The sequence below is a fragment of the Dermacentor andersoni genome, chromosome 1, assembly GCF_023375885.2.
Source record: "Dermacentor andersoni chromosome 1, qqDerAnde1_hic_scaffold, whole genome shotgun sequence".
NCBI classification, from domain to species: Eukaryota; Metazoa; Arthropoda; class Arachnida; order Ixodida; family Ixodidae; genus Dermacentor; species Dermacentor andersoni.
This window is the reverse complement of record NC_092814.1, coordinates 139458529-139602707: the sequence shown is the minus strand read 5'-3', so window position 1 is coordinate 139602707 and position 144179 is coordinate 139458529. Positions and strand designations below refer to the sequence as shown.

General features: G+C 46.4%; 2 protein-coding genes and 1 long non-coding RNA gene across 3 annotated transcripts; 1 reads left to right on the top strand and 2 right to left on the bottom strand.

Annotated features, from left to right (window-relative positions):
* The first annotated feature begins 18644 nt into the window (after positions 1–18644).
* LOC140215257 (uncharacterized) lies at positions 18645–21169 on the top strand. The gene is made up of 2 exons (XR_011892206.1): positions 18645–19702; positions 20983–21169. It is a non-coding gene; the product is annotated as an uncharacterized lncRNA (long non-coding RNA).
* A 45602-nt stretch (positions 21170–66771) lies between these two features.
* On the bottom strand, positions 66772–92024 carry LOC126544362 (uncharacterized). The gene is made up of 5 exons (XM_050191657.3): positions 91890–92024; positions 69378–69439; positions 68329–68418; positions 67807–67842; positions 66772–66982 (listed from the first exon to the last, which is right to left on the bottom strand). Exons 1-5 carry the CDS (start codon positions 91960–91962, stop codon positions 66911–66913), a joined length of 333 nt encoding a protein of 110 aa, XP_050047614.1. The 5' UTR covers positions 91963–92024; the 3' UTR covers positions 66772–66910.
* Positions 92025–93550: 1526 nt separating this feature from the next.
* On the bottom strand, positions 93551–143350 carry LOC126543365 (membrane metallo-endopeptidase-like 1). The gene is made up of 6 exons (XM_050190488.1): positions 143203–143350; positions 135176–135286; positions 127404–127679; positions 115746–116176; positions 110115–110264; positions 93551–93904 (listed from the first exon to the last, which is right to left on the bottom strand). Exons 1-6 carry the CDS (start codon positions 143348–143350, stop codon positions 93551–93553), a joined length of 1470 nt encoding a protein of 489 aa, XP_050046445.1.
* Positions 143351–144179: the final 829 nt, after the last annotated feature.

Here is a 144179-nt window from a genome sequence, read left to right as displayed (position 1 = left end):
GCAGCTAGGATTGTGTTTCGGGTATCGTCGCCACGTGCTGTAGGAGATAATGCTCGGCCGGCCTCACTAAGCAGTTACGGATTGCCGTACCTTGCGGTGCGAGACGCCTGCCGGACGTGCCTTGCAAGCCTGCATGGCTGAGAAAGCTGTCGCTGGGCAGTCGAAAAAGTTTAATCGACCAACCTTTGCATCATCCCATGTTTGTTAGGGCCGTCTAACATAACCATCTTTGAAAACACAAAATCAGATTTGATTTTTATAGTTTACCGGCATTTAATCGGTGTTGCTATTTTAGCGGTATTGTCGCTAAATTTAGTGACATTTCTAGTTTTCTATTTAGCAATCGAAAATTTTTTTGAGTGACTTGAGTGAACGATTGGCGATATTTTCAAGACTTATAAGTGAGAAAGGTTGCTTGAAAAATTGCCATCTAAAGCGCACTTTAATATTCAAGAGCTGCATTAAGTGGTCGAAACTCGCTGTACGATGCATACTCGGTGACCATGGCGAACGAACGGTTGCCTTCACATTTTAGCCTTTACATTGTGATTGTGTTTCACTGCACTTCATAGCCTTGACATTGTACTCACAAAATCGAAGTTTCTTTATCATTTAATGTATTATAATTATTACAATGTATAATATTACTTTATTATTTACTATTTGAATGCGTTTAAGCGCTGTGGTTCACTGGTGTCACTAACTCCATTCGATTGGTAGACGTGCGCAAGCCTGTCAAAGAGCTAATTTAGCAAAAACAAATGGAATAAATTTTCTGTTCAGATTTAGAAAACAGCAGGGAAATAAAACATACCGACTGCGTAAAAAATGCATAAATATCGAAACGGCTGAGCTAAATACAGGTCTATACTTCACGGCAGCTTTCAAGTAGATCAAAGGCGAGAATGTGGTATTTGACCTGTACAAAGTTTGGGTAATTGTCATCGCCGTGTTAAGAACATGCGGCCAAGCGCGTTCCACGGAATCTAGTTCTCCTACCACAAACGTCGAGAAGCACAAGAATGCAGGGTTCACATGGAGAATAAGTGCATTTTCATGCCAGAAAAACTACGTTGCTTGTGTTCTTTTAAATCGTGATGTATTTGTAAACCTAAAATCAAGGTTAACTTAAAGTGAAGTGAAGGCACTCTAGGCACTTTCTCAATGCGGCATCGGCGTCAGCGTTAGGTTCCGTATTAAGTGCAAGGGCGACGAAATCGCCGCGCGCGCAGTATGCTGTATGTGCGAGTGAAAGCGTGCGAAGGTGAGCTGGCGATCACGTCCCAATCTCGCAGCGCCGCGCGGGACATAATCCGCGCTGCGCTGTATTTTCGCGACATCGTTGGGATTGATGCGAGCGGCAGCACGAAGGTCAATTCGCTCGCTGCTGCTGCCGCGTTTGCTCACACCAGCGTTTTGACAGCGAGTTTCCGCGGCCATCGAATGAAATGTGTTCATGTGCGCGTCACACCATGCTTGTTAATTTGGTAAGTATGCCTTTGTTTACAAATTTCTGCGCCCGATAAAAATACTATCCTTGCCTCGTATAGCTCTCTCTCTCTCTCCTTATATATATATATATATATATATATATATATATATATAGAGAGAGAGAGAGAGAGAGAGAGAGAGAGAGAGATGGCTTGCCTCCCCCCATTCATAATATAGTTGGTACGCCACTGTCTGCAAGCCTGTTTAGTTGATACGGTTTTATGTATAGAGGTTCTATGGGTGATACTACTCCTATCTGCTTCTGCAAATTGTTCTCTTGGAGTCTGCTACGGACCACCAGGACCCAAAATACCCAATAACTCTTTCTGGGGATTTTCGTTATCCAAGGATTGACCGGCGGTAATTCGAACTGCAGGGCTGCACAAAAAGCACGTATGTTAAAAGTTTCTTCATGTCTTCATTGAATTTGAGTCAAATGGTCTCCCTACCTACACGTGGTGAGTCGGTTTTAGATTTAGTGCTGACAACAGCACCAAGCAATACGCTCATACATGTTCTAGATAACATCAGCCATCATAACGACGTACACCGTGAACTGTGATTGAAAAGTTACAAAGCCAAGAGCGCGAAGAAAACAATTTTGGTTACACTCGGGCCAATCATAAAATGATAAGCTCCGAAGCGTTATTCTTTTCCACGGAATTTTTAACACTGTTTCACCTTCGCGACGTAAACAATATTTGGCAAATTGTTCGCGATAAGTTCACGGAAATGAAAGAAAAGTACGTTCCAAGAATAACTAACACATCATCAACGCAAGGCACGTGGTTTATGACCTGCATTAAGCGCTGTGTAAACAAAGGAGCGTCTTCATTCAAAATCCAAAAGATCGGGTGCAGATAGTGACTCGAAGCATTATTGCAACCAATCCAAACTGTGCAAATTAAAAATTGAGGCCGCCATAGCGAAGTTTTTAAATAATTATATATCTAACCTACTATAGAACAACAACATAAAAATCTGGAAAGGCATTATTCCGAACTACACATCATCATTGTCCATATCGTTATTTAAAAGCTAGACGATTCTTCCCCGTCTTTATTTTCTTGATAATATACCTCTTCAAGCCGTAACCACGGTAAAATACGTGGGAGTCTGCATAACGTCAAATTTAACCTTGAATCGTCATAGTCATACCATAACGAGCAAGACATCTAAATCACTGCGTTTTATCAGGCGCAATCTGCATCAAGTTAATATTAAGCATCCACCTAACTCTTGGCCTATAAAACACTAGTCAGATCAAAACTAGAATACAACCGCCGTGGTTCCTTAGTGGCTATGGTGTTAGGCTATTAAGCACGAGGTCGCGGGATGGAAGCCCGGCCACGTTGGCCGCTTTTCGATGGAAGCGAAAAGACTTAGATTTAGGTGCACGTTAAATAACGACAGGTGGTCCAAATTTCCGGAGTCCCCCACTACGGCGTGCCTCATAATTAGATCTTGATTTTGGCACGTGAAACCCGATAATTGATTTAATAGAATATGCAGTACTAATTAGAAACCCCATCAGTCGTATCTCGTAGATAAACGTGAATTTCACGATAGAGCTGCCCGATTTATTCTCAAGAGCTACTCACGAACGTCTAGCGTAACAGAAATAAAGAAATCCCTAAACTTACCATTTCTCTCAAAACGTCACTTATTTAGTCTTCTGTTTTTTTTGTTTTTTTCTTAAGCTGCATTGCAGCGAGTCTTTCTTCGCTGCCTTGCATATAAAACCAGCCGATCGCGCTTTCCCTCGCCTGGACCATAAATTGAAAGTCCAGCTGATATTCTCGCGTGCCAACCTATGTCTTTTTCGGCACTCTTGCTTGTTATTAGACATTGCAATGAGTTCTCAGAAAACATTGCATCCCTCATCTAACACAACTCATTCATTGGGAAGGTGTAATTATTTCTAGGTGTTTGGTGTTTTTCAAGTTCCACTTTTCCTTTCTTCTTTTCTTGTTTCTCTTTTTTAACGTTTTTGTGATAAACATGTATAAAGCTTGTATATTGATGATATAACACCTATTGTACAATTTCAGATTTATAATGGCTTATATTATTCTGACTTCTTACTTGACTATATGTTCATATATACTATATTATTATACTATAGGTCATCCGACCTCAAGGGTACTAGGTATTTTTTGACCATCTACAATTCTGCTGAAAAAAAATAATACTGTTTTACCTCAATCTGGGTAATAAATTTTCAAGCGTTTTCCTTTTTATTTCAGAAAAAAAAGTCTGATGCCGTGAGGGCACTTCGAAGGTTGCGCACACAACTGAAACGATGTCAGGCAGAAAATTTTACACAAACTTGTTGCTTTGACCTGTTACTGCGCTTTTCTTCTATAATCTGCAGACGCTACTCTTTCATGACAAATTTCGTTTGTTACTTTTCGTTTTAATTTACATTATTTTTTGTCTTGAGAAAAAGCCGAGAATCGCCGCTTATTTAATATTTCTGATAAAAAGAACTAGCTGTTGCATGAGGAATATATTAACAACATTGGCTTTATATGTGTGTTTACTAGATGATAAAGATACTCTGACAAGAAATGAACCCTAAATTTTCTGCTAAAGTCATGACAAAAATAGAGAAAATGACGTTCTAGCTCAATTTGTGGCTTCATTTTCACAATGTAGGGATTCAAGTAAAAATATGGCTTAATCAGCATTGTATAACATGCTTTACAGGTTATTTATTTATAAAGATTTAAAATAGTAAATTTTGTTTTAAGCAAGAAAAAAATATTTGAACTGCACAATCACAAGGTTGCGCGTAGCATCTACTTGTTTCGCCTTCACTGCACAGCACGTTGGTCGGCGTTTCAGCCGGGCCCCTTTCACGTGTTTCTTCTTTTTCTTTTTGAAGGCAAGTTATTTTTTGGCAACTTCAGATTGATTTGGGGCTCGTGGGGTGTCGGTTCCTGGCCACTTTCTTCTCTTAATTTAGTCGCTTTGATGCCTGGTTCATGTGGGACAAGGAAACAGGCGTCTAAATTAACCTTGAAATGAAAAAGACGCGCAAAGTTAGCGTAGAGCTACGTACAGAGCAGTAATAATGTCTAACGTTACAAAAACGGCGAAACAAATTAAACCCACATGTGCCAAGTCGCGGTCGAGGCTTGCCTCGTCGCGCTAGAGCGCAACTACTCAAGCTGAGGGTTGGCTGCGTGAACGTGCGCGAACGTTTATACAGACAAGGACGTGTGGCAAGTCCATTGTGTACGTCTTGTGGCTGCTGCGAGACACTTCAGCACCTGATGCTGGAGTGTACCGCTTTCAGTGCGCAGCGCATGTCGCTAGTGAGAGATTATCATCTCCTTGGCCTGCGGTGTACGACACTTGACGAATGTTTGTACCGCAGTGGTTGTGCGTCTAAACGTGCTGAGGCTCATCGCACTCTACTTACTTTTCTAGAGTTAACTCACTTAGGTTCATGTTTGTAGCGTCGAAACTATTCTATTCAACGTTCTGTAGTAGCGTGACCTTCAGAAACCGGCCCTACTGTGTGTGTTCTAGGGTGCAATAACGTAAAACTATTCCAAACTTTTCTATTCCAATTCTGCAATCAGCCCTACGCGATTGGTTAAGAACTTTTTTGGACCACGCCCACTTCGCCTGGCTGTCACGGGACGTCACGAAAACCGCGATAGCTCTCCATCTGATATGACGTGTGCACAGTGAGTATGCATGATTTGACCTAACAAAAGCCAAATAGTTATTTCTGATTCGACGGCTTTTCGACATTAGCCCTCGGCTATTGGTCAAAGGCTTTCGCGCTGCACCAACTTCACCTGCCTGTCACGCGATGTCACAAAACCACAAAAGCTCACCGCGTCAAAGTGACATGTGTGGGTTAAAGATGCATTAATATGCCGAACAAAACTGAGTTTTCTTCTGAATAGCCACAGGTTATCCTGTTCCGAAAGGAATAAATGATGGCTGCCGCCGATCGCCCAGGCACTGGCTACTCGCACCTACCGGAAAGCATGGGTTTATTTGCGTATAATTAAGCTTTTTGTGTGGCCTCGTAATGTTTTCGAGCACTTTCGGCACGTTTACGACCTCGTTCTGCCAACTCTTCCTTGCTGAGGATTCATTTTTGTGTGATTATTAAGCTTCCGTTGCGTGCCGCCGCGATTTTCGACCAACCACCGCGAGGTAAATAAGGGAAAGCGGACCAATCACAGACGCGGCACAACCTTCTTCGTCCAGTTATCTATTTTCAGTTGAGTAGCTCGGCCCCATGAAATCCCTCTCCACTTGAGCGTGCTCCCCGCCTCTTGTCAACCAATTAGATAAGACAAGCCGCTCAGCGTAGGCAATGTTATTCGTTTTTGAAGCAAGCAAAATTGATGTCCTATGAATGAAGAGAGCGTTTCCTTGCTCTGTTAGACAACCCTGCGGGTGACCGCCCGATGCTTGCGTCGGCGGTTATGCAAATTTGACGTCAGGAGATTGGAATAAAAACAGTTTGGAATAGTTTTACGTTATAGGGCCCCTGTACTGTGTTCTACTTTATTCTTTAGATTTGTCCTGTTGCTCTTTCTTTCCTCTTTCATCCCTTCCTTCCTACCTTCCGTTTCTGCATTGCTGTCACCTCCCTTCTGAAGGGTAGGCAGGCGTCGTGCCCCTTCCGGTGGCAGTTGCCGGCCTGCTCCTCGCTTTCCCTTTCCTGGTAAAAGTATATATGTTTTCGAATAACAATAATTCCCACGTACAGTAAGCGCCTAAAACTGGAACCGGTAGTCTGGCTCTACAAAAAATATGGGCCAATCCCGGATAGATTCCAGTTTAAGATTTTGGGCTCATCCCAAAGATAGTGCAGTCTAGATAACAAACCACATGGCGCACTAATTCGCCCAGGAAGACACTGTCTTTCTTCTAAGTCCACCACTAGATGTTGAGTCGTGTTTTTTTTTTTACCTGGCGCTTCGCTTTATAATTCACAAAATAAAAGACCATAAATTAAAAAATTCAGAGCCATTCCACTCTGCGAAAGTTGATGACCAGCGGAGCTGTATGTATAATGATAAATATGTTGATAATAGATATGCTTATTGAAAATAAAAGACACATATCAAAATAAATTTAGTTTTTTTTCACGATTTCTTGTTGTTTTATTAAATTCGTTTTCATGGTAGTCACTATGCTGAACCGCAGGGCCAGTTCTACCTCTTTTTTTAACACTTTCCTTTGGAACCCAAAGAATAGTTATCCCTTTGATGTTCCCCTTTGCCCACGAGAACAGGTGGTGTGGCGTCATGATTCGGTCATTAAATGGACCCTGAAGACTGGATCAGGCTGCTAGGCGTTTCACGGTACCTGCAAGACCGTCGCAGGCACTCTTGCCATGAGCTGTAGCATAAAATTTTATTCTGCACCAATTCGGAAGTCATCTACTTGATTGCAGAGCTGAGTAGACCATAAATGTGATCGCTTGGCGTAAAGAAAGGAAGGATTCCGTTGTTCCTTTCTTTTATTTTTTTTATTTCGGAAGTACCCCTATAGGCACTCAAAGAGGGCATTACATAGGGCAGGGGCTAATACAATACATGAGCACTAGAACATTTAGTGAAACATTAAATCGTAACACTACTCTAAACAATATAAATTAATCAATTAAAACAATGTTGACAAATAAAAGCATACTGCAAGCATAACACAAAATAAGTTTTTTTAAAATGATACATGTGCACTGCATTCAAGTTACAATGCACTGAATATTAGTACAGAGCATATATATTATCAAGGGTCACAGAACGGAATAACCAGAAAAATAGGCAGAGACAGTAAGTTATCACTAAAGAGGACCAAAATAAATTACAGTGAATACGAATGGAGAAAAGGAAAAGAAGGAAAAAAAATAAATGTCAATTCACATCCTCAGTGTGCAGTAGCTCCTGGAACTTGCCTATGTTAGTTTCCCTAGCCATGAACGAGAAGGAAGGGGTTTAACCGAGAGGCCCGATTTTTATTAATCATATCATAAGAAGCCAACAAACAAAGACACCAAGGACAACATCTGGGAAATTGCTTGTACTTACTAAGTGAAATAAAGAAAATAAAACTTAATGAAATTGAAAGTGGCGAAGGACGCGGGATCGTTCCCCACCTGCGGCAAGTTGTCCTTTCATCCACTTTCAATTTCATTAATTGATATTTTCTTTATTTCACTTAGTAAGTACAAGTAATTTCCCCCGTGTTGTCCTTGGTGTCCTTGTTTGTTGGCTTCACTAGCCATGTGGGATGGCAAACTATTTCATTCAGTTATAGTGTTTAGGGCGAATGAACTTGCAAAACGATGGGAGTGGCATGTTGAGCGCTTAACTTTGCACGGGTCATTGCGGTGTGGAAAAATTGCTGCAGGAGACTGAAAGAAATGATCGTGAAGAATTCAATGATGATAAAGCTTGTGGCAGAGTGAAAGACGCGCGATATTGCAACCATGTGATCAGGAGCGCTATAACGTAAAGCTATTCCAAACTGTTCTATTCGAATTCTGCAATCAGCCCTCCGCGATCGATGAAAAACTTTTTTGAACCACCCCCACTTGGCCTGTCTGTCACGCGACGTCACGAAAACCGCAATAGCTCCCCATCTAATATGACGCGTACACACAGATTATGCACGATTGGACCGAACAAAAGAAAAATAGTTATTTCTGATTCGATGCCTGTTCGCCATTAGCCTTCGGCTATTGGTCAAGAGTTTTCGGGCTGCACCCGCTTCACCTCCCTGTCACGCGACGTTACAAAAGCGCGAAAACTCACCGCGTCAAAGTGGCGTATACGCACTAAAGATGCATTAATATGCCGAACAAAACTGAATTTATTTCTGAATAGCCGCAGGCTGCTCCGCTCCGCAAGGAATAAAATATGGCTGCCACCGCATCCAGTTCCAGACTGATCCCTCAGGACCTAAATAAAGTTATTCATACCATACCATACCGATCGCTCAGGCACTGGCTACTGGCGCCTGCCGGAGAGCACGCGATTATTTGCTCACAAGAAAAATTATTTCGTGGCTGTGTAACGCTTTCAAGCACTGTTGACAAGTTTAAGACCTCGCTCTGCCAACTCTTCTTTGCTGAGGATCCGTTTTAGCGGCATTCTTAACCTTTCGTTGCATGCCGCCGCAATATTTTCTACCAGCCATCTTAAGCTAAGTAAGAGAAAGCGGACCAATCGCAGACGCCGGCACCACGTTCTTCATGCTGTTATCAATTTTCAGTGCACTGGGTCAGCCTCATCGAAACCTTCTCCACTTGAGCGTGCTCCTCGCCTCTTATAAGCCAATTAGATAAGACAGGTCGCTCAGTGTAGGCAATGTTATTCGTTTTGCAAGCAAACAAAAGCGACCTCCTATAAACGAGGAGAGCGTTTGATTGGTCGGTTCAGACAACAGTGCGGGTGACCGCCTAGTGCTTGCTTCGGCGGTTAAAGCAAATTTGACTTCAGGATATTGAAATAAAGACACATTGGAATAGTTTTACGTTATAGGGCCCAAGTTTTCTAACTGAGCTCGACTTCTCAGCCACGTGATGCTACAATGACGTGAGTAATCAGAAAATATAAAGCGCACAGCACGGTTCTGCAAGGATTCCATGTTCTGAGTTAGGTATGCCTGATCAGTGTTCCAAATGGCGGAAGCATTTTCTATTTTCGAACGAATAAGTGTAAGGTATGCGAGCTTACGTATCGGGGGAGGTGCCTGCTTCAAAGTACGTTTGACTAGGATGAGCGAACGGCTAGCTGAAGCAGTAGTAACATCGATGAGTTAAATCACATTGAAAGTGGACTCCAAGGTATTTGTGTGTAGTACAACGTTAGACATTAATGCTATTGAAAACATACGCGATTGGCAGCCAGGCATTACCATGAGCAAATGACATTAACTTCGTTTAAGATTCATTGAGCGTCATCAACAATGTCTTGCTCCAATTTCTAATAGTGTTAAGACCGGATTGCAGGATTTGGCAACCTCAGGATAGCACTCTAGGCTCATTGTTCTTTTTCTAATTTACAATACTGACTTGATTAAGTGCGTGTCCTCACGCATTACACTTTTCGCGGACGATTGCGTAGTATACCGAATGATCACTTGTTAATTTTTAAAAATTAACTTATGGCGTTTAACGTGCCAAAATCACGATCTGATTATGTGGCACGCTATAGGGTGAGACTCCGGAAATTTACACCACCTGAGGTTCTCTAACGTGCACCTAAATCTAAGTACACGGGTGTTTTCGCATTTCGCCCCCATCGAAATGCGGCCGCCATGGACCGATCACTTGTAATACTGGCTACATCCACAGAGGATGAATTAGAGCTGTTATAGATGTATATTGTGTTCTAAGTGAAAGGAGCTCTTTCATCCATGCCACGACGTTATGGTGTATATTAAGTTGCATCAGGTTCTGCAATAGTCTGTAGAGAGCAAAGCGAGCGAAAGCTTTCGAGTAAACAAAGAAATGACGTATACTTGAAATTCAGAATCTAGTGCGCTGTATAACTTGTGCACAACCGAGCGAGTCGAGTGTCGCACGATAACCCTTGCGGAAGCCATGCTGTTGTTTAAAAATGACGCTGTGCTCTTCAGGGTGATTTATGACCTGAGTGCTTAATGTATGACCTGAGTGTGTACGCTTCGTAGCGTACGATATACTATAGCGTATAGCGTACGCTATAGTTACGTACGCTAAACTAAAGCTGTCTAATATTTGCGCCATCACCTGTCAGACCGTGCTGGTTAAGGAAATGCGGACATAATTGATTGGCAATGAGCGATCGCCAGATTTGAAGATCGGAACAATTTCAGCAACCCACCAGTCTTGAGGAATGATATTGGATGATAATGAGAACGTGAAAAAGGCACATAGAAGTGGTGAATGGCCAGCCGATATAGTTCTTATTATGTTGTTGTTGAACCCAAACTGAACAGATGCCGAAGATAATTTAATATTGTTTAATAATGAGTAAATTCCTGTTTCTGTAATAATTATTTCGGACATCGCTATATCACTGCGAATGTTGATGACAGGGCATGATGTTATGTCTTCGTGCGTAAAGACTGACGCGAATGTAACGTTTAATAAGTTTGAATTTTCTAGATCGGAGAGCACGTCATCGTTCGCGTCAGTAATTACGATGTCAGGATGGCTGCTTGGGTTTAGCACACGCCAAGAACGTCGTGAGTTTGTAACGATGTGAGAAGAAAAGTCACTTGAAAAAATTGCGTCTCGTACTTTTTAGCAAAGATTGGTAGTCATTCTCGCATATTTTGTAGCGTTGCCATGAACTAAAAAGACGATTGTTGTCAGCATTCTTATAGAGTTGCTTTTTCTTATTGTTCAGGCGTCGAAGCCGCTCGTTGAACCAGGGTGTGGAACTATAACACCTTATTTTGATGGCAGGAATTTACATGTTAATTAGATTAATGGCGTACTTTTCAGAAACATCCAATTATCTATAACTGATGTATGTAAATGATTTTCGAAGAACTGAGTAGACTATGCACAGAGTTCCAAGTTTATTATGTCAAAGTTAGCTCTTTTGTAACACCTTATATACTTGTCTGTGATTTGGCGTCTACTACGTAATATTGGCGCCTACTATGTACTGTGCTCGAGCTCCGTCAGAAAAGTATAGAATTTGTCGTAAATGTGGCAACTGGTGCTTGAGAACTGTCACACCCTCTGCCGGGAACGCGGACACTGAAACAGCGTCGTGCTCTGTACAGCCGAAAATAACAAAGAAACTCTTGACTACAATTTTTCTTTATGGGCAGCAATACTACGAATGGGTGCATTATTGCTTGCTCACTCCCCCAGTTGTAGCCCTGGGGGGAATCTTGTACAATGAAGCGAGACTCTGAAATGTCTAGAAGCACAAGCGCTCCGGTTTTCGTAACCTTTCACCAGGGCCGGATAAACATCGCTGAGGGCCCGGTTCAAAAAAAGAAGGGGGCCCCTCCCCCCTCCCGCCTTACCCTCTCTTTATTCTTGAGACTTGACACTTTCTAGAATGCACTACAAAGAACACATGCCCTATTTACTCGATGGATCTCCGGAGTGTTTATGAACATCGCCTGGGCGTCTACTTTCTCGCAGAGTACGTGGAGATTGTCATCGGAATTGAACCAGGAGACGAAGATACATAGACGGCATTAAGATTTGTCGGGCTAGTTGGTGCATAGTCAAAGAAGCGTAAATGTTTTTAATGACACTTTGGAATAAACAATCATACAATATTTTCATTTATGCACAGATCGTTCACTTCTAAGCAGGTAATACATTTACATTTTTGCAGACAATATCCACTTTTATAAAGGAAGGAACCACAATCCTACTGCACACGCCTTTTTTGGTATTAAATTGCAAAATAAGTTTACAGTTTTACCAAATGTTTCTACTTCTGCAACGTGTAGGAAATAGGTTATGCGTTTCGCAGAAATTCCACATTGAAATGGCGCGGGTATACGTATGAACATGTTCTTTTTTTTCATTCATCTTTCAAGAAAATTAAAGAAAGGTATGTACGTTTCTACAATCGTTTTCGTGCCCTTTGCTGGAACAGTTTGTAGATGAGATCTTCAACATTGCCCCTCCTAAGAATCTCTGTCTCCACGCTCAGCAGCGACAAACAGCTGAGGCAGCTGTTAGTCATCGGTCCTCGAAACCTGTTCTTGATAAATTTCAGCTTGCTGAATCATCCTTCGCCAATGCAATTTGGGACCATCAAGCGCGAAAAATTGTAACAGCAACATGAACATCTGGGAATGAACCTTCAAGCTTTTCACGAATTAGAAGTTTCAGTATGTCTGCCACAAAAGAACAGCCTTCGTTGCTCGCAAATGTAGTAAACTGTTAAAGCTCATCGGGAAATGTGCCAGCCAAATCAGAAGGATACTTTTTCACGAGCTCCATTGCATACAGGCGCCTCTGCGCTGGGGAAAAGCAGTTCCGATCTGTAATAACAGCAAACAGCGAGCAGACTTCGGTGTAGGCGCTCAAGCGAGCTGTGACAGCGTGCAGGAGATTGTCAATTATGACGAAGAAGGTTTCACAGCGGAACTTAGCTGAAGGATATTGTGGTTCAGGCGTGCTCGTGTCTTCAGTGCTGTCGTAATGTGTCGATTGTTGTCGCTCTCTCTGGGTGCTTGTTTTGTACAAAGTATTGCCCGACGCTTCCTTCGCAAGCTTTCCAATTTCATCGAACCCCTCTCTTAAGCCGGGTACGTTATAGCAAAACAATTTCATCAGGCTTACGGCAGCATTCAATGAGAGTGGTAGGCTCTTAAGTACTGCTGGTGGCGTTGAAGAGTTGCAAAACTATTTCCCAAAACTCGCCCATCAGCGCAGTTTCCAACGTTGTCATTGCCTTCAGTAAAGAATTTGCCTCGTACTTCGTTTCTGCTCGTTCATCATGATCTTCGGATAGTTCCATTAGGCGACTTTGATTTCATTAGAACGTGCCACGAGAGCCCTCGTTGCATAAGCTCGTGCTGACCACCGCGTGTCTGAGAGTTGCTTTGGGATTACCGCTGTCGCGTTTTCTTTCAAGTGAGCCTGGAGTACAGCCCAGCGATGAGTAGACGCAGCAAAGAAAACGTATATACGCTGTACAAGCCCGAAAAAAACTAACGGCTTGCCCACAAGAATCTACAGCATGCGCCCAGACCAGGTTGGGTGAGTGAGCAGCACAAGGGAAAAATTTGCTTGCGAATTAATTTTTTCAAGTGAGCCTGCATGCCGGAGTATTTGCCAGTCATATTGCTTGCGTGGTCGTATGACTGGCCACGACGATCTTCAAAGTTAACTCGAAGATTTTTTTAAGAAGTCGAGCGTTGACTTCGCGAGATCTTCCTCTTTGTGACTGGTTATGGGTAAAAACCAGAGAAAATGTTCTTTAGGCTCTTCGTTAGCGACGTAGCGAATGACCACGGTAGCTTAATCCCTGCGAGTCGAATCAGGTGTACTATCAACCGAAAGAGAGAAGTACTTGGCACTTGCCATCTCACAAGTGATTTTTTTTCGGACTTCAGTTCCAGGAGCTTCTACAACCTCTTCCACAATGATTGAGGAGAGGTAGGATGTCTTGCCACGTCCAGCGTTCCCAAAGTTCTTTATACGTGGAGCAAGTAAAGGATCAATCTTGTCAATCAGTTCAAGATGCCCAAGGAAGTTGCCATTTTGGGGATACCCGATTAAATCGTTAGATCCCCCTAGACAAAGCCCTCATTCTGCCAGGTACACTATAGCAGCAACTACGCGCTGAAGGACATTTCTCCAGTAAGTGCCTGTTCCGTGTAGTGCTCTTCTAGGGATCGAATAGCTGAGGTTCTAAGAAAATGTCGCTTGCACAGGTCATGCAATCATTGTCTATGACACTCACGTTACTCGTGTATCTTTAACTTCGCATATGCCTCGTTCCATGAACTGAACCCATCTGGCTCCGAAAGTTGGCCGTTTCTTGCCGACATTAGAGTACAAGGAAAGCAATATACGCATCTTTTGGAGGGACTGTACAGCAGCCATTCGCGCAAGACAACTTCGCTGTTGGTGCGGTGAGCATAGAACAATCGTTGTTTGAAGTGGTGGTGGTTGCCCTTCGGGTCCGCGTCAGTTAGCGGAAAGTGCCTCTTCGAGCGAGAGTAATCACCTTGCATGTTTCTAGCATTCTCACACACATCCTGGGTTTTTGCCACCCAAAAATTTACAGAGGCTGCGTGCAGAGGAAACAGTCAGCGCGATCCATAGACATACAAGGACCCTCACCAAGGAATGCCTGGTCTGTCGCGGTCGGGCTGCTCGTCCCTGAAGAAACAGGCTTCATTGTAGTGTGCGATGAAGTTGGTTCTTCGAACGTGCTCGTTGAGGCTGTTGACTTTAAAGCCATTGACGAGAGTGCCTCGCTTACTCCTGCTTCAGCACAAACAGTCTCGCTGGGCGCACGGTCTGCTTGGTCACCATCATTGGCCTCACTGGTCGACGCATTACTGGCCGGGTTCTTGTCGCTAGCAAAATAGCTAGAAAGCTTAGGCATTTATCTTTTCTAAAGTGTCGCTAAGGTGCTTTTTATTCACTGTTGATAAATGGCGCCGAGAGCAACTTTTTCCGCGGCATGGTACAGTCACAAAGCCTGCAAGCCAAGTTTACGAAGTCATGAGTAAGCTATGCGAACTATGTTTTTACAGAATTACTCTTTATTAAGAGCAGCAATGAGGAATAATCTCAAAAGAAATTTTTGAGTTCGATAGCGGTAATTTACCAAGGCAATGAAAAATTGCCAAAGAAAGCTGACGTTGGCGATAAACTCGCCAACGCGAGTTTATCGCATTGTCTGGGTTTCTTCTGCTTCCTGTCTACCAACTCGACATGATCCGGACCTGTCTACAATATGAAGGCAGTTCACAAAATGAGGCGATACAACAGGAATTCAGCTTACGATAAGATCTCTAGGTCATTATTGCTCACGTATCTTCAAAACCCTATAACGTAAAACTATTCCAATATGTTTTTATTCCAATCTCCCGACGTCAAATTTGCCTAACTGCCGACACAAGCATCGGGCAGTGACCCGCAGGGTTTTCTGAACAGACCAATCAAACGCTCTCCTCATTTATAGGATGTCACTTTTGTTTGCTATAAAAACGAATAACATTGCATACGCTGAGCGTCTTGTCTTATCTAATTGGCTGACAAGGGGCGAGGAGCACGCTCAAGTGGAGAGGGTTTCGATGGGGCAGAGCCACTGCACTGAAGATCGATTACCGGATGAAAAGGGTGGTGCCGGCGTCTGCGATTGGTCTGCTTTCCTTTACTTGGCTCGACGTGGCTGGTCGAAAATCACGGCGGCATGCAACGGAAGGTTAAGAATGCCGCTAAAAGGGACCCTCAGCAAAGAAGAGTTTGCAGAGCGAGGGCATAAACATGCCGAAAGTGCTCGATAACGTTACACGGCCACGCAAAAACTTTTATTGTACGCAAATAAACCCATGCTCTCCGGCAGGTGCGAGAAGCCATTGCCCAATCGATCGGCGGCAGCCATCTTTTATTCCTTTTGGAACGGGGCAGCCTGCAGCTATTCAGAAAAAAATCCAGTTTTGTTCGGCATATTAAAGCATCTTTAATGCGTACGTCACTTTGACGCGGTGAGCTTTCGCAGTTTCGTGACGTCGCGTGACAGGTAGGTGAAGTGGGTGTAGCCAGAAAACCTTTGACCAATAGTCGAGGGGTAATGGTGAAAAGGCGTCGAATGAGAAATAACTATTTTTCTTTTGTTCGGTCCAGTCATGCATAATCAGTGTGTACGCGTCATATCAGATGGGGAGCTATCGCGGTTTTCGTGACCTGGGGTGCTATGCAGGATGCGCCGAGTTTCTCGTTCACCCGAGTTTTACCCGAGTTTGCTCGACGACAGTCAGTGAACGGAGATAGCGTGAAACGCGCAAAGGCTGCAGGCAAAAAAATATGTAGACAAAAAGCCGCGTATGACAACATGAGCGCACCCTGCGCGGCACGCTGCTTCCACGTTTCAAGCGCAGACGGCTGCACAACGAAACTCGCCAGCGCCGCGTATTGTTATCAACGGATTATCGCAACTTAGCGATACCGTGACTCTCCCGCTGTCTGTCTGCAGACTTGCCGTGAGCCGCTTGCCACGCCTTTCCCGGGCGCGTCAAGGGCGTGCCTCCTCTTTCGGCAACTATCTTTATATCCTCGATCGAATGCGAACAGGGTACATGCGGCGCATTCTTGCACCTACGCTTTCGCTCAAACGAATACGTTAAAATACAACAAATAAAATAACGAACATTTTTATTTCTTTAAGTGTCTGTTTTTCGTTTTGAATGCTAGAAATTTCTGATGACAAACGGAGATCGAGCAAATTATTAAATTTTGCACTTCTTGCCGCGAGTGGCGACAGTGAGGCGAAAGCTTAGAAGCGGATACATTGAAGCGGGTCGCACGCACGAGGCAGTTCATACGGTGAGAAGTCGCCTAGGGGCGCTACAGTGCTATTCTCAATAATGTCAGTGATCACCACTCTTTCTCTATTAGGGGAATAGAAACGCAGCGCCGTTGTACGGCTGTTCATCGCAGGCGCCTTAAGGCCCCCGCTTTACCAACTAAAAGCGATACACTAGTCATAAATACGGGAGCAACGGCTGTCGATGCAAAATGGTGGTCCGTAGTGACCGTAGTGACGCAGTTTAGTGAAAATGTACCAGTTTATCTTTGTGCGCGAAGGCTCGGCGATGCATTGCGAAGAAGTGCGTGCTTCCCATCGACACAATTCATCGCTTGTCATCGCTTGCCCAGTGAAAGTGCCTCTGAGCGCATGTACGCAGTATTTGAGTGTTTTGTGCGCACCAAGGTGCTTGCGGATTACTTATGCTGGAGCCAACAGCGATCGCAGAAGGATATCGTAACGACACCGCAGCAATCGCATTTTGGCAGGTGAGGGCTCTTGTGTGCGGCTATGAAATGAGACTTCGAACTGAGGAAGGTGGTGGAACTGTTTGGTGCGCAGTGCTTGTGATGAAGAAATGCCATTGCACTGGGTCTAGAAGAGCGAGCGATTCTCGGACGCTGATCGTGTTTACGACGTTGTGGCTCCGATATATCACCGATGACAGAGCAGCCATCTCAAACGACTGCTGCGATACGCACTCCTCAGCATCGTCGTCACCCTCGGCGCATCGACGCTTTGCAAGCAGCTACAGTGACGTGCCGATAATTATTTACTGTGCGCTACGTCGCCACAATGCAGGCAATGAAACCGTGCTGTGGGGCCATCTCAGCCCGAGAAGCCAGCGACAGTCAACGCTTTGTTTTTATAGTAGTGCGCAGTACATCACCGATGACAGTGTGTTGTGCGTGTTTTATGTCGGTGGTGAATATTGTTGATGCCTCTCAGCTCGGCACCGCGTCGCTGTTGCCGAAAGATAAGTTGGGCGTGGCCCAACCGTGGTGGGTGCGCGCACAAGAGTTACATGCCTCGCGCGGGGCGTCACCTCTGGCTTTGATTGACAGGCGAACTCGTGCTAAACTCGTACATCGCGAAACCCCCTCCGAGTTCAACTCGGGAACATGGTGGCGGCAGCAGCAGCCTGTGTTATTGCAGCCAGCGGCAGCAAGCGTCAGTATGACCGTCTGGACCCGTTCGCGTACATGACCGCCGTGGAGTTTCAGCGTCATTTTGGCCTGTCGAAGACATCAGTGCGCTGGCTGTGTGACGAGCTAGGCGAAGACTCTCGTCTGTGGAGACAGCGTGGCGGGCTTCATTCGCTCACCGTTGAAGAGCAAGTCCTCTGCGCCCTCCGTTTCTACGGGACTGGGAGTTTTCAGGGAAGCGTCGGCGCCGAGCGTTACATTGGACGTCATCAAACTATTGTGAGCCTCTGTGTCAGAGATGACTGATGCGCTTATTGATGCGGCAGTGCGGAAGCGGTGGCTGCCTTTCCCGAAGACTGCGGCTGAGCGGGCATTTATAAAAAAACGCTTCTTCGCGGAAACATTACGAACGTAGTCGGGTGTGTCGACGCAACGTACGTAGGAATTAAGGTGCCTTCAATGTCAGCGTTACTGTGATTAGCATTGAAGCAATGTCTAGACGCATCATATTGCCAAATTTGTCACTTCTCTGTAGCCGACTTAAATTTTGTGTTTCCGACGTCACACATGCGGCAGCCTATGATACTGACTTTTTCGCTGGTTGCTGACTTTTTACCGATTGTTCTACTTGTCTCAGGGTGCCTTCCAAATGGCTCACTTTTTTTGGGAAAGAGGTTAATGAAGTATAAATAGATAAATGGATATCACAAATTGTGTGAAGTACCCTGTGAATGCTAATCTCATAAAGAACTTGGGTTTTTTTATGAGATTACTTAGCACTTAGTACAAGTTACTTAGTATGCATAATGCTGAATTTTGGTCATGCGTCATCTATCGGCCACACTATGAAACAGCAAGGCATTGCACAATTTGTTGCAGTGCGAGATGCGGATGTCGCGCCAAGCCGGTTGTGCCTATGCATTTATGGCAAAATGAAAATGCATTGAGAATCTTAGTTTGCTGGCTTGCATGAAGAAAATCCTTCAGAGTGTTTGCTGTGTTCACTGTTGGTGCATGTGCCAGTGGTTCAGTGTATTTCTTTTTGGGGGGGGGGGGGGCAGCGTTATTCTGTATGGACAAATCGTATATTTTCGTCTCATAATAGGGCTCTAATTCTTCAGCAGTAGAACAATGCAGATCCAATGCTCTGCAGAACTCGGTGTGCGTGAAGATGTTGTGAACCACCAAGGCAAAATTACATATCGGGAGAAATGTGCAGACGCCAATGAAAAGTGGGTCTTTAACCCGCCATGATATAAATAAAGATTTCAGAGTGAATAGACCTTTTGTACAGCTTTAGAGCAATGATTACACAAACTGTGACATGCTCAAACGTGTAAAAGCTTGCCGCAATGTGAAAGTAGGATGAGCAATATGCAGCATATTTTGGCATTGAACATGTCTTGTAAATGCTATTTTTATTGTGAGCCTCAAGCCTCGCTGTCACGCCTTTCCCTCCGGCACTCCCTTTACTGAAACGCAGCACTGTCTTTCTGTTGGTGTCATGATGATGATGGTAACGGCAGCAGTAAGGCTGGTTAATGCTTGCCCCTTTGATTCCTGCAAGTTGAGTGGTACAGAATATGGCACGTGCATACACCTGTGCAGCAAAATTTTATGCTTGTGTTGATTTGTTGGAAAGCTAATTCGTGTTGGGACATTTCAAAGATGTGCGCCATTGTGGCTTAATAACTAGATCATTGGTGAGGTCGAAGACTCGTTGTATCGGTATAGAAGCTTGAAGCTGAATTGCACCACAATTCCACGGGACACAAAGAAGAGAAATACACACAGCCGAACGCTCTGCTGTGTGTGTTACTCTTCTTTGTGTACCAACGAATTGTTGCGCGGTCCAACTTCAAATAGAGCATTGGGCCTCTTTGGTGCAGGACCAAGGAAGAGAAATACACACAGCAGAACGCTCTGCTGTGTGTATTACTCTTCTTTGTGTGCCGTCGAATTGTGCGATCCAACTTCAAATAGAGCATTGGGCCTCTTTGGTGCAGGACCGAGGAAGTGTGAGCTATTCGACACCATGCCAGTGCCTTGCCACACAATTATGGAAGTCTGAAGGTTTGCAAACAAAGCTTTGCTTTCAAATCCACCTGCTCATGTAATACAAGCACTGATTAAAAGAACCATCATACAAAAATAATGGTGAAATGAATGGCCTTTGAAAATTTGTATGTTGACACTAATGACATAATAGGTGCCACAGCAAACTCGACAGTTGTACTGGACAGAGCACTTTGTTTCCTATGTGAAGCACAAGCTTTCATTACATGCTGTGCAGATAACCAAGCTCAGTTTGTTTTCACGTGGTACACAACATTCACTGTAATCTGTTTTTGATTCTAAAGTGCCCAACACCACCTCTTTTTCAAGGATGTCATGGGAATATTTGGTGAGAACTGTTTACAGCCCCTCATAGGAAGTGTGGCCAGCCAGCTTTGCTTGGGTGCCTTTATAGATTTCTGTTCCTGATCATTGTGTGCTATCAAGTTGCTAAAGTCTATGCAACCAGTGCAAGGCATTACGTGATTCTATAGTCGGATACAACTTTAGGAGGCCGCAGAATCTGCACTTCAACGGCAGGTGAACACAAGCCTGCACCAATGGGCACACACTCTACACTGACGTCATGCCGCTGGACGCACTAATACCCGCTCATTGGAGAGGGACTATTTCTTTAGACGTGGAGGCAATCGGCTGCTGCGCTTTGGTCATCTGAGCGGGGCCTCTCCTGTCTTGTGAAGTTGTATCCGACTAGAGGATGCCGCTTTTCATACAACACAAAAGGACAAAGTGTACAATTATTTGGCCTATGAAATGGATACATCACAAGTGAGCTATGCATGCACTTAAGCTGTGTGAAAATTAGTACATGCAAATATATGACATTGTTAAAGAATATGTGGTATCGAATGTGCATGTAATGGCACGTTTAAATCGGGGAGTGTTGCATTCATGTGCACAGTCTATAGGTGATAGCATTATTAAGGTCATGCCGTTTCCTGTCTTCTCATTGTGAAATACACACACCGTTCATCTTGTGGCTAATCAATACCCACTGTATTCTTGCACATAGAAAGAACAAACAGCACAATGACGTATATGCTGCATTAGTGTCTTTTTCATTTACACGGTCCAGGTTGTCTTATGTGTTTGCCCATATTGAAGAGACATCAAGTGCATGTTACAAGTGTCCCAATATGCACAGCACTATGTTTACTGCAATAATTTTATTTATGCTCTTGAATAATAAACAAAATAATAAACTGAAAGCTCCTTTATAAGGTGTGTTCTGGGGGCTCGACTGGGAAGCAGTGAGTGCACTGATCCTACTGTTGCAGAGCAGCCCTCTGGACCTTGCCACACTCTCAAGAGCATGTGCCTGGCGCTCGCCTACTGCCACCAGGCGGTTGAGTGCCTCCAGCAGCAGAATGTTTTGCTGCAAAAAAAGTGGATTGTTGGAATGAATCAACCGCATATAAACCATTATTTACAAATAAAAATGCTCATTGCACTATTGGTACTAACTGCCCTTGACTGTGGAAGCCTTTAGTGTATGCATAATAAAACAATTTGTCGGGACAACATTGCTTTATTTTTTATAACGGGTTGTATTTTTCAGAGCCAATTGTAATGTTTATTAGTGTGCCAACAGCTGACGTGTCCTCGAACCTTCACGAGTCTCTACTGTCAGCACCACAAACCTACTTTTGTTCACTTCAAAATCAATGGCGCTCCCTACAATCCCGTCTTATGCGAGCTGATTGCATCCTATGCCTACAAACATCATATTTTTGTCCCATTACGCAATTTTCTACCATCCTCGGCTGCAGTTCTCTCTCCTTGACATCCATTCTGTCACGCTAATGTAATCACCTGTTATAAATTGGCAACAAGTGATTGAAGATGTGCATGGCCTGCCCACCGATTCCATTTTTTTTCTTAATCTCAACTAGCATATCAGTTGCTACGGTTTACTACGCCACTGTCTTCCTGCCTTAATGCTATCTCCAACAATTTTTGTTACTTCGCTTTCTGCACAGTCCTCGACTTCTCAAGTTTTCTTGTTTACCTCCAGGTTTATGTCCCATATTGCATAACCGGTAGAATGCAACGATTCTAAACATTTTTCAAGGATATCGGTAACGTGGCGATCACGATTCGGTAATGCCTCCCATGTGCTGTTCAAACCATGAAATTTTTGTATAAGTTTCCTGCTTTATATCAGTACCTGCGATTGATATTTCACCTGGATAAAGCTACTCTTCCATAGATTCTGCGGGCTGAATGTCACTGATGAACTTCTGTTATATCACTAAGTTAGTGAAGGTTACCTTTATCTTTTCCATATTTTCGCGGGCCCACGTACATGTAAAAGCACGAACACTCATTGGCTCTCAATGCCTTTTTTAAACTGGAGGATATTCAGTTCGTTACTACGAAAGTGACTTAATCCGTGCACTATTATTATGCTAAATATGAAACAGTAGAAATATACTTATCTGCAGTTTGTCGATGCCTCCGTCACTGTGTTGGTTGCGAGATCCATCGTCGGCATCACCTCCTTGTCGCATCGTAGCTATATCGGCTGTCTTCCTTTTGCACACACTATGCAATATTCGTGACACTCGCAGTCACGCAGAGTGGAGGAACTCAGCGCACTCACAGAAGCAGCACCGGATAAGTTGTTTGTTCAGGATTGTGCCGTGAACAGTAAGTACGCGTTGCGATCTGTACAATCGCCTAAGCTATTCGCAGTCTTTCGGGGTGCACGGAAAGATTGCTCACGGAGGAACAGAACTATCCAAGAAATAGTGGTCATCGTCGAGCCTGATCACTACGTCGCGCACTGCAAGCTCGTTGTACGAGTTTGTTTACACTGGGCCTCTTCGATGTTTAGCCGCCATGCTCGCCCGATGAATGTATGTGATGACGCCACCACAGCGTTCCCTCGTGGTATAATGTGAAGCGTACTAAATTACAAATTAGTCGAATACATATTCAGTGTACACCTTGTAAGCTTTAAAATGCTTTTAAACCACGTTAAACTAACTAATAATATTGTATTAAATGCATTTGTTTTATAACTCACTTGTGCGTGTAATGCACTTGGTGGAACGACAAACAAGTGAAAGAAGGCGCGACCATGCACCGACGGTATGATCACGTGAGCCCCAGTTTGTCGACTGCCCAGAAGGCAACGCCCAAGGAATGATAGCCACCCAGAGTGAATCTAGATAAACCAATAAAACTGGAGGCTTCTCGAAAGATAAACTGTGTCTCCGTACCATTTGTGCTTTCATCTTGGGGTGTCGCCAGAGCTCGTGAAGATCCCGAGTTTCGCCAAACTCGGCGCATCCTGCATAGCACCCCTGGCTTGACAGACAGGCGAAGTGGGGGTGGTTCAAAAAAGCTTTTGACCAATAGCGGAAGGTTGATTGCAGAATTGGAATAGAAAAGTTTGGAATAGCTTTACGTTATAGCACCCGGGATGCACCTGCAGCGACGCTCGCTCAGTCGAATGAAAGGAGACCAACAGTCTACAAAGACGACAAAAATAGAACAGAAGATGTCGAAGCTTGGCGAAACCTGCCGCTGTGAATAAGGTAATTAGAAAACTGCACCTAAATATTCTATCTGATGCTTATGCATAGAACTATTTCATAATGACGGAAGCAACGGAAAAGCAAACTCGCGCCCTCAGTCATTGCATTCGTATTAAAAGTCTTCAAATGCTAATCCGCTGAATATTATTTTAATGCTCCCAAGGGCCTCGCAGGGAAGTGGGTTGTGCTTCAATCTTCACAAAATAGCGAAAACAGCAGCTCTACAAATCTCACAGGAAAAGTGTCCACTATACTTTTAAGCTATATTAATGTTCCCGTGTCAATGACTCGACATCAAATATAATAAATGCTCTTCGAGTTGCTTCCAATACTCATATCAGATGTAATTTTTGAACCTCTTACCTTTAAGGTCAGCAGATGATCCGATTGTCCTCTAGTAACTAGAAGTTACTAGAGGGGTTCAGAACATGAAGGTTTCGCTGGTCGCGCGCACACACGAGACTTAGTCAACCTGCGGACAAAACTCTAGCGAAAGCTTCGCGCCGGCTGCACTCTGTCTACGTCCACTGTGGCGCGGCTAGAAGCTGAGCCTTCTCTAAGGTTTGGCGTGTTGCTATTTTATTCTCCTGCGTAGCTACGGATAGTGCGCGAGTTGCACCCATTGCGCTGCCGTTTCTTTTACCGCCGTATTCAAGAACGAGCCTTAAACTCAAGTTAAACTTGACGAAACGTTCTCTTATGAATGTACAGAAAAAGTACAAATTCGTGATGAGTTTCAGAAGCTGCACTTAAGGCGCACTTATAAAAGTGTCACGTTTCTTGTTAAGTGACGCGCACGGGGACCAGGCTAGAAAAGTTTTCATTTTTGTTTTGTGAACTGAAGCACAAATAAATGATCGTGATGTTAACGGTAACGTAAATGTCTAAAGGTTTGCAAAGTAGCGTTGCCCAATAAGCTAAATCAATATTGCAAACGGTTGTCGGCTTATCGCTTTTTGTCTGTCTGGCCACAAGTAGCACCCGTTAAGCCGTTCTGTGGATATTTTGACGTCTACACCTGTTAGTTGGTTATGCACCTTGTGTGTGGCTTGGTTAGCGCTTCTTTTCTACTGGTTTTGTGCGCCCAGCGTGCGTTAACCGTGTTGCAGTTCATATGTTTTGAGCGCTTTGTCCGCTGTGGACATGAAGAAGGTGAACTTCGCCAAAGAAGAGCGTGGTCAGCTCATCGACCTCAACAGCATGTGGAATCTTTACGAGCTCGCGGAACCACCGCGCAGCGATTATATGTGATACACGGCTTATTATGCGGGATAGTGGCATGGTTGTGAAACGTTAATAAGATTGCCGGTGATGACTTGAAACGTTTCTGCGCCGTAAGATCGCAGCGTCACAAGCAGTTGAAGCAGCGGCGGTACGGGCAGGCTCGCTGAATTGCTGAACGGCAGGATCGCTGAACGCGTCAGAGGTGTTAGGTGCTATAGGTGCTCTCGGACAGACTGCGCGCATCCGGCCGGCTCGGAGAAGTATCATGTTCTCGTCGGCAGTCCAGTCCTCGGGGGCCCCCTAAGCCCGGAAGACCCGGTTCACTTGAACGCTTTGAACGCTGAGTAATCCGCCCCCGGCTTTGATTATGCATCACGAAGGTAGGATGCTTCTTTTTGCTGATAGAATGATGAAGTTTAACTTTCGTTAACATCTCCAAAACTTTCTCGCGAAAATAGTCCGGTATTAGAAGAAGAGTTTCGAGTTTGCATCGTACGCAACCTACACATTGCGGTACATGTATGTGGCCCACTTCTGCATTGTTAAGTACTGGCTGTTACGGAGCGCCGTTTCCGCGCTATCTGCACCACGGAAGGTCTGACACCTCCCTTACATCCGATCTTCACTTTTTGTGTTATATGCAGTTCATGCCAAGATTTCTTCCAAGGCCTTGTTTAATCCAGAATTGTGAATCACCAACTGAAAATTTTGGTGATCTATGAAGACGCAAATGGAGTGTGTGCCCCTTTCCCCTGTTACCACGCAGTTTGGGGGTCGCAAACTTGCAAACATCAAAAATCCACACTTTATGTTATGATTCCTTTTCCACTCTGCGTATAGCTTCTTTAAATTGAAAGAAACAGTCGCCTTTGTAGGCCTGCTATTACATCTTTCTTCAACGGGAGACAATATGAAACACTATCATCTTCGTAAAAGTCATTTATCCAAGTGTGGGAGGAGCTTCTTGTTTGGTGGGGTGCTGAGGATTCCATGTTCTGTTCTCAGTTTGACTGCTGCCCGTACTTGTCTGTGCGAGGCCCCAAATAGTCCAGAAATGAAAGTGGACGAAAAGACAACTTGCCGCCGGTGGGAGCCGAACCCACAACTCCCGCATTGCGCGTGAGTGGCACTACCAATTGTGATACCACGACGGCTATCAAACCGTCCACTAGCTTGGGTATTTGTGTTTACTAGATCTAGCCCTCGGAGTGTTCGCCAGCGACACTTAGAGCCATGGCGGGTTCAGCTACCACCGGCGGCAAGTTATCTTTTCGTCCACTTTCATTTTCATTTTCTTTCTTATTTTATACATTTAAATTTCAACCACAGCTAATTTCCCTGATGCTTTCTGTAATTTCGTTGTCTCTTGGCTTTATATGGCATGATTAAGAAATATCTAGTTCCTCTGTTTCCCTTCTTCTCTCGTTTATGTATATATATCTTTGTTTAAGACATTTAGCGATGTTTATTATGTAATCACGTTTGACTTGTGATCCATCCCACCCCTATGTAATGCCCGTGCCGGTATTTAGAGTAAATGACTAAATATAACACAATGCCCGAGAAACGTAGGATGACAGCGTCGCGCTTCCACTAAGTGTCCGGCAATCTCTGCTCGCCAGATCAACACACATGCAGTTTGTTTACCGACACCCGGGACGAAGCAATACCGTCTGACACGATTTACACGGGCATGGTTGCCTGGCCAGAGACAATTCAGACAGGGTGCCGCCTTCTTCTGAGGACTTATCAGAGCCTCACCACGCCCTGCAGTTTTCTCTCCTGGGCCTTGGGAAGAAAAAAAAATGTTGCCTTAGGCTTTTTTTCATCGGCGAACGTTAACTGCTCGGCAGCCTTTTAGAGCTTAGTGTGTATTCCTCGTCCTTTACAACGAGGCGGGGACAAACAAAATTTGCCCTTGTGTGCCTGCGTCCGCCCTATTAAATTCTATTAGGCTATATCAACTAAGGTGCGAGTTTTCTTCGGCGCAACAGATCAAATTACACTGCCTGCCCTTTTCTCTTTCTTGACTTCATCGTTCCTCTTGCAGATCTGATTCTTTGTGGTCAATGTTTACGTCAACTCGAGGTCGGAAAGAATGCCGTATGCATCAGCCGCGAAGGCTGAATCCTGAGCTCGCCGGGTAATCTCGACATGTCAGAGCTATAATTAAATCTCCACTTGTTCATTTAAGATCTGTGCCTAATAATTTCGTCAAAAGTTAAAGTTAAACTGTAAAAGAAAAGGGTGGAAGAGAACAAGAAAGACTAAATGGGGGGGGGGGGGGTTGTATCTTGTCGTTCGGGCATGAATAATTCATGCCGAGTGCGATGTTGATTGATCCTTTCTTCGGAATTGAGTGCATACTCCCATGCCTGGATACCAATAAGGGCGCGAGCGTTTCGGATGTGCTATTCTCAACAGTACCCTTGAATTTATTATCTTATTTCCTGTTTTCCTTCTTTTTCGTACAATTTCGCACCTAATGAGGAGTTACCCCCCCCCCCCTAAGGCAATACTGCATTCAAACCAACATTTGCATTCTGCAGGGCGCTTCCAACACCCCGTAAACACAAGAAAAAATTCGTAGGTCCCACGCCCTGTATGAATCCGTCCGTGTTGCAGGAATCGAATATAGGCTGAACCCCACCGAAAGCCATATTATTCGGTCTGCAAGGGTCAAGTATATTATTATTACTATTATTATTATTATTATTATTATTATTATTATTATTATTATTATTATTATTATTATTATTATTATTATTATTATTATAGGCAGTCGGTGGCGACGCTGTCACCGAATACTCATCGCCACGTTTGTCTTGGCAGGTGCTGCTTTGGTCGCTGTGAACTAACCTGGAACAAGCTTCTGCGGCTGCGCCATTCTTCGTCCCAGGCATGACCCGAGCATTCAGCTGGAAAGTTTGGGCGACGTTTCTGATAGCCCGCTAAGCTGCTGTCCAAAGTGGCCGCTGCCAGCTTCCACATCGCACCGAACCGTGGCGCCTGGATCTCTCATCGGACCATAAAAGACGCTCCGGAGCAACAGTGCTCCGCAGTCGGTGGCGAAGCTGTCACCGAATACTCATCGCCATGTTTGTCTTGGCAGGTGGGCCATTAATTTTAAGAGCATATTTGTTTGCCAGTGCTGCCGACTGCTGACAAGTTATGTTGAACCTTGTGTTGATGCTATAAGTATGTTGTGCTTTATTGTGTTGAACATTGTGCTGATGTGATAGGTATTTAGCGAACAGTATATTCAGCCTTGTCATTTTTTTTGTGTGTGTGTATGTGACCATGCCTGACCGAACCAAATGTCAATCGTGCTCGGAGAAGCTGCCAGGTGATGGCAGATTCCTAACATGTTTGGATTGCAAACTAGGCTATCACCTTGGCAAAAACTGTTCGGGTGTGGCTGAAAATACGTTTGCGTCAATGGGCGTGGCAAAAAAGAGAGGCCTGGAAATGTAAGCAATGCAGAACACCTGCAAGCGATAACAGCTTAATGACAGCCGCTAATCCTCAAGTAACTGCAGTGGCTGATGATCCTGGCTCTTTCGCAAAGGAATTAAATGCTTTCAGAGAAGAACTAAGGTGTATTAAGGACATGATGGTTGTTGTTTTGCCTCTCCGAGAAAAGCTCGACGAGCTCCTAGCTCTCAAACCAAAAATAGATGAAGTGCTATCACTGAAAGAGACTGTAGTTGAGCTGCAAAACTCTGTACAGTTTCTGTCTTCGGCCTATGTCACTGTTGCGATACAGACAAAAAAGTCTGATTCGGCCTTGAAAAGCCTAGAAACTCAAGTTGTGGCGCTGACGGAAACAGTGAATACCCAATCCACTGAGATTGTTCAGTTGCGGGCTGATATTAATGGCTGTGAGCAGTATAACAGACTATCGAACCTTGAGCTACACGGGCTTCCATTTTCATCGGGAGAAAACTTGCGAACTGCTATCGCGGATCTCGCAGAGAAGCTAGAAATAATAGATTTTGAACCCCGCGACATAGTTGCGATCCACCGTTTACCTGCCAGAAAAGATAAAACGCCTATCGTGCTCATTAGATTCTCGTCCCCATTTTTGCGGGACACTTGGCTGGCTGCTCGTGGCAAACCTCGTGCCATTGGCGAAGACAAAAAATGTACCTGCTATGTATCTCAATGAAAACCTCACCCAAGCTACTAAGGAACTTTTTTGGAAAACTCGGTCTAAAGGCAAACAAAACAGCTAAAAGTTTGTCTGGGTAAGGAATGCAAAGATCTTTGCACGAAAGGAAGACGGAGGCCCTGTCAACAGGATTGCCTCGGTCACAGACATCGATAAGATGCTTTAAACTCATGGCGATAAACTATATTTCTCTCCCGGACTTCGGTTCTTTGGGATCTATTTTCGAAGACTGTGGCAAGCCTTCTTTTTCAGTCGTTCACATAAACATAAGAAGCATAAGAATATACTGGGATCAGTTTCTTGTCGATGTTGCTGACGTCATGGCCTTAGTGGATGCATTTGTACTCTCGGAGATAAATGTTCAAGATGATATGTTGTCGCAGTTTCGTCTACCGAATTACCAAGAATACTTTTTTACGAGAACGGCCAGGAGAGGTGGTGGAATAGCAGTATTTATCAAGTCTAAATGGGTAACTACAACTACAACGTTTACTTTTACGGGGGCGGAAAGCCTCGCCTTCCGCTTGGAAAATTCTAATGTGGCTTTGTTGTTAGCTGCGATTTATCGTCCCCCCTCCGAACATGTGCAAGCATTTTTGAATGAACTAAAGCAAAATCTCGGTTGTCTACCTCCTAATTCGAACGTTTGTCTCGTTGGAGACATTAACATAGACATTTTAAACTTAAAGAAAGCCATGGTCACCAATTACTTGAACATCTTAGCTGACTATGGCATTGAATCTGTTATTAACGAGGCTACACGAGAGGAGCTTCTTTTGTCTCGTGTTGTGACTTCCTGTATTGACCACGTGATGGTCCGTTCAATAGATTTTTCAAATATCAGTTCCGTCCGAGTGACGAAAAAGCTGGCAGACCACTATTTTATAGGATGCCAGCTTTCATTCCCAAGTTCCCAGCAATCCCAAAGTAAGGAATCCCAATATATTGAAATATTTGATTGCTTTAATTTCGACCGACAAGTTTCCCAATATGACTGGAACGCAATGCTAACAAATAGCTGTCCGAACAGTGTATATAATAATTTTATGCGGTGATTTCCGATTTAAAGAAGGCATGTAGAAAAACAGTCTTGGTTCGAAAACGAAGACCACACCTATACTGGCTGAGCAATCGGATAATAAAAGCTACTGAAGGAAAGGAAAACTTGTGGAAGCGGTGTCGACAGCACCCTGATGACGAAACACTAAGATGTCTCTATCGAGAAGCCCGGAACAAAGTTACAGCATTGATGCGCTGTTCTAAGAGGAACTACTATCGTAATAATTTTTTTTCTCGCGTTCATCATCATCATCATCAGCCTTGTTACGCCCACTGCAGGGCAAAGGCCTCTCCCATACTTCTCCAACTGCCCCGGTCATGTACTAATTGTGGCCATGTTGTCCCTGCAAACGTCTTAATGTCATCTGCCCACCTAACTTTCTGCCGCCCCCTGCTACGCTTCCCTTCTCTTGGAATCCAGTCCGTAGCTCTTAGTGACCATCGGTTATCTTCCCTCCTCATTACATGTCCGGCCCATGCCCATTTCTTTTTCTTGATTTCAACTAAGATGTCGTTTACCCGCGTTTGTTGCCTCACCCAATCTGCTCTTTTCTTATCCCTTAACGTTACACCCATCATTCTTCTTTCCATAGCTCGTTGCGTCGTTCTCAATTTCAGCAGAACCCTTTTCGTAAGCCTCCAGGTTTCTGCCCCATATGTGAGTACTGGTAACACACAGCTGTTGTACACTTTCCTTTTGAGGGTTAGTGGCAACCTACTGTTCATGATTTGAGAATGCCTGCCAAACGCACCCCAACCCATTCTTATTCTTCTGGTTATTTCAGTCTCATGATCCGGATCCATGGTCACTACCTGCCCTAAGTAGATGTATTCCCTTACCACTTCCAGTGTTTCGCTACCTATCGTAAACTGCTGTTCTCTTCCGAGACTGTTAAACAGTACTTTAGTTTTCTGCAGATTAATTTTCAGACCCACCCTTCTGCTTTGCCTCTCCAGGTCAGTGAGCATGCATTGCAATTGGTCTCCTGAGTTACTAAGCAAGGCAATATCATCAGCGAATCGCAAGTTGCTAAGGTATTCTCCATCAACTTTTATCCCCAATTCTTCCCACTCCAGGCCTCTGAATACCTCCTGTAAACATGCTGTGAATAGCATTGGAGATATCGTATCTCCCTGTCTGACGCCTTTCTTTATAGGGATTTTGTTGCTTTCTTTGTGGAGGACTACGGTGGCTGTGGAGCCGCTATAGATATCTTCCAGTATTTTTACATATGGCTCATCTACACCCTGATTCCGTAATGCCTCCATGACTGCTGAGGTTTCGACTGAATCAAACGCTTTCTCGTAATCAATGAAAGCTATATATAAGGGTTGGTTATATTCTGCACATTTCTCTATCACTTGATTGATAGTGTGAATATGGTCTATTGTTGAGTAGCCTTTACGGAATCCTGCCTGGTCCTTTGGTTGACAGAAGTCTAAGGTGTTCCTGATTCTATTTGCGATTACCTTAGTAAATACTTTGTAGGCAACGGACAGTAAGCTGATCGGTCTATAATTTTTCAAGTCTTTGGCGTCCCCTTTCTTATGGATTAGGATTATGTTAGCGTTCTTCCAAGATTCCGGTACGCTCGAGGTTATGAGGCATTGCGTATACAGGGTGGCCAGTTTCTCTAGAACAATCTGACCACCATCCTTCAACAAATCTGCTGTTACCTGATCCTCCCCAGCTGCCTTCCCCCTTTGCATAGCTCCTAAGGCTTTCTTTACTTCTTCTGGCGTTACCTGTGGGATTTCGAATTCCTCTAGGCTATTCTCTCTTCCACTATCGTCGTGGGTGCCACTGGTACTGTATAAATCTCTATAGAACTCCTCAGCCACTTGAACTATCTCGTCCATATTAGTAACGATATTGCCGGCTTTGTCTCTTAACGCACACATCTGATTCTTGCCTATTCCTAGTTTCTTCTTCACTGTTTTTAGGCTTCCTCCTTTCCTGAGAGCCTGTTCAATTCTATCCATATTATAGTTCCTGATGTCCGCTGTCTTACGCTTGTTGATTAACTTAGAAAGTTCTGCCAGTTCTATTCTAGCTGTAGGATTAGAGGCTTTCATACATTGGCGTTTCTTGATCAGATCTTTCGTCTCCTGCGATAGCTTACTGGTTTCCTGTCTAACGGCGTTACCACCGACTTCTATTGCGCACTCCTTGATGATGCCCATGAGATTGTCGTTCATTGCTTCAACACTAAGGTCCTCTTCCTGAGTTAAAGCCGAATACCTGTTCTGTAGTTTGATCCGGAATTCCTCTAGTTTCCCTCTTACCGCTAACTCATTGATTGGCTTCTTGTGTACCAGTTTCTTTCGTTCCCTCCTCAAGTCTAGGCTAATTCGAGTTCTTACCATCCTGTGGTCACTGCAGCGTACCTTGCCGAGCACGTCTACATCTTGAATGATGCCAGGGTTCGCGCAGAGTATGAAGTCGATTTCATTTCTAGTCTCACCATTCGGGCTCCTCCACGTCCACTTTCGGCTAACCCGCTTGCGGAAAAAGGTATTCATTATACGCATATTATTCTGTTCTGCAAACTCTACTAATAATTCTCCTCTGCTATTCCTAGAGCCTATGCCATATTCCCCCACTGACTTGTCTCCAGCCTGCTTCTTGCCTACCCTGGCATTGAAGTCGCCCATCAGTATAGTGTATTTTGTTTTGACTTTACCCATCGCCGATTCTACGTCTTCATAAAAGCTTTCGACTTCCTGGTCATCATGACTAGATGTAGGAGCGTAGACCTGTACAACCTTCATTTTGTACCTCTTATTAAGTTTCACAACAAGACATGCCACCCTCTCGTTAATGCTATAGAATTCCTGTATGTTACCAGCTATTTCCTTATTAATCAGGAATCCGACTCCTAGTTCTCGTCTCTCCGCTAAGCCCCGGTAACACAGTACATGCCCGCTTTTTAGCACTGTATATGCTTCTTTTGTCCTCCTAACCTCACTGAGCCCTATTATATCCCATTTACTACCCTCTAATTCCTCCAATAACACTGCTAGACTCGCCTCACTAGATAGCGTTCTAACGTTAAACGTTGCCAGGTTCAGATTCCAATGGCGGCCTGTCCGGAGCCAGGTATTCTTAGCACCCTCTGCAGCGTCACAGATCTGACCGCCGCCGTGGTCAGTTGCTTCGCGGCTGCTGGGGACTGAGGGCCGGGGTTCGATTGTTGTATTCATATAGGAGGTTGTGGCCAAGTACTGCACCAGGGTGGCCAATCCTGCTCTGGTGAGAGAGTGCGTTACTGGTTCTGGTCACCGGGATCAGGCCGCACTCCAGGCCTGTTTGTGCAATTTTCTCAACACACGGTTTTTTTTTTGTATTTTCCGGTGGAGAATAGCGCGGCACCGGGATTTGAATCACGGTCCTCTTGCACTGGAGACGGATACTCTACCGTCCCCGTAGGAGTTAAATTAAAAATTAATTTATGGGGTTTTACGTGACAAAACCACTTTCTGATTATGCACGCCGTAGTGGAGGACTCCGGAAATTTCGACCACCTGGGGTTCTTTAACGTGCACTTAATTCTAAGTACACGGGTGTTTTCGCATTTCGCCCCCATCGAAATGCGGCCGCCGTGGTCGGGGTCCGATCCCGCGACCTCGTGCTCAGCAGTCTAACACCATAACCACTGAGCAACCACGGCGGGTCCCGCAGGAGTTGTACGCCTCATTTAACCTACAGTGGTGCCCTACTTGGTCAGTCAAGGTGGACCAATCTGAGCTCGGTTATACCGCATGGATGGCACTCGGCTAGAGAACCTGGTATTTATGACCTGCACATGTGAGTGTGAGGCCATACATATTTGAAGATATATATCTTTCTTTTTTTTTTTTTTTTTTTTTTTAGGAGGGTTCCCGTACAGTGATAAAATAAAGGAAAAGACATTAAAAGAAAGAAAAAAAAAGAAAGAAAAAGGGGCGGAAAAAAAAAAAAGGAACATAACAGGTGATTTGAACTCGTGACCCTTCGATGTTGCCCGGAAAGATAGCTCAGTCGGTTGGTTCGTCAGGCCCCAGGCTACTTTCAAGCGCCACAGCTCCTCCTCCGAGCCTCACACTTACGTGGAAAGAGACTCATGTTGTCCGCGATATTCGGTTTTTGGAAGTAGTTGGAAGGCATACTTTCTAGGAAAAATGGCCGCTCAAAGAGAAGAGCGAACTCGAGCGGCTTTAGAGGCTAGGAAAACTGCCTTAAAATATTTAGACTTGAGGGAAAGCTTCGTTAACAAACTATAACACGGCAATCAGCACTCGAATACGACGAGAGAAATTACTGAGACGTGGAAAATTCCCTTGAAAAAAAATCTGGTTTGCTAGACAAATGCTTGTATGTATTGAACCTCTTAAAAGATGAGGGGTGAAATATGCGCTCACCGAGAGGGCATCTTCAGCACTAGACATCCACAAGGCACCTTACAGAGATGTGGAGAGCTTCGCGGCCGGAACGAAGCATCCCTTCTCCGCCGGCCAAGAGGGGGAAACGCGCTTTCCGATCGCTCAAGGTTGCGCGGACAAAGCATAGCTCTAGCGTCTAGGAAAAGCTTAACCAGGTGCGATGGCGGCACGCATAGCGTGGGAAGCTAGCCGCCAGAATAACTATACCAAGGACTGCTGCTGATGAGGGCGAAGTACCTTCGTGTAATTATAATAACCCTAATAGGACTACTTTCGAAAAAAAAAAGGAAACGGCCCAGAAGGCTATACTACGAGAGCTATGACTGATAGTTTTCTCTCTCTATATATATATATATATATATATATATATATATATATATATATATATATATATATATATATATATATATATATATATATATATATATATATATATATATATTCATCTCATCTATGGGATCGCATTCGCGCGCTGTTTCTTTGTCTCTGCGTGTAGTACAGTTAAGAGAGCCAGTTTAAGGGCGGAGAAGAAGAAAGAAGAGAAAAGCAAAAACTGCAGCGCCGTGGTTTTAAAGCGCACCCGTGGTAGAGAAACGGAATGCGATATAAGCGTGCGTAGCCATGATACGCACACGACAAACTGCCTTAAAATATTTAGACTTGAGAGAAAGCTTCGTTAGCAAACGATAGCACGGCAATCAGCACTCGAATACAATTATAACCCTAATACTAATTGTAAATATTCATCTCATCTATGGGATCTAATGCGTGCGCTGTTTCTTTGTCTCTGCGTGTAGTAGTTGAGAGAGCCAGTTTAAGGGCGGAGAAGAAGAAAGAAAAGAAAAGCAAAAACTGCAGCGCCGTGGTTTTAAAGCGCAGCCGTGGTAGAGAAACGGAATGAGATATAAGCGTGCGTAGCCATGATACGCACACGACAAACTGCCTTAAAATATTTAGACTTGAGGGAAAGCTTCGTTAGCAAACGATAGCACGGCAATCAGCACTCGAATATAATTATAACCCTAATACTAATTGTAAATATTCATCTCATCTATGGGATCTAATGCGCGCGCTGTTGCTTTGTCTCTGCGTGTAGTAGTTGAGAGAGCCAGTTTAAGGGCAGAGTAGTTGGAAGGCATACTTTCTAGGAAAAATGGCCGCTCAAGGAGAAGAGCGAACTCGAGCGGCTTTAGAGGCTAGGAAAACTGCCTTAAAATATTTAGACTTGAGGGAAAGCTTCGTTAACAAACTATAACACGGCAATCAGCACTCGAATACGACGAGAGAAATTACTGAGACGTGGAAAATTCCCTTGAAAAAAAATCTGGTTTGCTAGACAAATGCTTGTTTGTATTGAACCTCTTAAAAGATGAGGGGTGAAATATGCGCTCACCGAGAGGGCATCTTCAGCACGAGACATCCACAAGGCACCTTACAGAGATGTGGAGAGCTTCGCGGCCGGAACGAAGCATCCCTTCTCCGCCGGCCAAGAGGGGGAAACGCGCTTTCCGATCGCTCAAGGTTGCGTTATAAACCCGCTAAAATGTGGTCCGTGGTAAATGAGCTTAGAGGCTCTTATGCAGGTACGCATTTGGACCCGTTAACAAAAAAATTCGGATCTATCAATCAAAATCTGGCGGACAGCTTCAATGATTTCTTTTCTTCGGTTTGCGCTGATGATGATGGACCCTATGATCCCATTGGTCTCAATGGTGGTCTTCGTTCAATACTAGATTCGGCATTTCTTCCACCAATAAATAAAGAAGATTTGTATCGATTGTTGCATCGATCTAGAAAAAGCCGTGCTGTCGGACTTGATGGCATAAGAGCAGAAGACATATGTCGCAACGTCAGAGTTCTGGCCGATCCGCTTCTTTTTATCTTTAATAGAATCCTTGATACTTGCATAATACCAGATGCACTAAAGAGAGCCCGTGTGATACCGATATTTAAAGGCGGAGATGCTTAGAAGCCAGAGAACTATCGCCCCATCTCTGTTCTTCCTTTCTTAGCGCAACTGTTGGAAAGACACGTGCTTGGAACGATTGAGGGGTTCGTTTTAAAGCATACCATCTTATCAACTTCCCAGTATGGCTTCGTGTCTGGTAGAAGCACGCATGAGCTTTTTGAAGAACTATCGGATCTTCTATATCAAATATATGAACTTAACCAGGTAGCCTGCGGGCTTTTTTTATATATATCAAAGGCTTTCGATTCGGTAAGCCACAGTATTCTACGTGATAAACTACATAATTACGGTTTTCGGGGGCATTTCCATGCATTTATACAAAACTACCTGTTAAATCGGTCCCAGATCGTATGTATTGGCGACCAAAAGAGTTCTTTGCGGTTTCTTAGCGCAGGGGTTCCACACGGTTCCGTTTTGTCTCCGCTTCTTTTTAATTTGTGCGTTTGTGACTTGGCACAGGTAACAACTTCATGTACGATTTTCCAGTATGCAGATGATACGTTGCTTGTATCTAAACACATGCAGTACGAAGCAGCTGTCGCTTTACTTCAAAGCGACACAAAAAATGTGATGAACTGGTTTAAAAAAAAACACGTATAAAAGTAAGTGCTAGGAAAACTCGATTAGTATGTTTTAGAAATCCGTTAAAGGCTCTTGTAACAAGTCAACATGTTTTCCTTCACGGTTCTGATTGCTTAGACTGTGTTTGTGCCCCAGTACAATATGCGGATAGTGTCAAGTACCTTGGAGTATACTTTGAGACTGACTTATCATGGAATATTCAAATGGCTCAAATTTGTGCGCGATTACGTAATGTTGCATGTGTCCTTTACCGTATAAGGAGTTATGCACCTACCAAGATTAAAAAAGTGATAGTGCATGCTTTATGCTACTCGCATATAAGGTACGGCATTCCCTGTTTTTTTAATTGCAGCGGATTTTGGAAACATAAAATTGACAACCTATTAAAAAGCATACTAAAGAGTGTCGCGTACAACCAAACCACAGATAACTTATTTCGAGATTTAGAAATGCTCGATTTCGAGTCTCTGTTTCGTTCAACAATTGTGATGCGTTATTTCTGGAGCAATACTTTCCGAGAACCTGTCCATAAAAGTGTTGCTTTGCGTAGTCATCCCAGATATGTAGTTCCTCGGACAAGAACTCGTTATGGAAAAGGACAAAGAAGGTACTATATCCCCCACCTGTTTAATAACCTTCCCAGTACTGTACTGGATCAGACAACTTTGTCGGGATTAAAAAAGGCCCTCAAGGCAATGATAGAATAGATTTCACTTGTATAAAGTCTCTGTTGTAGTGTGATCTTTACCGAAATGAATGTCAGACTGTTTCCGCTGTTCTCACGATTTTTTTTTCTTTTTTCGTTCTCGATAGGTTGTAAGTTTGTATACATATTGTGCTTTGTTTACTCAATTTTAATGGTTGTTGAGTGCTACGTGTTTTCATTTGAACATTAAGTGTTGTTTACTGGGCATGTTTACTTGAAAAACCTGTGATACGTTTCTTTTTCAATTTTTTTTTTATTTGGACATTTAGTTTGTCTGTAATAAGGTACATAATGCATTGCCCTGACTGCCAGGTTTCTGCCATACAAGCCCACAGAAGGCTTCGGCAGACCTAGCAAAATTATATGTACAATTTGAATATTTGTAATAAAGGTTATTATTATTATTATTATTATTATTATTATTATTATTATTATTATTAATATTATTATTATTATTATTATTATTATTTCTGAGGCAAATCTAGTTCATTATATCCATTAGCAGGACAATTTTACTTTCTTGAAACGAGGTCTTAAATACATTGATTTCTATGGGGATTGCAAGGAGAATTTTTTTTTTCACTTACTTCTTTATATCCATTATATCGCTATATCCGCTTTTGTTATAACGATGTCCGACTCGCTGATTTAATGAGTTATTGCATTAGTTTTTTCTTTTAAAGCGATATGTTTCTTTGTCTACATCGCCCACTTTGGATGGTTGCACGGGGCGCCTCTTCAGTACAATAAGCTGGAGAGGGAGCTGCAAAAGCGACGAGGAACCTACTTTTCTTCCACCAGTCTTCCAATCGCCTCTAACTAATTTCTATTGCGGACATATTTACTTTTCCACTGCTCTCGCTGAACCCAGGGGCTTCAAGGAGGCCAGTAGTGCCTAAATCGACCGCTGGGCACATATCTTCACATTCCAGTAAGACATGCTCCATAATTTCCCTAGCTTTACCGCAGCAAGCACATGTTTCTTCTTTCTTATATCTTGCTTTATAGGTGCGTATTCTAATGCATCCCGATTTCGCTTTGAAAAGTAATGAGCTTCCCTTTGAGTTATCATGAATTGTTTCTTTCCTGTTTTCGTTTTTTCCTCTTAAGTAGTTACTCATGGCAGGTTTCTTTTCCATTGACGCCAGCCATGAGATTATTTCAGCCTCTATGTCTTTCCGCTTGACCTTCTTTGTTGCTGTGTTGCTCACCCTACAGGCCGCATACTTGCTGGTAAGCTTCCTAGTTCTTTGCCTCCACTGTGAATCAATGTTTTTCCTGTACAGATACCTTAACGCTCTCCCAGCCCATTTACTTTCTTCCATATTCCTCAGTCATTCTTCATAATCAATTTTACTGTGAGATTCCCTCACTTCAAAACTAGTCCAGCGCATATCACCCTGCACAGCTTCATTTGTAGTCTTCCCGTGAGCGCCCAATGCGAGGCGTCCCACGGACCTTTGGTTCCCATCGAGTCGTGATTGTACCTCTGATTCAAAGCAAACAGCCGAATTTCCAAAAGTAAGTCCTGGAATCCTTACACCTTTCCACATACCCCGGAGCACCTCGTACCTATTGTATCCCCATGGCGCTCTGTGCTTCATTATGGCTGCATTTCTCTTGCGCTTCACTGTTATTGTTTTTTCCGGTGTTTCCATATATCTATTGCCTTCGTTTATCAATATACCAAGATATTTATATTCTTTTACCTGAGGTATTTCTTGGCCCTCCATTGCCAATGTCTGTTCCCTGTTTTCACTGAATAACATAACGCCTGATTTTCTAACACTAAAGTTCAAACCTAAATTCTTGCCTTCCTGTCCACAGATATTAGCCAGACGTTGCAAATCACTTTGCTTGTTAGCTAGCAACACAATGTTGTCCGCATCAAATAAACCTGGAAGCTGCTACTCAACTACTGTACCCGCATGTTTGTATGAGAGATTAAACCCGATATTACTTCCTTCTAGTGCCCTCTCCATCCTCACCATGTACATCATAAACAGCAGTGGGGATGAAGGGCACCCCTGGCTCAGTCCCTTGTTGATATCAACTTTCTCCTCGCTCCTCACCCCTTCCCATTCAACGCAAACGGTATTTTCTAGGTAAATCTCTCTCAAAAGCTCTAGATAATCGTCACCTAGACATTCCCCTTCCAGCGCTCAACGCTGTCATAGGCTCCTCTAATGTCTAAAAAGGCCACATATAATGGTTTGCTTTCTACTCTTGATATTTCAATACACTGAGTAAGAACAACTAAGTTATCATCCAAACGCCTATTTATTCTGAAGCCATTCTGAAGTTCTCCCAATATGCCATTATTCTCTGCCCATGCTTGCAGCTTTAATTTGATTGCCTGCATTGCTAGCCTGTATATTACCCATGTAGTGGTCAACGGTCTATACGAGTGATTTCTATCTTTCTCCCCTTACCTTTATAAAAAATAAATTCATTCTACTTTGTCGCCAACTGTCTGGTATTCGTCTATCTTTTAATTTTTTTTCGACTGTTTTCACCAGAGCTTCCTTACTTTTTGGCCCTAGTTCATTAATCGGCCTAACGGGAACCTCGTCTAGGGATGTGGCTGTGTGCTTAGAAATTTCTCTTCGGCTTTGTTCCAGTTGAAATTTGTCAGCAACAGCTCCTTTTTCACCTGGTTCTCTTTCCTGCTCTTTTTTTCTTCAAGTACAACCTCGTCATTGCCTTGGAATGATTCGGTTGTTACTTTTCGGACGTAATTTATTGCCGCTTCACCTTCCAGTTTGTTTCCATCTTCGTCTAGGATATGTTGTTGTACTGTTGTTGGCTTCCTGGCTAATAATTTTATGTGGTTCCAAAATATTCTAGGTGCGGCCTTGTTTTTCTCACATATTTCTGACAGGCAAGGTTCACTTTCACCTTTTATCTTTGCTTGCGCCAGCATTTGAACCGAAGACTTTTTCTCCTGGTTTATTTCCCATTTACTGGCCACTTCCTCCTGCAGCAGCTGCACTTTTTTTGCCTGCCTGTGCTCTCGGGATGCGTTCTGTCGTTCAGCAATCACTTCTCATATCTCCCTGTTCAACCAGCTTCTCGGTTTCTTTTTTTCCTTTCCAACGAGAACGTTGCTTCTCTTTGGTATTTCTTTGACACCTGCGCTCCTGCTTTTTCCGCGTGGTGGCCTCAAGGTAAGTGCCGCTCTTACCAGCTAACCCCTAACGCATTCCACTTACTTTTCTGGCATTCCCTCTCCTCTCACGTCGGGGGACTGCGTTCCTTTGTCACGACCATTGTCGTTCACATTGGCGGCCATGTTCAGCTTTTCCTCGGCTGCTTCAAGTCTTTTTTCCGCTACCTTTCGTGCATCACGCTCCCTATTTAGCTGATTTTTGAGCTCTTCAACCTGTTTGACAAGCTCTTCCTGGAAAGCCTCCATTTTCTTCAGCTTGGTATCGACATCACAGTGTGTGCCGATTGACTCGATTCCCTCTCTCTCATCCGTCTCCTCATCTGCCTTTAGGGACCCCTCCCCCTTTTTCAAAGCATTGTGGCGCCATCGTGCGGTGGCCACGACAAACAATTTGGCAGGCGCCGCTGCACGCCGCCGACAGCTGCCCCACGCGAAACTCGCGGCCAAGCAAGTAGCGTGTGAGACAAGACCGAAACAACGTGTACGCGCCGTCATATTTTGTCATCGTCAGCTGGCCATAGAGCCCGCTGGTGAATGCTTTGTATCCGGAGGTTTCTTCAGCGTGACGTACGGCTGGAAGAAGAGCTTCGGTAACACTTTACAAGCTCCTCCTTGGCCTTAAACCGCTGCACCTGTGGCGTAAAGTGAATAAGTAATAAAACAGTATGAGTACGCACAAGAATACATGAATCGAATAGGGCATGACGTGTAGTTCTTAGGGTGAATGTCACGTTTCACCACTGCATGTCTTGCTTTATGGTGTGCCATAGTGCTAGGCGTACAGGCACACAGGCAGTGTGGAGGCCAACAGAATGTCAAGTTGCATACGTTATTTACCCACATAAAGTGTGTGTACATCTACAAAAATGTTAAACAATGGTTAAAATGACTAACATCGGTGATACCTCTTGCTTGTGGGGCGCCTGCCTCCCTCTTAGAACGCGCCACGGTACGAACATAGGCGTGGACCGCGTCCTTTTTTTGAACTGGTGCCTGTACACAAAGAGCGTCGGTATTGTCACGTGGTAGTTACGGCAGCGAACACGGTACCAATACTATGAATGACGAAACTAACTTTTATTGACCGAACCTTGTGGGGTCTTGAGGTCTCATAGGAGTACCGACCCCCGCGGGTGCGAGCTTAGCGAGCCACAGGGCCGCACCAGCCGTCAGCCTCTAGCACCGCTGCGCGCAAGCTCAGGCCAAGGGACTACCGAGCGACGCATGCAAAAACACAGTATTGCCCTCAGTTGACGGAAACCGTTTATTGTATCCGGCGGCAGCCGACACTGCACCAACGCCCGGTCCCGGGGCGGCGGGGAACCAAAGGGGTCCCACACCAAGGGCGGAAAATACAGTCAGGGGCGCCTGTAGCACGTCTCTGCGAAAGCACAGGCTCAAGCTGGGACACGCCGCTAGGAAAAGTCCCGGCGGCTATCCTACTTTCTCTCGCGATAACCGATGGGCCAACTCGCGAGAGCTCGGGCAATCTCCTTCGGCTTGGGCCTCCGATAAGTGTGGCTCGGCGTGGTACGACCTCGCGCGAGCACTAGGCACCCTTTTCTCGGCTTAGCGTCCGGACAGGATCAACACGTGGTACGCGCTCCCCGCACGGGCGAAGGCAACGTGCGTGAGCTCAGTCCTAGTCACAAAGGTGTCGGCGGACGAGAGGAAGCATGAACGTACCCGGCGCAGTCCCAAGGAGAAAGAGACGCGCTACCGTCACGACAGTAGCCACCAAGGGTCGCCTCGTGACGTCGTAGCTGCGCCCTCACCGCGAACCATCGCCACTGGAGCGCCACCGCTGACAACTGGTTCGGAGCGAGAAGGCAGTGACGCGTTGGGATTGCAGACACAGGTGTAATGCTCCCGCGCAATGGCGCGTCGCATTCCCCAAATCCCCACAACCTGTGCCCACAAAAACAGGCTACGCTTAAAGCACAACGATAGCGGCAAACACAAGGGGCGGTCGTCGAAATCTGATCAGCCTGTCGATCAAGCGCGTCAGCTTTTATACACGAGTCGTGGAAGGTTCCAGAGTAATCGCTGGTGCCCTCATGTCTTCCAGAAAGTTTTACAACGTTCACGTCGCGCATACACGCAATCAAATTACAGGAGGTTCGGCGACAACAGACAGCGGATAGAACGATCGATAACATTCGAGAAACTTCCGATATATGCGGGCACGTCCCGCGCTGAGCGATAACATTTGTTTGACGGGGAAAAGCGGTCACCCGAAAAAGATAAACAATACACGTGTCAGTCTGAAGTCCAGATGTCTGGGCGACAGCGTAGGTGCCCCTGAAATGTGTCAGTTACACAATAAGGTGCGCCACACGTCCAGAAATGCCGCACAGGAAAATGAGCCTCAGTACATACCGTACTACATCCCGATTCGCTAAACGAACATAAAAGCCTTCTGCAAGTAAATATTACTTTACCTGGTGCAGAAAAGAATGACGAAACGACAACTAGCAACGATTGCTAACTAGCGCTATCAGCTATTTCCACAGTGCACGCTGTTTCCCACGTCAGCCCGGCAGTGCAGGTGATCTTGGCTCCGACCGATAACTACGCCGACATCACGAGCATTCACTGAGCATTTATAAAGCTGCAAATGTGCAAGGTATGACGTTGCGAAATGACGGCGTTCTAGCGAAGGATGCACGCGAGACGATAGAGAAAAAAACACTTCGCGTTTCACTCAACTACAGAGGTCGCGCGAGCTCAGAGATTGTTTGTTTCGCTAGCTCAAACATATATTTACGTCTTCGTCGAGATTATTCCTATGAGTCAGTATTCACAAAAACAGAGAGGTAAGCTGCATATGCCAATACTTACCTGTCACAAAGTGGAGCCCTAATCTAGGTTTCACGGCGCTGTCGATCGCGTTTTACCGACGGAAATCGGAAAATCCGCATTGCCCTGCTGGGATGGTCACGGGAGGTGTAGCCGTAAACGAGACACGACATTGGCATCGCGCCAAATTTTGATGGCAATAATATTCGAAAGGCGTGCGGCAGTGAGAATGGCAAGGCTGCCAAGTGAGTGAAAGAGCTTTATTAGAGTTCAGGCGACGACGCGAACTCGTCGCGCACCCGGCTAGTCCCATGTCGGGACTGGCAGATCTACGCGGGTCACGGGCACGCCGGACAGCCAGGATTTGCTTGTCTAGAGCGGGGCCACGCAGACGCGAGTCCCACTCCTCCTTGCTGAACTTTGGGTGCCTCGACCTGCACTCCCGGAGTATGTGTGCTAGAGTGGAGGTCTGCCCGCTGGACGGGCAGGCGTCGTCGCGATATACGTCGCGGTAAATCGTGTAGAACGGCAAGACACGCATATGTGCCGGTCTGTAAGAGTCTAAGAGAGACGGCTGATGCCCTATTCCACTGACACGTGCAGCGACTGCCACGGCCGTACTCCACTCAGTCGGAGGAGGGAGTCCGGCCTCAGAAACTCGGCCACACCGGTTGGCGCCATCCATCAGGAGGGCGGGCAAGCAAATCCGTTTCGTTTGTACGACCTTCTAGATCGGCGCGTGCCCGCGCGCGCCAATTCAGGAAGGCGTGCTCTTTCACCCCCTCTCAACTCCTCTCCCTAGCCCTCTCTCGCAACGCCCTCACCTTCGGCTGTCTCCGCGCGCGCCCTCCGGCCAGGCGCCAGCTTAGCCCGCTCCATGACGTTTCATGTCTCGTTATCTGCTGTTATCGGGAAGCCTGTGCTGCTGTGCGTTGAGCGGCCTGGGCAGTTTCGCGTTCCTCGATAGCTGTGTGCTTCTGCTCCGGGATGTTTCACCCGTTTCACGACTCGCACCACTCGTGCATCGTGCAGTGGTGCACGAATACCTCGAAAACAAGCCCTGCAAGGTTGTTCCGGGTTCCTAAAGACAACAGGTGAGCGCGCAGACCCAAGGACATGTTCAGGCGCCGACAAACGTGGTATACTCCACACAGCGGGCACCGGAGCAGCGGCACACTGCATCGCGACGCCATCTACATTGACACGAGTCAAGCGACATGCCTGCAGATAATAAAGGGCACCCATTGGCTGTCTCGATCCCAGATGCTGCCTGTAGATGGCGTTGCGATGCAGTTTGCCGTTGCTCCGGCTCCCGCTGCGTGGAGTACACCACTTTTGTCGGCGCCTGTACAAGAACACGGCCCGGTCCATGTGTGTGCTCCATGAGTCTCCGGACATCGTTGCCCCTTGATTGTGCTACACTTCCCTCTTACCGGTAGAGAAAGCTGACAAATAGATGTTCCTCCTCATTGTCACCTGGTCTGTGACTTGTGTTTGTCTGTGCGAAGTCTCATTCTGCAACTTCATTAACTTGCCCAGCTTTCCATTCCACCCGCAGTGCTTTTTCTATGTGTCATGTTCTACAAACATACTAACAGCTGAAAAATTACTGTTGAGTGAGCGAGTGAATAAACTTTTATTTGGTCCAGCAAAGCGCGATAAAACGCGCACCCGGCTAATCCCACGACGGGACTGACAGATCTAGTCTGCCGGCCCGATCGCGGGCGCGCTGGACGGCCAGGATTTGATCCTCAAAGACAGGACTTCGCAGGAGCGCGTCCCACTCTTCCTTATTGAACTTCGGGCCCAGCGACCCGTACTCCCAGAGCATATGAGGCAACGTAGCTACCTCACCACAGGCCACGCAAGAACAATTTGGATAAATATCTGGATATATGCTATTAAGGGACGCCGGATTTGGGTACGAGTTCGTTTGCAGAAGTCTTAGTGTGACCGCCTGCGGCCTGCTTAGCTTGGAGTGAGGCGGGGGGAAAACCCTTCTCTCTAAGTAAAAGAATTTCGTGATTTCGTTGTGTGTGAGAGGAGCGTCTCTGTGTCCGGGGAGAGAGTCGCCCGATCCGAGGGCAGCGCGGTCAGTAAAGCCACGCGCAGCCTCGTGGGCAGACTCGTTGAGGTTCAGAGGAACCCCCTCAATCGCCCCGACGTGTGCAGGGAACCAAAGGATCGAGTGCATGGAGGTGTTGCCCTGTTTGGCGCCTTTCAGAATTTGAACTACCTGCCGGGCTACCCGGCCTTTCTGGAATACCCTGATGGCGGCTTTCGAATCGCTATACACCCTGTCTCTCCGACCGTCTTGCATGGCGAGTGCAATGGCCACTTGCTCGGCCACCTCTGGGTTCGTCGTCCGGACGGAAGCACAGTTGATGACTTTGCCCAGCGTGTCAATGACGGAAACCGCAAAAGCCTTGCCGTCTCGGTATGCAGCTGCGTCCACGAAGCTTGCTGCGATTTTGTCTTTGTTTATTTGCTTTAGTATATTAAATGCTCTTGCCTTGCGACGACCTGCGTTGTGAACGGGATGAACGTTGCGGGGCAAAGGGGCGACCACGATCTTCTCCCCTATTTCTCTGGGGATTTGGGTGTCTTCAGCCAAGTTCTTGGTTGGTGCGAGTCCGATCTCCTCGAGGATACGCCTGCCGGCTGGCGTGGTGGACAGCCGAGTTAGCTGGGCCCGTTCCTGAGCCTCGGCCATCTCCTCCATGGTGTTGTGTATGCCGAGCCGAAGGAGGTCCTCTGTATGCGTTCTGACGGGCAGCCCGAGGGCTCTCTTGAAGAATTTTCTAATGAGGGCATTAAGCTTTTCCCGCTCGGCTCTGAGCCAGTTGTGCATGGCCACCGTGTAGGTGAAGTGACACAGCACAAAGGCGTTGATGAGCCGAAGCAGGTTGTCCTCCTTGAGGCCACGATGTCTGTTCGTGACCCTTCGGACGAGGCGAAAAGCATTGTCGGTTTTCGCAATTATCTTGCGTTACGCAGTGCCGTTGCCGCCGCGTGATTCTAAGAACATACCCAGGACTCTGATGGTGTCGACCCTGGGTATAGGGTCACCGCTCCGAGTGAACAGGTGAGTGTCACTTTCCGAGACCGGTTTCCAGCCCTTGGGTCTGCGGCCTTTTTCTTTTCTTTAAAGGAGAAGCTCAGATTTGGTCGGGTAACATCTGAGTCCGGTGGGTAGCAGGTACTGCTCCGTGACGTCTACCGCCTCTTGCATGGCGCTTTCCACTTGCCCTTCGCTACCGCTGGTGCACCAGATGGTGATGTCGTCTGCGTAGATGGTGTGTTTGATTCCTTCAACTTGGGCCAGATTCCTCGAGAGGCCGATCATGCAGATGTTGAAGAGAGCAGGCGAAATGACCGAGCCTTGCGGCGTGCCCCGTGGGCCCAGGAGCACCTCGTCGGAGACAAAGTCGCCGATCCGCAGCCTCGCTTTCCTCCCCGTCAGGAACGAACGGATGTAGTTATATAGTCTGGGGCCCAGCTTGAGGTCTGCCACGGAGGCCAGAATGTATTCGTGGAGAACGTTGTCAAACGCTTTCTCGAGGTCGAGTCCGAGCAGGGCCCTGGTGTCTCTGGTACTGCCATCGATGATTAGATGTTTGATCATCTTCATGGCGTCCTGCGACGAGAGGCCGGCACGAAAGCCAATCATGTTGTGAGTATAGATGTTGTTCTCTTCGAGATATCTGTTTAGTCTGTTGAGGACGACGTGCTCCGCCACTTTCCTAACGCAGGAGGTGAGAGAGATCGGTCGGCGGTTGTCCACGTTCGGAGCCTTGCCGGGTTTGGGGATCAGGACGACGTTGGCGGTCTTCCATTGCTCTGGGACGCTGCCGTTTTTCCATGTCTCGTTGATCTTCTCGGTGAGGTATGCGATCGAACCGTCGTCAAGGTTCCGCAGCATCTTGTTGGTGATTCTGTCGGCACCTGGCGCACACTTCCCCTTGAGCGCGAAAATGGCTTGCCTAATTTCCCCCACGGTGAAGTCTTCGTCCAATCCCGGACGGGCTGGTCCGAGGTAGTCGGGAAACCGGTCTTCCTCGTCGCCATGCTTTACGGGAAGGTATTTCTCCATGAGCTTGGCAACCAGCTCGTCCCCGGAACAGGATATGGTAGCTTCGTGAAGGGCTCTGGCGAGCGTGTGTCTCTGACTGGATCTGGTGCTGCCCTCGTCGAGGAGATGTTTAAGCATGCCCCAGGACTTGCCGTTACGCATCTGCCCGTCGATCGAGTCACAGACCTCGTCCCATTGCTGCTTGCCGAGGGTCCGACAGTGATCTTCGATGGCCTTGTTAAGCTCGGATATCTTTTTCCTCAATCTTCGGTTAAACCTTTGTCCCTTCCATCTCAGAAGCAGCGCCTGCTTGGCCTCGATCAGATGGGCCAGCCTACTGTCCATCTTTTCTACCTCCAGGTCGCTGACGATCTTCTTAGTGGATGACTCGGCGTCACTCTTGATTCGCTCGCACCAATTTTCCAGGTCTTTTGGGACGGGTGCGCTGTCGTTGCCGCGGAGCTTGCGAAAAAGGTCCCAGTCCGTGACAGTGAATTGTCTGGATTTACTTCGGGTGACTTCGAAGCGGGTCTCGAGCACATAATGGTCGCTACCAAAATTTATTGCGGTGTTGCTCCACTCGGCTCCCTCGACGTTCTTCACGAACGCCAGATCGGGGGTGGTGTCCCGGCTAACCGAGTTGCCGATTCGGGTGGGGAACGCCTTGTCCGTGATGAGCGTGAGGTCCATTTCGTTGGCGTTCTGCCACAGACCCCGACCCTTGCTCGTGTCGTAGACGTACCCCCACACGCCGTACGGTGCGTTGAAATCTCCGACGACGACCAAGGGATGGGTGCCGGCCAGGTCGACGGACTTCTTGAGTATCGTTTTGAACTGTTGCGAGTCCCTAGGATTGCTGTAGATGTTGAGTATGAACTCGCTGTTTCTCCGCTGGTTGCGTTGTGTCGTATTGAGCAAAACCTCCGCCATGACGTATTCGACCTTGCAACTCGCCAGCTTCAGGTCGTGAGACAAGTGTGTAAGCCTCCTGTCAACTAACGTGCACACTCCCCGACCTTCGGCCTGCACGGAGACGGCACGATAACCAGAGAGGGATGCGGCAGAGACGAGGGTTTCCTGTAATGCTATTACTTGTGGTTTGTTACGTAGCGACCTTAAATATTGCTGCAAAGTAGCCCTCTTATTGGAGTACACCCTGCAGTGCCACTGCCAAATTTTGAACTCCTCTTTGGAACTATCCATGATTAGATAAATTGTCCGGGGTACTCGCTGTAAGCACAGGTGCACGCAAGAAGTTCCCCCCACTCTGACGTGCCGATGTGCTCGTAGCCCTGATTTGAGTCCCCGACGCGTTCGGAACAACGACCTGCATCGGAGTTACGGACGTATTATTCGGCATCACCAGACGCTCGAGGGCGTCCATGCGATCGGCCAGCGCGCCTAGGCCTCTCCTCGGGTCTCCTAGGGCGACTTGCACCTGTGCTAAGCCTTGTTGTAACTGCTGCACGCTCTTAGTGAGCGTGGCCAGCATGCCTTTGATCTCATAAGTTTGCGAATCTGAATCGTCCTTACTGGAAACTGCCCTACGCTTGGCGGCGCCGGCCGAGTCGCAGGCCGGAACTGGTGCTTCTGTGGCGGTCGGCGCCGACGCGTTGGATGTAACACTCTGACTGATTGCTAATTTCTTAATCTCTATCATTTCGCTAGCCATCTTTCTGATCATTTCTTTTGAGTCCGCGTTTTCCTTCATAAGGCGCGCTACCTCTGCCTCCCTGGATTGCTCTGGAAGCGGGTCGCGTGGGCCCCGGGTGGATCTCGCATGGGCGCCGCCAGCAGCCATATCTGCCCACGATAGCGTCGACTTTCTCTTCCTCTGCTGGCCGGCACTGGACCCATACCGGGCCCTTGAGACAGAGCGGCTCCTGGAGCGGCTTCCGGATCTGCCCCTGGACATAGATCTGCCCCTGGACCGGGATCTGCCCCTGGACCTGGAACGGCGTCCGGAAGGTGGAGAGGGGCTCCTGGATCTAGAGCTCCCGCGAGCCGCGGAGCGACCGGCGGCGGCCGGGAGTTGTCGCTCGCTCATGGCGAGGGCTGGAGACTTGCTTCTATTGGCTCGGGATCGGTCCCCGCGCCTGCGTCTGACGAGGTACGGCGTCTGGTACCTCTGCTTGCACTCCTTGGCAGCGGTGAAGTGTCGGCCTCCGCACAGCCTGCATTTGGGGTCGCACTTGTGTTGTTCGTCCGGGTTGGTGATGCCGCATCCCCTGCACATAGTTTCGTCCGGCGAGGGGCAGACGTCCGCTCGATGCCCGAGGCGGCCACAGGCGTAGCACACCTCCACTTGCTTCCTATATAATGCACACCTGACAAGTGTGCCGCCGTACGACACGTAGTTTGGCACCTTGTAGCCGTCGAAGACCACAACCACGGTGCCCGTGCTCTTGATTCGTTTGGCTCCCAAGGCCAGCGGGTTCTTTGAGTTGACAATCTTGCGATCGAGCTCCTCCGGGCCTTCACTCGGTGCGATGCCGCGGATGACGCCTTTGCACGTAGAGTTGGGCGCTGCCTCGTACGCGTTCACCTCGTGCTGCTGGCCGCCAACAGCGATGCACTCGACCCTGACGTAGAGGGTCGCATTCTCTCTGCTGGGGGTGCTGATGACCATGATATTTTGTTGGAAATTCGGGCACATCGTGTCCGAGTCCCGCTTCGCCTGGTCGAAACCGACTGCGTTCCATATGGCCTCGGCCACAACTGTCGGCCCCACCTTGCTGATGTTCAGACCTCCCTTCGGCCTGACGATGATCTTCGCGTCTTCTTTGGGCAGCGGAGGCATCCTTCCACCCCGAATAATTTTGGCTTTAGCGCTGCTGCGGTCTCGGCGACCCTTTGCGGTCGCGTTGTCATTTGGCTTAGCGCCGGTAGAAATGGCACCAACTCGCTCGACGGGCGCCGATTTGGCTCCGGAGCGCCTAGCAGCTCCCCTTCCACTTCACATTCCATCACTGCAGACACTGACGAGAAAAGCTGGCGCCGCAGCAGCACTTCGCCGCGCTAACAAAAGCGCGGCTAGGGTTAGCGTCGCAGCGGCGTGGTCTGGACGGAAAAGGCCGATAAAATCGCAACAAGGCCACCCACCTTCAAGAGTCGGGTGTCTACGGGATCGCCACAACTTAGAGTCCGTTGGCACTAAAATAGTGGCACTGGGCTCAAATTAAATCACCGAAATCATTTTCAGAAGCGGGAGCCGGTCTTCGACGCTTACTGGCACGTTCGTCGTCGTCGTCTTCATCGAAAAATTACTGTTCGTGTTGTGTATTATCTCAGTAATCGCAGATGGGGAAACCTCGCGAACAACCTTCATGTGTAGGCATGATACGCTTTTTTTTCTTGTGTCCTAAATGCAGATACTTGCAGTTCGTATTTACTACACAAAGGAGTACCCAGTAGGTACTACTTAGTGCCTTAAGTGACGTAATTTTGCTACTAAGCATTGCATTCGGGGCGAAAGAAAAGTCGTGTTGTTGGCTTATTTTACTTGGTCTTTGATTCTTTGATTGAGGAATAGGCCTTTCTGCGAATGTTTTCTATGTTCTGCTGCAAAAGCTTATTACCTTCGGTTCCCCCTTGCCACCGTTACTCAAGTTCTGGCCAAGTGCAAATTAACGTGATAATGTGTATTTGCGTCTTAAGTAGAATGTTATTTTTGTTCTGCCATGTCTTTTTTCATTTTTTTCAGTAGTAATGAACATGTCACGCATTTCATGCACTTTTGTGCAGGTTTATAAGTTAGCTCTTTTTTTTTTTTTTTTGGTATGGCTGTCAGTCAAAGAATCTTAGCATTTTATTCTATTTTCCTGGCATTTTGCGTGTCACTGTTTTTGCCATTACCAGTGAATTTTCCATTTCCTTAGTTGTCATGACTATGTTATACACGTCATTCAGTTTTGTGCAATATCTCGGCGAGTGCGAGTATATCAGAAGCTCTCAGTGCGCATATCAGAAGCTCTTCTACACTTTGGTCTTTAGGACATTATATAAAGCGGATTCACCCCTGGGAGAAAGTCGAGTCCGGCAGCGCGCCTGCGAAATTGCTTTGGTCCTCAGCCGCTAGGACGCTGCGCATGCGCAGTGCGGTGTCGCAAAAGGCAGATTATATGGATGTTACCGGCGAATTTACGCTATCGCCGTTGGCATTAGCGTGGGCGTCACCGTGAGGCTTCGTATAAAGTCTAGGTGCGATAAGATCGCGACCACGCACCGCATGCTTCAGGTGCCAGGGAAGGCATGCGAGGGTGAGCTGAGAAGGGTGGCTTGGTGCGGCGGCGTCTTCTCGCGCGCTCAAGGGTGGGAGCTGGGAGGTGTGCGCGTGCTAAAATAGAGAGGGGGAAGGTGAGCCTGTAAGTGCGCATCTTCTCTTCTACGTCAGTTACGGCGGCTAGAAGTTTGGTTACTAACATAGTGGAACTGAGAGCGGTGTGCTAAAATTTTATTCATTGTAGTACATTAGGGTGTAAATTTAACTGGGAAAGTTTTAGCAGTAAGCGTTTGTGATGGGCTTTGTCAAAAGCCTGAGCGAAGCCCCCAAAGATTGCGTCACTTTGAACGTTAGAATCAAGATTCATACGCAGATCGTGAATGAAAATGGCTAATTGCGTTTCGCAGGACAAGCACTTGCGAAACCCGTGCTGAGAACGGCGTGACAGCTGTTCGCTTTGACGCGTAGCTGATGTTGCACAGAGAGAGAGAGAGAAGTTTAATGATACGAAATGCAAAGAGATAGGCCTGAGGTATATTCCTCTAGTCAGCTACCTGGCGTTGGGGGAAGGGGAAGAGGGAAAGAAAGAGGGAAGAAAAAGGCGCATGATGGGCGCCGATGAGGAGAGGAGGAGGACGTAAAACATATGGCAAGCAATTTGGCATGCTCAAAGCTTACAGTCCAGGCCCGTACTTTTTAAAAAGTTCAGTAACGCCTGCATGGCTTTGAAACTCGATTGAGCGTCTGGCCGAGGGCCTAAAATAACGTCCTCCGACAACGGTGGGCGGTCGAGACGCGTAAGGTCATTTTGACTTTTGACGCTCTTCCGCGTACTTAGGGCAGACACAAAGCACATGTCCTATAGTCTCATTCACATTGCACAACTCACAGTCTGGAGACTCAGTGCGTCGCATGAGGTGCACGTATTCGCGCGTAAACGCTACACCCAGCCTTAGTCTGTGCAGGAGACTGGCACAGCTGCGTTGAATTTTCGGTGGTAGCCTAAATTTTATGCTATGGTCCAATCTCTGGAGTCGTCTGTGGCGATTATCCGGATTGTCCCAGTGCTTTTCCTGTCGATTTTCGGATGAAACTGGAAAGGAGGCAGTTGGCATCCGCACTTGAAGAAGGAATTGCAAGCAGTGAATTTGGTTCTTCGAGTGCTTTCTCCGCTTCGGCATCGGCCAATTCGTTGCCGTGTATACCGCAGTGACTGGGAATCCACTGAAATGTGATGTGGTGGCAGTTTTCTTGCGCTAAAGTGTAGAGCTCGGCAGTTTGAAGAGCCAGCACTCTGTAAGCACTTTCTTTCAACACCACTCTAAGTAGTTGCAGTGCTAATTTTGCGTCACTGAAGACTGTCCATACTTGAGGAGGCTGTCCCGAGATATATTGAACGGCCTCTCTGATTGCCACTAGTTCCGTAGATGTAGTCGTCTTGTTACACAGACGAAACCGTCGAATGACTTGATGCGCAGGCACTACGAAAGCCGCACCAGACGCATACGACGAGACCGATCCGTCTGTATACACATAAACCAAGTAGTCATATTCTTTCGACATATATTAAAGTGATAAATCTCTGAGGCCAACGGTAGGTATTCGCGATATTTTAGAAATTCCGGGACTAGATAGACGTACCCGTATTTTGGACATTACCCATGGGGGCATACGTGGAAGCTCAGCAGGGGCAAAGTATGATGGTATGGCAGATTCTTAGCATTTAATGGCTCTTGAAAAAGTGGAGTCCGGCCGTATGTCGGGAAGTGTCGATAAGGGGTGGCGTCCATGACGGCACAGCAGTCACAAGAATACTCGAAGGGGTTCGCATCGTAGATAGACAGGTAAAGGGGTGACGCGAGCTTCCTCAATTGTTCCGTAGGTTGAGGTGCTACGTAGAACGCCGAGACATGTTTTCAGCATCTGAGCCTGCGCACTTTTTAGCGTACGCAAACATGACCGGCTCATACTTGATAAAACTGACACAGGCTATACCGAATGTAACCGACGTAGAGAGCTTGGTACAGCCGGAGTAGAAAATACTCAGATGGACCCCACTTTATACCGGCCAGAAAGCGAAAAACTTGAGCAAGCCCGGTTCATTTTTTCTTTAACATTGCCACAGGCTTCAACCATGAAGCAGCGCGATCAATGACAACGCCGAGGTATCTGTGGTGGGTCATATATATGATGACATCGCCATTGATCATAATTGGATACCAACACATAAGCTTCTGTGTGAATGCTATCGCAGCGCACTTATAAGGGGCCAATTGCAGTCCTTGGCACTACAGGTACTGAGACGTTAAAGAAACAGCTCGCTGCAATCGTGCACGAATTTGCGGTCGCGTGACTGCGGACGCCCACATGCATATGTCGTCTGCGTAGGTACTGATGCGTACTGCATCAGGGATTATTTCCGCAAGGCCAATCAGGGCAACATTGAAAAGAGTCGGGCTGAGCACTCCTCCTTGAGGCACTCCACGGACTACAACGTGTCTTCTCGTTTCGCCATCATTCGGGGACATGAAGACTGTGCGACCATCTAGGTAATTTTCGATCCACATGTAGAGACGGCCGCCGATGCCCAAATTACTGAGGGTGTCAAGAATGGCTTCGTGCAGTACATTGTCATAGGCTCCATTTATGTCTAAGAAAACTGCTCCTACAAGTCGGTGTCGCCTTTTTTCGTGTTCGACCGTGTACATGAGATCAATGACCTCATCTATTGCAGACCGTCCACGTCTAAATCCGGTCATCATTTCAGGATAAAGCTCATTCTTTTCCATGAACCATTCTAATCTAGTGAGCACCATCCGTTCCATCACCTTACCGACACAGCTAGCTAAAGCTACTGGCCGGTAAGATGACATTTTGTAAGACGATTTTTCTGGCTTTAGGAGGGCCCCCAAACGGCTGCTTTTCCACTGCTTCGGGACTGTACTGGATGACCACGTGGCGTTATAGTATGACAGCAGAACTTTCCGACCTTCCACACCAAGGTGGCACAGAGCAGTATATGAAATACCGTCCGGTCCAGGTGCAGAAGATCGTCTCGAAGCAGCAAGAGCAGCTTCCAATTCCGGCATCGTGAAAGGAAGATCACGACGAGCACCTTTAGGAGGTGGCACGGGTCGATCCAATGTTGGACATGTTGAAATATCGGTACGGATGACTGCTGTTGCACAGATCTTCCTAGTTTCTATGTGCGTGTTTTATGTGTTTCTGCTGTAATTTGCAATCCTTCATTTCCTGCCCGTTAACTCCCTATTTTCGTTAAGAGTTGCCCCGAACACTTTCATTCCTGATATTCCTTAATTATATGTGTGTATGCACATATTCAAGCATTAATTCACTCACTATACAGCACCGGAAACAAAGGACAAATTGACAAAGGGATGACATACAGGGCTAAATTAACAAGTTTTATTCATCAAAACGCGCGAAATATATGTACGGGAACACTATAGCTACCCTCGAACCGCTACACGTAATAAACTGCTGTACCAAAGCCAAGATGCGGGCTATGTCTACACCATGCCTAAGAAACCGTAGTTCTATCAGTTATCATTCAGTGATAAAGCAATCCAAGGGCTGCTGATATGCAAACCTCCTTAGCACGCAATCTTTCTAATTTTTCGCGTTGGGCGATCCCGGAGTATGCACAGAATTGTGTCGATTTAAAAACGCGGGAACTCACGCGTGCTGAAATCAGCTGACAGCCGCCTTCCTACGTACGTTTGACATTCTAGTCATTTTTTCCTTAATATGCGCTTAAGACAGCGGCTAGTCTGCCCGGTATAAGATTTCCCGCAAGGAGTGTCAGGTATCAGTATTCTTCTCAGGCTCAACAGATTTATTCTTGTGCTTTTTCTCTCATTCTCTTCTCTACACGTGTTTGGTCGCCTCGGCATGATAAGCTTGAGCTGTTTCATAGGACTACACAGCGAATTATGCCATACCAGCAAGCCCCAGCATCTACCCTTAGTTTATTGGAATAAACTGAACTCGAAGAGCATCACCCGTGGCACATGGGGTTCAGACACTGTGGTACTAAGCCGGTGGTGCCCACCGCATCTCTGCCAACTGCGACTGCACGCGCCCGGTTCACGGCTTCCACCGCATTTATTTGCGTGCCCGACCTGCTACGGCACGGCGCCCCGTCGTACCAAAAGTGGCGAGAGTGACGGTAAGCCATTCTGATCCGGCGCAGAGCTTGTTCTTTTTCTTAGCCCGCGTGATAGGAGCCGCGGGCTGGCGCATTCTTTCTAGTCGGTGGCGTGGCTTTCTGCGGTAGCGCCCCTAAATGAGCTCGCTGCGAGCTCTTCCCTAACCAGAAAGCGCTTGCCGCATGTACCACTCCTTTCAGCTGAACAAGTAGAAAATCGGTTTCGAGACGCTCACCACCAAGCGTTTTCACAATGTTGAGCCCGTCGTTCTTGCTGTTAGTTGTTCCGCAGGCGTCAGCGTTTATTCTACGCGGAGGGGGGGGGGGGGGGGGGAACGAGGGAGTTGGGGGGGGGGGGGTGAGCTGCAGCAGGACATAGTACCACGGTCTTCTTCAGAACAAGGATAAGTAGCAAGCCCATACACATGGTGGCTCTAAAGCAAGCTGAAGGAGGAGGAACCAGGGGCCGTATTCACGAAACTTTCTCTATCCTACTGTAATGCTTAGCTAGTAGTTTCTCGTGCCAAGGGGATATGTGGCGCATTTAACTTATGACCATCTTTTCGATGTGAGGGGGCAATGCCAGTGTGGATGCGATGATAAGCAAAGAAAGAAGTGTCGTCAGAATATATGCCTCTGGCATTCTAGGCGTCCAGTATTTGGAGGGCTTGATACAACGATCAACCTTTTTAGCTTGGCGCCTTCCTATTTCGAGCACATGCTACAGCTCTAATGTTGGCGATCGTGTGTGATTTCTTTCAGCAAGCCGACTGTCCTAAAATGCAATAAACAACGCATGTAGCTGCGCAAAAAGGTGTGCAGAATGGAACTTTTAAATCTTGCATGGTTGTACTGTAAGTCTGGAGAGATAACGTTCGAACAAGACTGCCGCCATTTTCGATTAACTTAATGCGATGCCGAGTATGACGAAGCTGCAAATATATCCTGCTTATACATACGTTATGTCACGATCCCATTTCATTGGACTCTGCAAGTTTGGCAGGGCTAGCCTATCGTCTAAATTTTGTGCGTGTGCGCGCGCGCGTGTGTGTGTGTGCGTGTGTGTGCGTGTGTGTGTGTGCGTTTGTGATTTGATTGATTGATTGATTGATTGATTGATTGATTGATTGATTGATTGATTGATTGATTGATTGATTGATTGATTGATTGATTGATTGATTGATTGAACGAAAAGAAGGGGAGCCAAGCGGTTGCTTTTTCAGACGCAACCACAGGAAGCAAAACACAGCATGGGGAATATTACCTGTAGTTTGAATTGAAATGCAAATATCATAGGTAAAGTAAAAGGAAAAGGGACGAAAAAACAACTCCGCATAACGCCTTCTTATGTAATGGAGTGATGATGATGATCATCCTCATTTTTATTGGCATTTTCTTCAAAGCAGGGCCGCCACAAATAGTCCCCTAGCCTGCTTGAGCTATTCAGGTATATTATACATGCATAGCAGTCCAGCAATTTGCATGGCTCTCCTTGACCTTTGCACTCTTCGTTCAAACCTCTATCTCTGTATGTTAGTTACCGATCCCTCTAACGACTCTATCAATCTCTTCCCTGCTTGTTTTCCACCAATGCTCTAAACGTCCTCTGCTTATTTCGACTGCTGACCAGTTAACGATTCCATCTGCTTTGAATCCCAGTGCTTCTGGAAGGTGGACGTTCACTACTGGTCTTGCAAGATCACCATCTTGGCATTTTATCACGATGTACAGAGTTCTTTCCGGATTTAAGCTGCAGCAGACACGCGCATCTTCTTGTTGCAAAGATGTGGAAGATGTGGAAAATGTAGGCTCGGCTCCAATTGGCGGAAAGTTGTTTTTCAGTTCACTTTCATTTCGCCTTGTCGTATCATTTCTACATTCCAGTTCATGGACGGATAGGGGGATGGATACAACTTTAGTGAACGTCTGGCAAGGTTTAACGCGACCCGTGCTTAGGTCTCCCACGGGGGAACGTCAAGGCCCTGCCTCACGGCCGCCTCACGGGCTTGCTGGACTGCCCACGTCTGGATTCCGAGGTCTGAGCTGCGCAGAGTGGTGGCCCACCTCGACGACATGTTCTCTGGAGCAACGGCCATGCTTCGTATAATTACATTGCACTCCCACAACATGTTAAGTATTGCTGGTCCTTCGTGGCACAATTTTCACTTGTCTTGATGCTTATCTGGGAAGATACGTTTCAGATGGAATGGGTTAGGGAAGGTGTTCGTCTGGAGCTGTCTCCAGGCAACGGCCTGCCTCCTGTTCAATTTGGGACTCGGCGGTGGGTTTATCCTTCTGGCGTTTAGATACGCACTGGTTATATCATCTTATCTAGCGATCCTGTCCCGTTCTGCGCGAGGAGTGTTCGCTATCGCGCGAGAGGCGTTGCCCTGTTCGGCGCGGCGGGTCATGTCTCGTGCCTTCCGGTGCACCGTCTCGTTTCGGTTCGGGAGCGCGTCGCCTTCCGTGGTGACGTGCGCGGACAACCATACGATCCTCGAGCTCGCCGTTTCGGATCTGCCCACTTTGGCCAGAATGGCCAGGGCTTCCTTGGAAATTCTTCCTTTAGCGTAGTTCCTTAGTGCCGTTTGCGAGTCGCTTAGTATGACTTCGCATTCCTGATCTGTGAGGGCCAGCGCGATCGCTACTTCCTCCGCTATTTCCGAGAGATGCACTGCATGCGATTCTGATTTTGGACTCTGCGTCTATGACTACGGCGGTGTATTTATGGCCGTTTGGATATTCGACTGCGTCGACAAAGCGCGCGTTTCTCTCCCTGCCGAGTGAACGGAGCAGAGCCTCAGCTCATGCCTTTCTTTTGCCTCGGTTGTAATCGGGGTGCACGTTCCTTGGGATGTTTGCCACCGTAATGGTGTCCCTGATTTCGTTGGGGATTTGCATTTTCTGCCTTTGCTAGTTGTGGAACGTTACGCCGAGCTTGTTTAAAATGTGCCTTCCCGTCGTGGTGGCCGACAGGCGTTCGAGCTGCGAGATGCGTTGTGCTTTGGCTATTTCTTTCAGAGTGTTGTGTGCTCATCGGTTCTCGGTGTTCGTGGATTCCGGGAGGCCCGGGGCTATCTTGTACGTTTTCCTGGTGAGCGTGTTAATCTTGTTCTTTTTCCCGATGTACCAGTTGGGGTACGTAGCTACGTAGTCTAGTTAAAACCACACATAATTTCCCCTATTCTTTCGTTGGCTGCATTATCTGCTCGCTTCATGTTACTTTAGGCATTACGAAGCATCTGTATTTACGTCACGCGATGTTGGTTCAAAAAGTATTTGGAAGGACTTGCACAGAAGGTCATTAATAGACACACGCAAAAATAAAAGAGCGCGGAAAGGCGTGTTGGTGTGTAATTGGGAAAAAATACTGAATTTTAGTGCCCCTGGCGTCGATTCTTTCTTCATTTACTTCGCACGAGTGCACTTGTATTCTGTATTCCACGAATCACTTGCTTTTTTTTTTTTGCACACTGTTATGACACAGATGCACAGAAGCTATGTATTCTTTCTTCCTGCATTGAATTTGTCTAATTTTCAGTCAGCGACACATACAGGTGAACCGGACCAATGAATGAAGCAATCATGTTATTATTGGAAGCCGTCCCATCTTACACCGAGTTATCAGGTCCATTAAAATGACTGAAATTTGAACAAGCCTTTTTAGGAATGCATGGTACGGAAAGGCAGGCTTGCAGACAGGAACACTATTACAAGGAGAGAGGCGCAAACACCAGCTATCAACGAAGGCACTCGACAGCAGCTAGTTGCAGCTAGTTGCCTGTAGAATCGTTTGGTGTCACTAGGCTTGCTATGACCCGCCGTGGTAGCTTAGTGGCTCTATGGAGTTGCGCTGCTGAACTCGAGGTCAGGAGTTCGATACCGGCCGTGGCGGCCGCATTTCAATGGTGGCTGAATGCAAAAAAAAAAACGCTCGTGTACATAGATTGAGGTGCACGCTATAGAAAGCCAAGTAGTCAAAATTAATCCGGAATACCCCACTACTGCGTGCCTCATAATAATATTGTTACGTAGGAAGACGCAGATGAAAAGCTATATACAAGTATATTTACAAGAAAATACGCCGCGCTTGGCCAAGAGGCAACAGCCCGCGCTAGCCTCTAATCGTCGTCGTCGTCTTCTCACTGCTTGCCTCTTCGTCATTATAAACACTGTTCCGTAGCACTACCCCCGGCGGCAAAAGCGCCGTCCTGGAGTGACTAAAGGCCGGACTCGGAAGCAGTGTAGTAGGCCTTGAGCCTGCTGACATGCACGACATCACTAGATGCCAGAGGAGAGGACGAGGTTGCACCCACAGGAGCTATTTCGTACGTCACAGGCGTCACCTGGCGCAGCACGCGGTAGGGCCCTGCGTATCGCGAAAGGAGCTTCTCTGAAAGTCCGACGTGACGAGAGGGCTACCACAGGAGCACGAGCGCACCAGGCGAAAACTGTACGTCACGATGGCGGGCGTTGTACTGACACTGCTGAGGGGTTTGTGAGGCCGTCAGTCGAGCACGGGCAAGCTGGCATGCATGGTCGGCGAGGGCGATGGCGTAGCGCGCATACTCGCTTGTTGTGATCGCAGCAGGAGGAAGTGCCGTGTCTAGGGGCAAGGTAGGTTTGCGACCGTACAGTAGATAAAATGGAGAAAATCCGGCGGTGTCGTGCCGGGAAGAATTGTACGCAAATGTTCCGTAAGGAAGGGCAATGTCCCAGTCGTGGTGGTCCTTGGAAACGTACTTGGACAGCATATCGGTAAGAGTACGGTTTAACCGCTCTGTCAGGCCATTGGTTTGAGGATTGTATGAGGAAGTCAGCTTGTGTTCAATGGAGCAGGAACGCTCAATGTCGGCGATAACTTTCGAGAGGAAGTTTCGACCACGGTCAGTAAGCAGCTGTCGCGGGGCGCGATGAAGCAAGATAATGTCACGCAAGAGAAAGTCCGCGACGTCAGTGGCGCAACTGGTAGGGAGAGCCCGCGTGATAGCGTATCGGGTGGCGTAATCAGTTGCGACGGCTACCCATTTGTTCCCGGAGGATGACGCGGGAAAGGGACCGATGAGGTTTAATCCAACACGAAAGAACGGTTCCACAGGGATGGTGATCGGCTGGAGATGACCGGCAGGTAGCACCTGAGGTGTTTGCCGACGCTGGCAGGGATCACAGGCAGCAACATGGCGTCGGACGGAGCGAGCGAGACCAGGCCAATAGAAGCGGTGGCGGACGCGGTCGCACGTGCGGGTTACCCCAAGATGTCCTGCAGTGGGTGCGTCATGCATCTCAAAGAGCACAGTCTGTCGTAGATGTTTTGGCACGACAAGAAGAAGATCAGAGCCGTCAGGGACAAAGTTCCTTCGATACAGAATGCCGCCCTGGAGGACATATCGGCGAACGGATGCGTCGGTAGGTGTAGAGCGCAGACGCTCGATGAGTGCTCGCAGCGATAGGTCTCGGTACTGCTCATCGGCGATGTTAGCGAAGGCAGACACAGAGAAAATGCCGTTGGCGCTACTACTGTCGGTGTCGTCAGGCTCGTCTACCGGGTAGCGAGACAGACAGTCAGCATCCTTATGTAGTCGGCCAGATTTATAGGTGACAGTATACGAATATTCTTGGAGGCGTAAGGCCCAGCGACCAAGTCTTCCTGTAGGATCTTTCAGTGAGCCTAACCAGCAAAGCGCGTGATGTATGTGACAACAGAAAAGGGCCGGCCATATAAGTATGGGCGGAATTTCGCAACCGCCCAAACTAGGGCCAGACACTCACGCCCAGTGATGGAATAGTTGGGCTCCGCGGGTGAGAGGAGCCTGCTGGCGTAAGCGCTAACACGGTCGTGGCCGCGCTGGCGTTGTGCCAGTACTGCGCCAATTCCATGACCGCTGGCATCAGTACGGACTTCGGTAGGCGCAGGAGGATCGAAATGGGCCAGAACGGGAGGCGTTGTGAGAAGGTCGATTAGATGCGAGAATACAGAGGCCTCGTTATCGCCCCACTGGAAAGGGGCGTCTTTTTTCAAAATCTCGGTTAGTGGTAGTGCTATGGCGGCGAAATTTTTCACGAAACGGTGGAAGTACGAACAAAGGCCGATGAAGCTGCACACATCCTTGACACTCTTCGGAACAGGGAAGTGCGTAACAGCATGGATCTTGCCTGGATCCGGTTGCACTCCGTTCGCGTCAACGAGATGTCCAAGGACGGTAATCTGGCGACGGTGGAATTGGCACTTCAATGCGTTGAGTTGCAGACCAGCTCGACGAAAAACGTCCAGGACTGCTGAGAGGCGCTCGAGGTGCGTAGCGAACGTTGAGGAGAATACTATAGCGTCCTATCATACTATCATGCGTTCAAAAGTGGCAGGGGCGTTACATAGACCGAATGGCATCACTTTGAATTGATAAAGACTGTTGGGTGTTACAAAAGCAGTCTTCTCGCGGTCGAGATCGTCCGCGGCAATCTGCCAGTAGCCGGAGCGAAGGTCAATAGAGGAGAAATAGCGAGCACCGTGGAGGTAGTCAAGGGCGTCACCAATCCGAGGTAGGGGATACACGTCCTTTTTGGTAACCCTATTAAGGTGCCGATAATCCACGCAAAAGTGCCATGAGCCATCCTTCTTTTTGACCAGTACAACAGGTGACGCCCATGGACTACATGACGGTTCAATAATCTTCTTGGCAGGCATTTTGCGAAATTCTGCGTGAGTAACTTGACGCTCAGCTGGTGACACTCGATACGGGCGGCGATGAATAGGAGGGGCATCGCCGGTATTAATGCGATGTTTAACACCTGTAGTTTGGGCCAAAGGACGATCGTTAAAGTTAAAAATATCGTGGTAGGAAAACAGAACGCGGTAGAGCTCACGAGCGTGCTCGGACGGCAAGTCGGGCGCAATCATTTTCTGTAAATCGGCGATGGTACAAGTTGCTGACTGCGATGGTAGATTGTCGTCTACTGCAATGGATGCTACTGAGTGATCCTCGAATGATCAAAGCTGGGCCAGAGACATGCCGCGTGGCAGCACTTGTGTCGTCAAGCCAACATTTACCACTGGCAGGCAGACGCAATTCGCTGTAATAGATAAAACTGTATGAGGTGCTGTGATCCCGTGTGTAAGGAGGACGTCTTGCATAGGAGCCGCGATGTAGTGACCGTCGGGGACTGGTGGGGATGACACAAAGTCAACGTAAGTCAGTGCCGAAAGTGGCAAGCGAACGAAGTCGACGGAATTGAGGCGACTGGGGTGTGGTTCAGCGGGATCCAGAACAGGCAGGTCAAGGCGAAGAGTAGTGGCGGAACAATCGATGACAGCAGAATGTGCGGAGAGGAAGTCTAAGCCGAGGATGATGTCGTGGGGACAGTGGGCGATGACTGTGAATAGCACGATAGTGGAGCGATCGACGAAGGAGACGCGGGCGGTACACATACCAATTACGGGGGCTGTTCCTCTATCGGCGACACGGACAACAGGCGTCGTGGCGGGCGTGATAATTTTCTTGAGCCGGTTACGAAGGTCACCGCTCATTACCGACAAATGCGCCCTAGTGTCTACAAGTGAAGACACAGAAACATCGTCGACTTGCACGTCAAGAAGGTTCAGATGAGTGGGCAACGTCAGTAGAGGATTTGGCGGCGTAGGAAGCAATGCAGCGTCACCTCGAGGCGCTGCATCGTCTAGTTTTCCGGCTGGGAGCGGCGTCCGAAGGGAGTCGGCGAATAGGAGCGACGGGGCTGGAGAGAGCGAGATTGTCGTCGTTGGGGCGAAGGCGAACGAGAATAGGGGCGGCTCGGTGCAGGAGAATCAGCGGCGACATTATCGGAGCGTGCGGCATAGGGACGAGAAGGGCCACCTGGGGGGCGAGAGTAGGCAGTATAAGTAGACCGGGTCGGGAAACTCCAGTGACTGCGACAGTGCCGAGAAATGTGCCCGATTCGATGGCAGTGAAAACAAATGGGCTTGTCGTCAGCAGTGCGCCATTCAGATGGGTAGCGGAAACGTGGTGGGTAGGAAGATGCGGGACGGGGCGGAAACGAAGAAGCCGGGCGGGTATCAGGGCGATGGGCCGAGCAGATGGTGTGAAGACCCATGTTTTCGAACTCCTGGCGGACAACTGCCTTGATCAGGGAAACCGTGACTGCAGATGCGTTGGTGGGACTGCAGTCGAAGGCAGCCGGATAGACGGCCTCGATCTCACGCCGGATGATCCTGGTAACATCGGCAGTGTTGTTGGGACGAGGAGCGTCGGCACAAGAAGATGTCGCTGGGGTGTTGGGCGGACGGGCAAACTACTGGTCAATACGTCGGCTTTTAGCGAGTTCCATGCGGCGGCACTCTTTTATAACTGCTTCCACCGTCACCACGTTGTTGCAAACGAGCAAGTTGAAGGCGTCATCGGCAATGCCTTTGAGGATGTGGGAAACCTTGTCTGACTCAGTCATGTGTGCGTCAACTTTGCGGCACAGAGCCAAGACGTCCTGAATGTATGTGACATAGGGCTCTGTTGACGTCTGCACACGGCCGGAAAGCGCCTTCTGCGCGGCAAGTTGGTGACCCTAGGGGTTGCCGAACAAGTCTCGAAGCTTTTGCTTAAATGAATCCCAACTGGTGAGCTCATCTTCGTGCGTCCGAAACCAAACTCGAGGAGTGCCACCGAGGTAAAAGACTATGTTGGCGAGCATGATAGTATGGTCCCACCGGTTATTGCGGCGGATGTGTTCGAACAGGCTGATCCAGTCATCGACGTCTTCCCCATCTTTGCCTGAGAATACGCCAGGATCACGGGGAGCGGGGAGAGTGATGTAGGTCGTCGAAGTGGCAGCAGGTGTCGGAGCCGGCGGAGTCGAGTTGTCGTCGCCGCGAGCCATGAAGGAAGGCTCGACGAACCGTCCACTGCGAAGCTCCGTGACGACGTACAGGGAACGTCCACCTCCACCAGATATGTTACGTAGGAAGACGCAGATGAAAAGCTATATACAACTATATTTACAAGAAAATACGCCGCGCTTGGCCAAGGTGCAACAGCCCGCGCTAGCCTCTAATCGTCGTCGTCGTCGTCTTCTCACTGCTCGCCTCTTCGTGATTGTAAACACTGTTCCGTAGCAATATCATGGTTTTGGCACATAAGAGCCCAGAATTTAGCAAGGCTTTCAACATCCATTCCGAATGTCAAACTCCCAGTTTTTTGCAGAAAGATAAGAAATGTAATTGTTTCGCTTTCAGTATAGATATTAAAGATCTGATTTCTTTCTGCGCATGAAGCGATACTAAACTGTGCTAAAAGTTCTATTAATAAACAAGTTCCGGAAATAGTGTTAATGGCAAATTGGGTGGGTCTACCGCAGGTTTTATGGAAATCTTTCTTGTCCATGTAGTTAAAGTCGACGCTAGTCGGGTGAGAGAGCGGCGTGTTTCCACACAGGTCGAGAATTTTCATCGGTTCTAAGATTGCCCCTATCTTTAGTGATCTATACTTAAGCAGCGTTGACCATGAGTTAGGCCATTCCCTAGGTGATCGTGTCCTTAAGATCTTTCGCTACGTGGACAATTATGTGTTTTTATGTTCTAGTGATCATTTTGACAGTGTCATTGCTTCTGTGACTGCTGTATAATTTAAATTAAAAGGAGCGAAGTTAAGGTTCACTAAAAAACTGCTTACTACCAAAAAGCATCTAGTTTATATATTTCCTTTATTTTTCTGGACAATCGTGTGTGTTGGTAATGCTGTCCGAGATGATCTAAGCCTTTGCTGAACTTTTTCCAAGCGTTTTGGCATTTTAAATATACGGAGTATATATGTCGTGCCGTAAGTCCTCCCTCGGGGGCCAAGTCATGTGTGCACAGGATGAGAATGAGCTTTTGTGTTCGGATTACGGCTTTATTGGAGGTTTTTCTCGTGTTGCCGTATCGCTGTCACTGAAAGCTTGAAAAACCCGGTGTGGTTGCTTAGTGGCTATGGTGTTGGGCTGCTAAGCACGAGGTCGCGGGATCGAATCCCAGCCACGGCGGCCGCATTTCGATGGGGGCAACATGCGAAAACACCCACGTACTTAGATTTAGGTGCATGTTAAAGAACCCCAGCTGGTCCAGATTTCCGTAGTCTCTCACTACGGCGTGCCTCATAATCAGAATATGGTTTTGGCACGTAAAACCACATAATTTTTAAATTGAAAGCTTGAAAAGATACCTCCTGTCCTCCATTTAACACGTGTTTGCAGAAAGTATTTAGGATAAGAAAAAAAGTGTTCTTTGTATTCCTTACATTTAGTGCTTGTCATACAGACAGGTTTGTGGAGCGTGGATACGGAGCCAACGTTGTGATGGCGGTGACAATAAATTAAGAAAGACATACGCCGCCAACGTGCACGGAAAGAACAGCGGAAGAAGTTCCCACAAGCCGTATGGGCGAATGCACGCCTGCTTTTCGTACCAAAGACCCATTAGAAATTATTTTTGTTTTAACCACTATCATTAATTACGAAATTGTAACTGCATTTTTCAGAGTGCTGAAGGAGTGGTCAATAGTGAGAACTTTATGTCCCCGTGGCATGATCGGGTTGTGAGGGGCACGGCAGGGGAGTGCTCCAATGTAATTTGGCTTACCTGGGGCGGCATGCGACGATATATCACAGCCCGTAAAAGCACGTAACGAGATCACAGTCCGTGTGGGAATTCCGCCCACGTCAGGAATGGCCGCCACAGCCAAGATGACGAAAGACAGCGTGCTAAGAAATAGAACGCTGCAGCCGCGAATCCCAGAGGAGCGTTCATTGCCATTGTCGTGCTCACGGAGCAGGAGAAAAAGTCGCTTAGTTTCAGAGGCTGAAAAAGCTTGCCGAAAATAATAATGATATTCATCGTCATCACACTGTGCCAGCAAGTGTTAGTCGGCCCTTTCCACTCCCCTGTTTTCATCTTTTGGCCTTTTGACCCTAGGTATGAACACAAGTGAACGCTGAGCCGTACAAACGCTCATGTAAACATTTTATTGCTTTTATGAAGGATGACGAGCCAGCCGACAGGCTGAACGGTCCCGAGCCACGACGGTCACGTTCAGGTGTCGCTGACCCTCGGCGAAGGGGGTTTGTTGACCCACAATGACCACTTTAGTTGGTCTTGGGCTGAGCCTGTGCTTTGCAAGCCTCGAAAGCAGACTTGATTTCGTCCTCCTCGTCTTTCTGTAGGAGAATCACAGAAGCAAACCGTTGTAGGCACGTACTTATATGTATATCGGTGGCTATATTTCTCCCGTGTTTTCTCAAAACTCTGCAGACGAGGCACAAGAAAATTTTACGGCGTAAATTTTTGGCACAGTGATGACATCTATATGTGTTTATGTATGTGTGCGCGCGCGTGTGTGTGCATGTGTGTGTGTGCATGTGTGTGTTTGTGTGTGTTGTGTGTTTGTGTTTTAATGCGTGAATTTCATTGCGGCTTTTGCGCTGTGGGAGTGTCGCATAGAAACTGCTGCTATAAATTAGAGGTGCATGAGAGGTGCAAATTAGAGGTTCCACAGAAACTATCCATGCCTTTTCGAACGAACAAGTTAAAGAATGAACAAATCGCATCTTGATCACAGTCAAGATTCTTTGTTTTGATGCCGTCTATAACGGTCACGTGAACGCATGGCGCAAGAACACATGTGCCTGGACTTTATCTAAAGAACAATGACGAACTCTCTGAACAAGTTTTACGTTACCTTTATGACAGGCAGTTTAAAATTTTGTAGTTCACCGGGGTAGCTTCAGTTCTGTCTGGTCATCGTAGCTTGCGATTGCTTGAGACCTCGCTGAAATTTTGCTCGATTTCGAATGGGCTAGCTCAAGCTATGCACAGTAGATGTTTAGTCGGGCTAAATCACCATAGTAATAAATGCTGACATGCTTGTTGAAGCCAAGAAAAAAAACGCAGAAAGGGAAGTCTAAGCTTGGGTTAAGTATATGGTGTTCTTGTTTGTATTTTGACGCTCTTGGTTAACTCAGACTAAAGTATTTTAGCTTACCGTGAAAATGGCCGTCTTTGCACCCGATTCCGCGGCCTGGAAGAAAGTACCGAACTGATGAATGCAATATAGTGCAATCCTACGAAAGAAATATATACGCAGAATGGCTGACGTTGTCTAAGAACAACGCAGTTTATTTGTATTATATATTCCTATTGTTTGTATTTTGCGCATACTCTGCAGTGTGCGTGCTCAAAAAGATTGTGAAAGCGTTCGCCAGCTGATGTAGGCATACAATGCCACGAAAGAAATACATAATTATAAGGAAGACAACGTGATCCTGTCGGACGTCCGCACACTTGTAGTTCATTTGGCGCATTAAGCATTGAAACCTCAGCGTTGACAGATGCGTCGATGTGCGCGCTTCTGCACGCTTAGGAATAACGAGAAAACTTATTTGTGACGAAAACATAAAATGACAATAGAACGCGTTAACGCGACGATTGCTCACTAATGAAAAATAAAAAAAAGAAAGTGAAATGGAAGAAAAATGCACTTCTTGGCACTCATGCCATGGCTCACCCCTTTGCGAAGTTCGCACAGCTTGTTCGTTGCGAGCAGGTCATCCTGGCTGCCAAACGTCTGCTTCAGGGCCTCCCATTTGCTTTTCATCTGCGCACCAAGAAAGCTTGCCGTGACGTAATTATTTCAAAGATGAACGACTTCAACAATTACTGGCTTCCCGGTAACGCAGAGCAGTATGCTTCCTAACGATGGTGAACAGTTTCATGAGCAGATAAATTACTCCGGCACCATGCATATAACGAAAACAACGTGAAAAAAAATAGCTCGCTCGATTTTTTTCTTAAGTGGATGTCTTGTTTTATGGTACGTTATGCCGTAGTTCCTGAAGTGTCGCTTACGGTCCGAGCCACGCTCAACAGTATGCGTCTAAATTTCTCGGCACCAAACTCACGCGAGGATTAGAAAAACAAAGTAATGTATCGTGTTGCATTTAAGCTCAGTGTTATACTGTTATATTGGAGATAAAATTAAACCATTTATCACAATGCAAAGAATGACATGCAGAATTTCATCCCTGCAGTGGCACGATATTATTGAAAGTTATAGTTCGTCAGCTCAGACAGAGGAAGAAAGAGTGCATTTGTAGTTTTTGTGTGAGCACCAAGCAATGTTAAGCATTCGGGCACTGCAGTGCAATATTTGCAGCGACATCGCGCCTGATTTAGCTGTCTACAGCAAATATCTTCTCAGGTGAGCGTGTAGGCAGTGAAAAAAAATCCATTCTCATTTCTTCATGTTCCTTGGTGACCAAATGCAAGAATGAAAGGTCTTTAAACAGTATGCCGTCCTTTACTCGGCGACGATGCAATTTAGCTTGCAGGATGGACAAATGACGCCGCCAAGCGGCAAATGAGGGAGGGACCAGGCTGGGAGGCACCCAGCCTGGTCCCTCCCTCATTTCCCTCTCTCCATTGTATATATGTTTGGATAATAATATTAATAATAATAATAATAATAATAATAATAATAGTACTAATAATAATAATGACGATGGATTTTCGGATTTTGTGGTCTAAGGCATCCCGCCTGGCCACTATTTTGCTTACCTGGGCCGAAACGTGGCTTGTTATACATTGCACCGCCTGTACTTTCATGTTGTCAGCCAGGTCTGCAATAATGAGAAATTAGTCAAAGCCATGGTCACTGCAGTAGCTATTAAAATAAGAATAATAGTTGGCTCCGCTTTTTTTTTATTTGGTTTGTATGAACATTTCTGTTTTTTTTTTAACCGTCTCGTACATTACTATTGTCCTCAAGGTACGTGAAATATAAGTAAGGTGGAATAGAAAGATGACGCGAGAGGACGGCATTGAAAAGCCTAGAAAGAAGAGAGAATAAACTGTAGTGGCGGCCGCATGATTAACTATTCTTGCTGTCGTTACAATACAGTAGTTCGTTTTCTTTTCATAACTGAGATGCACTTAGAAATACGTCATAGGGCACCAGCTTATTAGTGCGCTCGATTTCCCGTACATAAAACTGTGTTCGTTGATACACCCATCTATCGAGTTAAACTATGTGTCCCGCAAAGTATGTCGCATTTTCATCAACCGAACGCTGGAATGATGGCAGAAAAACTGCCCGATACCTTCTCGGAATTAGTAGAATTAGGGGAAGCGCCGATTATTCCCTTTATGTTTGCGCATAGAGGCAAATTTTCACGACTTTTCAAACGCAATTTTTGCCCTAAAATAAATGTGATTGCGATAGCAAATATATGGACACTCCAAGCAAATTTTTTCCATCTATGTCGGTGTGGCGGTGCTTATGGATGCTTGAGTGTGCTAGATAGACGCCCACATTATTAAAACACTAAATTTACTTTGACCTCGTTCTATGGCGTCGACTGACATCAGAATGCTGGCGATTGCAGCGCGCAACGAACAGCCACAAAACATCTCGTTGACAACGTACGCCTTTTACCTTGTATTATTAAAGATTACAAAACAACATTAGGGCTCGCAATATAAAGGCGATGTAATTTCACTAGTACCGGCGCCAGTGCTCTTTGCGGATCCAATATTTCGCTGGGCACTAACTAACAGCGATCGTTTCCCGTCGGTCTCATCCAAGGAGCTTTGACCTCATCTCGTGCTGCGCCGAGGTGCTACGCGCCTGCAACTCCTCTGGCGGCGCTTATGAAGCTAGCGCTCTCAGACGCCTGGCACAGTTGCCAGGGCGTTGATCCTTCTGCCCAGCAGCAGTTGCCCTCACGTGCTGCTTCGCGCCGACGTTTTGCGCCCACATACAGTCAAAGCACCGTTGGAGGAGTCCAAGTGCCACTGTAAACCTTGCTGTCGTTGTCAATGCTTCGCCTAGGATACAGTATTTATTTTTATTTCGAGTAATTAAACGTAACTAACTAGCCGCACTTCAACTAACAGACTGAATAGCTCGAAACGACTACAAACAATATGCCATTGGTCTCACTTCCATAACGTGTACCTAGCTATTTTTAATGTTTGCTTCAATTTGGCTGGGATACACGGTATGTATCACCGAACGTAAGTCCTGCAGCATTTGCTCATGTTCTGCAGTCAATTGAAACCTCCACGATTTCTCAGAGTAACAACAAAGCACGAATTATTGGTGACGTTATTGTGTCCAGAATTTTTTCGACCAACCTGTTGGTCCTCTGAATTTAGATTTCTCAGAAATGCCACTGGTTGCTTGACTTTACTCATTGCAGCAGCTAAACTTTACTGAGAACTGCTGCGGCGACGTTCATTACACTCGCCGCGGTGACTTAGTGACTATGGCGCTACGCTGCTAAGCACGAGATCACGGGCTCGGTTTCAGACCGTGGCAGCCGTACTTCGATGGGGACGAAATGCAAGAGAACCTCATGTGCTTTGGTTTAGGTGCACGTTAAAGAACCCCAGGTGGTCAAAAAAATTGTCCGGAGTGCCCCACTATGGCGTGCTTAATAATCATACCGTGGTTTGTGCCCATAAAACCCAAGAATTTTAATTTTAACGTTTTATATCTATGTCTTACAAATTTTTCATAATGTTTCTATCTCTCGTGGAAATGTTCCTCTCGTTGCACCCGACCAGTTACACCCTCCCTCTACGCTTTCCTTAACTTTGGCAGCACAAAACCGCTGCATCGGTTCCGATGATAGCACGAAGCGGCGCAGCTTCAACTTTTCCCGTGGGGACTACGTAGGCTTATATCAGTGCCTCAAAATTTGAAATGTGAAAGCGCGGTATGGTCGTTCGTGGACGCGACAGCTGGAATTGACGGACAGGTTAACTTAATTAAGAAAGTCATTGAACATGGTACGCACATATTCATCTTACAAAAACAGTCAAATAATCACATTTTCTTCACAGGTTTTCTAAAGAGTACAAAACAGCCATAAAATTTAAAGACTGTGCACACAAAAAAGCAGTAGAAACTTAAGGGGAAAGTTCAATTTAAGCACGATCATTCTCTTTCAGGTTCTCTCGAAACCATAATCACTAAAACCGTACTGAACTTCTTGACGCCATCATCACACGTAGTTCAAAATATGAATGTCTTGTTGCTGAAAACTGCGATCCTATTTCCAATGCTGCTGATGCCTTCGCAGAACGTTCTTGTTCTGTATTTGGTATGAAAAATGTTTTCACCCTCAAGTAACCTTTCTCAGTCAGGCTGGTACGGTATGTACACTATCAGTCCATGAAGAACTCGTTTTCAAGTGTACTAAGCACCTCAAAGCTTCACTTTCTTGTTGCGCTGATGATACACATCCCGCATTGCTTAAGACGTACGGGAACATACTTGTCCCTTTTGTTACGCTCGTCCTTAACAGTTCTCTAAAGTCTTGTACTTTTCCTGCTGATCGTAAAGCAGCGTGGTTTGCTAGATCGGCCGCTATAGCTGCTGGGCCGATTCTCTTGAATTTTAGTGGTATTCTAGACACGTGTGCTGTACCCTATGACTTGAAAATAGAACGTGTCATTCCGATATTTAACGGCGGAGATGAGTGAAAACCAGAAAACTAGCGCCCCATGTCCGTACTTCCTTGCTTAGCACAACTGCTGGAAAGGCTTCTTCTTGGAGCTCAAACGGCTTGTTCGTAAGCACATTTTATCACTTTCGGAGTACGGCCTTGTTCAAGGCAGCGGCACGCAGAAGCTTTGTTTAAACTTGATCAGATTTTTACATGAAACAATGGAACGATATCAAGTGTCCTGTGGACAATTTTTGGATACATTAAAGGCGTTTGACTCAGTTAACCACCGTATTCTATGCAGAAAAGTTTATTGTAAACTTAGGGCCCTATAACGTAAAACTATTCCAATATGTTTTTATTCCAATCTCCTGACGTCAAATTTGCGTAACCGCCGACTCAAGCATCGGGCGGTCACTCGCAGGGTTATCTGAAGAGACCAATAAAATTCTGTCCTCGTTCATAGGAGGTCACTATGTTTGTTTCAAAAACGAATACCATCGCCTACACTGATTGGCTTGTCTTATCTAATTCGCTGACAAGAGGCGAGGAGCACGCTCGAGTGTAGAGGGATTCGATGGAGCCGAGCCACTTCACTGAAAATCAATAACCGGATGAAGCGGGTGGTGCCGGCGTCAGCGATTGGTCCACTTTCCCTTACTTAGCTTGCAGTAGCTCGGCGAAAATCGCGGTGGTATGCAACGGAAGCTTAAGAAGGGCACTAAAACGGATCCTCAGCAAAGAAGATTTGGCAGAACGAGGTTGTAAATGTGCCGAAAGTGCTCGAAAACGTTACACGGCCACGCAAGAAGTTTTATTGTATGCAAATAAGCCCATGCTCTCCGGCAGATTGGAGTAGCCAGTGCCTGAGCGATTGGCGGCAGCCATCTTTTATTCCTTTCGGAACGGGGCAGCCTCGGCTATTCAGAAAAAAACTCAGTTTTGTTCGGCATATTAATGCATCTTTAACGCGTACACGTCACTTTGACGCGGTAAGTTTTCGCGGTTTTGTGACGTCGCGTGACAGGCAGGTGAAGTGGCTGCAGCCCTAAATCTTTTGACCAATAGCCTAGGGCTAATGGCGAGAACGCGTCGAATCATAAATAACTATTTTTATTTTGTTCGGTCAAATCATGCATAATCAGTGTGTTCACGTCATATCAGATGGAGAGCTGTCGCGGTATTCGTGACGTCACCTGACAGACAGGTGAAGTGGGCGTGATCCCCAAAATTTTTGACCATCGCGGAGGGCTGATTTCAGAATTGGAATAGAAAAGTTTGGAATAGTTTTACGTTATAGTGCCCTTATTGTAAACTATGACGTTCGAGGATATTTTCTAGGTTTCCGTAATAGTTATCTTTTGCATAGGTCTCAAATTGTTTCTTTGAATGAGGTACACAGCACACTGCGGTACCTCACAACAGGAGTGCCGCCGGGTTCAGTGCTGTCACCGCTTTTAACTTAAACGTGTGTGACTTGGGACAGCTAATTGACGCAAGCACTGTTTTTAATGTGTGGACGACACGTTGCTTGCTTCAGGACACATTGAATATGATAGGGTTGTTGCTATGCTTTAAATCGATACAGTAAACGTCATAAAATCAAGTAAAAGTTAATGCGCGAGAAACGCAATTAGTCTGTTTCAGAAATCCCATAAAAGTTATTGATGCCACTCTGCCTGGCCTTTTACATGGCTCCGATTGTTTGAATTGTGACTGTACACCGACTGAATATGTAGACAGCGTTAAATATCCAGGCGTTCATTTTGACAATAATTTATCATGGAACGCTCATTGCTGTTTTTCATCTGCATAGCATCTGCTCTATTTTTTTTAATTGCAGGAGCTTATGGAATTCCAAAGTGAACAGTTTATTACGAAATATTTTTAAAAGTGTACCCTACAACAAAAACATTGATATGGAGAACTCATTCAGATCTCTGAGAATGCCAAACTTTGATTCAGTGTTTGTCTCTGTTGTTTTGCCGAGATATTTTTGGAACGAAGGTTTTTGCGTACCCGCTACAAAGCACATGAATCTACACAATCTCTCCAGATATGCTGTCCCTCGCACAAGAACTAATTATGGCAATGGGCAAATGTAATATTATATTCTGAATTTACATAATGAACTCCCCACCTCAGTAGTGGAGCAACAAAGATTATCCGGCTTAAGGGGAAGCTTTAGCTCGGGTGCTCCTATCTAAATACATGCATGTAAAAGGAGAATTCCTTTTTCTCGGCAACCACTGCACCAAAATTGACGAAGTTTGTTGCATTAAAAAGAAAACCGAAAACCTAGTGACTGTTGGTTTCAAATTTTTTATTTACACAGTCAATTTTTTATTAAGAATTGGGAAAAATCGCAAATTTTTTAAGTACGACACTATAAAGTTTACAACTCTGTAACTCGGCAATAAAAAATATTACAATTATGTTAATTGCATCTAATAGTACATCTAAAGCGGACAAAATTGATATGTTACACATGAATTTCAAAACATTTAGTAATATGTAAATGAAACTTTTGTAGAACCCTTGTGTACAACGTAACAAATTCACGTAAGATATACATTGACATGTAGAATTTGTTCGCTTTGAATGATCTAATGGATGCCGTTTACAGAACTACGGTACCTGCTCTTGATGCAAAGCTATTCGTTTGTAAACTTCGCGCTTCTATTTTTTTCGAGCTTTCTCATTTTTCAATATTTGTTTAAAAAATTCAGGCCCTAAATCGAAATTTCGTTGCCGGCAGTCACTAGAATTTAGCTTCCTCTCCCAAATGCAACAAATTTTATTAAAAATGGTCCAAGTGTTATCTCCTAAAAACGTTATTGCGTTTTACATGTATTTGAATAGGCCGCGTCGGAGTTGGGCCCGAGCTAAAGCTTCCTCTTAAGGGGCGCCTTAAAAGAAGAGATAATTAAGAAAATGTCACTCGTACGACGCTAACCTTTATTTGTGTGTATGTGAGCATTGAAATTGCTTTGAACGTGGTACTTATATCCATTTACCGGCTTTCCTCTATCACATTTGCTAATTCAGCGCATATTCATAAAATAGTGTGAGCCATTTTCTTTGATGATGACGTGTAGCACCTTTGTTGCTCTAGTTTGTGTCTTTCTTGTTCATTTGTTTTCAGCGCGTAATTGAATATGAAGAGTTTAGATTATATTGTCGTGATTCACAAGCAGCAGGAACTGATAAAACAGGGCAGGACGCTTTAATTGAAGGCAAACTGAAAAATGATCGCGCAGGAACCTCGTCTTCTCTTCTGCAATGCGCGAGATCTTCGTCTTTCTCTAGGTGCCGCATATTGGATGTGGCATTTGCCTCCCTCCAGAGAGAGCATCGTCCCGATGCTCACCTAGCGGCAGGAAGATTTGTCAGACGAGGTGTGGGCACTTCATTCCGAACAATAGGACTTCATGCGCACAATGTGCACGACTTCTTTTGGACGCTGCCTCGCCCTGGAGGAAGCAGGACTGTCAGGGATAACCTCATAGTTCAGGTCGCTGAGGCGCCGTACAATCTTATACGGACCGAAGTACCGCGTGAGGAGCTTTCTGAACGCCCTCGCCGACGGATGAGACTCCAAACATTGTCGCCTGGCTGATAGGTGATGTATCGGTGCCATAGATTGTAGCGTCGAGCGTCGTAGTCCTATTGTCGGGTGATTATGACGCGGGCGGGTTGTCTCGCTTCTTCAGCCCGTTGAGCGAAAGCTTCAGCGTCCGTGCCTGTATGACCGCAGTCATGTGGCAACATTGCATCGAGCATCGTCGTCACTTCACGGCCATGAAGAAGGCTGAATGGGGTCTTTCGCGTTGTTTCCTGTTGAGCAGAGTTCTGAGCGAATGTGATGTACGGTAGAATGTCATTCCAATTTTTGTGTTCCACGTCTACGTACATACGCAGCATGTCGGCGATATTCTTTTTCAAGCGTTCTGTTAGGCCGTTCGTTTGCGGGTGATAGGCTGTGGTCTTTTGGTGAGCCGTGCCACTGAGGCTAAGCACTGTCTTTAGTAGTGTAGCCGTAAAGGCAGTCCCTCTGTCCATTATTATCCCCGTTGGAGCACCGTGCCTCAGAACCACGTTTTCAATAAAGAATCGCGCTGCTTCGACTGCGATGCCGCTTGGAAGGGCCTTGATTTCTGCATAGCGTGTCAGGTAATCGGTTGCAACTATTACCCACTTATTGCCAGTATTGGAAGTCGGGAATGGTTCGGCAAGGTCCATCCCGATTTGGGCAAATGGGGTCATGGGCATTTGGACTGGTTGAAGTAGCCCAGCGGGTTTCACGTGTGGTGGTTTGCGTCGTTGACAGTCGAGGCACATGCGCATGTAATGTTTCACAAAGGTGGCAATCCTTGGCCAGTAATATTTCTCTTTGACTCGGGCCAGTGTTGGCGTGTAGCCGAGGTGGCCAGATGTCGGTTCATCGTGGCAGGCTTGCAATACCTCATGGTGCAGTGACGTTGGGAAGACAAGTAGGTGGCTGCTTCCGCTTGCAAAGAAGTTCTTGTAGAGAACATCGTTACGGAAGCAGAATGATGGCAAGCTTCTTGCAAATGTTTTGGGCGCGCTTGTAACCCGGCCTTCTAAAAAAATCAATAAGCGGAACCAGTTCGCTGTCTTCCCGCTGCTGACGAGCAATGGTGGCAGTGTCTAGAACACCTATAAAAGCCATGTGTTCGTCGTCCTCTGTGACTTCCTGCTCAATACGTGACCTTGAAAGGCAGTCGGCGTCGGAATGTTTTCGTCCGGACTTGTACACCACTGTCATATCGAATTCTTGAAGCCTTAGACTCCAACGCGCTAGTTGACCGGACGGATCCTTCGTCAGCCAGCAGAGTGAGTGATGATCGCTGACAACACTGAAGGAACGGCCATAGAGATATGGGCGAAACTTAATAACTGCCCATACCACGGCAAGGCATTCCTTTTCTCTGGTTGACTAATTAGACTCAGCACGTAAGAGCGTCCTGCTTGCGTATGCAATGACTCTCTCGGCTGAGTCTTTCCGCTGCACGAGCACAGCATCTAGACCTACGTTGCTAGCCTCCGTATGAATCATGGTATGGGCGGCCCGTCAAAGGGAGCCAGTACAGGCGGTGTTTAGAGGCGATGTCGGAGATCATTAAACGCTGCTTTTTCTTCTTCGCCCCCATACGAAGTCAACGTCTTCTCTTGTAAGGTGCGTTAACGGTGAAGCTATATGTGAAAAATTGCCAATAAATCTTCGGTAATACGAGCAGAGACCTAGGAAACGCCTCACTGCCATCTTGTCCGTTGGCGTTGGAAACATTGCGACGGCCGTGATCTTGTCGGGGTCAGGGCGGTCGCCTTGATGACTCAAAACATGACCTAAGAACAGGAGTTCCTCGAAACCAAAGTGACATTTTTTTCTGTTCTCAGTGTTAAGCCGGCGGACCGTATCGTTTGTAGAACCACCAGAAGCCGTCTCAAGTGTTCCTCGAAAGTTTCTGAAAAACTATGACGTGGTCATGCCAACATGGCATGCCGAGTGGCATGCCGAACCAGCATGCCACTCATTATACTTGGCTACGCGCTCGTACTCCTCGAGCCAGTCTTCTGCATCCTCGTAGACGTTGCCGTTGAAGCTCACGGGAGATCGAGGAGTCAAAAGAGTCACCTGCGCAGGGCCTGGGTCTACCATAGCTTGGGCATTCGTGGTAACAGGCAGACTTCACAACACGGGACCAAATTCTGGGCTTAGCCGAGTAGGCGACGGCTAGCGCGGTGAACGGGTGTTCCGACACGCGGAAAACGTCCTGGGCTTGGTGTGGGGTTGACAGGCGTCCTAAACATTTACCCAGTGCCTCCACCAGTGTCACGTTTCACAAACAGCAGGAATTCATAAAACAGGGCAGGACATTTTAATTTCAGGCATACTGTCTTGTCTTGTATTGTCTTGTCTCCTAAACAGTGGCGCAAAACTGAAAAACGATCGCGCAGGGACCTCGTCTTCTCTTGTGCAGTGCGCGAGATCTTCGTCTTTCTCTACGTGCCGCATATTGTATGTGGCAATATTTTAGAGCATTAGTTATGCTCGAGACCCTGTCAATGTGATTTTGCCGCGACTGCCAGGTCTCTGCCATACAAGCTCTCGGAAGGTTTCGACAGACCTAACAAAGAATGTATGTATATACGAATTCGCAACAAAGGCTATTATTATTATTATTATTATTATTAGTAGTAGTAGTAGTAGTAGTAGTAGTAGTAGTAGTAGTAGTAGTAGTAGTAGTAGTCAGGACGCATGCTTGCTCTGCTCGTGCCCTTTTCTTGGAAAGCCGCCGTTTTATTGCTGTGAAAAGTGAAAAACGGGTGCATGCGAAGTGTGTGACCTGGCCAGACGACGAACTGGAGCTTTCGAAGTCTGGATGGCGCTCCTTTTGCCGCAATTTGTGTGACTCGACAACGACCCGACGGTGTGCTCCCTGCAGCTTTCCCTTTCCCAAGCCGTTTCCCCATCTAGTACACCACTGGGTGACCTTGACGGCGGCATGGCCTGTCTTCGTCGCCTCCTTCTCGACGCGCTAGAGGGAATCTCATTCCTGAGCGGCGAAGTTTCCCAACTGCGAGAGAGTGAACGTCTTCGTAAGGAGCACTCCCGTGGCGTGGAGCAACAGAGCCAGGTCGTCGCCTCCCTTCGAGCGGAGGTTCGTTGCCTCGGCGACAACCTCTTGCGTCGTGCAACTGCCACGCCTTGGAAGTCACTTGTCGACTTCAGAAGGTCTTCTACTGCTACTCCTGCCTCGATGCAACATTATCTACCTGTGTTCCTACGCACTGCAGAACAACGAGCCGGCGTTTCCCCCCGTAGTTTCGCTTCTACCACTGAAAATTCCTCCCGAGACTCAACAAAAAAGAACAAGTGTGTTGCCTCAGTTGGAGCCCTAAAGAGTTCGACATTGTCAGTAGCTCAACAGCCACAACGACCTAAGGCTATTTCTGTTTATAAGTTAAGCACTGAAGCAATCTCTTCCGACCTGGCGAAGCACTTGAAGGCCTTCGATATTTCTCCCCTCTCCTGCCACCGTCTTAGGACATGATATCAGTCGTATTCTTATTTTTATGTAGCGGTCGATGATGAAACCCTTAAGCGCCGGACCGACCTGACAATGTGACAAATGGGATGCCTGTTCAAGCCGTTCCGTGGGGTGCTACACAACGACATGCTTCATGCTTCCGAGATAACCCCCAAGGATCAAAGTGACGTGTAATTTGGACATATTTTACCTAAACGCTGATGCACTTCCCACCAAAGCGCGTGATTTTTTCTGCAATGTCATTTCGTCTTCTTATTTTACTTACTTCTGAAACTAGGCTCTGCAGTGAAATTTCCTCATCAGACTTCTTTCCGCCGCACTACAACGTCTTCCGCAGTGACCGGGACTTCAGTGGATCCCAACAAAAAGGTGGTGGCGTACTTGTAGTCGTTGAAAACTCACTCAGATGTGTTCGGCGCAACGACATTGAATGTGTACAGGAGTCGATTTGGCTAGATATCAGCCTAGCGCGCTGTGAAAAATTGTTGATCGGATCTTTCAAAGTACAATCGAATATTTCACCTGTTTTGTTTTATGAGGTAATCTCTTTTATTGAAAAAGTAACTTTAAAGGCAATTCACGTGGCAACGTTTTAGACCTTTGCATCTCTAAAGCTTTACATGTCTCTCCTTCTGGTATGTCGCTTGTGCGTCCGAACACGTTTCATCCGTCTATTAAGATAACTGCCTCTGTGTCAGCCCTGAGGCAGAGCTCCTCCTGTGTCATAAATGAATCCTCTCGCTTTGCTTTCAAGCGTGGTGATTATTTTCGTTGATATTATTTCTTGTCCACCACAGATTGGTCATTGGTTACAGACAAAACCAATGTTGATGACCAAGTGGATCAGTTTACGGAGCTTGTTTGGAGCAGTATGCGCAAATACATTTCTCAATACACACCCGAACGCTCTAAATATCCCCACTGGTTTTCGTCTAGACTCATAATTACCCTAAAACATAAACACCGCGCGCACCAAAAATCCGCCATTCTTGGGACTAAAGAGTGGCGAGAAAAATTCCGTTTTTTTCCGGCTCTCTGTAAACGTCTCTATAAGCGGGATCAAGGGCTCTATAACGTAAAACTATTCCAATATGTTTTTATTCCACTCTCCTGACGTCAAACTTGCGTAATCGCCGACGCAAGCATCGGGTGGTGTCCCGCAGGGTTGTCTGAACAAACCAGTCAAACGCTCTCCTCGTTTATAGGCGGTCGCTTTTGTTTGCGTTAAGAACGAATAACATTGCCTACAGTGAGCGGGATTGTCTTATCTTCTTGTTTGACATGAGGCGAGCAGCACGCAAAAGTGGAGAGGGATTCGATGGGGCCGAGCCAAGATCTAATGGATTCCGTTTGCAGAAGCACGATATCTGTTTTTGATGCAGAACTATTAATTTGTAAACTTCGTGCTTCTATTGTTTTCAAACTTTCATATTTTTGAAAATTCTTGTAAGAAAATTCGGGCTCTATATCAAAATTTTGTTTGAAACAGTCAGTAGAATTTAACTCTCTCTTTCAATGCAACACATTTCATTAAAATCGGTCCAAGTGTTATCTCACAAAAAGGCTTTTGCGTTTTACATGCATTTGGATAGGCCGCGTCGGAGTTGAGCCGAGCTAAAGCTTCCTCTTAAAGGGCCCCTCACCAGATCTGGCCATTTGGAGCTGGCAAGCGCAGAGCAAACATTGAGCAAAAACGATCGGGTCTGCAAAGTATGACACCGCTACGCACCGCGGAAAGGTCTGAAATTTTAAACCGAACGCTGTTTTTCCTTCTCCTCGCGGCCGCCGCGCTCCAAGCCGGAGGATGACGTACTCGTGTGCCTGCACCTACGTACTGGTGTCCGCAGTGTGACGTCGCTCGTGGTGACACGGGACTTCTAGAATTATTCAAGACAACATCCGTTATTGAATCCGAATTGGAGTTTAGAGAAATAATTAAACACACAAACACAATGTCTGCGTGTTTTTTTTTTGTTGTTTTACTTCGCATCGAAGTAATAGGCATGGGCAGGACACGTAATGAGGAGGGAAGATAACCGATGGTCATTAAGAGTTACGGAATGGATTCCACGGGAAGGAAAGCGTAGCAGAGGGCGGCAGAAAGTTAGGTGGGTGGATGAGATTAAGAGTTTGCAGGGACAACATGGCCACAATTAGTACACGACCGGGGTAGTTGGAGAAGTATGGGAGAGGCCTTTGCCCTGCAGTGGGCATAACCAGGCTGATGATGATGGTGATGATGATGATGCATCGAAGCAAGAGAGATGTACTTCCACTTCGTCTGCTTGTTCCCACGTTCGTGCGGTCACGTGCGCAGGTACCGAAGCTGTGCCATTTTCTACCGTGCTCCAGTGCCGTGATCATGCACTGTGATCCGCTTGTTCTGCCTCAGCATTCTTGTAGTACTAAATTATACCGCTAGTCATGTTTCCTTGTGCACAGCGCACAAAATCGTGCGCTGCGCGAACGAAACAGCTCGCGCACGACGCTGTCCCCCCCCCCCCCCGGCGGAAGTGCGTAGTGCCGAAAAAAAAAAGTGAGGAGAAAAAAAAATGAAGGCGGGGCCTGTGACGTATGCGTCACGCGATCCTCGTGGTCTGGTATGGGAGAACGCAGGGAAGCAATTGCGCTTGCGTAGGCTAGACGGGGTGAGTGGAGAGAGCGTCTTGCTTGGCAGTGGAGCCCGCCTGCTGAAATCATGGGTTCCCGGCACTGTAATATTTCTATCTCGTCTATTAATGAGCCGATTTGAAATTTTTTGCGGCAGAACGCTCCCTAGAGGGCACGTAACAAGTTTCAGCGTATAACCAAAATTTTCTATGCGGCTTGGTGAGGGGCCCTTTAAGGCAGAGCAGCAAAACGAACGGGAAGTGAGGAAACCTTTTCTTTCCTACAACTGTCACAAACCAGCGCACATTGCTGCGCAATGTAACAAAGCAATGGTAGTGTTTTCATGGGTCGGTTGCAATGACGAAAACATGACGCTGCTCGAACCGCACATGCGCGACCTTGAGCTAAACGGGAAACATGTGTTCTGCGGGAAAACCACGTCGCGTACTGCGCGACGCCGCGGCAACTATGGACGTGGTTTACAGCTCTTATGTGGAACCTGAGAAGCTCACGGGTGAATTCGCCTGGCTTAAGAAACTGTAGAAGTTCACAATGCATGTCTTCCAGTCGCAAAGGTGTCTATTAAAGGTCATTTCGGCACACTTGAGACGGAAGCTGCCGTATCGCCCGCACTTCCTCCGCAGTAGCCTTACCTGTTCTCAAATAGGTCGGATCAGATTCTGAGCGAGAAAGGGCTAATGTTCGGGGAGGCTAGCATGATCGCACTAACGAGATCGAAAGCTCGTGAGTTAACTGCAAAAGCAGTCGCGGAAGCGGGACTAAGTGAGGTGGATGGCTATTCGGAATTTCAGAAAGCGGAGATCGAGAAGGCCCCCCGTTGGAACCGCAGGAGTAGGATCGGCGCAGGGAGAGGTCCCGGTTGTGACATCAGCCGAATTAGAAGGAGAGTCACCAGATTTGTCTGTAGCGCCTACGTCGGAAGGCCTACAGCGGCTGTTAGTTCAGCCTTGACGCTCGAGCAAAAGAAGGGCCCCAGCCTGCAAAACACCCGAAGCAATCCAAACGAAGGTGTGGCACGGAAAAACGGCAATTTTTATTAGAGAGGTGGCACGGAATCCATTGGGCTAGTCACTTCGGTGTAAAGAAAACTAAACATCGACGATTACAAGAGTATTTTTCACCAGGTTGCTTCCGCGAGACAGAGCAATTTGTAAGCACTTGCGACACATGCCAGCGCTTGGCGAAGCCGGGTGACAAGGCAAGGGCGCCGATGAAGCTAGTGCCGACCATGAATGAGGCCTTTCGCCGGCTCGTAGTCAACACAGAAGACCAACTTCCAGTAACTACTTCGGGATACCGTCACATTTTGGCAACGATTTGCCCCGCTACTAAATTCTCCGAAGCGGTCCCACTTAAAGAACTTAGTTCGGTGGAAATAGTTAATGCGCTCTTCTCAATATTCGCGCGAGTTGGTTTTGCCACTGAAGCACAGTCCGACCAAGGCACCGTGTTTACTAGTGCCCTAACCAAGAACTTTCTTTAACGATGTGGGCAAAGGTTCATTCACAGCTCGGTGTACCATCCGCAGTCCAAATTTCGTAGAGAAGCTACACTCTATTATGAAACGCACGTAAGGGCGTTATGCTTCGAAAGGAAGTTAGACTGGGAAAGGTGCTTGCCTGCTACCATGTTTGCATTAAGGACTGCGCCGCATAAAGCAACTGGTTTTTCGCCAGCAGAAGCTCGTATACGGCCGCTCGCTGCGATCGCTGCTGCGCATGCTGCGCGAATCACGGGAAGGACGCGGGGAAGACCCAGTTGTGCTCGAGTGCGTACTTAAGCTACAGAACGCTTAAGGAAGGCACAGAGGTTGTCAGAAGAGGCCATGTCTAAAGCCCAGCATAAGTCCAAGGAGTATTACGACCGTACAGCCAGGAACCGTTGATTTCAAGTCGGCGATAAAGTAATGATTCTGCGCCCATCGCAGAAAACCAAGGTCGAGGTGCACTGGGAAGCTCCCGCAAACGTCGTTCAGAAACTGTCTCGCACGAACTACGTTATGGGCTTGTGAGGAAAGCGGAAGATACAGCAGGTTTATCACTGCAATCTGCTCAAGCCTTACAGGGAACGGAAAGCAGTTGTATGCGTGATGGTAAACGTTCCCGAACAGATTCCGATAGGATTTCCGGGGCTTGTGTCAGTCACTAACCGAGAGGCTAGAGAACTACTAATTAGGGAACCACAGGTTTTCCAGCTCAAATTAATCGAAGCACCAGCTATATTAGTCGAAGTGCCAGACAGTTTAATCCAGCTGCTACATATTTAATCCTAGTGCCAAATAATTTAACCTAGGCTCACGTATTTTAATCCTAACGCCAGTGAATTTAATCCAAAGTAAAGATGCATCTGCGGAGGTGTTCGGGGAAGTTCAAAATAACGACTAAATATTATAATTCTGCGCTGACGAAACATACCTGAAGAGACTCCTTGAAGAGCGTTGTCATGGGCAAACAAAAAACTCCTTCCCTGTGCCGTACATTATCGAAATAATGCATTGTTACAGGCGTTATGTTATTTCCATGAACAGGTCATGTCAAACGCAGCCATTTGATGTCTTTGCTGACATGCATTGAAACAAAGGGGCATCCAGCAACAAGCCCTTAATTTCTAAAGCTGATAAAAATAGGCCATCAGAGTGTCACGTGACACCTCATCATACTGTTTTCTTCAAGCCCCATTGATAAGCATATCTATCAAATGAACGAGCTTCGAACAATCTCTGCGATTACAACCACGTAGCGCATTTCAGATTACGTGGAAAGGGGCGTCACGCGATCTCACGTAATATTCGCCAGCCTATTCCTGATTCCCAACGATCTTCATCTTCATTATCAGCCTGGCTACGCCCACTGCAGGGCTAAGGCCTCTCCCATAGTTCTCCAACTACCCTAGTCATGAGCTAATTGTGGCCCTGTTGTGCCTGCAAACTTCTTCATCTCATCTGCCCACCTAACTTTCCGCCGCCCCCTGCTACGCTTCCCTTATTTTGGAATCCAGTCCGTAACCCTTAATGACCATTGGTTATCTTCCCTCCTCATTACATGCCCCGACCATACCCGTTTATGTTTCTTGATTTCAACTAAGATGTCATTAACTCTCGTTTGTTCCCTCACCCAATCTGCTCTCTTCTTATCCCTTAACGTTACACCCATCATTCTTCTTTACATAGCTCGTTGTGTTGTCCTCAATTTAGGTAGAATCATTTTCGTAAACCTCCAGGTTTCTGCCCCGTAGGTGAGTACTGGTAAGACACAGCTGTTATACACTTTTCTCTTGAGGCATAATGGCAACCTGCTGTTCATGATCTGAGAATTCCTGCCAAACGCACCCCAGTCCATTCTTATTATTCTGATTATTTCAGTCTCATGATCCGGATCCGCGGTCAATAACTGCCCTAAGTAGATGTATTCCCTTACCACTTCCAGTGGCTCGCTACCTATCGTAAACTGCTGTTCTCTTCCGAGAGTGTTAAACATTACTTTAGTTTTCTGGAGATTAAATTTTAGACCCACCCTTCTGCTTTGCCTGTCCAGGACAGTGAGCATGCATTGCAATTGGTCCCCTGAGTTACTAAGCAAGGCAATATCATCAGCTTCAGGGCTTATTTATAAACAGGCCAGGAAGGACATCGGTTCTTACACACGACATCGAGCTCACTTCTTACGAGCCGGTACGTTCAAAGGCTTATCAAGTGTCACCGCGCCAACGTGAGATTATGGATGCGGAGATGGAAAAAATATTGACTCTAGGTGTGATTGAGTGTTGCGAGAGCGATAACACCTCGCCGTTGATCTTAGTTGAGGTGGCTAAACGCGGTCACTAAACGCGGTCACTAAACGCAGGCTAAGCACGGTCACTAAAGATAAAATTTATCCTATATCAAGCATCGAGTCAGGGTGCAGACGAGCCGTATGCAAAAATACTGAAAGATATCTATAGCGGCTCCACAGCCACCGTAGTCCTCCACAAAGCAAGCAACAAAATCCCAATAAAGAAAGGCGTCAGGCAGGGAGATACGATCTCTCGAATGCTATTCACAGCGTGTTTACAGGAAGTATTCAGAGACCTGGATTGGGAAAAATTGGGGATAAGAGATAATGGAGAATACCTTAGTAACTTGCGATTCGCTGATGATATTGCCCTGCTTAGTAACTCCGGGGACTAATTGCAATGTATTCTCGCTGACCTGGAGAGGCAAAGCAGAAGGGTGGGTCTAAAAATTAATATGCAGAAAACTAAAGTAATGTTTAACAGTCTCGGAAGAGAACAGCAGTTTACGATAGGTAGCGAGGCACTGGAAGGGGTAAGGGAATACATCTACTTAGGGCAGTTATTGACCGCGGATCCGGATCATGAGGCTGAAATAATCAGAAGAATAAAAATGGGCTGGGGTGCATTTGGCAGGCATTCTCACATCATGAACAGCAGGTTGCCATTATCCCTCAAGAGAAAGGTGTATAACTGCTGTGTCTTACCAGCAGTCACGTACGGGGCAGAAACCTGGAGGCTTACGAAAAGGGTTCTAATTAAATTGAAGACGACGCAACGAGCTATGGAAAGAAGAATGGTGGGTGTAAGGTTCAGGGGGGATAAGAAGAGAGCAGATTGGGTGAGCGAACAAACGCGAGTTAATGACATCTTAGTTGAAATCAAGAAAAACAAATGGGCATGGGCAGTGCATGGGCAGGGCATGTAATGAGGAGGGAAGATAACCGGTGGTCATTAAGGGTTACAGACTGGATTCCAAGAAAATGGAAGCGTAGCAGGGGGCGGCAGAAAGTTAGGTGGGCGGAGGAGATTAAGAAGTTTGCAGGGACAACATGGCCACAATTAGTACGTGACCGGGGTAGTTGGAGAAGTATGGGAGAGGCCTTTGCCCTGCATTGGGCGTAACCAGGCTGATGATGATGATGATGAAGCATCGAAGAGCGCATCTAGAAAGTTAGTAGCGCCGGATTCATTTCTACCCTGGATGTAGTTGAAGGCGACTGGCTGGTTTCCCTCACAGAGCAGGCTAGCAGATATTCCGCCTTCCTATCTCCGTTGAGAACGTTCCGCCCTAGAGTCCTAAGCTTAGGTTTGAAAAATACACCGCACTGTTCTTCAAGCCTTATGGGTAAAGTGTTGCGAGGACAGGAAGAGTTCGACTTGTCTTAGTTAGATGATGTCGCGATATATTCTACATCCTGGTCAGAGCATATGCAGCATCTGAGGGCAGTGTTGGCCTGCTTGCGTGTAACAGGCTTAACCATCAAGGCATCAAAATGTCAGATGGCGCAAGTGGAAATGATCTATCTCGGTCACGCAATCGGACAGGGCCGTCACCGTCCTTCTCAGCTAAAGGCGTCTGCGATACGAGATTTCCCGCAGCCTCGCACGCATACCGATATCCAATCTTTCTTAGGGGCGGCTGGGTAATATCAGGGGTACACCCAGGCACGCACGAAGAGGGGGCCCGGGCATCTCAGCCCCCCCGCCCCCGAAATTAAGCGGCATACCCCCCCACCCCTCCCCGTCACGCCACCCCTCCTCACACACATTCCTAAAGCGCCGACATCTATTCGGCGGTCAACATTTTGCTGCTTTTTACAGCGAAAGCTGTGTATGACTAACCTTCCGTAGTTTTCCCTGCGTCGTCAACAGAAAAAATGATCATGTGGGCCTATCCTGGGGATAGTCCATTAAGGGTCCAAGCTCAATGCCATATACACTTGTGGGCTCGGGAGCCTGCAGCGCGTCCTTCGGAATCTTTGGGATGGGCCCACGTATGGGGAGTGCTTAACGCCTGCTTCACCTCCGCCGCGGGTAGGTCCGGCATTGTACTACCTTCGGGCTGGACCCACGTAAGGGGAGCACTTAACGCCTCCTTCACCGCCACCGGGGGTCGGCCTGGTGTTGCACTATCTTCGGGCCGACCCGCGGCGCAGGTGAAGCACTTTGCTTTTCGCTTGAGAAGTTTGACTTTCGTCAGTTTTCGCTGTCATTCCGTCTTCATAGAGTGGAATGTTTGTCAATTTTTTCACTCCTTTTGGATGGTGGTAGTTACCGGCGTCTTCTGGGGTGTGACGGCCAGTTTTCTCATCGATTCGGTGCCCGCACGATTAACTCAAGATAAGTTCAGTTGTCCCCATCTATTCAACAATCACGCGCACCGCTGTTGCTTGGTTAGTTCAACCTTCTTTGTTTAGACTAAGCCAGGGACCAGGAAAGGGATTCGGTTCGTGGTCAGCTGAACTGTATGCTCGTGGAACGAGTTGGGTCCGGAGAAAACGCCAGTTACGTTTAGCTTTTCCTTTTGATTCATTATTTTCTCGAGTGACGGCTCGCCGCGACGCTCCATGGCAGATCCTCGGAACCATATACCCGCGATATGGATTAGATAAGGTGGAAAATAAAATAATGCGAAACAGCGTCCATCACCAGACCCTGCAATAACGTTAAGCCCATAAACAATATTGCTGACACCCGTTACCTCGTCTGCCTTTTCCCTAGTTGTACAGCAGTTTTCGTGCAAAATTGAGAACTGGAAACAAGAGTCGCAAAGAGTTGAGAAATTAAGCGATCTACTAAAAGAGAGAGCCAAGGAAGCAGCTAAACAGGAAGAAAAAGCGAAAATTAAGAAATTTAACCGTTGTTTGTGAAAATATTTATCGATCAACATCTTTTTATTTAAAAAGGAAGTAGAGACAACGCCGCCGGAAGTGGAGGATGATTCCGTGTGCTTTGAATGACGCTTCTACAGTTATCAATCGAGCCGCCTGATGTAGTCACTTCTCTGCTTTGCTAATGTGGGTGTTTTTCTAACCTTCCGCGGCGAGCGCAGTACGTTTAGAACTGCAGCGTCCTGCGCTCAACGCGGTTGTACGGGACTTCTGACCACGCATGATTACGCAACTTCTCAAATAATAATGCGAGTCGGTTTTGTCACTTGGTAGGGCAGTAAACGAGGGATGCAAAGGGCTGTGATTGTTCGACAAATGTATATTTCTCTATAATTCTTCCAGAGCTAATTAAAAAAGGACTACTATAAGTCTTTATTTTACACTTTCGCTTGTTTACTTGTTCTTGGCAGTGTTCTTCCTGCACTTCTATCATGCGGGAGTCCATTTGATGTGGTTCCTTGTTTGCCAAGTAAAGGAGAGGTGTATCTCACAGGCGTAGCTGTGAGATACACCTCATGTAAATTCTCTTTTGAGGGTTTACGCGTCTTTATGGTGAATGCTGGGAATTATTCACATTTGTGCTAGTAAAGGTACCTCCTCCCCCCCCCCCCCCGCCCCGAAAAAAAAATCCTGGGTACGTGCCTGGGTACACCCCTAGGTATTCTGAACTACCTAGCGCTCTAGCTGATGCTCTGCAAAAAACGAACTCGCAGAGTGTCCTCTGGGACGACAAAACAGAATCCTCTTTCAACGCCCTAAAGAGCGCACTGACGAGTCAGCCCGTGCTATGTTCGCCGGACTACACGAAGGAATTTCTCGTTCAATGCGATGTGATCGAGCGAAGCATGGGCGTCGTACTATGCCAAGAAGGAGGGAGCGAAGAGAAACACGCTGTCCTTCACGCCACTCGGAAACTCACTAGTCGAGAACAGGCATACAGTGCTACTGAGAAAGAATGCGCATATCTCTTATGGGCTGTTCAAAAATTGTCTTGATATCTTGCGGGCTCGAGGTTCGTCATCGAAACGGATAATTGTCTTGTCAGATGGTTTCAGACAACGTCTTCCAAAAATGGCCGTCTCCTGCGCTGGAGTCTCGCTATGCACCAATATTTTCTTTAGATAGGCTATAAAAAGGAAACTCTCAATGGCAATGGCGATGGCTTGAGACGAAGCCCCTAGATCGAGAATCAGCCTCAAGCGTTTCATGAAACTCGTTTTTTTTCTTCCTGACGTAGGGATTGGAAGGGTCTTATTTTGGTTTACGCATTTGGGTTGTCATGTCTTGTGAAGCGTATAACAAATTCATGTATGTATTTAGTGTTACTGTGTGTTCTATAAAACTGTCACTTTTGAGTGGGAAATAAGTGTGGCGGAGCTCAGCGAGAGTACGACTCGCGCTTGTTGTGTAGTACTGCCGACACATGCTATCAACGGGAAACTGTTGCAGACCCTTCTGAGTCGTCTAGACTCGGACCGAGACGTTGAGCGACGTAGGAAAACGCGCAGTGTTTTGTGCTCAAGAGAGCCGTGCGACAACCGACGACGACTACAAGCACCGACCTGCGTCATCTCTCTGTCCAGCGGATGTCGTCCCCTGCCCATCGGGATCTCCTTCGGCGGTGGGGCAGTCTGTTAAGGTTCACTTTGTGCGGCATTGAATGAAACGGCTGCCAACGCCTGAGGCACGACGTGCCTAATTCTCAAGCTTGTCAACATGAAAAGACTGGTCTGTCGTGTGTGTGCGACGGGATTATGCGCGGAATGTGCAAATCCCACTTTCCTCTGTTCTACGTTCAACCTCTCTACGCCAAGGAGTAGTTTCCCTCCGTGTTCCTCTGTGTGGGTTGTCCCGACGTGTCCTGACCAGGTCCTCTACCAGGGAGCAAGAGAGAATGAGGTTGCCCGGATGGTGGAGGGTATAAGACAACCAGCGAGCCGCCACGTGGAGAAGCTTCTTTTCGGCCCTTGCGTGCAGGTGCACGCACGTTTCGGTATTTTTTTGTCTTCGAGCGCACCGCTCGCCCGCAGTGATGTATTAAACTTACGTTATTTGTTTTTACATCATCTCGTCTTCCCTGCCGGATCCTCTCCGATGATCAATCTGGTTCAAGCTTCAAGCAGACGTTGTTGAAGGTCGCAAAACCCTATCCCCGTAACGACTGGTGACATCCTTAATACTTTCTAGCTTTTTTATCTTGTTTCCCTGTGCAGCAGCATTTAAACCTCAGGTTGTTCCTGGGCACATGAAATAAAAGATTTATTTATTTATTTATTTATTTATTTATTTATTTATTTATTTATTTATTTATTTATTTATTTATTTATTTATTTATTTATTTATTTATTTATATTTTACTGTAATTGCCTGCACAGAGGTTTCGATGTCTGTGTACATTCGCATCAATCAGCAAGACTTTCTTGAGCTCAGTCCAAACGAAAGTGTATTCACAAGCACCCTCTGATTATAAATAATGCTATAGTGGTATTCAAAAGCGCATCGCTATTATCCCACCGCTAAAACACAGATAAAGAGTGACTATCTCAATTCGCGCATTACAAAAAACAGCCTTTAGTACTGGGACGGAAAAGATCATATATGTCCTATATCATTCTATATGAAAATATTCCTTTATAGGACAAACACGTGAGCACTATTTCGAAAAGTCGTTTTCTTTTTTTTAGCGGGAAAGAAACAGACTCCCAGATTCTGAGTTCTGTAACTTAACACGTTAAGCCTCCGTGCAGATATGAGCGCCATTTCGTGTGCTCTGTGCACGCGCATGTTCATAGCTGTGCTCCAATAGAAATCCTCGTTCCCTCTAAGCGTATACGTCGGTCTGATTGGAAGCGGCCGTAATAACTCGACTCGCATCGACCGGATTATATTTGCATAACGCCGCACAACGAATTCAGGTCATCTTTACGAAGAGAAAAATGACACGGCTCGAGCAAAAGCAGAACAGTATGAGAAGTCTTGTTCTAGATAGAATGACTGTAATGAGGCAAGAAAGATCAAACACTCTTGTAATTGCGGCTTTAGCTCGAACAGCAAATTGGAGTCGCGTATAGAAAAGAATATACAAAGGTTAATCCTCACATCCAGTGCCACTGCTTGAGCAGCGTCTAGCTGTACTTTTTTTTTTACTAGGACTTGGCCTGGCGAAAGACTGGTAGTATGCAAACAGTGCATTGACATCTTGACGGCTGCGAGGTCCATAGAGAGTAGAGGCAACATGCCGTGGCTTACCGCAGAGTTCGTCACTGCTACTGGCGGTGGCGACCAGCAGGCCCACAAAGATCAAGCACAGCAGCGCCTTCATGTCTATGTTCTTCGCTCTTCAAGCAGGAAGACGAGCGGCGGACAACGAGCGGCGAGTAGTGTGGGCTACTCAGGGCCACCCTTTTATACAACTCCGTGGTCGGGTGACTAGAGGACAAAGGCGCGTGACGGCGCATCTCCGGTTGGGCTTCCGAGCCATCGGTAGATGCAACACGAGCCCATTATCTCTTTACACGATTGTCTTCCTTTATCCTGTCGCCCGTGAGTGCTTGCCGTATTTGTGCGAAAGAAAGACAGCCACCTGATACAACGGATGTGTGCTGACGTAGCGGCGGTCGGTAAAGTAGCCTGCGGATGGTAAGATGGCCTCGCACCGGTGGATACTTTACGTACGCCTGCGTACCGATTGTTTTTTGCGTCATTTTTATAATACAAATATGACATTATTCAGCCTCTCGCTTTCCCCAAGGGCTAGCTAAAATTGCAGTTCACATTATAACAAAATAACGTTATAAAGGTTGATCCTATAGCGCCCATATTCCTAAAGCTAGGCGTCTGTGCTAGCGTAAGCTGTAGACACTACTGTGCCATCAGCGATAGGTGATTGTGCGAGCGCAGTAGTTTTGATGAACGCACTATTGCCAATGATATACCACTCCCCTGCATACTTCGTGTGAGCAACATCAACATCAGGTGAACAACTGAGCGAAGGGGACGAAAGAGAGAAGGCTTAGCACACAAACTTGGCGTTGCCTAGAGACCAAGTACGGAATAAGCTGTTGGCCAGAACTGGCCCTTCAACCATGAAAACTCATTAATCGTCATCATCATTGATTGATATGACTCTTGTCACTATGAAACCGCATAAAAACGATTGTTCACAGTCCTGAATACTTCCAGTCGTTCTTACCCATCAGGCTTCACAGCTGCTGTACCCTTTATTGAACGCTCGCAATCTTGCGATTTCTTGTAGCGCTTTTTCTTTCTTTGTCATATGACATTTCTATATATAAGATGCTATTTTTTTTTTGTTTATTTCCTATAAACCGTACTGCCGTCTACGATATGAGTTCAATCAAGACAGAAATGTTTTTTTTTAGAGCACTCAAGGCAACGGTGACAGAAGGAAATTTAATTGCTTTGAATGCTTCAGTTCACTTATTTACATCTGTGCCATAATGTTTACTCTTTTGATACCAAAGTGCCTTTTAAAGTACACAATTGTTTTACCTTGCTATTTTATAGAATATGTCGCAAGATATTTAATTAGCAGTAACAAAGCCATGTCTTGCAATTAGAAAACTGTTATAAGTATACAGAGCGCTACATCAGTAGATGCATTTATTGTTTGCGCAAATTACACTGAGTAGAGAGATAAAAAGAACTTTGTAACGATGGGTTCGAGAATATCCAAGCTCAAGGCAGCGCTTGAGGCACTCATGACGTTATTTTCGTGAGAGCTATTTCGTATACAACCGTTCTTTTTTCCCCTCACTTTGGCATGAAAGGCACGACGTCTATTTCATTTTACCCCCTATACGCTGTTTCAAATTCTTTTAACGTCCTCGCCGCTCTCAAGTGCACGTCCAAAGACACCAGCCAGAGCGGCCACCCACAGATTGGCTCCTTCAAAGCAAGGAGCACTTGAGCATGGAGGCGTAACCACTGCTACGCTTGCAGCGCAACGCTTCACTGAAGCCTCCGAAATTAACCAGGGGAAGCACACAACGAAAGGGCCCAGCGTAGTTCACCAACTTGGAATTTGCATCCAGGCACCACTTGACGCAGTTGCCTACGAAGAACTGCTTCACGGCGGGACTGAGCCTCTCTGGATCTACGGAGAGCTTCTGCAGTCCAGGCTCAACCGACGTGTACGCTTCGTAAGCTACTCTTGCACCCACAAGGTCGGAGAACGCCGTGTCTGTGTCCATCACAAAGGAACTGTCTACTTCCGGCGGGTTGTGAAAAGGTAGATGGTCGTTCTGCATGATTTGATTAGTATGGTAAAAAACAATTAGACGTCTGTTGTTTATAGATTTCGTTCAACAAATGCAGTCTTGAAGTTTGCAAATAAAAATGCAAAGTTTCCCCATACGGGCGAAGCAATGAATGCGATAGCAACATGTTAGAATATTACATGAAGTGAACGACCCGTAACTGTAGTGGCAGTATGAATTGAAGTAAACATTAGCTAAGTAACAACGAGCGGTTGTGCTAGGGGTCTTCTGTTTGAATCATGCCATCGGACAATGTCGTCTATGTTTATTAATAAAATAAATGCCAACGTCTTTCTTAGCGAATTTACCACCACTCTTCCATATCGGGAATGTTTCAAACCTCTTTAGTGGGCCGATTCCAGAGGTTGTGCACAGCCGCGCCAATCAAATTACATCATTTTAAAATTTGAGCTCAGTTATTGTTGCGCCCTTTTACTATTAAAGTCTAAGAAGCTTTAAGATTAAATGCATGTGATGTCGGCGTTTTGTTTCATGACATTTGTATGTGGGCTGGCATTCTTAAAAGTCTGGGAAATAATGTTGTCAAGAATGTGAGACCTGGGATGGGCAACTTTAGTGATAGAATGATGTGGCAATATAACCCACCTATGCCGCATATAATATAGCAGGGCGTGGCATGCAGCACACGTATACATAAATATATGCAGAACCTCACGGCGACACCGATGGCGAAAAATTCGCTTGGAGTGGCCATATAGTTGCCATCGCAATAATAAACAGTATCTTTTTTCCTTAAGACTGTCTTGCTCGCGAAAGCTACAGAAGCCAGATTTTCTAACTTTTTCTTTCCTTTTCATTCTTTCCATCCATCGATACTGACTGGTAAGGCGAAGCGGCCCCGTTAGCGTGGGGATGAATCACCTACTCGTTGCGACGGATGGTAGGATTGAATAGAACCTGATAGCGTAGAGAGAAAATAATCGTAGGAAAAATACGGCCCCAGCTTTGAGTATTTCATCTACCTCACTTTTGATGTAGTGGCAGCACAGTGGCAATAGCGTTCCGCTGCCGAGCACGAGGTCGAGGGTTCAATTCCCGTCCGCAGAGACTATATTCTGATCGGGGCGCAATTTGAAAACGCTCGTGTACTTAGATTTGGGTGCCCATTAAAGAACCGCCAGTTCTTTACAGAGGGGATCAAAATTAATCCGAACCACTCCACCACTGTCTCCACCACCAATGTCTATGACATTTTGTGCGTTGCTTTGAGACGTTAATCCCATAACTTGTTTTATTTTGAATGCATGTAATGATTAGTGGTGAAAATCCCCTGGTGGAGGAATAGCGTAATTAAAAGAACCATGCTCTTAAATACGAAATCAAGCATATACTGACATTCGGTGCCCTGCATGCTTGACCTGTCTCTAGTGGATAAACTGCGCAGTAGCCTCAGTTATATGTGTAGAAAGTGCCTTAAAGCGGCAGAAATCTTAAAGGGTACCATAGCATCGTTGTCCAACTATTCTCAGTTTATTATGGCAACTGAGAGTAAACAGGCTATGTTTATACAAACAAAATAACTTAAGTCTCAGCGTACGTTTTAACACAAACTTTTAATTTGTAATCACCTCTCGCAGCGACCGCCATTTTGGCATGACTTGTTTGATGTTGAGAAGTATGAGGCCACCACTACGTCGTCTGCTCGAAACATCTTAAAACTATGTACGCGCCGTGCCTACCAAACTACCAAATAGTAGATTTTAGATACTGTAGCTATTTCTGTTGCAGGACTGTTTCCCTTAGCACAGTCCTGTATCTTTGGTTGTTTTACAGTGAAGCTGTTTCTGCGGGCCCTGTGCCGTCGTTGTCGGACTTCCCTAGAAAGTGGTTCCCTAAAAAGAAGAGCTCAATAGGGTGAAATGGGCTGCATTGACCCCTTTCTCCCTTTAAGAATGCTGTCTTATACGCGCATCTTATACGGTCGTCACACGGTGCATTTTCAGCAATCGAACCAGATCAGCATCGACCGGAACCCTGCCGCGATAGAAACGAATGTTATGCTGGTGGTTTGCGGCCAATGAACAGTGCCCAGATATTAGGAGCGCGTAGCTGCCCGAACCTCTTGCTTGCGCAAGAAGTGCCGGCAGTCACGTCAATCGTCAAACGAATCCAACCAATCGTCAAAACGATTGCAGCGCCCGCATCTCCAGTGGTAGGCCTTGCGTCCAATATACGGAACTTTGGATTAGTGCTTCCGCACATTCCATCCTACCTACAACTATGGGAAGACCACGAGTAATGCATACTGCATCAGCGAGAGTTGGCTCGTGAAAGGGCTCGTCGTCGTAGGGCCTGCTTCACGCGCAAAAAAAAAATAACACTGGGAGCACCATAAAAAAAATAAGCACTCCTAAAGCATGCTCACCACGCGAAGCACACAAAAGCGAAAATGAGGTGAAATAATGGTGCAACAAAACAATTATAATATAGTTACGTTGCAGAAGTCACATACAAAAATGTATATACAATATTTACAACAGAGACAACAGGGACAACAATGCATAAACAAGATGGCTGTTGAGACCGATTGCACCTCTACACGTTGAATCGTCTTCTTCTGACTGGTGCAACTCTTGGTTGCTCCGTAACACAACCACCGCCTGTAAGGGCGCCGTCTCGGCGCTAACTATAAAGGAAGTGAACTCGTGGCAAAGTTAGGCTTCAGTCGGGACCCATGCATAACGTCCATGGGGACTCTAGAGTCCAGCAGAGCGATCTCGTAGCTCACATCGCCAAGCTGACGCAATATCGTGTAGGAACTATCCCGGGCTTGCTACTAAGACAAGCCGATACGGCAACGTGGTATCCATAGGAGTACAACGGAGCCAAAAAGAAAGCGAACCTACCGATGTCTGCTGTCGTACCGGATATTCTGCGTGGCCTGAGACTCAGTGAGTCGGAAGCCGGCAATCTGGCGTGCCGTGTGAGCCCGGGCGAATACGTCTTGGGCATATTCAGTGAGAGAGTTCGTCGAAGAACGAAGCCGTATGTCAAAGGGTAAAGAAGGGTGGCGGCCAAACAGAAGATAAAAGGGTGAAAAGCCAGCAGTCCCGTGACCGGACGAATTATACGCGAAGGTCACGAAAGGCAACGTGCTGTCCCAATCACTGTTGTCGTCAGAAACATACATAGACAGCATTTCTGTCAACGGGCGATTGAGCCCCTCCATCATTCCGTTTTTCTGCGGATGGCAGGCGGTGGAAAGCTTGTGCTGAGCAGAACAGGAGCGAAGTAAGTCTTCAACTGCTCGTGGCAACAAGGTGCGGCCACGATCAGTGAGGAGCTGCCGAGGTGCACCGTGGGGGAGAATGATGTCATGTAAAAGTAAATCTGCCACCTCAGTTGCACAGCTTGTGCGCAAAGCTCGCGTGATCGCGTACCGGGTCGCGTAATCAGTCGCGGCAACGACCCACTTATTGCCAGATTTCAACGTCGGAAAAGAGCCGAGAAGATCGAGACCGACGCGAGAGAATGGTGCTGAGAGCACATCGATGGGGCGAAGGCATCCCGCGGGCAGCACAGCAGGTTTTTTGTGGCGTTGACAGAGCGCACAGGCTGCAACGTAGCGGTGCACAAAGTGATCGGTCATCACTGTGCATCACCCGTAAGCGGTCATCACGCCATTGTTCAGTGTGGATGTCGTGCAAATCAGAAATGGCCGGGACGCAAGAGTCGGTGTCATGCGCATCATATTCAGGGCGGTCGACAGGATGACGGGAGAGAGACAGTCGGCGTCTTTGTGCGAACGGCTTGACTTGTATAAAACAGGAAATGAATATTCTTGGAGCCGTATCGCCCATCTACTCAATTGTCGAGTGGGGTCTTTAGGCGAGGAGAGCCAGCACAAGGCGTGGTGATCGATAACCACGGAAAATGAGCGGCCATACAAGTAGGGTCGGAATTGGGCAGCTGCCCAAACTAACGCCAGGCACTCCTGTTCGGTAATTAATTTCTCTCGGCGGGTGACAGGAGGCGGCTGGCGTATGCAATTACGCACTCTACATTACGCTGCATTTGAACAAGTACAGCCCCAATTCCATGGTCACTGGCATCCGTGTGAAGTTCAGTGGTGCCAAAGAGATCATAATGAGCCAGCAATGGGGGAGCCGTGAGCAAGCGTACGGGGAGAAGGCTTTGGTTTGAGCAAGGCCCCATGTGAAAGCAACTCCTTCTTAAGTAAGTCGGTGGGTGGGCGAGCGGTTTCCGCGAAATGCTTGATAAAACGATGGAAATACGAGCATAGCCCAACAAAGCTTGTTACGCCTGCGGTGGGAGACGGAACAGAAAAGTTCTGTACAGCGTGAATCTTGTCAGGGTTGGGTTGTACGCCAGCGGCACTGACGAGATGGCCAAGAACGGCAATTTGACGGCGTCCAAAGTACCACTTGGATGAGTTCAATTGCAGGCCGATACGTCGGAAAACAGCAAGAATATCCGATAGACGCGTTAGATGACTCGTGAAAGTTGGTTATAAGATTGTGACATCGTCTAGATAACACAGACCTGTCGACCATTTGTAGCAGCGAAGTAAGGAGTCCATCATTCTTTCGAAGGTTGCCGGGGCATTACAAAGGCCGAACGGCATAACGTTGAATTTGTAGAGGCCGTCAGGTGTTACGAAAGCAGTTCTCTCATGGTCCATGTCATCTACCGAGATTTGCCCATAGCCTGTTCGGAGGTCTACCGATGAAAAGTACTTGGCTCCGCGCAAGCAGTCCAAGGCGTCATCAATACACGGCACGGGGTAGACAGCCTGGCGTGTGATTTTGTTAGGGTGTCTGTAATCCGCACAAAAGCGCCAACTGCCTCCTTTCTTCTTGGCAACGACAACAGGAGATGCCCACGGATGGCAAGATGGCTCGATAGTGCCTTTAGTCAACATCTTCTGGACTTCTCGTTGTATCACTTGTCGTTCAGCATGTGAAAAACAGTATGGCCGGCGGCGTATCGTATTAACGTCTCTGGTGTAAATACTATGGGTGACCAAAGATGTCTTGGCTAAAGGGCGGCCGTCAAGGTAAAAAATGTCGCGGTAAGTTTCCAAGAGACGGCGGAAATCAGCAGCTTTTGCCGGGAAAGATCAAGTGCAATCATCTTAATAAGTCCGTCTATGAGAATCGGTGCATCGAAGGTTTCTGTAGAGGGCGACGGAATTTCGATGTCAGGAGCTGAGATCTCGCAATCGTTCACAGGAGAGATGTGGCCCAAAGAAATGCCTCTGGGAGAAATCTGAGTCGAGCAGTTTAAATTAAGAAGGGGGAGCGAAGTCTGATTGCCTGTAACAGTCAGCACGATATGGGATGGATGGATGAATAATTTCATTGAGGTCCCTCGGTGCGCGCGATTAGCGCACAGCGGGCAGCAGCCACGTCGGGACAGTGAGGTCATGCCCCTCCGCCGCGTCGCCGGCCCGATGGACAGCTCAGAGCTGTGTTTCAAGGTCCGAGCTGCGTAGAGTTCGGTCCCACAATTCCTTGGTGGTCCTAGCCCCCGGCGCCAGGGGGCAACCCCAGAGCATGTGAGCATGATATGGGGAACGGCCAAATTTCTTTCAAGCGGTATGTCAGCTGTGGGACATAGTACATAGACGCCGCCAGGAACAGATGAGAACGACAGTAGAATGACGTAGGTAGTGGCTTGAGGCAACAGGCGCATGTCTTCGAGAGAGCATAACCGTGGTTGTGTGACTGCTGTAATATAGCAGCCGTGGGGCAGTTCAAGCTGAATGACACGTCACTAGACGCGCAATAAAAAAGGGCTGAATAAGGCGATACAAATTCTAAGCCGAGTATAACGTCGTAATGGCATTGTTCCAAAACGGCAAACAAAATAGTCGTTAGGCGCCTCGCGATGCCAATTCGAGCGGTGCACATACCAAGCACGGTAGGCGTTCCTTTGTCGGGGATGCGGAGGGTGCGTGATGCAGCAGATGTGAGAACTTTGTTCAGGCGGCGACGCAATTGGGCACTCATGAGGTATACGTGCGCGCCAGTGTCAATGAGTGCTGGGACACTGACGTCATCGATTAAAACGTCTATGAAGTTCTGTTTGGTCGGCGAAGTGATCAGAGGGTTTGGCGGTTGAGTCATCAATGCAGCGTCACCTCCGGGAGCTGCATCACTTACTTTTCCGGAGATGGGCATCGGGGACGCAAAGGGGACGATAGGCGACGAAGTTGCGGCGATAATGGTCGACGAGCTGGTGGTGAACGGGACTGGTGACGGAATGACGACGAGGGACTGTTCCAAGCAGCACGAGCATCATTGTTTGGCTGTTATGCTGCCAATGGAGGCTGGTAACGATGCTCGCTCTGTTCGGGGCGATCACAGCTGGTAAATGGCGGTCGCAGAGGGGAGGAGACAGTACGGTTGTTGCAATGGCGCGCAACGTGACCGATACGCCGGCAGGCAAGACAGATTGGCCGATCGTCTGCGGTTCGGCACTCGGCTGGATTTCGGTAGCGTGCAGGATACCTGGACCGGTCGATGGACCTGGAGCATGAGACAGCTGTGAAGCGGCAATGGCACATACAGAATGAACTTCAAGATTAGCGAGTTCTTCGCGGACTATTGCCTACAGAATGGTGCTGTAGTCAAGTTCGGCTCACTGGGGTGGGAAAAGAGGGCTGCCGGAGCCAAGGCTTCAAGTTCTCGCCGCACTATCGGCATCAGGTCATCTGATGATGATCGTCGCAGCCGTCCTAGCCTGTCGTCACAAGAGGATGTCGCAGCTGTGTTCGGCAGATGTGCGAACGGTGTTGCACTGCGGCGGCTCTTGGCCCACTCAAAGCGTTGACACTTTTTTATGATATCCTGTACTGTTTCGCAATTTGTGCTCATGAGCAGGTTTAAAGCATCGCCAGCGATCTCTTGCAGTGCATTCCCAACCTTGTCTGACTCAGCCATATGGCTGTCGGCCTTACAGCACAGAGTCAGCACGTCCTGAATGTAAGAGTCTTATGATACCGTGGACGTCTGGCCGCAGGTCGCTAGTTCTTTCTTAGCGGTGCTCTTCCGCCCGGCGGTACGGCCGAGCAAGTCCTTCAGCTTCTGTTTTCATGTTTCCCAGTCGTTAAGCTCTTCCTCGTGGTTGTCATCATAATCATAAGTTAGCCAACATAATCATCAGATCCCATTTGTTGTGGGCACTTACACGCTCATACGTGGCGATCCAGTCTTCCACGTTGAGGTGGTCGGTGCCGCAAAACGTTCCTGGATCCCGCGTGAGCCAGCACAACTGTCAGGGCTGTCGACATTGATCTGGGCCGCTCCATGTCGGATCCTGTTTCGTCCATCATCTTGTCCATTCCGAGGTGACGACTACTGCGGAGCTCCGTTGTTGTTTCTCGCGGGTACCCCGCAGCTCTCACCAATTTGTTACGTTGTAGAAGTCACACATAAAGATATACAATATTTACGAGAGACAACGATGTAGAAACAAGATGGCTCTCGAGACCGATTCCACCTCTTCACGTCAAATCGTCTTCTTCTGACTGGCGCCACTCTTGGTTGCTCCGTAACTGCTTGCGAAGTTTGACTTGCATGGTGTAATACTCGCTGTAACTAACACAGCTTCGCTGTTCGACTATCTTTCCGGACTGGAAGGGGCGGTGATTTTTCGGATTATTTCTCCCACATGTTCTCTCCCTAAGTGCGCGACTTATACTGTGATAATCAGCTGTGACAGCGTCCTCGCCCTTCGCGCTATCTTTCAATAGCAAGAAGAATGAAAGAGTATCAAGCGTTGCCATGCGCACTTTACCGCGATCGTTTCTCCGAGAGGCAATTTTGGAATTTTTTGACGGAGGCCAAGATTATTGCCTTCGTACAGCAGCGTAGCTTACAGGAAATTTGTACACGTCCTGTCGGCTGCACTAGCGATCATTCTTAAGAAGCATATTTGAGAGCGCTAATATAGTAGCGCGCAAGTGCCTATAGTCACATAGTGCCTTTTTGGAGCTAGTGCCTTTGGAGCATAGTCCGCGTTCTTTGGAGCTAGAAAAAATTTAACCAACCACAAACACCATTACGTAAAACAAATGTTTAGTATATTTTTCAACTCGCTCTTAATTTTGCAGTTAGGGCCTTTATATCGATATAATTGAAAGATGGTCAATTAATCTTTAGTCTAATCGAAGTCAGGCTCATCGCGACAAATAGTCTTGAATTCTTCGACAGAACAGTGAACATCATTGCGTTTGCGTTGGAGCAGCGCGCACCTGCTTTATTTGGAGTGAAACACCATGCATAGGCCTATTTAACTGCCCGCATAGGTATGTACCCTAGCCTCATACATGCAGCCACGAAGCGACTATACATGCAAGGGAGGTGCTTATATATTTACGTCTATCAATCGGTAAACAAGTGCAGACTGCTACAAGTTCTTAGGTGAAAAGCAATATTTCGGGAGCTAGACTTCCGGCAAGCAGACGTCGTCAAAACATTTAATATCCCCGTGCTACCGTAGTTTCCAGAGAGAAACGATCATAGCGCATGCGAAACTGGATATCCCAGACACAACTGTAAGAGGTCTTGCACCGCACATTTCCGGCAAGTAGAATATGTCATTTCTACATGTTAACAACATATGCTGTATAGAGTCCTAAGTCAGGTCCGGTTGTTCAGGAGAAACTGGCTGCATTTATCGTGCAATTATATGTATACCTGGTTTTGATGCATGTAGAGGCAAAGTGCCTTGTTTCCAAATATATCGAGTGGCTTGGAAGCAAGTGTGGGAACACTCTGCTCCAGCTGCTGTGAACGCATGAAGAAAGACAAAACTCAGCGACATGGTCCGTGACCGTAGTTCGGGCTATAGTCCAAACTTCACTGATTTTTCCATGCGTTCACAGAAGCAGGAGTGTACACAAATTTGCCTCCAAGCGACTCGATATATTCGGGAACAAGGCAGTTTGCCTGTGCTTGTATCAAAACCAGGCATACATATAATTGTGCTGGAAATGTAACTAGCTTCTCCTGAATAATTGGATCTGAATCAGGATTCTAGACCACATGTCATTAACAGGCGTATGCAATTCGAGCAATGTGGGTGTTTTCCATCAATTTATTCCATGCAAAGTAATCTTCTGCAAATCGATCGATGTTTGCTGGGGTGTACTGCACTACTAGATGCGGGTATCTACCATAATTTGTTGAGCTGCGCTGGGCACATGCCAGATGAGGCATTTTGTCAAAGTTCGTTATCATCGCTGCACGATGCTTTGAACGCATATCGCCATTCCTTGCTGGCTGCTGGTTTGGTGGATTCATCACATTACGAATCGTGCGCAATCAAATTAAGGCGACCGAATACATCCACTGGTTCAGCCCAAAATGGTTCAGCCAATGTAGTCTGTAAGCACCTCCGCAATATATGCGCATAATTTTTATGCGCCGTAATATCCTAGCTACTCGCAGCCCTTTCATATCGCAGTAATCAAAAAACGCAAGGAAGGGGTGCAGATGACTATTTGTGAAGCACATTCTCATGATTTTGCAAAAGAATACACACGACACATTCTGTCCGCTAGAATATGCTGAAATCTTAGCAGTTGTTTGGTAAAGTGCGGCTTTAACAACAGCTAAGTGTCATCAGAAAAAAAAAGATGTTAGCTGCGCAAAGACTACTGTCATTTCGGTGAGCACTGAAAAGGAGAGTAGTAATACGTAATAAAGAGACTTCAAACCGCGAATCTGACGTGAACAATTGAGGGGTCCGCATAAAAGCAAAGTTCCTATTGAGGGCTATACTACAGCCGACTCTCGGATACAGAAGTACATGCGTTATGAGGAAATGGCTAGTATGGGCAGTACGAAGCCGCAGCAATACAGAAAGCAGAAGCTTGTCGAAATAATCAATTTATACAAGCTAAGACGTCAGAGCCAAAATCAGCAGTCAATTAGTCGCCGTTAAGACGTCATTCGATTACTCTACAGATATCAAGCATTGAGAATTGCGTCTAACAAATCATTTGAAGACCCATCTGTCTGCCCCCATAAACCTAATAACTCACTGACAAATGCACTAGCTAAAACCAACCGGTTGCAACAACCTCAAATTGCTAAATAGGTTGTGAACTGGATAACAGGAATGTCACACAGTCAAATAGTTTATTCAGACAACGTATGGTACAGTTGCATAGGGCGCAGACCGAAAGGCAAGTGGATGCCTGACAAGGAGTCTGCGCCCTTCTTGCTCCCATTCGAGAGCTCAAGACATTCAGCGCATAAGATAGACACTAAACGAGATGGAAATACAGAGTGGTTGGTTAACATTGAAACTGGAGTTATTTCATATTGAACATTTATGGGGGGGATACAATTGGGAAAATACTGTAAGAAACAACAGAAAAAACAAAAAGAGTGGTCATACCTGCAGTGACAACAGATACATAGTGATGCTATTTTTGAAAGCTTTGAATGATTTACTTTCCTGGATATTGTTTACAGCAGGTAGGTGATCGTTTAAGAAACGTGGAAAGACATTCCTGCTATATTCCCCTACTAACGTTGTACGTTGACGCTGACAGTACGTTGGGAAAGAAACAAAGTGGCAAGCAATCTAGTAACGTCGTGTCTATTTATATGACGACCACGACAAGCGAGGTTGTTTCATGAGAATTAGGTTTTGATGTGTTGCTTCGCAGCCATCTAAGACACCTGGTCTATCGCGTTTTGGTCCAGCAACGTTTTTACGACCAGGAGTCTGATTTTACTCTTGTTGATATACGGCTCGGGTTACTGGACTGTCATATTTCTAGATGTCGGCTTAGATTAAAGGCCGGCTTAGCCTTTAGTTAATTTGATGTCGCTAAAATTATAGGTCTATTAGCTTACTCCCAGTATTATATAAAATATTCACCAAGATCATTTGCAATAGAATAAGGGCAACACTGGACTTTAGTCAACCATGGGAACAGGCTGGTTTCAGGAAGGGATGCTCTACAATGGATCACATCCATGTCATTAATCAGGTAATCGAAAAATCTGCAGAGTACAATCAGCCTCTCTATATGGCGTTCGTAGACTACGAAAAGGCATTTGATTCAGTAGAGATACCAGCAGTCACAGAGGCATTACGTAATCAAGGAGTACTGATATTTTCCAAGATATTTACGTAAGTGTCCTGTACTCCTTAATTACGTAGCAATTCATAGACAAATGTATACGCAATTTAGAAAGCTTGGAAATTAAGTGTCTTATCAGCTGACTTTCGATCAGCATCAAGGCCATGTTTCTGCTTATGCTGAAATACTAGGCGGGAATAAATAAAACTTCGGTTTGAGCTAGTTGGTACATAATATTTTTAAGGTGAAAAATTCCGCGCGAGCCCCCAGGGCAATCCACAAACAAGAGACAAGACAAGCACTGGCTCTGATAAAACTGCTTTATTCTTTTTACGACAACGCATCTACATACAAGTACCGATAACTTATTTTTTCTTCCGTTACAAAAAGGATGGGTCAGCCGCTAAAAGCTAGTTTTACAAGGAGCTTGACGAGGCGACGCCCTCTATATTAGCAAAAACATACGGCATATCTAAGAACCAAAGTATATACAGGATAACCGTTCACATCATCAGGAACAGACAAACATAAATGGCGTTTGCTAAGCACAATAAAAGGCAGTCAAGATAATCACAACAAGATCAAATAAGATGACACATTTAGCAGAACGTTTAGGACACCCCAACAAGTAGTTATCATAGCAAAGAATCAGTAATTTTATTCGATGAGAGAAATACCTCATATACCGTTTTCCGTGGTAGCTGGGTAACGTCAGCACTATTCTCTGAAAATATATACCCTTAACCACAACACCACGCATGCGCACGCAACGCAAGACCTGGAAATAAGCATGTCACATAGGAATATCAAAAGCATAAAAAATAAGCATCACAAAAAAGAAAGACCAACCCTTCCCCTACCGGAAAATCGGGGTAAGCGAAGCTTTTCCTGCTTGCACCTGATCTTCGTCACGATTAACCCACAGGTAACGGTGCCGGATTGCTTCGGCCCCCCGCTCCCTCAGCTTGGGATATTCTTCTCGTTGTTGTCGCATTGCCTGTGCTCGGGCGGCTCCAACGGCTGGATCGGCGCGCCGACGGCGAGCCCTTTCACGGACGAGTTGTCACCGCTACTCGTCGAACGCTGCCCTTTCCTCGGGGGAACGCACAGCGCGTAGCCATCCCATTCGTTTACCGAGACTGAACTGAACGGAAACGAAGCTTGCAAAACCATTTCCTGCCCTTTCCCTCCACGGCTGAAGTGAAACGGCTCTTATTGGTTGCGCGCGTGGCATAAGCGCGCGCCTAGGCAGCTGGAATCCTTGCTAATGACTCACGCTGTCAACTCACCAAACCGCCCTTTCCCACAGCTGCTCTGCTCTGGGAACAACTTGGTTTTGGCGTGACCATATCGCCGCCGAAACTTGTGAGCCAACGCAAGCTTCGCTTGAAAGAGACTAGGCAGGACCCGCTCCGCTGGCTTGGCGGTTATGGCGGTGCGCTGCTAAGCGCGATGTGGCGAATTTGATTGCCGGCAAACACACTCTTGTACGTAGATTCAGGTGCACGTGAATCGACCCCAAATTAATCTACCGCGTGCCACATAATCATATCGTTGTTTTACACGTCAAGCCCCAGAATTTAATTAAAATTTTAAAGAAGACAGAAGGTTTAACAAAATGGCATTTGGCGCACGATAATTGTATTATGGAATAGGGTAACACAAAGGTTTTGATTTATTAGTTCTTTATTAAACTGCAAATTTGGACTTGATCCATCTAACGCGCGCCTATGCAGGGTGTCCCAGCTAACGTTAGCCAAGCTCTTAAAAATAAATTATAGAATATACGAGGACGCAACCAATGGTATTCTTTCAGCAGTCACGTACCGGGCCAGGAGGATTTTTTTTTCATAATCGAACTGTTGATGAGGAGGTTAATTAAATAACTTTGTAATTACTGATTTGACGGTGCGAATTTTGATAGTAGATTATTGTGTTTCAGAAAACATGATTCAGTTATTTTCAGTGTGCTGCGTCTCGCATAAGTACTTTTTCCGCATTATAAAGACAAAGAGAACGCGCGAAATATGAGAATAGCAGCATGATTACGCGTCAGCGCGCCCCGACACTGGCGGTCGCAGACGTTACTCGAAATAATAGCCCTGCTAGCTTAATGCCGGGCTACGTGGTCACGTGAAAGGGGCGGGGCATCTGTGTTGGCGTTGGTCACCGCGAACGGCGAGCTGCCTTCGTCGCGTGAAGCGCGATGCCAGTGCAGTTCGCAGCGTCATTGAGGCGGAGGACAAAGGCATTGGGCAGCGGTTATCCTTCCGAGTAACGCCTGGGACCGCTGGTGTGGTGGCACGCGGACACGTTAAATGTGTAGAAGGACGACTGGCTTAATTTATCGTACATGCATAATGGACAAATGAAGGCCCCCGGACGGATGTGTGCGGACGACGTAGTGCTACTACCGGACAATGCAAGAGATTTACAGGCACTTGCGAATATGTGTGCCAACGCAGGCACAAATCTGTGGCTTCAGTTTAGCACAGAAAATTGGGCATTATGATCTTTAATGAAGAGATGAGTAATTACGTGGTGTCAATTCAACAGAAAATCATACCCTTAGTAAAGCGATATAAAAACCTGGGCGTATACGTAAACGAAGGAAAGTCTTCCTCAACCACGCACCAAGATAATCTGAAAGTAAAGGCGAAGCGGAATACAACAGTAATGAAACATAGAGCACTTTGGGGCCACAATAAACAAGAGGTCATGCGTGTAATCCTGTGTAAACCTGCGTTAACGTTCACGAATGCCATTCTGTGCTTAAAATCAGGTATCTTGTGGGTGCTGGAAGTTAACCAAAGATTGGTAGGCCGGTTGACTTTGGGAGCCCACGGCGAACGCACTAATGAAGCAGTGCATGGTGGCACGTGTTGGGTCTCTTTTGAAGTCAAGGAAGCGCAGAGCAAATCTGATTTTGAAGAAAGACTCAGGAACATGGATCAAAATAAATGGGCGCCTAAAGGGCACAAGTATCTGCACCTGACAAGCGTGGACACAGAATGGAGGCAGAGGTCAAGAAAGTCGGCAACCAAGTACAGGGTAATCGAAAGTGTAAACATAAAACGAGGAGTCATCAGAAAGGGAGTGAGAGAAAAAGAGACAGCGAATTGGATGCATAGAATGGAAACAAAGTCATGGAGATTTACAAGACTGAGAAGAAAGAAATTAGAAGGGAAATCTATTTCAGGCTCCAGCTGTTTGCCTAAGGACAAAACCATTCCCTAGCAAATATTCGCAGCTAGATGAGCCATGTGTATGCTGCAGCAAACATTCGGAGACCACTCAGCACACCTTAATGGAATGCGAAAGGATTCACACGTTGAGGCCCGTAGATAACGTGCACCTTCCAGAAACGCTTGGATTTAAAGTGGACGGAAGCATCAAGCGGTCAGTAGTCGAGATAAGCAAGAAACGTTCAGAGTATTGTTGGAAGAGAAGTAGGGAAGAGATTGATACGACAGGATTCGTTACACGTATAAGTAGCGGTGCAAGTAGAGAAGTTTTGAGGAAGCGAAGAAAGGTTAGATAGTTACACAAGAATGCTAACATGAAAAGCATGTATAGCATACCTGAGTGACTCAAGCAGGCTAAGTGACTATTTCTCACTACCCCATTTCAAAAGGGATGCCAATAAATCATCATCATCATCATCATCATCATCACCAGACGCGTAATAATGCGGATATTTTCATATTTTGCGCATTTTTAACACTGCAAAAATAATTACGCGAGACAGCGCAATGAAAAGAACTAAATCGGCTATTTTAAAACAAGATTATTACTTTTCTATTAAGGTTAGTGCCCTCAATTCAGTAATTAAGAAAGTTCCATTATGGAAAAAATCCTCCATGTACGGGTACGTCACTGCTGAAAAAATACCATTAGCTGCGTCTCGTATATTCTATATTTTAATAACTTGGTTAACGCTAGCTGGGACACACTGTATAAGGATGTGTGCCGAAGTACCGCTGAGTTTCCTGCATGTACGTCTGCTTAGGTAAGATGTCGAAAATCCTTCGCCGCAACCCTTGTCACACGCTGAGTTGTGTTAGGGAAATGCGGACTCGACACAAGAAAAGAAATATCAACTTGCATTACCGGAATGCATTTCTTCATCAATGGTATACATAGAGTTGCCAAGGTTTGAATAGTTCCCGGATAACCCTCGAGCAGATATCGTACCAGAAGATCTCACGCGAGCAAGCTACTCTGAACTATTCCGTATTTTTATGGCACTTGCAAAAAAAAAAAACGTGATGTTTAGAACACGTGTTATGACAGGAGTGAAGGAACAGTCCTCGAGTTGTCATAAAAAATTGCGGGAAGTAATGTGTAGCACACTCTCGACCGCTTTCTAGCCAGATCGAAAAGGCCAGAGCAGATTAGGGAGCAGTTGGACTTCGGTCTGGGTGTCGATGCAAATGAAATACAGCTGCTCACGGACTGTTCCGACACCGCTGGTAGGGCAAACTGAATATATAGCAGCGTGTCGGGTAGATTTGTCCTGTACATCTAATCGAAGAGGCATCTAATTAAGCAACTGGATGTTCTTAAGAGAATTAGATGAGCTAGTTGGTTGCTGGCTTGATTGAACATGGTTATAACAGTTATAACGGCGGGTTTTGAGGACAGGACACAGAAAGAATGCGCAGAGGACAGTCTCCGATGACGCACGGAGGACCGACACGTCCTCAAAACGCGCCGTTCTAACCATGTTCCATCAACTGGATGCTACTGACTCAATAAACGCTGAACGTGTTCTTTGCGCAGTTTGAGGCGTGCATCAAGCCTTGGTATTGCAGTCCACGAGCCACAACTTCGGTAAACATATTATGGAGGACCTTGTTTACGAAGACGGGCTATAGACTGGCGAAAACGCAAGCGAGCTCACTCTATACTGGGAATTATTGGTGCAAGGTGCTGGATTTTTATTTTTTCTAAGTTGATTTTACTTTTTGGTTCCTCGCTAGATGTTTCTATTTTTTTCCTTGGGGAGGGGGGGGAGAGGTAATATTGCTTTTTGCTGTCATAATCTGCCGACTACATGTAGCTGCACTCTCGCAGCTCTTGGCCTCCTTAATCAAGGCACAGCCTTACCTTGACAATATCCCAGCTTTCAGTCAGGCAGTTCTTGACGCTGTCGTAGAATCTCTGCACTTCTGGAGTTACCCAAGGGTTTAGCTCGTTCTCGTAGTTGGAATTTTTACCCATCGGTCCGAAGCCACGGGCCATTTCCAGAGCTACATACTGAAAAGGAAACGACTGTCTTATTGATCATGCTGCTTCTGTGGGCTAATGGGCACATACCGCTACAGCTAGCGCAAAAGTAAGAGTTGCAATATTTCGTTCACAAACTGATAACTGCTCGAAACGAAGGCAGTGATGGTGGTGGTATATAAATCTGGCTCTGTTAACGCAGTTATAAACTACGGACCTATATTTATTCTGTTCGCTCCATCTAAAGTGCTTGAATCTGTAGGGAATTCCATGCTTTCAGTTAGGGCTAAGAGTATTGTAATAGATCAGTGTCTCTCAAGCCTCGGGTCATAACCATCAAATGGGTTACGAACCTTTGTGCAGGGGTCATGGAGGGTCCAACTATATGCATATTCTGCGTGCCGAAAAAGAGATGAATTTTCAGCGTCGGTGCCCACACTTTTTTAACGCCGTTTAGCGTGCAGCTCTTACGGCGGCGGCGTAACCAAGCGAAGGAGGGCAGCGTAAGATGAAAAAGTTGAAAGCAGCGATAACGAAGAGGCATGAGGAGGAAAGCAAAGGAGGGTATAGCGAAAGCGTGAGAAGCGTAGTGCGGCGACGATGGCTACGAGAAGGCGCCAGAGTAGCGCGCGTCGTCTGGGAGGTCTGTGTCGGCGGCGGCTGCTGTGAATCGCGACCACACGTCACTCACGCGCTGGCTCTCGTGATCTCCAGATTAGCGATGCAGTCGCACCACACTTCGCTCTGTTTGCAACGTGCCGCACGAGACAGATTTTTCGCGCCAGCCAATATATCGCGAATCAGCAGGCGTCGTATCAGTTACCTCATCTTTAAAACTGTCTTCGGCTCCAGGACACGATTTAATAAACGCGAAATTTTTTGAAAAGCACTAGCTGCTACTCTTCCATTTTTCTAGCAATGATATCCCAACAGTCGCTAGACAAGGGTTCTTTGCCTTTTGAATGGAAGGTCGGGAAGGTTATCCCACTCCATAAGTCGGGTGACAAGACTTCTCCATATAACTCGCGCCCTATCTCGCTCACTTCCATTCCATGTATATGTTAGAACATATACTTGCCTCTAATCTTGCTAGATTTCTTGAAACTAATTCATTTTGTTCACCATCGCAACATGGCTTCCGCAAGACATATTCATGTGAAATACAACTATATTTATTTACGCATAAGCTAAACGTCATTCTTCACCACTCTTCAACTGCCGACTGTATATATTTAGACTTTTCGAAAGCATTCGACAAAGTGTACCATGGTCTTCTAATGTTTAAGGTGCATCGAATTAACACTGATCCCAGACTGACTGCATGGCTTGAGTTCTTTCTTTCTAACCGTTCACAGTTTGTCTTCGCTAATGACTCAAACTCACAGCCAAGCAGAGTACAGTCCGGCGTACCTCAAGTGTCGGTACTTGGTCCCCTCTTTTTCTTAATTTACATAAATGATCTACCCTCTTGTGTCTCCTCTAATATCCATTTATTTGCCGGTGATTGCGTAATCTTCAGATAAATAATATGCGACACTGATATATCTTCTCTTCAATCCGACCTTAACGCTGTTTCTACGTGGTGCCAATCGTGGTCAATGGAATTAAATATCAAAAAATGTAAATTTATGTACGTGTCCAGAACTTCTAACCAGCTTCCTTCTTACTAGGTTAATAATCTCCCCTTAGACCCTGTTTCATCCTACAAATATCTTAGCGTCCATATTACTAGCAACCTCTCGTAGTCCATGCACGCTTCTTACGTAATTAAAAACGCTAACCGCATGCTGCGATACCTAAAACGCAATTTCACTAAGGCACTGTCTTCCCTAAAATTAATGCTATACATGTCACTAGTCCGCTCAAACCTTCAGTACACCGCAGAAGTTTGGGATCCCTTTCAGAAAACGTAATTCACTCATTAGAAATGGTACAAAAGAAATGTGCTCGTTTCGTTTTTTCTAATTATAAACGAACTGCCAGCACTTCTGTAATGAAATTAAATCTTGATTTGCCACCTTTAACCTCTCGCCGTAAAGGGCTTAGACTTTTACTTTGTCATAAGATATTTGATCATCCTTCCCGTCGCGATGACCTTATCTCCCCTTCTCAATACATTTCATAAAGGTTAGATCACAATAACAAAGTTGCAATTTCATTATGCCAAACCAATGTCATGTCTCATTCATTCCTTTCGCGCACATCTGCTGAGTGTAATCGCGTACCCGCCTCAACCGCTACTATTGTTGACCATCAGCACTTCATGGCAGTATTAGGTAACATTGTATAAACAGGAGCATTTCATTCATCTTTCTGTACTACGAATTGTATCACTGTCTTGTATTACCGTAACATTGTATTACTGAACTGTATGCACCGTATTTCATTTTTATTAACCAGCACTACCAGAACACTTAGATAACATTATATAAGTGATAGCCATCTATTTCTGTACTACTAACCATCTGCTTTTCTTTTGTATTTGATGTAACCACTCCCATCTTTAATACCCCTGGCCCTGAGGGTACACGAAATAAATAAATAAATAAAATGTAACCACGTATACAGCTGCGCTCAAGTATCGCATTAGGGAGTCTCGTAATCATCGGTGAATATTTTAAGATATATATATATATATATATATATATATATATATATATATATATATATATATATATATATGTTCTCAAATCATGAACAGCAGGTTGCCACTATCCCTCAAGAGCAGAGTGTATAACAGCTGTGTCTTACCAGTACTCACGTATGGAGCAGAAACCTGGAGGCTTACGAAAAGGGTTCTGCTGAAATTGAGGACGACGCAACGAGCTATGGAAAGAAGAATGATGGGTTAACTTTAAGGGATAAGAAAAGAGCAGATCGGGTGAGGGAACAAACGCCAGTTAATGACATCTTAGTTGAAATCAAGAAAAAGAAATGGGCATGGGCAGGGCATGTAATGAGGAGGGAAGATAACCGGTGGTCATTAAGGGTTACAGACTGGATTCCAAGAGAATGGAAGCGTAGCAGGGGGCGGCAGAAAGTTAGGTGAACGGATTAGATCAAGAAGTTTGCAGGGACAACATGGCCGCAATTAGCACGTGACCGGGGTAGTTGGAGAAGTATGGGAGAGGCCTTTGCCCTGCAGTGGGCGTAACCAGGCTGATGATACATATATATATAAATATATATATAGCATGTACAACCTGACTGAAAAAGGACACGAAGTTATATTTAAATTATGGGGTTTTACGTGCCAAAACCACTTTCTGATTATGAGGCACGCCGTAGTGGAGGACTCAGGAAATTTCGACCACCTCTGGTTACTTAACGTGCACCTAAATCGGGTGTTTTCGCATTTGGCTGCCACCGAAATGCGGCCGCCGCGGCCGGGATTCGATCCCGCGACCTCGTGCTCAGCAGCCTAACCCCATAGCCACTGAGCAACCACGGCGGATATGTGTGTGTGTGTGTGTGTGTGTGTGTGTGTGTGTGTGTGTGTGTCGACACGCCGGCGACGAAATGACAAGGCAAACGGCGATCTAAACCTGCCCCGTCACCACAAAAAAAAACTTCACTGAACATGGCCTCCCATCCGCAGCCAGTGTTGTCCCACCGGAACTGTAGAATTGGAGTTGAGCAGACACGGGTGTATCGAGAAAGCAAATACATCCTGCTCCTTAAAATACATGATTGAATCAATCCTAGTTAAAAATGCATTAACGTGTACTTTCGTAGCTCTCACTTATCTGGAAAATTGGAAAATGTCTTCTAAATAAATTAAAATGTAAATTTATGACGCATCATTTCGTGCGTCATTGGATAAAGTCATATTTCAGAGGGCTTAAAAGGTGCAGAAGCAGGAAAGTGGAACGGGGGGGGGGGGGGGGAGCGGTTATGGTAGGTTTGGTGCTACTAAATGGGGTCACGTGCTGGAATGTATTGATAAACACTGAAATAGAAGGCCATAACTGGAGGGGGAGGGTGGGGTCACTTGGTTGCTTTCATGACCTCCCTGCTTCTAAAGTGGTGCAGAGTCGGGACAACTTAAATGTCACTCACTTTGACCTGAGGAAAGCATTTGATGTCTGCGATGAGTTCCTTATTACAAAATGTACGCAAATGGACACAATTTCTTCTATCACTGCCCTGTTATCTAATTACCTAAGCAATAGGCCTTGCTTCGTGTGCAGCGACAGACAGAGCTATGATAAGAAGTGGCATATGGTGTGTTTTACACATTATGTGCAACTTTCATGCACTCTTCATGATGACCAATTAACTAGAGTTGATGAAATTAACGACCCTGTGTGTTTCAAGAAGACGCCGCACTTCTCTGTACACGCTATTATGTGACAACGCGCTCTTCGGGCCTTGGCATTTATGTCAAATATCGGAAGACTTCCACTCTCCTGCAGCCTTTCTGAAGCTGTGTACTAGTGTCTCTCTGCATTACGCCACTACAGTATGGCGCTGTGTTTGCGAAAAAACACACAGATCGAATATCGATCTCATAGAGTTCGTCCAAAAAAATGAAGATAAATGATTTTTAAGCACTGCTTTTACCTTTCTTGCACCATAGCTCAGCCTTTTCATATACGAGTATGGCTCAACTTACAACTTAAACGTCAAGATGTATCAAGTCAGAACATTTATTCCTCTCTAAGGGTATGCATCACGCAACACATTGCCCCTCCTTAATCATGTACAACTCCGCGTACCACAAAAAATACGAGGTAGCATTGCACATTTTATGCGCGACCTTGTTGCAGCAGTCACTGTCCTATGCCTTCACATTAAAAAAAAAACATGCAGAAAGTATTCTGCCCATAGCGACATATATTCAAGTTCATCGCCTGTATTGTGCACAAGTTTAGATAATCATGCTGTATGATCAACTCGCTTTCACGCCCGCCTCCTAGTTTTTCTTTCCTCATATTTCTTCCCCGACCTCATATTGTATTGTCTACTCAACTTCTCTTTTCTAGGTATCGTGTTCTCTTAGGCTTCATAGCTCTTCCAAAGCATTATAATAGTAAACGTTTAATTATTATTATTATTATTATTACTATTATTATTATTATTATTATTATTATTATTATTATTATTATTATTATTATTATTATTATTATTATTATTATTATTATTATTATTACTACATCGCTTCACTGGTAACCGTGGGCTTCCGCGTCGATTACTTTGCCGCGTGGCTCGCAGAGTGGAAGCGCGTGTTTCTTGGTTTACAACTGACCGCATGAGCGTGTACATGTCATATTCGAATATTGTTTATTTATGCTCCATTCGCACTTGTCGCTGGGGTATTATTCGTTATGCCATAGATAATGTTAAGTGGTATGGCCAGCCAGTCTTCATATTTGTCCTTCAAGCCTTGCATAAAAGTCCCCGATATTTCCTCTTTGCTAACGTTAATCCTTCCCGCTAAAAGATTCCTCACCTTAGTGCGACGAAGCCTGTCCCTAGGATACTTAAAATCAAGTTTCACAGGAAACTCACTTGTCCCAAGCTGCCATAATTGTAAGCAGGAGCCCCCTCTGGGCTGTACAATAGCGGTGGCAGCAGTGCCCCAGCTGGGACGATCACCTGGTTTGCCATTGCGTCATAAAACACCATGGCCGACGTTGCGTCGAACAGCATAGTCTCGCGATCCTTGGAAATAATCTTCTGTTTGTACTTGGAGGCCTCAAGCCAATTCTCGAATAGAGTTGCTCCCGACAAGGTCAGTCCGGCGTAGAGAGCGTCCACTTTCTTGGTTGTGTTGACTGCTTCAGGATAGCCGATGACTATCTTCAGCTTGGTCAATTTGTCCATAATTTTCTGCCTCGGCTCTCCTTGGAACGTCGATGAGTTTTCAAGCATGTTGGAGAATGTGCTGTGCATCTTTCTCGCCAATGAGCTAGCGTCCCTTAGTCGGTCTTTTGATACACCTGTCGGAAAACAAAGGCAATACACCAGCAAACGAAATGAGGGAATTTTTTAAGGGTAAATAATCATGTACTCTCATAATTAGAATCATCATCATCATCATCATCACCAGGCTATTTTATGCCCCCTGCAGGACGAAGGGCTCTCCCTACGATCTCTAATTACCCCTGTCCTGCGCCAACCGATTCCAACTAGCACCCGCGAATTTATTAATTTCATCGCTTCACCTAGTCTTCTGCCGCCCTCGGCTGCGTTTCCCTTCTCTTGGTACGCATTCTGTAACCCTAATGGTCCAACGGTTCTCAAACCTGCGCATTACATGACTTGCCCAGCTCCATTTTTTTCTCTTAATGTCCATTAGAATATCGGCTATACCCGTATGCTCTCTGATCCAAACCGCTTCCTTTCTGTCTCTTAACGTTATGCCGAGCATTCTTCGTTCCATCGCTCTTTGCGCGGTCCTTAACTTGGTCTCAAGTTTCTTTGTCAATCTCAAAGTCTCTGCCCCATATGTCAGCACCGGTAAAATGCACTGATTATACACATTCATTTTCAATGATAATGGTAAGCTTCCAATCAGGAGCTTTACAGTGAGTGAGTGAGTGAGTGAGTGAGTGAGTGAGTGAGTGAGTGAGTGAGTGAGTGAGTGAGTGAGTGAGTGAGTGAGTGAGTGAGTGAGTGAGTGAGTGAGTGAGTGAGTGAGTGAGTGAGTGAGTGAGTGAGTGAGTGAGTGAGTGAGTGAGTGAGTGAGTTACAGTCAGGAGCTTTACAGTAACTATGAAGTTGATAGCAATAGATATAATTGCACGCGATGATGAGCCAAGAACTGCCAGGGAAACGCCAAAGCGTTCGAAGATTTATCTGTGGAAAGATGTGCGCTCCTCGTGAGGGGCCATTCTAGGACTCGGTCCTGCCAGATCATAACTGAGCAGAGTCTCAATAAAGTTGTTACCACCACCACCACCCTCCATTGAAATGTAAAAAGAGCGTTTCGTAAAAAGAACGTTTCGTAAAAAGTTTATCATGAAGACGCCCGTATAATACATGGGGTATTGCAACTGCTGGCAGACACCAGAATGTGTAGGCGCCTTTGTCATTAACAGTTTAATAATACAAAGCATGTACGTTATTTTTATTTTTTCCCAGATAACTTGAAGCGCCTGTAAACAGTAGAGTACATGTTTAATGTAGACTATGCAGCCAGCATTCGGTGCACTTAAGCTGTGTAATAGACAAAAATATTCAAAAAATCGTGCTCTATCCCACATCGGGATGCAGCGATGGCGTAGAGGTAGAGCATCCGCCTCACGTGCAGGAGGACGGTGGTTCGAATCCCGGTGCCGCGCGATTTCCCACCGGATAAAAAAAAATCCGCCAGTTGATAAAATTGCATAAACAGGCCTGGAGTGCCGCCTCATCCCGGTGACCAGAACCGGTAACGCACTCCCTCACCAGACCAGGATTGGCCACCCTGGTGCGGTACCTGGCCACAACCTCCTATATGACCTAACTGACCACGGCGGCGGTCAGACCTGTGACGCAGCAGAGGGTGCTAATAATCTCTGGTTCCGGACAGGCCGTCATTGGAATCTGAACCTGGCAACGTTTAACGCTAGAACGTTATCTAGTGAGGCGAGTCTAGCAGCGCTATTGGAGGAAGTAGCTGGCAGTAACTGGCATATAATAGGGCTCAGTGAGGTTAAGAGGACAAAAGAAGCACATACAGGGCGGAAAAGCGTGCACGTCCTGTGCTCCTGGGGCTTAGCGGAGAGACGAGAACTAGGAGTCGGATTCCTGATTAATAATGATATTGCTGGTAACCTACAGGAATTCTGTAGCATTAACGAGAGGGTGGCAGGTCTTCTTGGGATACTTAATAAGAGGTACAAATTGAAGGTCGTACAAGTCTACGCCCTTACATACATGATGACCAGCAAGTCGAAACAATCCTCCGGAAGCTTAGTCTCGAGGCTATCCCCGAGGGGACAGAGTACATTACGATTCCGCAAAAGGTCAGGGGGCATATTTATGCCCCACCTCTACCCAGCAACATGGACCCCGAGTTCCATCAGGGCTGTCGGCAGGCCCGTAGTGAAGCCATTTGGCGACGCTACGGCTCGCAAGATGGAGTGCTCTACACAGACGCAGCCAGACACCCTCGGGGCGACCTCATGACCGCGGTGGTAGCGGATCACAACCGAGGACTGATAGAACATACAACAATCACGGCTGGCCGAGTGGTCGAAGCGGAGGAAACCGCGATTGCCATGGCCATGCATGCGGAAGCGAATACCGTCATCAGCGACAGCAAGCAGGACATTGGCAATTTCGTCCGTGGTAGAATTTGCAAACAGGCGCACCATGTCCTCACACGACGCCCCCTAAGCGGCTTGAAAACCCTCGTGTGGACCCCCGCTCACGCGGCTGTGCCCGGCAACGCGTCGGCTCACAGTTTGGCTCGAGATCTCGCGCGCCGAGCCTCGTCCGCGGATGCGGACAGCGTGAATGAGGAGGAGAGACACGAGGAACCCTGCGAGACTTATTATGAAATAGCTCATCGGTATCGCTTGAGGCGTCGCGCGCTACCACCACCGGCCAAGCAACTCGACAAAACGCAAGCGGTCGCGTTTCGGCGACTTCAGACAAATACATACCCACACCCAAAATACATTAACAAAATCACAGGGGGCAGGGAAAGCGACAAATGTAGGCTCTGTTCAGAAACAGGAACACTCACACACATAATGTGGGAATGCACCTCGCTCCCGTTCTCTCATCCCCCCGTCAGCAGCGAGACTGACTGGACAGCCTGGCTCAGTTCCGGGGACGTCGACCGACAACTTGAACTGGTGGACTGGGCGGAAAAGGCCAAGCAGGCCCGGGGCCTTACTTGAGCCCTAGCCTTCAGCCACGTCCCTCTTTACCCTTCCCCCTTTCAATAAAGTTTATCACCACCACCACGAAAGCTCCTATGAAGACGTGGAATGGGAATGGGTGAAGTCAAAACAAAATACACTATACGGATGGGTGACCTCAATGCCAGAGTAGGCAAACAGCAGGCTGGAGACAAGTCAATTGGGGAATGTGGCATAGGTTATAGCAGAGTCCTTCCATGTTTTTCTGGTCACGAAACTCCGCCGTCACGCTATGGGAGAGGTTCATATGCTGCCCAAAGGTGCCGCAACGCGGCGCCACTGTGCCGCAGAGGGCATCGTTCGCGTACCGAAACGCGTGCGCAGTGCGAGGCGAGCTAAGTGATCGGGTGCGTTCTGTGCATGTGCCGCGCTATTTTTCGAGTGCTGGGCTGTTTCGTTGAAGTGGTGCGGTGGGACAACGATGCCGAACACGTGTTGCAAGTAACAGCTGAAGAAATAGAATGGTGGTATCTCTAACAGGACATTTAAAAAAAATTGCTGTATTTGTGATGTGGCTAATTGTGTTCGTTTGAGAGTTGTTTTGCCATGTGTTATGAAATGCTTATGCTTTACACTTTCTTGTTTATAGAAATAATCGATTATGCATTCTGTATTTATTGCCATTCGTTTGCTGGTGTTTGTTTCCTGCACCCCAATGCATATCTCTCACGTTTGCTGTTATTTCTTTATGCTTATTATATCAGTGTCATGCTTTTAACAAACTTCTTGCATTGTGAATGGTGAACCATTCGTGACCGGACGCCTCTGTGCTGTCTGTATTTCGCTCTGCTTATTTTACATGATAAATAAATGATCGTGCCTGTATGTTGTTTTTGCATCAACACGTTAGTTTGCATAAAGTTTTTTTTTTTTCATTTTTCGACCATGATAAGAATAGGACCGGTGATTGCAGCATTTTAACATATTGTAAATAGTTGCACATTTAGAACCAAAATACCTAGTCTCGTCGTTTCTGCGTCGAAACCACGAGCAGCGTGAATAAGTGCTGGGCTTACTGGCGCTTCTAAACGACTGCTTGCCAAGGCAATTGCCTAATTACAATACAGCTAGTTTCAACTGTGCAGGTCTTAACACTTCACGTTCGCCCTAATCCGTTGCTAAAAGCCGCACCGAAGACATTTAGTAGCGAAGTTTGTCTTGCATTAATCCTACGCAAATCTCATTCAGAAATGGCATCGCTTTGCAGAGAAATCTTAAGCGCACGGAGCAGCTCTATTTCCTTTTCTTTGTCATTAAGTATTCTACGGTAGCAGCCCTTTGCAATAACAATTTCATTCTTTTGATCTCCTTATAAGATACTGCCCACAGTCAGAGTCCTTCTCTGCCACAGTTTAACAGAAAGTGAACAGCTGTGCTGGGCGAACAATCTGGCGCTATGCGCAACGGAGAGTTGGCGCTTACTTACGGATAAGCGGGGGTGCAACAGCCCATATGTTTGCATCTGGTGATAAGGAGGACCACTGGCGCTTTGTTGCGAATGCGCGGTGTTTAATTTCAGGCAAATATTAAAAATCGAAGCCCACCGAAGTGTTGAAGCGAACGGCGATAATGAAGAAATCTGGACCGAGACCGCCCGGCCGTGTACAGCGGACGCATTTCGACGCGGGCGAAGTGCAAAACACCCGTTTATTTGAATTTAGGTGCATTTTAAAGGATCCCAGGTGGTCAAAATTAAGCCTGAGTCCCCCACAACGGCGTGCCTCATAATCGTTTCGCGGTTCTCGCTCTTAAAATCCCAGATTTTTTTTTTTTTTTTCGTCTGAGACCGCCGCAAGCTCCATGTTATGAGCAGCTTTTTTTTCGTCCCGGGCGCTCATATCAAGGCAGAAGACGCGCTCAGACAGTAATTTAAGCATAGTCAATGTTAAAAATAGTTACGTGAAACTAAAGCGATGGTTGAGGAAGTTGAGAAAGCTAGAATACCGAGGCTGCCCCACACACAACCACAGCGGTAGCGGCGTTCGCATGCCCTCTCATGCACGGTTGCGCCTCTAGCGGCGGGCGCTGGCTCTATAAGAAACTGAGGCGGCAGTTTCATGACCAGAAAAAAATGGAAGGACTCTGGTTATAGGAATAGCAGGGGAGAGCTATTAGTAGAGTTTGCAGAACGGAATAATTTGCGGATAATGAATACCTTCTTCCGCAAGAGGGATAACCGAAAGTAGACGTGGAGGAGCCCGAATGGCGAGACTAGAAATGAAATAGGCTCGGCAAGGTGCGCTGCAGTGTCCATAGGATGGTACGATCTTGAATTAGCCTAGACTTGAGGACGGAACGGAAGAAACTGGTACATAAGAAGCCGATCAATGAGTTAGCGTTAAGAGGGAAAATAGAGGAATTCCGGATCAAGCTACAGAACAAGTATTCGGCTTTAACTCAGGAAGAGGACCTTATAGTGTTGAAGCAATGAACGACAATCTTATGGGCATCATTAAGGACTGTGCAATAGAAGTAGGTGGTAACTTCGTTAGACAGGATACCGGTAAGCTATCGCAGGAGACGAAAGATCTGATTAAGAAACGCCACTGTATGAAAGCCTCTAACCCTACAGCTAGAATATAACTAGCAGAACTTTCCAAGTTAATCAACAAGCGTAAGATAGCTGACATAAGGAAGTATAACATGAATCGAATTGAGCATGCTTTCAGAAACGGAGGAAGCCTAAAAGCAGTGAAGAAGAAACTAGGAATAGGCAAGAATCAGATGTATGCGTTAAGAGACAAAGCGGACAATATCATTACTAACATGGATAACATAGTTCAAGTGGCTGAGGAGTTCTATAGAGTTTTATACAGTACCAGTGGCACCCACGAAGATAATGGAAGAGGGAATAGTCTAGAGGAATTTGACATCCCACAATTAAGTAACGCCGGAAGAAGTAAAGAAAGCCTTGGGAGCTATGCAAAGGGGAATGGCAGCTGGGGAGGATCAGGTTACAGTAGATTTGTTGAAGGATGGTGGCCAGATTGTTCTAGAAAAACTGGCCACCCTGTATACGCAATGCCTCATGACCTCGAGCGTACCGGAATCTTGGAAGAACGCCAACATAATATTAATCCATAAGAAAGGGGACGCCAATGACTTGAAAAATTATAGACCGATCAGCTTACTGTCTGTTGTCTACAAAGTATTTACTAAGGTAATCGTAAATAGAATCAGGAACACCTTAGACTTCTGTCAACCAAAGGACCAGGCAGGATTTCGTAAAGGCTACTCAACAATAGACCATATTCACGTTATCAATCAGGGGATAGAGAAATGTGCGGAATATAACCAACCCTTATATATAGCTTTCATTGATTACGAGAAAGCGTTTGATTCAGTCGAAACCTCAGCAGTCATGCTGGCATTACGGAATCTGGGTGTAGACGAGCCGTACGTAAAAACATTGAAAGATATCTATAGCGGCTCCACAGCCACCGTAGTCCTCCATAAAGAAAGCAACAAAATCCAAACAAAGAAGGGCGTCAGGCAGGGAGATACGATCTCTCCAATGCTATTGACAGCGTGTTTACAGGAGGTACTCAGAGACCTGGATTGGGAAGAATTGGGGATAAGAGTTAATGGAGAATACTTTAGTAACTTGCGATTCGCTGATGATATTGCCTTGCTTAGTAACTCAGGGGACGAATTGCAATGCATGCTCACTGACCTGGAGAGGCAAAGCAGAAGGATAGATCTAAAAATTAATATGCAGAAAACCAAAGTAATGTTTAACAGTCTCGGAAAAGCACAGCAGTTTACGATAGGTAGCGAGGCACTGGAAGTGGTAAGGGAATACATCTACTTAGGGCAGGTATTGACCGCGGATCCGGATCATGAGACTGAAATAATCAGAATAATAAGATTGGGCTGGGGTGCGTTTGGCAGGCATTCTCAGATCGTGAGCAGCAGGTTGTCATTATCCCTCAAGAGAAAAGTTTATAACTGCTGTGTCTTACCAGTACTTACCTACGGGGCAGAAACCTGGAGGCTTACGAAAAGGGTTCTACTTAAATTGAGGACGACGCAACGAGCTATGGAAAGAAGAATGGTGGGTGTAAGGTTCAGGGGGGATAAGAAGAGAGCAGATTGGGTGAGGGAACAAACGCAAGTTAATGACATTTTAGTTGAAATCAAGAAAAAGAAATGGGCATGGGCAGGGCATGTAATGAGGAGGGAAGATAACCGGTGGTCATTAAGGGTTACAGACTGGATTCCAAGAGAATGGAAGCGTAGCAGGGGGCGGCAGAAAGTTAGGTGAACGGATTAGATCAAGAAGTTTGCAGGGACAACATGGCCGCAATTAGCACATGACCGGGGTAGTTGGAGAAGTATGGGAGAGGCCTTTGCCCTGCAGTGAGCGCAGCCAGGCTGATGAGGATGATGATGACATGTCGCCGTCGTTATCAATGAGACAGAATAGTTTACTGCCTTCTCTACATTCTGGTCTTGTCTATCGTCCTCATGAGCCTAAGCTTAAGACTTGCGGCAGAGGGCTCGATGCATGAGAAAAATCACTGAATAGTCAGAAAACACTTCATCCAGTACATTATGAGGTATATGGCACAGTACAGTATATGTACAGTACAGTATATGGAACGCATACCCGAAACACTAAGCGGGTTATGCAGCGGTTACTGCTGCCTGTTCTTTCACGAAGTCTGTTGAGGTTTGATGACCACGCTTGCGGGACCACAGTCGAGAGTCGTGAGCATAGATAGAAGTCACACTCTATGTCGGCATATACGTGCCGAACGAGAACCCACGAGACAGTAGCCGCCAAGGGCACCGTGACTCATTTAATTCATGGAGTGGAATCGAAACCACTGCCTGACGTTTCGCCCCGCTGTACGCATTTAAGTTCATTTAAATTGTGGAATGGTATGTTCCGAAGCTGCACATTTGGGATATGAGGCGCGCCCGTCGTGGGGGACTTTGGATAAACTATCAGCACGTAGGGTTTTATAACGCGCATCCACGGCACGGTACACAAGCGTCTTTGAGTTCCACCACCCCCTCCTTGGAATTCGGCCCCCACACCTGGGAGTCAAACCCGCGACCTCGTGCTATGCAGCACAATTCCATAACTACTGAGCCACCACAGCTGTATATGCACTCAAAGCGGACCATGCAGTCGTACAGCCTCGTGTAGCTAAGTCCGCACAACTATCAATTGCAGTTATAAACATAGGATATCGGCTTGGCCGTGTGCCGAGAACACAAGTTCCCGTACATCCTTGTCCTACAAAAATCAACACCAGAAACTACCTCACCATACTTCATATCGCTTTCATAGCAGGGTACAAATTTCAACCACAGAGATGTGTTCTGGTGGGACGAAATCCTGTTCCTTTGGTCATCAATATTACTGATTAGATATAAGTGTCACATGAAAAACATAGACGAACCACTACGTTTATTAACACTTCTCTTTTGCTGCTCATTACCGATGAGACCGACACGCTCCATTTTAGTCTGAGACTCGCCAGGCGTTTCTAAAGTAGCAGCAGCCTCTGGAAACCTGCGCTGTCGGTGGGCTTAGCCGCCGATAACCGATTGTTTAGAGATAAAAGGATCTTGTGCCGAAATACAAACTGTTAACGCAATTCGAATTTCTTTATCGTTTCATTTCTTTCCCTTTCCTATTTATTGAGCGGCGAAGAAAGCTTTCACCGAAATTCACCTAGACACACGGCACTCAAAGAGTTACTCAAGGTCGTACGAAAACATCAACACTCTACGAGACCATCATAGGCTATCCGCGCCTCTACGAAACCAACGACGTTGCGAAAGCTTGTCTGAAAGCCGCTAAAAGCTGCGATAAGAATTCAATTCCCTAAGGTCATCACCAGCAGCTACCGCAGAATGAAGCCTTCCCCCATAGATCTGTCTTGTATATTGAGAGCTCACCATATAAACGAAATTTCTTCATTCTTTAGTTTAATATATTTATCGTTCTCTGGGATCCTTATTTTCCTTCTCTTGCTATCCATTGTATTACTCCAACAAACCACTGGCCATCTTTCTTATATGCTACCAGACCTGCCCGACTCTATACACACATTTTCTCGTTATCATCGTCTAGAGTATCTCCTGCTTGCGTCAATACTTTAATCAGCAGTATTGTCATTCTATCGTTGAACATCATGCCACATGCCACTCCCTCGGATTGTTGAAGTATTAGCGCATAAATAAATCAAAACATCAGATGTAAACAGGAGGTCAAAATCACGCACTTTCGAGCGTGTGTATTAGTATTCTTTCAGCAAAGCCCGCAAATGAGGCACGCGCTTTAACTTTATCCATCTGACTTGCATTTGACAATGGTTTCTACATCTGACAATAGCAAGATGACAGCAAGCAGTCCTCACTACCACTCGGCAGCCACATCTACTGGGCTGTCGGGTCATGTGTTCAAGCGCATTTATTTCGTTGTTTTTGCATTTGCACTCCAATGGCACTGTACAATAGTGTACAATAGTGCACATGTGAGAACAGTGTAATATATGTCGGAACATACGTTTAAGCATGTGTCCCGACGGTCCGAGGGATGCGGCTGTCGGGCAGTGGTGAGGTCGCGAACTGCTTGCCGTCATCTTGCCTTTGTCAGATGTAAGAAGCAAAAATGTTTTTTGCCACGGGAAGCAATCTGCCGTAGGAGAATAAAAAAATTAAGAAAAATTATATTTATCTGGTATTGAACCCGACTACCCAGCGTATGTAGCAATCGAAGATTTTACCGCAACGCTAGGAAATGGCAACTTCGAATCACTTCTGTGCTCGTAATATTAACCACTGACTGCAAACTGTTGACGTATGTGCCGCATCGTATTTGTTGATTTCGGCTTTTCCGAAGGCTAGTTCTTGTGCACTTGAAGTATTCTAAAGTCTAACCAAGTGAACGCCTACAGCCACTTCTAAGCGTGTTTCGCTAGAAAAGCGAGCTCTCAGCCGCGCTAGCACTGCTTGGCATCAAAGGGACGCTACTGCACGCAGACTCTTCCTCGTGTTTGCGCAGGACCTGCAGCATTCAGTACTTTAAGAAGACCGAGCAGCATCAAACTATACATGTGCATGGACAGAGCCAAGTATGCTTTTGAACGGATGCCGAAGCACGACGTCTCATATGACGCCGCCTACACGCGCTAGTGATTTCTGTTTTTGTCAGTGGTGTGCGTGGCGATATGATTAAAGCAGTATTCCGCGGAAGCGTTAAAAAGGAACTGCTTGCGAGCTACAAAGCAAAACGGCAGTCGCGCCTATTCGCGAATGAAAAATGTAGGAGGCGACTTGAAGAGGCGATCACCGGAGCTAAACGTGGGGTGAAGAGTGGCGCTTGGCTGCTTCGTGTTAGTTAAAGTTTCTGGTAATTTGTACATCGCCCTTTCACCTTCAACATGTTGGTCATTGCGAAATACGGGAACAACAGCTGAAACACGGACGTATTTCCACTAATCACTCAAGTCGATCGGTTGCGGACCGTAATTGCATTAGTCTTCCATTTTGAAGCAGCACACGTTGTTATAGTAGCGCATCGAGAGGTAGCAAATGGAATGCGTTTTTCTTTGTGTGAAAGCGCGCGTCAAAGCTGTGAAACAAGATGCGGCAGTTGTTGCAGCAGGGATGAGCACGCCATATGGTCGGCTGCGTTCACTCAGGAGCGCAACACTGCAACACACACAGCTGGAAGGTTGACGCGAGGGAAGCACGTAATTAACGGTTCCGTGTGCTTATGCTTGATGTATCATAACGTGAAACATATAAAAACAAACAGAATATATCGGACGCACTCTGATAAAACAAACTGCTGGATCTGTCTAACGTACCTCAAAAAAGTTGATCGGATGCGTCAGAGGTACCTTTAGTCACAACCTTTTTAAATGCTCCTTATTTCTGAACAGACCGTGCAGTATATTTTCAGCACATATATCTAGGGGTACTACATCATTAACACATACTTCCAGTCTGTAAGAAAATGTTCTGCATTGTGTGTGTGTGTGTGTTGAAATGTGTCGTAGCATAGAGCGCCGCATTATTATCACGTTCCCGTCAAGATCATGTTGCTTACATTGTGAGCATGGAAATAATCGGATTTCTTTCCAAGTCGCTTTGACCACTGTTATTTCCGGCTGCGCACTTCCTAAATGAAATAGATTCACGCTTAACGCAAGAGACAAATCATGCCCATATAGGCCATTTTCAACGGTTGACCGAGAGGTTGGAATGTACGTATCTGTACTAACCACCAACGTCTGCAGCACTCAAGGTCGCGGGAGTAAAAAACTGAAAATGTCAAGCTTGCACTGCTTACTCTGGAAAAGGACGCGCGCCAGGAACGGCAGCTTAAGCACCGCCATCACCGTCTCGACGCAGCTCACGTTGCGCGCCCAGGGACCCTCTGAATCGAGGCTGCCATCGGCCAAGGGCGCCCACTGGCGAACCAGGCTCCAGGAGAGCAGTCGGCGGACGCCTTCCGTGCCGGACTCCCTGAGCAACCGTGTCAGGAACTTGAGCCCGGCCGCTTGCACCACGACGCGGTCATCTCCGCCGTACGATCCGTACTTGGCAAGCAGTCGCAGCCATCTGTCTACAAAACGCATATGTGCTCTCACGGCCATAGTTAGCTCTAAGCCTGCGATTGCATGCAACGTGTTTTGAGCGTAATTTAGACGTGGCGTCCGCGCGCCTCGTAGCGCGCGAATCCCGCGCTACATCCCAGCGTAAAATGCGGTCCACATGGTTAACAATTGGTTACCATACGAGGCTTCTGACTGCAGCCAACATTTCAACAAAAGGATTTGTCTTAAAGCGCACAGCATGCGCATGCAGGGCAAACATTTAACTTCGACTACAGCGTGGTATTTGCACGCAATGAGAAGGGCACGCGGACATAGCATCGGAAATAGAGTAAAGATGTTGCGTTTGCTTTTGTATTAGAGTTTAATTAACCGACAGGGCGAGTGCACACGTTGTTGATGTGACTGCCATACTACCAGGCGATTTGCTCTGCGATGGCACAGGCTGTCAATGCCCATGAGAAAATTGTGTGGTTTAATCTCCCAAAGCAACACATAGGGTATGCAAGATGCCGTAGCGAGGTGCTCTGGACTCATTACGACAACCTGGGATTACTTAATGGGCACCGAAAGCGCAGGGGAGGAGTGTTTTGGATTCCACCCCAATCGCGAAGCGTCCGCTGGGACCAAGAGTCGAAGCCGTGACTTAGTGCTCGGCAGCAGAATGTCATATCCACGAGCCTCTGCGGCGGGTCATTACATACTTATAGCTGTAATTCCTCAAACCTGTTTCCAGTATCTGCCTCAGCCACTAGCCCACAAACGCGAATTCATTTTCTGTCTGCATTTCGAAGAGACTATATAGGATAAGAAGTTAGGGCTGTCGTGCACACGTGCAGTGCGAGAAGAATTAGCGAGAATGGTGGATATGAATAAGGGGATCCGAGGGGCTCAATTTCTTGGTTATGACAATCATACGAATTAATAGACAATTAAGCCAGAGAAAAAATAAGGGAAGATAATTGTTATGTTTAATTGAAATTTAAAAATAATCATGTAATGGTGGAAATGAAAGTGGACGAAAAGATAACTCTGCAGTAATAACGATAAAGATAAACTGAGCACCCCCAGTGAGGAAGGAAGAAGCGCCGAGCAGTGCAGACGTGGGCGCATCGGCTCCATTTTTTTTTTTTTTTTTTTTATGTTCCGCTGGACAATTTTGAGGGTACAACGAAAAGAAGCATATAACTGGATCCGCGCAGCGACGGCGAATCGACTGACACCAAGCTTCGAGGTGGAGTTTGCACTTTCACAATTTCACGGGACTTTTGCTGCTCCTACACGACGAGTTAAGCTTAGACGAGCTAAGCTTAGTGAGGAGTAGGGCCTTAGTTGGGCCTAGTAAGCCCACATGGCCGCAGGCATGGCGTATACAAACATGGAAGATGAAGATTTTACTGGAAATAAAGGAAACAATGCTCGGGACGACTTTGGTTGGTAAGTAGTGGATGGCCGAAAACCAACTACCACAAAGGCTGTGGATGAGGAGAGCACATTGCCAAGTAATTAACGAGAGCATGGCGTCAAGGGAACCGCCGTTGGTGGAATGGTTAAGAATCGGGTTAACAAAGCTTCAAGGATGCCTCAACTGCCTGAGGAGCACATAAAGATCATTATGGGACCTCGAGGACAACTTAATTTGAACAAGGTTATCACCACCACGATTGGTACCACAGTCATTGAGGCGTCAAGCCTAACGGAAGAGGAGGCCCGTGAAGATGTTGTCTGCCCAAACTTCACTCAAAACATCATCGTAGTCAGCACACCTAAGCTCCAAAATGCCACGAAGTACGTTAAACTCAAGTCCTTCAAGATTATGGAAGCGGAATACGAGGTCAATGCATACAAAACATGCCACGTGCAAAGGTGTCATCCGAAAACTGGACATTAGAGACTCGCAAGCTATGACAACAAGAAATATCGCGCGTGGCTTGAACCTGCTTGCGCTGGCGGCCAAGCGCATCAAGACGTCGGGATCGGTCATTGTACTTTTCGATGGACTCAAAGTGCCCAATTTTGTCAGATATGGATCAAGATCCACAATAGTGAGATGTTACCTTTACAGAAAGCAATTCGACGTCTGTTTCAACTGCAGAAAGGTCAGGTACCGCTCTGATGTCTGTCCAACACCTGACTTTGTTCAGTGCAGGGGATGTGGAACTAGCAACCCAGGAGATGAACATATGTGTGTGCCTAAGTGTAAATTTCGTGAAGGCGATCACCCTATTGGCGACAAGTTTTACAAGTTTGGCAAGCAAAGATTTCAAATCCCTTACGTCCTACGACTCCGTCGAAGAAAGTGCAACAGGACTCAGTCGTCAACAAGAGCGCAGTCGGAAGCGCAACAGCTGGCGCTCAACCATCGCCCCGAGGACAGGAAGCGCTCACGCTCCAGGAGTCGCACCAGATGCCGGCATCGTTCACTATCCAGGGAGAGAAGCCGCTCCAAGAGAAGGGAAGCGCAGGTGCGCTTCGTAGAAAGGGGCTCAACACCTGGCGAGAAAAAGACACCAGGAACCACGTGGGTCGACACGATCCAGTGAAAGGTACGGTGAGGGTTGCTGGGGGCGTCTCGGCGGCTGTGTCTGGTGATAATGATGCCAGAATAGACCAATTATTTAAAGAAATAACATTTTAAAGAAAAACTAATGAAGAATTGACCAGGCAGGTAGTAGAACTTCGTAAAAAAGAGCATTCGAGCCCTGCTAGTGTAGAGATAGATAGACCTGTAAGCAAAAACAGCGATCCAGGGGAATACAGCTACCCTGTCCTAAAATGAGCTCCGAGGATGATTCAGTCTTCTCAGCCCTCAGTGAAATTGAACAGGAAATTAAAGCGATAAGAGACAGTGCAAGCGACTAACATTACAGTGATCAAATTGTGGAAATGGAGGTTAACGGCGGAGAAAAGACTTAGGAAGATTAAGGCGCAAGGGGTTGACGACAATGAGTATCTACCGTCGGAGGCTGATAGTGTAAAATCGATTCCTGGAATGTCGGGGGCTATCACAAAGAGGAAAATAGCGAGTAATAGAAAGGCAGCCTCACCTAATAAGAATGAACAGTAATCATGGATTTAACGTGTGGCAATGGAATTGTCGCGGGTTCCAACACAAGAAAGCAGCACTGCGACAGGTGATCAGGTCATCTGAGGCCAGGCCAAAGGTAATTATGCTGTGGGAAACCTTAGCGGACGAAATTATGCTTACTGGGTGCAAGGTGATATGTAGAGAAAAATAAATGGGGAGGGGGTTGGCGACCCTCATCGACAAAACGTTTCCATACATTGAGCATGATATTCATCTTATACATTCCAGGTTTGAATTTATTCTAGCTAAGATAATACTTAAAACGAACAGAGGCAAGACGCAAAGCATTTTCTGCTTAAATATTTCCAGCAGTCCTAACGACAGGAGACAGAGGTTTAGAGCACTCTTCAACAAGGTGCTTTCGGTTGCCACAATTTCCCCGCTCATTATTGGAGGGTACTTTAATGCTCCCTATCACACATGGGGATACACTTGGAACACAAAGAAGGAAGAGGAGCTATGGAGTCTCACCATGGATCTGGGGCTATGCTTAATTACTGATCCGGAGTATCCTACCCGTTGTGGCACGTCCACAAGCAGGGACTCCACACCAGATCTCACTTTTGTAAACAACTCAAGAGGAGCTAATTGCGAAAATTCAAACATGGATCTCGGCAGCGATCATTATATCGCACACATAGCCATACTCATACCGAAACAAGAAACTAGAGTCTTCAAATTCACTGATTGGGATCAGTTCAGGAAAATCAGGGCTAACAGAAAAAAAGTGGTGCCTTTAGATGCCGAGCCGGGGCCCTTTCAGACATGGGTCATCCAACTCAGAGAGAACTTCAGAGGCCACTAAAGAAATCAGGACAGATGAAGCTATTGAGGCTATGGACAGCAGGCTAGCGCATCTGAATGAGGCCAAACAGGCTATAGTACAGAGATGGAAAACGCAGAGACCTAACAGAAGGCTAAGGAAAATTTTGCGCAATTAAACAGAGAAATTGATGATCATCCGAAAACCATCGTGAAGCAACAGTGGGATGAGATCTGTAACTCGGCTGATGGTAGACTCAAACATGGAGGTAACTGGAACCTCCTCAAGCACTTGCTCAACGAGAATGAAACAAGGACAAGGAAGAGAACAGCTACAGCTGGGGTGTTTCATCAGGAAAGCCAGGATAAAACACAGGGGGAAATCATGGATAGACTCTCAGGCAAATATCTCCCACTTAAACAACCAAACGAAGGAGACGAGAGCCCCTAATATACGGGAGGCATATGTGAAGAACTTGACCAGGACTTTACTGAGAGTGAAGTCAGGGCGGCTCTTCACAGTCTAATAATGGCAGATCGGCGGCCGGACCTGACGGAATAACTAACAAGAAATTAAAAGCAGGAATTTCCAATCTAGATATAAGGCGTCATGTTTTCAGACTGTCTTTATCTCAAATTTTATCATTGTGCTCCTAGTACTTCAGCCATCATTCCAGCACACCGCCAGTCTTGCCGATTATGTCATGAAAAATCTGTGTATCCTCCGCCTGCCCGGACCACTGCGCACCTACATTCTTTCTTTGTGAAGACTGCCCGGGACTGGAATGACCTTTCCGCCGACGCCGTGCGCCACTCCAATCCACATCATTTCAAGGCTTCCATTGAGTCCATATTCCACTGAAGTGGTCACCCATCCCTCATGTAATACCCCACACTGGGGCCTTTGAGGTAATAATAAATAATAAAAAAATCTAGATGATGAATCAATTTCGTATCTAGCTGAACATTTCAATGAATGTTGGAGAAAAGGGGTATACTCAGAAGAATGGAGGGTGGCCGATACTATCCTCATACCAAAACCAGGCAAACAACTCACTCTGAACAATCTCCGTCCTATTTCCTTAACGTAATGTCTAGGCAAAGCTATGAAACATATCATCCTAAATCGGCTCACAAAATATATTGAGCAGAACGACATCCTCCCATACAACTTGATCGGCTTTCGTCCCGGGCTGTCAACTCAGGATGCTATGCTACTGATAAAACACCAACTTATGCAGTCCAGCCCAGCGCATACGAAAGCTCTTTTGGGATTGTATGTGGGAAAAGCTTTTAATCGTATAAAGCATAAAGTAATACTTGACGTTCTTCGGAGATGGCATTAGGTAAGAGACTTTTCAACACGATTAAGGACTTTCTTAAAAACAGAACTGCACAACTCGTGCTGGGAGAGCTTAAATCAGAAGCTAACAATTTGGGAAATAGGGGCACTCCACAAAGGGCTGTGCTCTCACCCATGCTATTCAATTTAGCCATGTTGAAGGTTGCAAAAAAATGGAGAAAATTGAAGGTATACACTGTGTGGTATACGCCGACGACATAACCACATGGAGTGCCAAGGCACAGACAGAGGACAGACAGAGACCAGATTACAGGAAAGTTTATATGTTCTAGCGAACACGCTGAAAGACATGGGGTTGAAATTTTCCGCAGCCAAATCAGCACTCTTGGTCATTAAACATCGCAGAAAAGGTCGTAAACCGAGAGGTTACATTCCGGAAGATGAGCCAAGAGTGTGCTTATACACTCATGAAGGATGCGCACAATGGCTAGTTCAAGAAAGGATCTTGGTTATCACGTAGAAGGAAACAATGCTAACTATAGAAAATAGAACATATCTCGAATAATGCAGTGAAGTCATTAGTTTACTAAAAAGAATTACCAATAGACAGAGGCTCAGGAGAAGATAGCACTTTGAGGATAATACACGCCTCTGCTTTCTGTCACTTCACTTATGTGGCTAGATTATTCAAATGGAAGCAGGCAGAACTTAACAAGCTTAATGTGATGCTAAGAAAACTTCTTAAAATTACCCTAGGGATACCGAGTAACGCTGCAACCTACAAACTCATGAGTCTAGGACCCGCCGCATTTGCTTAGTGGCTATGGTGTTGGGCTGCTAAGCACGAGGTCATGTGATCGAATCCCGGCCACGGCGGCCGCATTTCGATGGGGGCGAAATGCAAAAACACCCGTGTACTTAGATTTAGGTGCACGTTAAAGAACCCCAGGTGGTCGAAATTTCCGGAGCCCCCCACTATGGTGCGCCTCATAATCAGAAAGTGGTTTTGGCACGTTAAACCCCATAATTTAATTTTAATGAGTCTAGGGGGCGCACAACACAATGGAAGAAATCATGGAGGCCCAACAGCTAGCGCAACACGAAAGATTCACAAAAACACAAGCTGGCAGGAACATATTACAGGCGATAGGTGTAGAATTGAATAGATCGTGGAGCCCAAAAGAGGCTGAAGTAGAATTAAGTACTGAAGTTAGGAATAAAATCAGAACCAAGCCTCTCCCCAGGAACATGGATCCAGAATATAATATCAAAAGGAGAGAGGCAAGAGCTAGAGCAATCTTGCAGGAAATAGAGGAGCAGAACCAACTGGCAGCTATAGTTGATGCTGCCTGGGTGAAAGGTAAAGAAGCATATACGGCCATTGTATCAAATTCTCAAGGGAAGGTGCAAGACGCTATCACTATTTTTACCAAGGACCCCATGGTGGCGGAACAAGTGGCAATTGCTTCAGGATCAATTGCTTCAGCCATCAGGAGTAATAAGCGGGCCTGCATTTGCAGTGATTCAAAATCCGATATATAGTATTTTGATAAAGGCTACGTAGCTGGATTTGCAGCTAAACTTTTTGAAAACATTAGGATTATGAGAACTGAAATCCGATGGTTTCCTGCGCAAATGGGAAATATTGACGAGACTCGGGTAAACCTCAATGAGGTTGCTCATGCATTGGCACGAGGACTTGCTAACCGTGACAGTCACAACGGAGCCGTTCACCATCAAGCCAGGGAATATAGAGATCATTTAATAACTTACAATGACATTACCAAAAATTACTATTTAGGACCCAGCTATTTCCATTGCCACATTCAAAACTGAACAGGACTCAGGCAATCTCACTGCGCTTACTGCAAACAGGTACATATCCCACGCCGTACCACATTAATAAAATGCATCCAGAGAGGAGATTAAGATGACACTGCGATTGTAGTGGCATCATTGGAATCAGACATATGCTGGCGGGATGACCCGCGACTCTCCCCAACTTCGTTGAAGAACGGACACAGTGGGAAAAAAGAAATCAAAGCCCATTGTTTCAGGACCAACTAAGGGATGTCCAGAGGGCCCTTGATGTCGCTGAAGGGCTCGGCCTGACAGTGCTAACATGGGAGCGGCGCGCCTTGTCTTCAAAAGTCGAGCCTCCGGACCTCATTTAAATAAAAGTTTTCACACACACACACCCTCAGTGAGGAAACATTTTCGCGCTAAAGAAATTTCTTATTTAAATATGGATCCAGTTTTCAAACAGTGTATGCCCCGTAAGATGGCAAGCGAAGATTTTCACATCTTAGGATTCAGTAAAGCTGAGTCATTAATTGCCATTGTTTTTCACTCACCTGCATTCACTTGTCCTTTGGTGTACTCTGATATATTCTTTGCCGCAACCGTTTCAGATTTGAGCAGGCTCCTGTAGTCTAACCCAACAGATTCTGCCATGTGCATAATAGCTGTGGCGAAGAAATAAAGCGTAACATTTTATCGTGAAGCACTCTGGAGTCGGTATGTTACTGCATACGAAATTTTAGTAGACAGCCACATTCTCTAATATGGCGGTGTCTTGACTGCAGAAGTATTGATCATACTTGCCAAGTGACATACGGCCATTTTAGTAATCAAAGGGGCGTTTGTAAAACGAATGGTCGGTGGAACATACGACCACCTACGCCAAACAAGTGATTTTTGGGCCATTTGCCGTTAACTTTAAGCCAATGTTGCGGCATATATTTGCATCTGCCCGGCGTTCTGCCAATGGTGTGCATCTGGACTATAGTCTTGTGTTATCATTTTTCAGTCGTAGTATGCCGTTTCTTGTTCTCGCTAAAAAACTGCTCCAATCTTCTTCAAGCACTTCGTATGGGTGTTGATTAGGAAAGCTGGACAGCTAAACACCTCGGTACCAAGGTTGACAACAGACAAAAGACAGTCATAGAAAGCGTACCATCAGCATAGTTTTCAGAAGCCGATGGTCGGCTTCCCAAAACCACGAACGCTATTTCTTCTTTTTGTTTTCTTTATTTATAATTCGGTGACGAAATCGCCTGAAAAACAGTTCTGTCCATCGTTCTGCGACAGCCTCCAGGAGCTCAAAACTGGCTTTGCTGTGTCTGTACGTCCTATTGCATCATCGTCGTTTCCTCGTGTCACCTATCACCCTTACCTTCATTCTCAACATACAGAGAAGAAAAATGAAACTTCGAAGAGACGCTTCAGCAGTCACCCTACGCCCCTACTCCCTTCCGTAACTTGTTTGTGTAGCTGAAGCGAACAGCGTAACAGACGACGCTCGCATTTGAGTGTGCTTTGCTCCTACTATCGACAATATCACCGCTTCCCGCTTTCATGAGGCTCTGGCATGCCTTGCGGTCAACATTTTACGCGCCTTACAAATCGGGGAGACTATGCATGTAAACTGCACCAGTGAAAATGCGCTTTTGCATGGATTCATGAATTGATCGGTACCCAATTCAATCAATTACCATGAACATGATTTTTACGCCTAAAGCCATGCGGGTCATCTAAAAGTTATTACTATTTAGATTAACCATAATGTGTATGAAGGTCGATCTTCCCACACACTGCTGTTCGACTTGTTCGTTCAAGTCGAGCAAGAGATTCCTCTTGACACTTGTCTTCGTCAGGGCACCACCTGAATTTTTTTAAGAGCGTTTATACGGCTCCCTCTTAACCCCCACAGGTGCATATATAATGCTCAAAAATGGGAGGTGGTCGGTTCGCAGTTCCTAGAAGTGCAGCTGGCACTTTTTCGTTTTTTCAGCCACACTTCTTGGAACTGTCAACAGCATGCCTCCTCCTATCCCCTCTTTCTTTTATTGCGATAGCAATTATATGGACACTCCAGGAGCATTTCTGCCGTCGGCGTCGATAATTTCGATAGTTGTGATAATTGGTCTTATCCAAGGCTAAATATTCATTTATTGGAGAAGCGCCTTATTTCGGAAGTTTTGTCAGATAAGCGAAAACCAAGTGAAATATCGGAATTACTGTCCAGTGAGCTATACCACACAGCACTAATACAGGTTGTTCCATCTAAATGTATTTTCGCGGGTAGCATTTCTAGAGCGATGAAATTAGGTAATTCGCGGGCGCTAGTTGGAATCGGTTGGCGCAGGACAAGGGTAACTGGAGTTCGCAGGGAGAGGCCTTCGTCCTGTGGACAACAACAGGCTGATTATTATTATTGTTATTATTATTATTATTATTATTATTATTATTATCATTATTATTATTATTATTATTATTATTATTATTATTATTATTATTATTATTATTATTATTATTGTGACGACGATGATTTCTAGAGGAATTGCAACGGAAATAAGTGACAGCAATACTTATTGTTCTTGTGGACGCTGTGCTGTACGTCTTTACGTTAGGCAACGAAATGCTACAGATCCAGTAATACACCATCAGAGAATGTCACTTCATTGTCACATGTTTCAGTGGTAATTAATTTTCCCAGCAGAATAAACGCGCATCATGACTATAACAGCATCAGGTTTAGATGTTAACACTTCTAGGTAAGTTCTCCAGGAGGTCCGATAAACGGAACATCGGTTGGATTTTTGGTGCCTCATACAGCGCTGTACGCGTGCCACCGGGGTCAGCTGAACTACACATGTCACACGGATGCATCGCATCCTGCGTGCGTGTGACCTGCGACTTCGATAGTCTGCGCCAACACCAGTCGATCCGTAAATGAACAGTCGACCGCAGTAGAACATGTGATTTTTTTTCCCGGCAAACAACACAGCTTGGAACTTCCACACTATGGCAAAGTCTAACTAACGTATCTTACTCGATGCAGTCTTACATCATGCTGTGAAGTTCTTGCTGGCTGCCAACGTGCGCTAAACACCTACTCGAATTTTCTAAGCAGCCGCGTGTTTCAGGAGCGTCGCCTATTCTACACCTCTCGAGTTTTCTGTAAGCTTTGTCGGATCAAGACTAGCCCTCCTTTGCGTCATACTTTTGTGTCTAGGTATTCAAAGGATAAACGCTTGTTTGTGTCCATGCCTACGGCAAGACGTCGGCCCGTAGTGTTTTTCTTTCTTGTAATTGAGTCGTATTTGATTAGAGTTCATTTTTTGTTTCCGCGTCACGCTCTCTTTTCCCTGTCGCGACTGACGCTGGAAGTAGGAGCCGGTCTATGCGTTTTCCGCATTCAGCGATGGCTTTGTGTGCCTTCATTGTGTTTCTAACGCGAGTTACCGGTACAGTATCAATCCATCTCACCAGATATCAAGCTGGATGTCAATGCGTTATTTCTGTAGCCTTGCCATAAACATCCGCCGTGGTTACTTAGTGGATATGGTGTTGGGCTGCTAAGCACCAGGTCCCCGCATCAAATCCCGGTAACGGCGACCGTATTTCGATGGGGCCGAAATGCGAAAACACCCGTGTGCGCGTTAAAGAGCCCCAGGTGGTCCGAATTATTCTGGAGTCCCCCATTACGGCGTGCCTCATAATCGATCAGGTTGTGGTTTTGGCAAGTAAAACGTCATAATCTATTTTTTTCTTGCCTCTTTCAATGACTGGCGAGAATTCTGATCAAAGCTTCTCACTAAAACTTCACAACATTTCCTGTCGTCACCCATGTCTCTCTAACCTGTGCCGCTTCGCGTGAAATTTTCCTCTATCACCTTGAAGATACTCGAAATTTCCTCTAGCATACAATATAGGTGGTGGCCAGTTTGATCTTAGCCCATCTCTCCAGATGTTTATTTGTAGTTATATTGAGTTGATACTCTCAAATAATGCGTCAGACTAGCTTGTAGAGTGACCCTTGTTCATTTAGTGGGGTCGATTTTCAACCTTGCCGTGGCTGGTTGAAAATCGCAGCGGCGTTCAACGGAAGCTTAAGTATGCCACTAAAACCAAACCTCAGCGAACAAGAGTTGGGAGAGCAATGTCGTATTTGTGTCGAAAGGCCTCGACAACGTTATACTGCCACGTAAATATTTTTATTATTAGCAAATAAATTCCTTGTTCCCAGCAGCTCTGACTAGCCAGTTCCAGAGCAATCGGTGGGCAGACACCTTTTATTCATTTTGAAACGGGGCTATCCCGAAAGAAATTCAGTTTTGTTCGGCGTATTAATGCATGTTTAATGTGTAAACGCCACTTTAACGTAGCGAGCTCTCGCGGTTTTGTGACGTCGCGTAACAGAAGAGCGAAGTAGGCGCAGCCTGAAAATTTTTTACCAATAGCGATGGGCTGATGGTGAAAGAGATGTGGAATCGGAAATAATAATTTTTATTTTCTTCCGTCCAATTATGCATAATCAGTGTGTACACGTCATATTAGATGGGAAGTGTTTGTTGTTTTCGTGACGTCGCCTGACAGACAAGCGAAGTGAGGGTAACCCGAATTATTTTTAACCAATGGTGGAGGACTGATTGTAGCAGTGGAATAGAAATAGTTTGGCATAGCTTTACGTTATAGCACCCTTAGTTCAGTGCACATACGTCCTACGTTCCGGCCGAAACGCCCTTGGACTGCTGAACTCCTTGCTCATTGGCGTTGCCTCAGTGAAGTGTGTGAGCAGTTTATTCCATAACAACAGCTTCGTAGAAGCAGGCTCGATTCTACGAGCGGTTTCCACCCAGGTTCCTTTCTTTGTAAACAAGAAATTAATAAGAACTTAAGAAGAACAACGCCCAGTGCCCTGCCTATCCAAAATTTACCGTTACAACCTTCCTTTCCTGATAAGAACCTCTCACTGCATTATCTTATTAATACGTACATCTCTGTGTTCTCAGAAAAATTCACTATAATCCAATTGACACTACTCTGTCAGAAAATTGCCAAATCCATGTTTATCATAAAAATTCGAAATTTCAGGATTCCTGCGTTTACGCACAAACTGTTAAAAAAACTTTACTTAAGAGGCAGTAAGTATATATAACTGATTTACCACCTGGCGGCCCCTCAACCCCCGTCAACTCAAAAATTAGCTATGTAGTGACTGATGTGTACTAGTCTACAACGAACATGTGGACGAAAAAAAAATTATATCAACGTTATAGGCGTTTGACGAACGACTACACGGCCGTCGTTGTTTTCCCGTTCGCCTTCCCTATACCCTCCCTACTTACGCTAATATCGCGCTGCTGTACAGTCACCAACTCCATACGTGTGTGTGTGTGTGTGTGTGTGTGTGTGTGTGTGTGTGTGTGTGTGTGTGCGTGTTCGTGTGTGTGTGCGTGTGGTTGTGCGTGTGTGTGTGTGTGTAAACCCGCCGTGGTTGCTTAGTGGCTACGGTGTTGGGCTGCTAAGCACGAGCTCCCGGGAGATCGAACCCCGGCCAAGGCGGCCGCATTTCTTTGGGGGCGAAATGCGAAAACACCCGTGTACTTATATTTAGGTGCACGTTAAAGAACCCCCGGGGGTCATATATCCGGAGTCCCCCGCTACGGCGTGCGTCATAATCAGATCGTGGTTTTGGCACGTAAAACCCCATAATTTAATCAATTTAATGTGTACGTATGTATATATATGTGTGTAGGTATGTGTGCTTGTATGCAGTGCTATATACTATCGCGGTGGTCTGCTCCGGACCACCGTCAGTTGCACTTCGCTCTTCAAATGAGCAGGACGTATGTAGAGTGAGCTCCTGAACAACAATTTGCAATGTGATGAACGTGGTTTAACTAATGAACCGGGACCTCAATGCTCGCCCACTTGTCTAGCACTTACCGCTAAACCGCCACTACTATTTATTTATTTTTGTTTGTGGTGCCCCCGGGTGCGTAGCGCTGCTGCGTTCACGAAAGATCGCCATCGTGGCATTCTGTACACGATGCGTGTGTTTATTTTGAATCTGTAAAAAAGTATGTCACAAACAGTTCAGGAATCCTGAGAACCATCGACGACGAGGGTGTTCGGTTAGTAAACGCACACACTGAAGAGCACTTGCAAATTTTGCTCCAAATTCAGAAGAATCAGAACCATGCTCATTAAGAATGCCTAAAAGACATAGCCCACATAGAAAAGCTTTAAACATTGAGAAATAATGATGCAGCACCTACCAGAATTCTCCAATTCTGCCAGTTTAGGTATGTATACCTCAGCATCTTGTTTGGAGCTGAAGACCCCGATTGCTTCAAGCCGGCTCATGTAGTATTCCACCAGACTGTTTTCTTCGACAAGGGTTTTCCTTTCCTTGTGCCAGAGAATTTCTTCCGAAGCGACTGAAACCTGAGAGTTTGTTAGAGGTCGTCATCCTTCTCTTTTTAGACAGGCAACACCAATCAAAATCGTACAAGCGGTAAATCCTCCAAATATAAGAGTACGTCTCGGTCGCTTCTTCTCTACTGACAAGAACGTTTTCTAATGAGTACTAACTTTCATACTACTGATCTCGAGAAGATTCCGCTCGTCGACAACGTTTTTTCGCTGTGTGTACAGAAAACATCCGGCCGAAGCAGACTGCGATTACCTCTACTAAGACGAACCATTGCAACAGCTTCGGCTATAGAGCCTTGAACAACTCACGTTCTCTTTAAGACTTACAAAGAAAATGCTTGTTTGCAAAGCATTCGTTATGCCCGTACCTAGCTTCCACAAAGCCCAACTATACCCTCAAATAGAAATTTCTTACATTCACTACGATCGCTCTAGTTCGTACTGATCCTCAGTACGCACCGTAATACTGACAAATACACGAGGGACAACCAACAAGACATATCGTCATCATTTCGTGTACCGTACGGCGTAAACTTTCTTGATAGACTATCCTTTAGCCTCTACATTTTTAAAGACAGCGACATACAGTGGCGGTTCCCAGCGGCATCGTGTTTCCCAACTACGTAAGCCACACATTTCTATTCATTCTGAAGTGAGGGGTTGAACTAAGACTCGCCACCCCGAACTTTATCATACTTGCGAAGCGCGTTTCCAGTCTCTATCCAGGAGATGGTAAGATGTGTGTCGGAGGATATCGATGCGCTTCCGCGTTTTAGATCGTTTATTGCAAAGTTGCCTGCTAAAGAAGAAACCTCTTATGCCTTAGAAAAGATGAATTGTGCTTTTCAACAATTTTCGATGCTACCGAAGGACTTGTGCCCGTATTCACCGATCAGGGGTGCTATGCAGGATGCGCCAAGTTTGCCGAAACTATGTATCTTCTCGAGGTCTGGGGAAGCCCCAAGATGAAAGAACTAATGGTACCAAGACAAAGTTTGTCCCTCGGCACGCCTCCAGTTTCAGTGGTTTATCTAGATTCGCCCTAGGTGGCTATGATCCCTTGGGCGTTGCCTTGTGGGTGGTCGACAAACTGGGGCTCACGTGATCATACCATCGGCGCATCATCGGTGTCTTCTTTCACTTGTTTGTCGTTCCACCGAGTGCCTTACATGTGCAAGCAAGTTATACAATAACTGCATTTAGTCCAATATTATTAGTCAATTTAATGTGGTTAGTAAGCATTTTAAAGTTTACAACATGTACACTGAATGTGTATTAGACTAATTTGTAATTTATTACGCTTCGCCTTATATGACACGAGGGAACGCTGCCCCTCCTCTTTCTTCTGAATTAGATTGGCGCGGCTCGCTATGTGCTTTCATTCGTATTTCTGAGCTCAGATTGGTGTGTGCCTGGTTTTCGCACTGGGCTTTCAACAGATCGCTCGATGCTCGCGCTTAAGTAAGGCTGCGAGACGCAGTGAGCGTAGGCTAGCGCATAAGTGGTTTGCCACGCGCTTACCGTATAAGTACGCAGGAATGTCGGAAAACACTCATAGAAGCAAAGGGTCAGAAAAGTACGCTTTATTTTCTTTTGCGATTCACCTTTATAGTGGATAACGCCGAGCGATGGCTTCTAACAACCGCAGGAAAGAGTTACATGAAACGCATGAGAGGGTCCTTACAGCGCACGTGGCTGTTAATTGCCTGCCACCACATCCATGTCAGGTGGGAATCTCGCAGCGGGGCGTGTACCCTGTACCCGCCGCTGACGAGGTGGCGCTTCAGTTTTTGACGATACCTTTCTATTTTTTGCGTGTGGGCGCCCGTGATGGAGTCCACAAAGTTCACGTTGTGGTTGACTGTCTCTCAATGCAGGTTGAGTCTCGGCCGGTTAGCATCTACAAAATTTGGGATACAGTTGTATGTGCTTCCTTCTTCACTGTGAATAATGGTCCCCGGTTGAACATCGGTGGCAATATCGGGGCCTAGGGTCGCCGCGTCTCGTCGGTCGAGCTTGAAAAATCGCAGCTTCACTGTGGTCGCGCAGACCATGCCGAAGACCCATGGTCCACGATCTGCAACACCACCGTAATTTTGGCGGCTCCACGGAACTTTGTTGCCTGCCATCAGCGGGCCTCGATTTTACTTTCGCTTGCCGCAAAGAAGGCACTGGTGAATTTGCACTGTCTTCCCGAGGCCGCCGAGATGAGGTCGCGCCAGCAGCTTGTCCCTCACGACCCCGTGGGCGTAGTTCCTCCAGTCGGCGATGACGTGCTCCGACAGAAGGAACAAGTCGCCGGTCATCTCCAACAGTCACATGTCTACGCTTTTTCTCACGCAGCACGTAAGCCAAATCACTTGCCGCCCGGAGAGGTGGACGTTCGGACGTCCGAGACGGTCCGTGTTGGTGAAGTAATTTCCTTAGCCTCTCTGCCCGTGCAGTGCAGCGGTACCTTGTAAATGCGATAACTGCTTTCGGCACATGTTGCACCGCAAGGCAGCCCGCGGCGTCCATTTTGAGTCTTCCTATGTAATGTGACCACTTCGCCTTCGCAGGTTGGTCAGTCCGGCTTGAACCCCAGGTCCTTGCAGGTGCCCCAGTACTCCGATGACGCCGCTGGACCTAGCCTGGCGCTGGGTCGCGATGGACGAACAGCGCTTGAAGCCGGAGCGACCCGAAGCGATCGCACGAACTCTTGCTCCGCAGCCCATGGAGTCACACCCATCTGTGCTCGCAAAGCGTAATTTGCCCACCACGCTGTCTCCGCAGACAAGAGTCTACGCCCAACTCGTCACACAGTCAGTGTACCGATGTTTTGGAAAGGCGAAAATGACACTGAAACTCTACGTCGGTGATGCAGCTGAACGGTTCCATACAGTCATATTGACGCTTGCTGCCACTGGTGCGAAAACACAGGTTGCTGCTGCTGCTGCTGCCGCCGCCATGTTCCAGAGTTCAACTCGAGGGGGGGAGGGAGGTGTTCTCGATGTACGAGTTTGGCACGAGTTCGCCTGTCAATCGAAACCATAGGTCACGCCCCGCGCGAGGCATGCAACTCTTGTGCGCGCACTCACCACGGTGGGGCCAAGCCCAACTTATTTTCGGCAACAGCGACACGGTGCTCAGCTGAGA

Coding starts and splice junctions, on each gene's coding strand:
- LOC126544362 (XM_050191657.3), bottom strand. CDS start 91,962: ATGAAGGCGCTGCTGTGCTTGATCTTTGTGGGCCTGCTGGTCGCCACC. Junction 68,419..69,377: donor CAAGCCACGTTTCGGCCCAG/GTAAGCAAAATA, acceptor CTTGGTGCGCAG/ATGAAAAGCAAATGGGAGGC. Junction 67,843..68,328: donor TGTGCGAACTTCGCAAAGGG/GTGAGCCATGGC, acceptor ACTTTCTTCCAG/GCCGCGGAATCGGGTGCAAA.
- LOC126543365 (XM_050190488.1), bottom strand. CDS start 143,350: ATGACCGGCGACTTGTTCCTTCTGTCGGAGCACGTCATCGCCGACTGG. Junction 135,287..143,202: donor TCACCAGTGCCTTCTTTGCG/GCAAGCGAAAGT, acceptor TCTTCGCCACAG/CTATTATGCACATGGCAGAA. Junction 127,680..135,175: donor CAAAGGACAAGTGAATGCAG/GTGAGTGAAAAA, acceptor TGCGTTTTGTAG/ACAGATGGCTGCGACTGCTT.